The sequence below is a fragment of the Leopardus geoffroyi genome, chromosome B3 (genome assembly GCF_018350155.1).
Source record: "Leopardus geoffroyi isolate Oge1 chromosome B3, O.geoffroyi_Oge1_pat1.0, whole genome shotgun sequence".
NCBI lineage: Eukaryota > Metazoa > Chordata > Mammalia > Carnivora > Felidae > Leopardus > Leopardus geoffroyi.
In genome coordinates, this window is record NC_059337.1 from 47,069,485 (window position 1) to 47,191,292 (window position 121,808).

A 121,808-nucleotide genomic window follows, 5' to 3' on the forward strand; every position below is an offset into this window, starting at 1 on the left:
AAACTTAAAAAAAAAAAAAAGACTGTTTTATCTAGTTTGTCTGATATAAGTATTGCTACTCCACCTTTCTCTTGACAGCCATTAGCATGATAGATGGTTCTCCATCCCCTTACTTTCCATCTGTAGGTGTCTTTACTAAAACAAGTCTCTTGTAAGCAGCATATAGATGGACCTTGTTTTCTTATCCATTCTGTTACCCTATGACTTTTGATTGGAGCGTTTAGTCCATTGACATTTAGAGTGAGTACTGAAAGATAGGAATTTAATGCCATTGTGTTGCCTGTAGAGATGGTGTTTCTGGTGATGTTCTGTGGTCCTTTCTAGTCTTTGTTGCTTTTTTTCTTTTTTGTTTTGTTTTGTCTTTTCTCCACTCAGAGTCCTCCTTAAAATTTCTTGAGGGTCTGGTTTACGGGTCACAATCTCCTTTAGTTTTTGTTTGGGGAACGCTTCATCTCTCCTTCTATTGTGAATGACAATAGATAATGCTGGATAAAGAATTCTTGGCTGCATATTTTTCTGATTCAGCACGTTGAATATACCCTGCCACTTCTTTCTGGTCTGCCAGGTTTCTCTGGATAGTCTACTGCGAAACTGATCTGTCTTCCCTTAAAGGTTAAGGGCTTTTTTTTTTTTTTTCCCTTGCTGCTTTCCTAACTCTTTCCTTGTCTGTGTATTTTGTGAATTTGACTATGATACACCTTGGGATGGTCAATTTTTTTTAATCTAATGGGAGTTCTCTGTGCTTCTTGGATTTTGCTGTCTGTGTCCTTCCCCAGATTAGGGAAGTTTTCTGGCATAATTTGCTCACATAAACCTTCAGCCCTTTTTTCTCTCTCTTTATCTTCCAGGACTCTGATGATTCAGATGTTATTCTTTTTTAATAAGTCACTGAGTTCTCTAAGTCTTGTATCATGATCTTTGCCTTCGTTTCTTTTTTTCTGCTTCATTATTCACCATAATTTTATCTTCTGTATTGCTGATTTGCTGCTCTGCTTCACCCATCCTGCCATCATGGCATCCATTCAAGATTGCATCTCCGTTATAGCATTTTTCATTTTGGCCTGCCTAAATTTTATTTCTTTTATCTCTGCTGAAAGGAATTCTCTGGCATCTTCTCTGCTTTTTTCAACCCTGGATAGTATTCATATTATCATGATTCTAAATTCTAGTTCAGACATCTTATACCTGTGTTGATTAAGTCCCTGGCTGTCATTTTTTTCTTGTTCTTTCTTTTGGGGTAAATTCCTTCATTTTGTCATTTTGGAGGAGGGAAAAAATTAACAAAAAATTAAAATTAAAAAATTACAAACAAACAAAAAAAAAAAAAAAAAGGAAGCTAGATCCTGGGTGTGTTTCAGTCTGCTTGTTGAAAGAGCTTGATAGAATAGAGAAAAAAGGGAAAGGAAAGAGAAAGCAAATGTAAGAAAAAAATTTAATTAAAAAAGATTTATAGAATGAAATGAAATAGAATTAAAAAAAATAAATAATAAAAAAGTGAAAAAAATGTTCTTTTTGTGTCTAAGAAAGAGAAAGAAAGAAAAAAAGAACACAATTTAAGCAAAAACAGAAACAAAGAAAACGAATAAATGAACCAGCAAACAGAATGAAACCCAAATGAAGTTACATCTGCTTTCCCCTATAACCAAAACTATGTAGCCCTCTATAGTACAATAAGCAGGTGAAGTGACTTGTGCTGGTCATCTTGGGATGTGCTTGGAGGGCACAGTTGGGTGGGGCTTGGTGTAATGGCTCCATTCTCCACCAGGTGGCCCTGCTGGGCTTATTAGGGTGGATCAGTGTGAGTGGTTGTGTGCGTGGGAGAGATGGAAATGATTTCACCCAGCTCCCTAGTCTCTGACACAGGAACTTCACACTCTCACTGACCCATGATCAAGCACCCCTCCTTTTTCTCAGGCTCTGTCCACTCTGCACCTCTACCCTGTTCAAGTCCAAGCTGTCCACCTGCCAGGTGGCACCTCTCTCCAGAATTTTATCTCAGATAGGATTGTGTTTCAAAACCCCACACTCAGAGACCCCCACAGCTTGGACCCAACTCTCTAGGGGAGGGTCTCACTGGCCAATGGTCAGTTGCTGGCTTGCCCCGGAAAACATTTGTGCAATCACACAGCAGCAGAGGTTCAAAGATTATGGCAAATCACAACACATAGCTGGTTCCAGGCTTTACCATACTTTGGCATCTTTGTCCCAATACCAGCAAACGTGGTTGCACTCCAGGGTCCACTGGGACCTTTGCCTGTGGGGAAGCAGTATGGCCTCCACCATATGCTCTCCATGCAGGGGAACTGCTTCTCCCCATGTGGCATATCCTGCTTCTGGGGATTCACCCTACTTCCTCACCCAAGCCCTGCCAGGCACTGAGCTCCTCCACTGTTTATAGCATCCTGGTGGTATTGAAACCCTCTACTTTTCCCCTGCCCGTGGTTTTGTGGAACAGATTTCTTGTTCCGTGTTTTTACTCTTTGTCTTTAGCTGCTTTCTGGGGGAGTGCTTTTCTCACATGATCCCAATGCATGACACTCTCCTCCTTTCTCTTTCTCTCTCTGTCTTGTCTCTGCAAAAATGACTCCCTACCCTCTGTGGCTTTTCTCTACCCCAGTTCAGCTCTCTGCATTGTGTACCTGCTTAGTTCTGTGGCTCAATTTATGCAGATTGTTGCGTTAATCCTCAGATCAACTTTCTAGGTGTTGAAAAATGGTTTGGTCCTGATTTGTCTGTGTTTCAGGGACAAGACAAGCTCAGGGTCTGCATGGTACTCCACCATCTTAACTGCTCTCCTGGGATAGAATCTTTTACACAGCGTAGCTTAGGACTCCAGGATGTCATAATACAAACCAGAATTCCTAACAACCAACCTCCCATACACAAACTGTCTAGTTCTCTTGTCAGTAACCAAGAGGTTTGGCAAGTGAGGAAACATTACCCTAAAACAAAAGCACTCTGTTTTTTCTTCAGAATGAAAATAGTCAAACTCTTATTTTATGATCCATCAAACAAACAAACAAACAAAAGATAAGTATTAGAACATGGATGGAACTGGAGAGTGTGATGCTAAGTGAAATAAGCCATACAGAGAAAGACAGATACCATATGGTTTCACTCTTATGTGGATCCTGAGAAACGTAATAGGAACCCATGGGGGAGGGGGAGGAAAAAAGAAAAAAAAAAAAAAAAAGAGGTTAGAGTGGGAGAGAGCCAAAGCATAAGAGACTGTTAAAAACTGAGAACAAACTGAGGGTTGATGGGGGGTGGGAGGGAGGAGAGGGTGGGTGATGGGTATTGAGGAAGGCACCTTTTGGGATGAGCACTGGGTGTTTTATGGAAACCAATTTGACAATAAATTTCATATATTATAAAAAAAAAAAAAAACAACACAGATTTTGGATGCCTCAGTCGGTTAAATATCTGACTTTGGCTCTGGTCATGGTCTCACCATTCATGAGTTGGAGCCCCATGTCAGGCTCTGTGCCGACAGCTCAGGGCCTAGAGCCTGCTTCCGATTCTGTCTCTCTCTCTCTCTCTCTCTGCCCCTCTCCCGCTCATGCTCTATCTCTGTCAAAACAAAAAACATTTTTTAAAAAATAAAAACCCCACAGATTCTAATAGCAGTATCGGGGGAAATGATATAAAATGGAGAAATTTAACACAAAGAGAAACAATGAGTGCCATAGGTTTTAACATCTCCATACTAACCAGGAAAACACTTTGAAAGAAGTAGAGCCCACAAGCCACAGGCAGCTAATCTCTGCTGAAGAATTCCTACTGCATATCAAGAGCCCACCTGTTATAAAATTGAATCTAGACAAGTGTTTTTAGTTTTTGTTTTTGGTTTTCACTGCCCTTTTTAAAAAAATCTAAATCACTTTTCTGGTGGTACTTGGACTAATCTCCAGAATAGTAATAGCCCACAGGGTAAACTAATGAATTTGGCTATTAGAAAGCAAGAAAAGGGGCGCCTGGGTGGCTCAGTCGGTTAAGCGTCCGACTTCGGCTCAGGTCACGATCTCGCGGTCCGTGAGTTCGAGCCCCGCGTCAGGCTCTGGGCTGATGGCTCAGAGCCTGGAGCCTGCTTCCGATTCTGTGTCTCCCTCTCTCTCTGCCCCTTCTCTGTTCATGCTCTGTCTCTCTCTGTCTCAAAAATAAATAAATAAACGTTAAAAAAAATTAAAAAAAGAAAGCAAGAAAAATTCAAAATGAAGAATTAAAGGAAACGACAATTTCATCATTATGTGAAGTTCTGCCAGGATGATTTAGCCATTCCATTGCCACCAAGCTGCTTAGGGTGTTCTTTGAACGCAATTTAAAAAGACGAAAAACAAACCTGGGAAAGATTTCCATTTAATTCCTTAAAGAGTTGAAGATAAAAATTACAAATCAATTATAAAATTGGTAGCAATGATCCTCAGAATCTCCAGGTTGCTCTTCTCTGTTTTCGCCCATTAGTTATCAGGCCACAAAACTGGCCGTGATATGCCTGGAGTCCATCAAAATAGCAGCAAAACTATTTCCCATCCCACGTGTTCTTTTTACTACGTGAGTTTAACTCTCCTCCTCCCAAGAAATGAATCTATCCTTGAATCTGGGCATGCTTATGACTACAGCAAAAGTGATTTTTTCAGTCTTCATAGTAAAAGGTGATGAAGCTTCCACCTAATTTTCTTGGGGTGTTTACTATTGGAACTCAGCGAGCAAGCCAGCCATGCAGAAACCTGAGTTTGTATGGGTATTTGGTGTTTTGTCAGCCTAAACTGGGGTTTCAGCCAAAAGGAACCATCAACCACCAGATACGAGTGAACAAACCTTTGCATGATTCCAGCCCCCAACTGGCATAGCATTCCAGGCTTCCAAACTGAGGCCCCAGGCACTGTAGAGTAGAGACATCCCCACTAGGCTCTTTCTGTATTCCTGACTTAACAGTTCTGGAGCATAAGAAAATGGTTGTTGTTTTATATCTTTAAGTTCAGGGTGGTTTGTTAAACAACAGTAATAACAGGAGCATTAATCATGGTTAACCCTCCAGCTGTCATTTGAATCCCATGTGTTTTACCTCCTTGGAGACCCCATTCATTGGTTCATTCAATAAATATTTATCACACATGAGACACTGTTCTAGGCTTTGGAAATACAGTGGTGAATGAGACAAGTTTCCTGCCACACTGAAACTTCCATTCTGTTAGATCGTACTAAGTGCCACAGAGAAAATTAATATGGGTGGATTGATAAGGAGTGATTGGGAGGCTACCTTGATTGAGGGTGATTGAGGTTGGTTTTTCAGTGGAGGTAATTTATAAGCTAAGACCTGAATGATGAGAATTAACTGTGGGAAAGTCTGATGGGGAAGCATCCTAAGTAAAGAGTGGAAGAAATACTAAGGCTCTAAAAGGAGAGGGAGCTCAGCATGGCTAAACAACAAACAAAAGGCCAGGGCTAGATCTTGCAGGGCTTTGTAGACTAGGATATGGAGTTTAAATTTTACTCCAAGAGAAATGGGAAGCTATCCATTGTAGGCAGCCTCTAGGATGCCTCCCATTGGTCCTGTCCTATAGGAATCCCTTCCCTTTGAATGTGGAATGGATTTATGGACTTATTTCTTACAAATAGAATATGGTAAAAAGTAATACAAATGGTAAAAGTGGCAGGGTGTCACTTCCAAAGTTAGGCTGTAAAAGAGTTGAACAGACATTTCATCAAAAGTGTACAAATGAAAAAATAAGTACATGAAAGGTGAGCAGTGTTATTACTCATTAAGAAAATGCAAATTAAAAATACCATGGGGATACTATAACACAACTATCAGAATGTCTGAAATTAGAAAGACTGACCATACCAAGTGTTGGAAAGGATGTGAGACAACTGGAGCTCACATACACTGCTAACAGGAATGTAAAATAATATAGCCACTTTGGAAAACAATTTGGCAGTTTCTAAAAACCTATCACATAACCCAGCCATTCCTCTGCTAGGTATTTACCCAAGAGAAATGGAAGCATGTGTCTATCTGAAGACCTATACCTAAATGTTGATAGCAGCTTTATTTGTAGTGGCCAGAAAACTGGAAACAACCTAATGTCCACCACTAGGTGAATGGATAAACAAATTGTGTATGTCCATAGGACCGAAGACTGTCACACATACAACAACGTCAGTGACTCTCAACTATCCTGAGGGAAGGAAGCCAAGAAAAGAGAAGTACATAGTGTACAATTACTTTTATATAAAATTCTAAAAGATGCACACTAAACTTTAGTGACTTGAAAGCAAATCAGTGATTGCCTAATGATGGTGGGGTGGCAGGGAAGGATTATGAAGGGGCGATAGAAAATGTTCGGGGGGTGATTATGTTCATTGTCTTGATTGTCATAATGGTTATGAGAGTTATATTCATTTGAGAAGTCACAACTTAACCCACTGTACACTTAAAATATGTCTGGTGCATTTCATGTTGGTTATACCCCCAGTGAAGCTGTTAAATGTACCCCATATGGCTTCCACCCTTTTCTGGGTCTTCAAGGATAAACTTCCTGAAAGACTTATCCGCACCCTATTAATCCACATCTTCACCACTCTCACCAGTGCCACAAACCCTCTCATATTTGTCACACCCAAGATGCAGGTTTTAGTCTCTCTCGTCCCTGCTGCCTCTGACCTTGTGACCACTTCCTTCTTCTTAAAACTCTCTGCTAATGTAAGTCCCATGCTACCAATCTCTTCAGGATTTTCATCTCTGGAGACTTTTGCTCTAAGGCTAGAATTAGAGCCAGGGTAAGGACCTTACCTCCTGGATGTCCCAAAGGATTCTCAGGTTCAATTTGTCCAAAGCTGAAGTTAATTTTCCTTCCCCCAACCCACTCTTCCTTTTTTAAAATTCCCACTGTTTAATGGCATCATCGTCCACCTAGTTGCCCAAGCCAAAAACCAAGTATTCATTCCCACTGTTCTTTGTCCTCAACCCAACAGCCTAAATACCTTCTTCTCTGGACACTCTCCCTCTTTCCACCCTTTCAACACCTCCCCACACAGCCAGAATTGCCTCCATTGCCATTGTCCATGTCCTTGAGCGAACTACTATAACAGCTCCTAAAAGGTTTCCCTATCCCTGTCTAATCTGTCCTTTCCTTCTAACTGCTGTCAGAGAGCTTTCTTCCTTAAAAAATCTAATTTTTCGGGGCACCTGGGTGGCTCAGTAGGTTAAGCGTCCAACTTCGGCTCAGGTCACCATCTCATGGTTCCTTGAGTTCAAGCCCCACATCAGGCTCTGTGCTGACAGCTTGGAGCCGCGAGTCTGCTTTGGATTCTCTGTCTTCCTCTCTCTCTACTCCTTCCCCCCTCTCCGTTTCTCTCTCTCTCTCTCTCTCTCTCTCAAAAGTAAATATTAAAAAAATCTAATTTTCTTCCTTCACTTGGAGTGATGATATGGAAAACACTAATGTCATTGTACAAAGACTAGAAGTGTTCAGTTCCACACTTGTCGGGCCTCTCAGCTCACATATGGTCCTTCCACCATGTTGGGATCACCGGAGGGTATTGGAGAGAGTATTGTGGGGGGACACGTGGAAGCATGCCCAGTCTCTCTGCCTAGAATTGACAGTGGTGTGTGGTCACAGTGGCAGTGGTGTGCGATGAAAGTATAAATGACAGATTTAGCCCAACTCCTGCCAAATGGTAGGAACTTGGGAAGCAGAATGATGATTAGTGGAAGGTGAGTCCCCCAAAAAAATGTAAAGGAAAGGATAGGCTGATATTTCAACCAAAGTTATTGGGAATAATGATCACCAAAAAAGAAACCTGTGATGATTAATTTTGTGTGTTAGTTGCCTAGGTCATGGTGCCCAGATAGTTGATCAAACATTATTCTAGATGTTTCTTTGAAGGTGTTTTTTGTCTGAGATTAACATTCAAATCCGTGAACTTTGAGTAAAGCAAATTCCCCCCCATAATGTGAGTGGGCCTCATTCAATCAGTTGGAGCCTTTAACAGAACAAAGACTGACCTCCCCTACTCAAGAAGGAATTCGGCCAGCAGACAGTCTTCAGACTTGAACCGCAGCAGTGTTTTTCCCTGGCTCTCCACCCTGCTGCCTACCTGCAAGTATAATCACATGAGCCAAATCTATTTCTCTGGAATTCATTTTAAGGAATTGGCTCACATGATTATATACACACACACACACATCCTACTGCATCGGTTTCTCTGATGAACCCTGACTGATACAGAGCCTGATAGCATCAGTCTTTAGGAAAATCAAGGCTCCATCATAGCTGGACTTCAGGGAGAGAGGGCTGATGAGAGCAAAGGCTGGCCTTTGCTCTGCCCCTGCTATGAGCTGGGCATATGGAGAAGACATGGGAACCAAGATTCATAAACAAATTTGGATCAAATTCTGTTTTCTTTCATGTTTTTTTTTTTCAAGCATTCGTTTGGGAATTGAACATGCTGAACATTCAAACCATTGCAGCCATAACTAATGAAAAATTAATAAAAAATGGTAAATGTTAGACTTTATTGAACAATAATGGCCGACATCTGTGTACCATTTCCCAAACCAGCTCTTCGGGTCAGTCCCCAAACTGCTTTTCTTAGAGGGCAGTGGGGACCAGCCCACTTTACAGAAGGAGACACAAGTGCCAGCATCTTGTGACGTTCCTTGCCCTGCTACTTTGTCTGTCGGTCCCTCAGCACAGAACTTGACAAATAACCAGCAGGAGCCTGGCCAGTTAGAGGAGAGAAACAAAGAAGGAAACAGGGAATTGGAATCTGCCACGAGAAAAGCAGAGTGAAAAACAGTTAAGGAAAGGAACTGGTAAAGAGGGAAATAAAACAGTAGAAGTGGCAGTAGGGATTCTCTGCACAGAAACCAGACACAGAAAGCTTCGTAGGAAGTCTTATGCTGAGAAAGTCACAGATAAATCCTTCATTTCCCTTACAGCTCTAGAATTCTGTTGTACAAAATGTCACATTCCTCCTTCTTTGTATTTTACTGTAATCCCACCTCAACAAAAGGTTTTCCTGGGCTACCGGGGGGTTGAGGCTGTAAAGTGCATGTACTCCACACTAAAAGTAAATTCTTGTATTAGTTATCCAAACTGTTTGAAATGAGGAACGAAATTTTCAACTCCTATCTGCCTCTTTATCAGCAAATAGTAATTTAAAGCCATTTACCAGGGCTGTGGCTCCCCAGTAACAGACTGTGGCCTATTAAAATTAATCCTGATAGAAGATCCTTGCTGCTTTCTTTAAGCACATTCAGGCCACTGGTTTATGAACAGGATGAACAGACGGCCCATCCCAGAGGGCTTGAGGGAGGAAGCACGTTAAAATGGACGCCTGCCTTTTTGTTTGCTCAGCTGCTTGGAAAAACTAAGACCGAGGGAAATGGGATTAATCAAGGGGGCAGTTGCCCATGGAAAAAAAATAGGAAGACTCTGGTGAGAAAATCCCAGCCAAATAAGGTTCAAGTTGAAGGGAAAGAATTCTTTTCTCTTCAGACTTTCACATGGTTGAATGTTATTTGGTGACAAATCTTCCATTTCTGGCCACCACAGCATTTTATGAACTTTACAATAGTGTGGGAAGAGAGATTTGAGAGAAAAAAATAATTAAATGTTTAATTCTCTGAAAATTCATGTAATGTTACTTTAATTAGCAAATTTAATGAAGATTATTGGTTAGATAAGTGATTGTGATTGAATAACATCTTTTCTTTGATTTTTCATATGAACAAACACACACCAGAAAAAAGTTCTTAAAAGGTCACATGTACTGATGTGTGGTATTGGCTGCATAGATGTTGTAGCTGAGGCCTCTCTTCTCAGTTTAGGAGAAAGAATCTCTTCAGAATCAAGACAGACTCTTGACCTAAAATATCTTCTCCTCCCCTTGACTTATTTCACTTCCCTGTGACACACTGAAATTCCGGCAACAAGATTACTAGGTTAACAAGGATCTTCCTTTGAGACCATAGATATTTCTAAAAGGTTTGTGGCCGACCAGTCATTTACACACCAGTATGAATTGGTTCCACATGGCTATCTGACCTAAGGTGATAACCTCTACTAAAGGAGTGGAGTCTGATAGGAGGTAAAGGGAGAAAATTGAGAGGTTTTTGAACAACTGGAGAGGAAGAGTAGACCAGAGAGAGTATTACAACAGGGTTTATATAGCAGGAAGACCCTAGAGGGCCTCCTATCCAGGATTTGGAGAATATGTAGAACAGGCAAAGTAGGAGAATGTCAAAACAAAACTTGGCTTGGAATTGGTTCAGATTCCATGCTGTAGGGCAGACCTCCTATATGTAAATGGACCTTGTCTAAGATTTTTCATAAAACATTGAGTACATCGTATATCATAAGATGGCTATAAAAATTATTTCATCAAAAATAAATGCAGATAAATATGCTTATGCTTCTTTTGTGCTCAAATAAAGTGGTTTTCACATATATTTAGCAGAAAATAGAAAAGGAGAGTAAGGGAGGTAATTTGCAAAGTCACTAAAGGGTGAGATGTCACAATTTCCTTTCCTTTCCTTTCTTTTCCAATTTTACGTGGAAGGGAGTTCGGAGTTGAGCCTTGTGTGGAGGGAAAGAAGAACCAGGCCTTGACTATAATGTCAGCACACAATATATCTCACTCTTTGCAGTCTGAGGTCTATCAGAGGCTATGAAATAAACTGGTGACCAGCAGCAGGATGGGGTTCGAGAAAGCTGGCTACCCCTCTCCTCTTGCTAGACCTGGCCAAAATCAAGTGTCCGGTCACCTTTAATGTTCTGTCTTGCACAAAAAAGAACACAGCTCTGGAAAGCTTCAGCTAGGGGAAGTGAGGGGGAGGCACAAGGGATGCCCATGAAATATATAGTAGGGAGAATTATTCAAAAAAGAAAAAGTCCTTGATTTTCTTACCAAAACTTTGGAGGAGAGAACAGTCAAGCATAGTAAATAGGACAATAAAGGTGATCGAGATCAGAAAATTGAAGGGGTGGCTGTCAATCTCCAACTATGTCTTTATGGGGAGAGGGTTTATGTACCACTAACTTTGTGGCCAGTTTCTCTGGATTTCAGTCTTCTCCTGTTTAAAATGAGGGTATTGAACCAGACAAACTCCAAGATGCCTTTCAACGCTTAAGTGATATGATTCTAGGATGATTAATGTTTTAATACATTCTTTGGCAACATCTGCATCTATTTAAGCTCATAAATGTTGAGAAGAAATATTTGGTATGCAGTAAACCAGGAAGCAGGTAGCTCCCTGTAAATAAATACTCCTCCAACATTGATGATATTTCGGGTCTTATCAACCCTTGCTGTACTCCCATACTTGCCCATATCTTATGGAACTGGATAATGTTTTCCATCACCTAGAATTCTTGAGCTTAATTTAATTTTTATATCTAGTGGATGACAGCTCTGAGTAATTTAAGGTTGTCTATAAGGCTTTAAAAAAAACGCTGAAATTGTCAGAAGACAAAAAAAAAAAAAAAAAAAAAAAAAGTCCTATAATGAATGATGTGAGAGGAACATCATTTCCAGCAGACAAGAGAAAAAGGTAGTTTGAAGGACTATTTTTTATAATGCACAGAAAAAAAATGTTTGATAATGTAAGTAAAGGGTTGCAAATTGTGGGTCTTTGGCCACGTCCACTCTACAAATGGATTTTTTTGACAGGACAGAGTTTTTCAAAATCATGAATTTGAGTGATTTTAAGATGGGCATGTACTGACCGTCTGGGTGAGCATCCCCTCAGCCAGCCACTCACCCCTTTCCACCTCTGTGCAGACCCTGGGTACCAGGGCATTGGAGTTGGGGTGTGTCAGGACTATAAATGAAAATTTTTGCCCAACATTTTTCTTTTCTGAGAGGCTACAGTAAATCCCATGGAAACTTACTAGGTCACTAATAGAAGATACATACTTACTACATGGAAGTGTTCTTTACCTCTGAATCTCAGTTTCCCTAACATCTTCTGTGTTTTAAGAATCCCCATAAACGATTCTCAGATAATTTATAGAATTAACGTCCCCCCGGAGTACAAATTTCATTAAGATTACAGGGTTTATTTTCTCTAGAATTAAGTATAAAAAGGGAATTTTAACTCAGAAAGACTCAGCCTTTTCTGGGAGGAAACCAGTTTCCTTGTATAGTCCAACTAAATAAGTGCTAGAATCAAAGGTTCTAATTCTGTTGTTTTGAATATTTCCTAGAGAATTGTTTGTAAGCATCTGAATACATAGTCATTGTTTACAAAGCTTGACACAACGTTGTCACCGATTTTAAGAAAAGCCGTTTTAAAACGTCAAAGAAAATTATGAATCTTTATGATCACTGTGGAAACATTAGCATCTTTATAACATATTTTCTATTTTTAATTCCATATGGAGGATTTGGGGACCAAAACAAGGTTAACTTGAGACAGCCCTAATTTCCTTCCCAGCCCCCCAAAAATGTTTAAATAAATTCATGGGTACCATAAAGACATTTTATTTTAGGGTTTGGGCCACAAAGTGACCGGTTAAGTTTTTCAGGCTGAATGTGTTTTGTTTAGGAGGGTGGCAAGTTAAGAGGAAAGGAGAGAATTAAAATATTTGCAAGATGTCATTAATCTCCAGCAAGAGCCTAGAGTTGTTTTTTTTTTCCCCCCCTCTTCATTTCAGAACTAATCCAGCTTTCTGTTATTTGGCTCAGAAAAGTCTTAAATCTGTAACAAGAGAGTAACTTCCTGTTCTCAAGAGTATGGCTGCCAAAGAAAACATTTACAAGAAAAGTCCCAGGGCCAAAAAATTGCCTACTAATTATTTCTTAACCCCCTCCCACCCCTAATTCAGGAAGGTGAATGCTGTAAATGCTGTATGTTAAAACTCAAAAGTATGTGTTGAAAAATTAAGAGAAAACCCCTAAGAACTGTTTGCTATTTATTTATATTTTATTGCATTCAAATTACATGGGTTTTACGGCCCTTGGGCACAAATTAATGTTTCTTATAATATTTTGTTCGGAATTCCACAAAGATTATACTATGCCTTTATCAAAATACATGATGGCAGTTTTTACCGGGCACCTTCCCAACTGAAGACGGGGAAGCAACCCCAACCTTCAGGACCTGACTAGCACTGCCGGCTAGGCCATGATGTCGCTCCAAATTGGCCTGACTCAGCAGTGAGGTCTTGGTGTTCCCCTCGGTGATGTGTCTTATTCAGGGCAATGCCAATCAAAGTCCCAGCAGCCTGTGGGAGAAATGGACAGACTGGAAAACTCATATGGAAATGTGAAGGACCCAGAATACCCTAAAACCACTTAGAAAAAGAACAGAGTTGGAGAGCCTGTGCCACCTGACTTCAAGCCTTATTAGAACACTATGATGATCAAGAGAGTGTAGGCTTGGTATCAAGATGGCTAACAGATCGATGTAACAAAGTAGTGAGCGTATATATTGACTGATGCAAATATCGCCAAGTGATTTTCAACAATGGTACCGAAGCAATTAGGGGGAAAACGGGTAGTCTTTTCAACAAAGAGTGCTCAAATAATTTATACTACACACCATGTGTTAGTAATCTAATCCTGTCCCGACACATTATCCCAAAATTTAGCCACCAGTCTCCCTCTGGTTCTTTTTGCCTCTGGTCTCTCTTTCCAGAAATACATCTCCAGTCTCCTTTTTGGCCTTTCCCTTTCCTGACAAAATCAAATGGGTTATTCTCAGATTTGCATAGGAGGAAAAGGACACTACAGTTTATTTAATCTGTGTATCCAGCCACATGTTTTCCCCCACTTCCCTCCCACACAATCCCGCTCACTAGTCTTCATGGAGTCTCTAATCTGTGTTCAATAAGAGGAGATCCTTGGATTTGCAAATATTCATGATGTAACACCTCTTTCCCAATGATTACTAGTAATAATGGCAGGTGGCAACTGTTGGCATGTGTCTGGCAAATTTTCCCACGTTCTTTCACGTGATCTGCACAGCAGGCCTATGAGGGGGGTACAGTTTGAGTTCGAGGCAAAACTACTCAGAGCACTGAGCCTGAGAGCTCAAGTGGCCTCACCAAACAGGTACTGTCATTTAGTTGCAGACCCGGGACTGACTCCGGACTTCCCACCTATGTTCTGGAATGAAGCCTGTGTGGTTTCAGACAATTTTCATCTCTCTTTGAGTTTGTTTCCTTGTCCACAAAATGGCACTAGTAACATCTTCCACATAGAATGATTGCCAAGATTTAATGGATATATGCCGGGTCTGGCTCAGTAACTCTTGGTGTCCTGTACTTCCCCAGCCAGGGCTCTTTCTGGAGTACTTTGCATTTGTAGATTTCCTCATGATTCTCAGGGTTTGGAATGGGTCCCCTCCTTTATGGGAAATTACCTCCCAAGGAACTCACATCACTGGAGAGACAGGAAATGGACATGATGATCGGTCATTAGATATAAGAGAAGAAGGAGGGCCTAGGAAAAAGTACCCCTGGGATTTCAGAGACAGCAGAGATCAGGAAGAGCCAGACTCACTGGGAACAATTTTGCAGAGGCGAGGGTCTCGAGGTGCACATGTCTTTCTCCCCAGCGCCGATGGCATGCGCTGGTTGAACTGAACTGGGCCTCTGAGTCTGGCTGTGAAGAAAAGCACTGTGGTCTGAGGTGGCCTGAGCCAATACACGAGGGAATTCTGCCCTTCCTGTCACATGCTCCCACCCCACCCCTTCCTTACCTTAGGGGGACCACCCCCAGAGCTCCTGGAGCAGGAAGACAGCATTTGCTGGGGGAGGAAGAGGGTGCCCAGGGTAGACTCACCACCAGCTCAGAGGTCAGCCTTGGTTGATGCCCCCTCTAGAGGGGGGAGGGCCTGTCACATCAAGCAACTCCGAGCTCTTTCCAGATGTCCCTTTCCCTGCCAGCCCTGAAGTCTGCCCTCTGGGGCCGGTCCCACCCAGATTCTAACCCCATTTCGGTCACAGGGCTTGAATATTTTCTGTCTCCATGGCTGGCTCTTGCTTTTGACTAAGGAGCAGGCCTTCTCTGATTCCAGGATCCCGGGGAAAGCAAGCCCGCTTCCTCTAAGTCCAGGCCTGCTTCCTGTTTGCTGCCCATGTTCTCTCTGGGCCCTAGGGACGCCTACAGGCCTGCAGCTCACACCTGCACAGTCCCTGAGCTCAGGTATCCAAAGGCAATATCCTGAAGGAACTTTTTTCACTGCCTGTTAGGGGGACAGGTCTGCCTCAAGCAAGCAACTTTATATACTCCTTCATTTTCTCATTCCCAGTGTTGGCAAAGGGGTCAGGAAACCACATTCTCATCCTGTTGATAAGAATTTAAATGGACACAAACTGCCACAGCCCCGGTTGGAGCATATGCACCAGAAGACTTAAGTTGGCATAGTTTTTTAAAAATGTTTCTTTATTTTGAGAGAGAAAGAGCATGCGCACACAAGTGGGAGAGGGGCAAGGAGAGACAGGGGGAGAGACAGTGAGAGAAGAAAGAGTCTGTGCTGTCAGCGCAGAGCCCCGTGTGGGGTTCAGTCTCGCGAACCGTGAGATCATGACCTGAATCAAAATCAAGAATCGGACGCTTAAGCGACTGAGCCACCCAGGCACCCCAAGTTTACATCATTTTTGTCTCAGCCCAGCGATTCCTCTTGTAGGAATTTATCCTGAGAAAGCAGTTAGGCAAGCGTACAAAGATGCATGTAGAAGAGGATTCATCAGAGGACTGCTTAAGAAAAGGAGACCCACTTCCAAAATTCCAACCTGACTGGATAGGTCCAGGAAGTCATAGCATGCCAATAAAATGGAATCCAATTAATTGTAAGAAGCAGTACCATAGATCTATATACCTATATCCATATCTAGATTGATCACAGTATAGTAAGTCCATTACAAAGGTATGTATTGATAATAGCACTTAGTAAGTAAGTGCCTACTATGTGCCACGCATCACGTTAGAACTTCATGGACATTAACTCATGTAATCTTCACACCAACTCCGGTTAGGAAAGAACTATCACTGATTGCATCTTACAGGGGCTCGAAGAGGTTCTGCGACTTGCCCAAAGCATATACTAGTGACCGAGCTCAGTCCCCTGAGCCCATGTTACTAAATATCATGATTCTGCTTCTCAGTATACTGCCATGCTTGTTTTAAAAACAAAATAAATAGCGTGTGTGTGTGTGTGTGTGTGTGTGTGTGTGTGTGAAGAAAGCCAAAGAGATTCTGCTTCTCAGTATACTGCCATGCTTGTTTTAAAAACAAAACAAATAGTGTGTGTGTGTGTGTGAAGAAAGCCAAGAAGGACTGAAATGAAAATATTGATAGAGGCACTATTATAGAATGTTACTTTTTTATTTAGGATAAAACCTTGCATACAAAGCTATTTTTCATTTCAATAAGATAAAATTACTATGTAATATTAGAGTTTGCAGATAATGTTCAGGGTTTACACACACACACACACGCTGGTGCTCTCTCACACATACACACACCCTCTCTTATGGTTTATAAATGCTTCTAAGGACTACTGACTGAAAGATCACTGTGCCCTCACTTTGACATTCCAGATCCCGATTCCGCTGTCTGCCTCTTCTACCTGCCCATGGATGAAACACAGAGCCAACACGGGTAGAACAAAATATATGGCATTTATTAAACATATGTGACACAGATTGTAATATCAAAGTAGAGCATGCATGAACAAATTACTCATTTAACAAAAACACCAGTCGATACTGAAAACATGAAATGATTACATTTCCACAACATACAAAATTTTTTCAGTTAAAATGAGAAAGAAAAAAAATCACAGGTAAAATAAATACATTGATTTCAGTGAGCCCCATACAGACATAAGGCACAAATTAAACCGGAGGATTAGCACATGGGAATGAGGCACCCATGCCCGCAGGAGGCCAGTCTCCAACCGCGGCTCCCACACCCCACACACATCCTGGCACCAAGAAGAGAGAGCGTCTGCATGCTGGGAAGCCTTCCCTCCTGGCCAGGTCTCCCCAGGTGCCCACGCTCCCGCAGACAGGCTTCTCGGCACCAGAGAAACACTGCCTCTAATACTTTTATGGGTAAATAAAACCTTCATGCTGTAACAAATGATCCTGACGTGAATAACGTGAAATTTCAAATTAATGCCCTTTTTCCTCCCAGCTGAAGGCTAGTAAAACAGAAAATAAATTGTGAGGGAATTCTCCTGACAGAATTTCAGTGTCTACTCCCAAAGCTAATGACGGCCCAGTACAGCACGGTTGGGTGTTTTGAAATAGGACCTCGACACCTCTCTCTCCTGCCCTCCCCTTCCACCTCCGCTTTCCTTCATGTTTTAGAAGTACATCAGAGTCAGCAATCTCCTTTCTGGCTTAAACCTGTATAGGACGAGGTGGTAGCCACCTTTCCCAGCCTCAAGCCACAGGGTTCTAGGGCCTTTGTCCCTCTGTCCAAAGCGACTGTCTCCAGGCGCCTAAGTCAGAGTTTTCTTCAGGGTTAACTCCAGGACTCGTGTGTACGGTGTGTAATTCCTGGAAGGCATTGCGATCTCACGAGTCCTCCCTGTTGGGCTGAGAAACGAGAAAAGGCAAGTCAGGAAGATCGACCAGAACTCCCCACAGTCTTCAAGTGAGACAGCTCTAGAAAATGGTTTTGCAGCCACGGCAGCCTGAAAATAAACTGACAGAATGCAGTTGAATCTTTTGTTTAAATATTATAAGAGGGACCATTAATCTTAGCAATTTTGAAAGGTCATGCTAAATATCATTCAGAAAAATTAAAAAAAAAAAAACCATGTATTTAAAGAACTCAAAATTATTTTAATGTAGGGGAGCCTGGGTGGCTCAGTCGATTAGGTGTCTGACTTTGGCTCAGGTCACAACCTTGCAGTTTGTGAGTTCAAGCCCCGCATCAGGCTCTGTGCTGACAGCTCAGGACCTGGAGCCTGCTTCAGATTCTGTGTCTCCCTCTCTCTCTTTCCCTCCCCACCTCACACTCTGTCTCTGTCTCTCAAATAAACATTAAAATAATTTTTTTAATAAAAAAATAAAATGATTTGAATGTAGTGTGTTAGGTACTAGAATAGATGCAAAATGAGCCGGATATTCTCCATTTGCCCATTCGGAAAACTCTCCCCCTTCTCCACCCCACTCTGTGCCTTTGGGAAGCTGACCTGATGTCAGCATCCATGGGCTCCCTTAGAATTTAGCTTCCAGTTGGTTTTGACCAGTTGGGAACTGGTAGCAGGGGATAAGAGAATGGAAGGACGGTGAGGTCATCACATTTGTTCCCTTATGGCCAGGCTGCAGGTTGGTGGTTGGCTGCATTCCTCTAGCAGAGGCCACAGTTCCCAGCACCCCCCTTTTGTGTGTTCTATTGGCTTCTTCCCCCTGCCTCTGCAGAGGCCCAGTCTGGTGACCACTTCCACTGTGCTAGCTCCAGAGTAAGCCACTGTGCGTCGTTTACTTTTCTCAAAGCTGTCCAAACCTTCATCTAAGTCTCTTCAATCCTTCCTGTCTTGCCAGGACCTTGAGCAATACAAGAATTAACATATGACGGGCAAACTGAGGGCAGAACGAGTTCGTGGCACTTAGGAGGAGGGCATCTGGAAATTCGCACAGAGGGGGCATCTTGAAGGGTGCTTAGGCGTTCCTCTGGTGGACAAGGAGATGGGAATTCAGGCAGAAGGGATAGTGTGCGCAAAGGCAAAAGAAGGGTGAACACAAGGACTCTGGGTGTGGAAAGACACACTTGGTAGGACTGGAGCAAAGAGTTCACGACGAAAAATGGCAGAAGACGAGGCCTGGTGTGGAAGGGCCCTGTGTGCCCTGCTAAGGAGTTCAGAAGGGGACACAGAGCCACTAAAGAGGGGAGTGATATGCTCATGCCAAGATTCCTTGGCACCACTGATGGTTGACTGCAGAGGGGTTAGTCTGAAGGCAGAAAGTGAACAGATTTTTGCTATTTAGGAGGCGAGAGAAAGGTCATGAGAACTTGAATTCTGACTGTAGCACTCGAGGTGAAGTAGCAAGGAAAAGGTAGGGAGATACTGGGAAGGTAGAATTAACCAGGGTTTGGTGACTGAGATGGAGAAAATATCCCATTTCTTTTTCCTCCTGGACACATAACTACCTTTCCCAGCCCCCTTGGCAATGTAATGGGCCATATGACTAAAGGGGCAAAAATGATGTATATTACTTCCAGGTTTAGCCCATAAAATCCTTCTGCATAACCCTCCATGCCCAATCTCTTCCCTTTCATGCAGAGGATGTAGTGGAGGGCCCAAAAGGTCTCCAAAACCCAGGCAGAGTCATTAGTTGAAAGAATCTGGGCTCCTGAATGTGTGCAAGGAGGCCCATGCCAATTAGTCTTGGACTGTATCACGAGAAATCAGTATTTTGCCAAGCTGAGGTTTGTGGGCTTTTTGTTACAGCAGCTAACATTTCTTAACCCAACTACTGCAATGACCAATTGTATGTATGAGATACGAGTCCGCTCCCTTCCCTGAACTGCCCATAGCCAATCTTTCACAAAGTGATATGGAATATACCTCCTTAGCTACTGTTTTGTCATCTGTCTTCTCTATTCCCTCAGCCACTGCCCAAGTTCAGGCTCTCAACATTTATCTTTGACTATCTTTGACTACTTTGAATACTTGAGGAGTATTCTAAATGGTCTCCCTGCCTTCCGTCTCAGCAAGTCTTCCCCCTCTGCAAATCCTCTACCCATTTTGCTGTCAAAGAGATCTCACTGATAAAAGAAGCACATTACTGTTCCTAAGACTTTTCAATGTTGCCCCATTGCTTCCTGGATGAAGTCTAAGCTCCTGTGCATGGTCTTAAAGGCCCTCTACCATCTCCTGCTATTTCTCCCATAGTTTTCATCATGGCCACACTGCCGTTCTCATGTTGTCCCCTCCACCTTGAATGCTCCCCTAATCAAATGGGTCTGGTGAATCCCTGCCTGTATTTCAAGACTCAGACATCACCTCCAATATGACAGTTTCCCTGATTCTGCACCGCAAGGATAGAAACGATCATTCGTTTCTTTTTGTGCTTGTTTTCAGTTTCCTTGAACAGTGGTGCTCACTTTTCTGCTTCCACAAGGTCACTTTTGCTAAACCTTCCCAGCAGGTAACACCTCCCACTACCCTGAAGTGATTTGCAACTATAGTTGGGATACAGCTTCTTAGGCGGTGTGTTAGAAGCTTGGGGGAAATTTTAAACTTTTATGTCTCTCTCCAAGAGATTCAGTATGTCTTCTCCATGCTCTCCAAACCATCCTCCCCACATACACCGCGAAAAGGACTTATGGGCTTCTGACACACCACTGGAAGCATCCCACAGCCCCCATTGGTCTACACATCCTCTGCCAGCTACAATTTCGTGAAGGGTGAAAACCGTAGCTCACCCCTCTCCATGAGTCTAGCAGCTCACTCAGGCCAGGCACACAGCTATCACTCAATGTATGCAATGTATGGATGACGAAGGAAACCAGGGGATGAAGGATTCCCAGGAGTAAGTGGTCAGCAGGTCACCTGCCATAGATAGAGGAATCCACAAGACCTGTCAGTTGAGGGGTCCCCAGTGACCTGACCAGGCACTTTAGTGGAGTGCCAGGGGCAGGAGCCAGATGGTGATTTGTGCCAACCACTGTGAAAATTCCACATAACGGAAATGGTCTCTGGTGATAATATCCTAAAAGCCCATAAAGTCCAGAAATATTTATAAAGGTGAACGTTCTGGGTTTCAAAAACAGGCTTTCCTATCCCAGCCTTTCAAAAGGAAGTGAGGTATTTTATTTGGTTGATCACTAGGAAACAACAGGATTTCAAGAACACAAATAATTTCAACCACAGAACTAAAATTCAACCATTTTCTTTAACACTTTAAGGCTATTGTTAACCTTTTATTAATCCATAAAGAGGCAGTTCCCCCGGGGGAAACAATAGCAGAGTCAGCAAATAGAGCTTTGACAAAAAACTACTTTGTGTTCTGGTCTCTACGATAGAAATAGGAGATGGAGGCATTTTAAAGCGCTTACTATGTGCTGGGCACTTGTGACCACGGGGAGTATGTTTCCATTACATCACACCTATTCAGGCATAATTTATGAGCTTGCTGGAAGCCAAGTTTCACTAAGGGGCAAGGAGAAAAAGTCTTTTTTTCTTTTCATTTTTTGTTTTTCATCTTCTCTTTGAAGTCTAGCAGACTGGAAATTGCTCTCAGTGGCTTTACTTAATATATATCAAACTTTCAAATCAAACTCTTAAGTCTTTTCTAAAAGACAGGTGTTTAAAACCCCTGAAATGACAGTGAGTGCCTTCTCAGCCCTTTCCTTCCGTCTTTGCTCTAAGATCTGTGCTCTCTAGAAATGTATGGAATGCAGGGGTTAGATGAAAAGGAGAAACGAGGCAGAAGGTGGTATTTGAGTCAAGTAGACACAGAGAACCTGGGTCTCCAGCAGGCTGGTGGCAGGGGGTATGGAGGTCATGAAGCAGGTCATGCAGGGAGGAGATAGGACTGTGTGGGCACTGAGGCCATCCTGGAGCAGAAGTGCCCACAGTGTACTGAGCTTAGGGACCTGGTACCATGGTGGCGGCCACCACTGGAAATAGCAAAATGCGCCCTCTATGCTGGGACTTCATACCTGTATCTTACTTCACCATCCCAGCAAGTTTCTGAGGGAATTACTGTCGAAAACCTTCCAGTTCTGAGTGAAGAAACTGAGACTCAAAGAGGTTAGGGATTTGCCCAAGGCTGTAGATGTAGTGAGAGGCGGACCCAGGACCTAAACCCAGGTCTAATTTCTAAGCCAGCGTTCTTAACCACTACTAAGAGGAACTGGCTTCGATGGAAAAAAAAAAAAAAAAAAATGATGCAGTCAGCTATGGATGCTGTAGGTGGGTATGAAGATCAATCAGCCAGCACGCTGGGAGCACCCAGCAGGGAATGAGGACTTGTGTCTGGAGAGGCTGGAAGTACCTGAGAGCTCAGCACAGGAAGGGCAGAAGTAAAGCCAGGAGACTGGCCGCCAGCTTTGCAAGAACCACTGTAACCAAGACAGAGCCATGAGAAGCTCCCGTAGTGAGGATCGGAGGTGGTAATTAGCGATCAGATGAAAATCCCTGCCCTGATGGAGCTTATGTTCTAGTGAGGAGAGGGAGAATAATCACAAAGAAGTAAAACATAAGCAAAAATTGCTTCTTCGGGGTCCTTTATGAAGCAAATAAATAGGTTGTATTACAGTACAGATCACCTGCGTCGGTCCTCACTTGGTATGTACCTTTCATTCATTCAGCCAACAAATGTTTATTGAGCATCAAGAAAGTGCTAGACTAGGGGGTGAGCGAGCCCAGAGTCCCTGTCCACAGGAGTACACAGTGTTGGCAAAAATGGGGAAATGGTGGTGGTAGGGGGAGGAGTTCACAAAAGGGGCTTATTGGCTCTAAAAGTAAAGAAAAGGCTGATTTCCAGTTTTCCCAGCATCAAAACCAAGCAGCTCTAATTATAAGTCAAACACGGTTAGCAGCAGCACATCACGAAAGGCTTTGCAGGTACAGGCAGAAATGAGTCCTGGGTGGCCTGCTCTACTGTGGGGCTTCGTGCCTGGTGCCTGGAACACCCTGGGACTTATGTTTTACTTCTGACATCTCAGTTGGAAGAGACGTCATCCATCACTGGGCCTTCCAGAGGTTTTTTTTTATGCAATGTCTAGAGGGTTCCAAACCACTGATAGTTTAATTGGAGAGCTTAATGCATACTGGAGCATGATAGGCTTGAATCCATTTCACAATCAATCCATCTCATAAAATTACTAATAACCATCAGTAAAAATTAAGTTAATGAAACTAACATAGCATACCCAAATTCACTTGTATTTGATACAGCGTCTTACATAATAACCAGAGTTTTGGTTTAGTTAACAGTAATAATAACTGTTATTAAGTGCTTAACTAGTTATCGTGCTAAATGCTTTATATACATGGTTTCATTTCATCCTCATAGAAACCCTGTGAGATTTGATGTTGTCCTCTTCACTTCTGTTTTAAGGATGAAATCTTTGAGGCTTAAGAGAGATTAAGTACCTTGCCCAAGGCTGTGCTCAGCAGCTGGCTGGGCAGGGAAGCCCCACAGCCTGAGGCTCCCACAGTCAGGTTCTTTCTTTCTTCTTTTCTTTTTTTTAATGTTTTGTTTTTTGAGAGGGAGAGAGAGGGAGACACAGAATCCGAACCAGGCTCCTGGCTGCAAGCTGTGAGCACGGAGCCCGACTCAAGGTTTGAACTCATGAGCCATGAGATCATGACCTGAGCCGAAGTTGGACTCTTAACCGACTGAACCACCCAGGCACCCCTGTCAGGTTCTTTTTGAGAGAACATGAAGTGAGAACAAAACTCATCTGCATAATTGAGGCTTAATTCAATACTTCTATTGATCTAAAACATTTTGGAGGAGGCTGGGCTAAGATTTTTTTTTTTAAGTAATCTCTACACCCAACATGGGGCTCAAGCTCACAACCTCAACATCAAGAGTTACGTGCTCTACCGACTGGGCCAGCCAGGCACCTTTTGGAGGAAGTTGTTTTTAAAATATTCTGGAAAACACCATGGGCTCTTGTATTAGATGGAAGTTTAAAGTCCAAGTAAGAACCAGGAATTTTGTTAAAACATATACGACACAATTCAGCAACTCTGTTTATTGTTATTTTTTGAATGTTTATTTATTTTGAGAGAGAGAACGAGAAAGCAGAGCCGGGGAGGGGCACAGAGAGAGGGAGAGAAAGAATCCCAAGCAGGTTCCTCACTGTCAGCCCAGAGCCAGATGTGGGGCTTGATCTCAGGAACCCGTGAGATCATGCCCTGAGCCAAACAAAACCAAGAGTTGGACATTTGACTGACTGAGCCATCCAGGAGCCCTCTATTTATTCTTTTTTAAATCACACATGTACCACACCAGGACTTTGAAGACCTGGTTTTAATCCTGGCTGTGTGGTTTCCAGTAAATCACTTCTCTCTGGGCCTTGATTTTGGTATTTTTCAAACATGGGAATTAAACTAGACTTGGGGTGGGGGTTGGAGGAGCTCCTGGCTATGTTGCTTAAGAATCCGACTTTGGCTTTGGCTCAGGTCATGATCTCACGGTTCAAGTTCCAGCCCCGAGTTGGGCTCTCCACTGTCAGCACAGAGCCTGCTTCGGATCCCCCGTCCCCCTCTCTCACTGGCCTTACCCCCTTCCCTCAAAAATAGACATTAAAAAAAATAATAAATAAACTAGACCAGAGGGTTCTAATTTGTTTTTGACCATAGAACTCTTTATTCAAACAAAATCTCACTTGGAATCCAACACACAAAACATACTAAAAGCTGAGTTTCTCAGGTTTGGTTTGGTTTTGTTTTCCAGGAGGGGGAGTGTCCCCACAGGCCAGCTCCTTGCTCACCTTCTCACCCCGAGGCATCCGGAGGCCTGACCCTGAGCCCCAGCACAGAGCCCAGCAGCACCGAGCACAGGTGGGAAACTGCTACTCTGAATTCTCTCTAAAGACCCCGAGCTCCTCACCACTCGGGCCCGCGTGGCACCTTTCACATAGTAGGCACTTAATAAATATCTGTGAGGAAGCGAATGAAATCTTACTCTGCCTTTCCGGAAATGCGGACACGTAGTTTTCATTTCCTCTGCTGATTGACCTACGCAGTTAAAGTGCTAAGATGGATCCTGGGGGAAACCAAATGTTCCGTTTATGGAAAAGCTGCTTTTAGATACTGAAGTGGCTTCCAAGTCCACCATGGCCATAAGTTAAGGGTCTGTCAGCACTTCCATTATGAAAACCGCTTTGTGGTTTCATAACTTAGCCATAAAAGTTTGCTGCAGGCTATCCTTCGGCATACAAATTGAAAACCTTGTTTTAAGCCAAAATGTGGGAATTGGAAAACAAACAATTTATTGGTTTCAGACATAGTTTTATACAGGTCTTAGCCAAACAAGATTTATTATGTGGGCAATTAAAGTGGACTAAACCACTTGATTCTTGAAAAACAAAAAAAGGACAGAAATGATCAAACTTTATATTTCACAAGGAGGCCCTGGACATGATCATTCTTTTTGGCTTTATTTTTATCCGGTACTTTGTCCCCCACATTGATGAGACCTCGAGTCTACTTACCTACCCTTCTCCCTGCTTGTGCTGGTTAAATCTGAGCAATCACCTACTCAAACCACTGACTTTACTGAATGGTAAACTGAGGCCTCAGCAAAGAGAGTCCAGCCTGAATGTATCCCGCCACTAACTAGGGGGACTAGACCCAGGTATCTTGGTGATCGGCTCACGGCCGTTTCCCACCAGATGTAACATTCAAGGTTCCAGGATTCTACATTCTTCTGGCTTGCTAATGTCTGATGCAACACACACAAATACACCCTCCCACAAACAGTATATGAGGTACTTTGTGATTTTGGCTACCTAAGTCATAAGCCACATGCTTATAAACTTGTTTTATGTCCTCTTTGGGCCAAGCACAGATTTGAGCTCCTAGAGATGGTGGGTTAGTTACTAGGTCACAGACTCTCCTCTTACTAGGGAGAGACCCAGGCATGGGTGTGTGGAGCAGCTTAAGAACAAACAGGTCAGTCCTCGAGCTCAGAAGTGCAACTTAACAAACAAGGCGGTCGTTCTTGTTTGTCTGTCATGACTGAAACAGATCCGTTTATTTGCGCCGGTGCTTGACAATACAGTGTTACGGCCCTGGGGACCACGTGCATTTGTTCAAGACTTAGAACTTCTCCTCTGTGTTACCAAAGCCCCTCGCAGGCCCCTCTGGCACAGTCGTTAAGTGTCTGCCTCCCCAGACCGCATGTGGGGCAGGAATCAAATCTCATTCCTCTCCCTATGCCTCTGGCACAAAGAAGGTACTCAACTGATGTTTGCTGAGTGAATGAATGAATGGATAGAGAAACAAATGCGTGCACTTACGACAGGGCCAATCTTTCTCTGATGTGGCTTCTCCAGGCCTCTCTTCACTATCCCCTCTGCCCTGCACAATGCCCCTGCTCCCTCAGAAACCAGCCAGACTTCTCAGCAGCGATCATTTACTGTTGCAGAAATATTTTTGATAGAAAGAATGCAATTCTGGTAATAACAGCCCCATAAAGTATTTTCCTAAGTCAAAGAGGAATCTGAGTCAGAAAAATAGGAAATTCCTAAATACCTGGGTAGAAGATCACAGCCTACTCCAATCTCTCTGGTTTCCACCTCAGGCTTGGGCTGGGTTTCTGTTAAATAGTCCAACCTGCTTTGTAGTTCATTATTCTAGAGAGGAGGAAAAAAGTACTTTTAGTAAAGCAAATCTGTCCCCCACAAACATGCCATGTATTACCCGATTTTCCCCTGTGACATGGACATGTCATAATGTATTTTTCGAGCACCTCTTACACAGTAGGAATTAAAGAAACACATCCTTACGGATAGTTTTCTGTGCATGTACATACATATGGATCCAATTCTGCATAAATGGAAACAAACGAAATACCCTATTCTTTGCTAAATTTGGGGTCTTTTTCACTCAGCAATTTGTTGTGACTATCTTGCCATGTTTATTAGTTTTCTTTTTATGTCAGCAAGATATTTTAATGGGTTCAGAGCATTCCATTGTATGGATGTACATTATTTATTTAACTAGTCTCTTATTGATGGCACTTAGATATTTACCACTTTCCTTGCAATTATAAATAAGGTACAGCTCATGTTTTAATACTCCCTTATTAAACTATAAAATGAGTAAGTCTATTAATTTAATTTAGTGGGAAATACCTCCATAACTTAATAATTAGTATTTCTTAGGTTTGGAAAATTCAGAATCTCAAACATATAAAGTAGAACAAGCTCCTTGGGATTAAAATTAGCATTCTAAATAGTTTTTCTTCAGGCCAGAGCCAGACATTACCTAGGTTGATGATTAGATGCTCAGGAATTGGAAATTTGCCCCATGGGGGAAATGAAGGACAAAGGAGCAGGAGGGTTGAGGATATTGGAATGAGAGTAGAAGTGACGGTGCCTGACACCTAAAGTGCAAACATGCAAATTCCAGAACGGGGTTAACACGATTATCTCTGTGCATTGAGAGCTTTCAATTTTTTTTTTTAAGTTCTTCTGTATTTTTTTTGTACATTACCAGTTTAATTCTTTTTCATTATTTTTTTTTCATCATGAGAAGCATAGTTTATCATCCCCATCACCTTATGCAACCATCCTCCCAGCCACCTCATCTCTAGTAACCATCAGTTCTCTATAGTTAAGTTTGTTTTTTGGTTTCTCTCTCTTTTCCTTTGTTCATTTGTGTTGTTTCTTAAAATCCAAATATGAGTGAAATCATATGGTATTTGTCTCTCTGACGTATTTCACTTAGCGTTAGACTCTCTAGGTCCATCCATGTTGTTGCAAACGGCAAGATGTCACTCTTTTTATGGCTGAATACTATTCCATTGTGTGTGCATGTGAGTGAATAATATACACACACATATATAACACACATATATATAAGTATACACAGACTACATCTTTATCCATTTATCAATGGACACTTGGGCTGCTTCCATAAGTTGGCTGTTGTAGATAATGCTGCAGTAAACATAGGGGTGCATGTATCCCTTTGAATTAGTATTTTTGTATTCTTTGGGAAAATACCTAATAATGCAATTGCTGGATGGTAGGGTTAGTCCTATTTTTTAATTTTTTGAGGACCCTCCACACCGTTTTCCACAGTGGCTGCATGAGTTTGCATTCCCCTTTCTCCACATCCTTGCCAGCAACTGTTAGACTAAATTTTCACTAGGCAATACCGTATCTACTTATCTATATCCTCAGAACATGGCATGTCAGAAATACAAAATATTTATGGAATAAATAAATGTATAAATACTTTTACAAGTAGCATGTTATTTGCATAATTAGAAAAAAATTTTTTTTCTTGCCTTTTTTTGTTTTAAATTGGACCTGAAGCTAAAGCACTACTGTAAGACACTAGATTAACACATGAAAGTTGAAAAGTCCTTTGAAAAAGAAGCTCATTTGTTTCAAAAGAAAGTGGGGTACAGCTCAGCTTCTGCTCCAAATGGCTGATTCCGAGGAGCAAAGCAGCCGCTCCGGTACAAACCCATGCTCTGATAGTCTATGGATCCTTGCACAAAAGTGGGAAATGGTGTACAGGGGGAGAATGCATTCCAGATTCGCTAGCAGCTGACAAGCCACGACAGCTGGATGGGCTCCAAACCTATCACTTAATGCTCAGGATAGAAAAATGTTGCTGCTGGCTTACTGCCTGAGGTACAACATCTACACACACACACACACACACGGCTTCCCCAGCAATATTTGGACTCTCCCATTCATTAGGAAAGACCAAGGCAGAAGAGGCTTGCCCATTAACAAGCTCCAGAAATCCCACTGCCTTGTCTCTTTTCTCAGAATAGAGTAATAATGACGATTTCACATAATTCTGAGTTGACTACCCATAGTTAGGAGGCATAAAAAACAGTACCCTGTTGGTACATTGAATACAGTGCATAGCAGACTGGTAGACACAAATCCTTTGTTCTATTTCAGAAGGACTCTGTGTGCACATCAGATACCTGCTGAAGGCTGATATGAAAACCCTGTTCTCTTAAAATTTAATGCCAAATATTTATATATGAGTTATCTACTATGTATCATGTCGTGTGTAAAGTTAGGGGAGCTAGTTAGCAGTTAAAGAAATAGGGCATGAGTTGCAACCCTTGATTTCAGTCTTATGAGGATACAGACTACCAAAGAGAAAATAACAAAATCATTAGTCCAATGCCAGAGGGATCCACAGACTATAAGGGGGGACTTGGAGAATATGTTGAGTGCAAGATGTGAAAAAGGATTGAACTGTCCATAAGAGATACAAAGGGATGAGTGGTACAGAATTGGGGAACATACCAGGTTAAGAACAAGCACCTTAGTGAAGTATGCAGGTAACAAGAGTTGCTTGTGAAGGGCTACATGCACCTTTACAAGGACTTTATACCCAATTCTATAAGCCCAGAGTCAGCCCTAGATTTTATTTCAACCACTGGCCCTCCAAGTGAAAGTTGTACTGGAAGGAAATAAAACTGTAGGTAGGAAGATTAGTCAAGGAGGCCACTGTAATTTCGTAGTTCAGAGAATGAGAGCTGCATTTATAACACTGAGCAGCGAGCACTCAACCAATGGTTGGTCCTGCAAAAATTAGCTATCAATCAACTCTGGACAGAAGACAAAAAAGCATCTATTAAGGTCTTTGGAGACTAAAGACAGGCGAGCTATAGAGGGGAGTGATAGGCTTAGAACGGGTTCTCTGTGACTCATTTGTTTGTTTTTGTTTGCAGCTTTGCCCAGGAGCAGTACTGTCATGGAGACCACACAGACACTTTAAAAATTCAACAGAAAGATCATCTTTCTGGTAGAAACAAACAAACACAAAAAAACAGAAGGAGTCCAGCGTAACCAGGACTGCCAAGAGTAAAGGGGAAACCAAAAGGAGAGTCCATGAAGGCAGAAACTCTAAATTCTGTGTATAGACTCAGCTCAGGTCTCCGGCAAACCCCTGAACCATACATGTATGGGGCAAACTCAAAGAGGTTTACAGCCAAGGCTTAAAGAACTGAACTGAGATATGAGCCATCACAGCATGGCAGGGTAGAGTTGGGTCTAACCAAATTCATTACCTAAAACAAAAACCTTAGTGCTGCTCAGAATAATAAAACGGAATCCAAAGTCTCCATAACAAAACCTTTACAAAGTCCAGGTTATAATCCAAAATTACTCGGCATGCGAAGAGTCAGGAAAATGTGACCATTCCCAGGAAAAAGGAGAACCAATAGATGCCAGTCCAGAGATGACTTGGATGTTGAAATTTTCAGACAAGGATTTTAAAACAGCTATTATAACTATTGAGCACAATGAGGTCGAAGAAAATATGCTTCTAATTGATGTAATAAAAAATCAAAGAAATAGAAAATCACTAGACTGAAGAAAAGAATGGAGATGATGGAGTCAGTGAACTTGAAGACACATTAACAAGTCATTCAATAAGAATAAGATAAAGATTGAAGATAATAAATGGAGCTTCCTGGAACTATGGTACAATTTCTAATGCCTAACTGGAATCACAGAAGGAAGGATAAAGAAACTAGAGCAGGAAAAATACTCAAAGAAGTAATGGCTCAAAATTTCCAAAATTTGGTGAAAGACATAAATTTACAAATTCAAGAATCTCAGCAAATCCCAAACAATTTTCAGAGAGAAATACACATTGGTATATCCTAGTCAAACTAGTGAAAACCACCAATAAGGAAAAAATCTTGAAAGCAATCCTGTTACATATAGGGAAACAATAATTTGAATTACCATGGATATCTCATCAAAAACGATGGAAGTCAGAAGACAGCGCTAAAAGGAACTGTCATCCCAGAACACTCTATAATTCAATGAAAGTCAAATAAACAGCTTACTGTCAGAAAAAGGAAAACTAAGTGAATTTGTCCCTATATGAGCTGCATTACACAAAATGCTATATAAAAGGTCTCCAGGCTGAAGGGAGATGATATCAGAGAGAGACAGATTTTCAGGAATGAAGAACATCAGAAATAGATACTATATGAGTAAATATAAAAGACGATTTTCTCTTAATTTCTCTAAAATACCATTAGATTATACATTATATATGTTACATATACATATTGTATATATCATAGACTATTGGGGCGCCTCGGTGGCGCAGTCGGTTAAGCGTCCGACTTCAGCCAGGTCACGATCTCACGGTCCGTGAGTTCGAGCCCCGCATCAGGCTCTGGGCTGATGGCTCAGAGCCTGGAGCCTGTTTCCGATTCTGTGTCTCCCTCTCTCTCTGCCCCTCCCCCGTTCATGCTCTGTCTCTCTCTGTCCCAAAAATAAATAAACGTTGAAAAAAAAAATTATATCATAGACTCTTAAAGCAAAAATTGCAATGAGTGTATTTGGGTTTGTAATGTGTGCAGATGGAATACCTGTAATAATAACAGAAGGGGGAGGGGGAAATGAACCTATATCATCGCGAGATTTCTACATTCCACATGAAGTAGTACAATATTACCTCTGAGTGGATTGTGAACAGTTAATGATGTATATTGTGATACCCAGAGCAACCACTAATATACTGAAGAAAAGAGAGCAAAATGCCAACTGATACAGTAAAATGAAATTCTAAATATTGAAATCATCAAAGGGGGAACAAAACAAATAAGCAAAAAATAAAAATAATAAAAACAAACGAGGGAATAAACAAAAACAATAAAATGATAGACCTAAATCCAATCATATTAATTATCAAATGCCAATGAACTATACAGTCCAGTAAAAGAGACTATCACAATATATACAAAAGCAATATTTATGTGCTGTCTACAAGAGATCTGCACTAAAGACAAAGACATGGATCAGTTAAAACTAAATGGATAGAGAAAGACACACAAGGCCAACAGTAAACTTAAGAGGTCAGGAATAGCTATATTAATACTGGGGAAAATAGGCTACAAGACACACAGTATGAACAAAGCAGTGGCAAACATTTTATAATAATGAAAAGGTCAATTCATCACCAAGACAAGCAATAAAAAAATGTGTGTCTAATGAGAGAGCTTCAAAATATATGAAGTAAAAAAAATAACAAAATTAAAGAGCTGGTCTAAAACCATAGTGATGGATTTTAACACCCTTCTGTCAGCAACTGATAGAACAATTACACAAAAATCAGAACATAAACAATAGTATCAACAACCTAAATCTTATTGATATTTATAGAACACAAAAATAGAATACCTATTTTTTTACACAAACGAAGAGAAATCATATGCTGAGCCATTAAACAAGACTCAATAAATTTAAAATAGGTAAGACCATACAAAGTATGTTTGCTGACTATAACACAAATGAGAAATAAAAAAACAATACAATATCTAAGAAACCCTGAAATATTTGGAGGTTAAACCACACACTTCCAAGTAACCTACAGGTCAAAGAGGAATCCCAAAGGAAATTAGGAAATATTTCAAACTGGATGATAATGAAAATACAACAGCAAAGTTGAGGGGTGCTACTGAAGAGAGCATGCAGGGACATTGATAGTTGCTGATATTAAAAAAGAAGAAAGTTTGGAGGTGCCTGGGTGGCTCAGTCAGTTAAGCATCTGACCTTGGCTCAGGTCATTGGATCTCACGGTTCATGAGTTCCAACCCTGAATCGGGCTCTGCACTGATAGCACGGAGCCTGCTTGGGATTCTCTTTCCCTCTCTCTGCCCCTCCCCTGCTCATGCTCTCTCCCTCAAAATAAATAAAAATTAAAAAAAAAAAAAAAAAACCTTTAAAAAACAAGAAAGCTCTAAAATCAGTGACCTAATGTCCACCAAAGGAGCTAGAGAAAGAGCGAAGTAACACCAAAATAATTAGAAGGAAGGGAATAATGAATATCAGAGCAAAACTCAATATGATGGAAAATAGACAACAGAGAATATCAACAAAGCCAAAAGCTGTTCTAATTTTTCAAAACGTCAAGAAAATTGAGAACCCCCTAGGCTAGACTGATCAAAGAAGAGAGAGAGTAGGGGAGGGTGGCATACAAATTATCAATAACAGGAATGAAAGGGATGCTCAAAGGAAGTAACTGGGTATCTACGTGGGGAAAATACATATATATACTATTCCTTCACACCAAACACAAAAATTCAATTGGATTACAGGTATAAATTAAAAAGCAAAAACTATAAAATGTTTAGGGAAAATCCCAGGAGAAAATCTCTATGAGCTTGTAGTAGGCAAAGATTTCTGAGGACACAAAAAGCACACAGTTTTCTTTTTAAACCTGCATCTACCATACATTCCATCACTATTCCACTATGAGGACTTTACCCAAGAGGAGTGAAGACGTGTACCCACATCATGACTTGTACAGTAATACTCATCACAGCTTCATTCACAAGAGCCCCAACTGGAAACTCCAATGTGCATCAGCAAATGAGCAGATAAATACAAGGGAATGCCACTTTGCAGTAAAAACGGGTGCATGCAACATGGGTACAGCGAAAATCATCATGCCGAGAGAGAGATGCTGGACACAGAAGAGTCCGTACTGCATGATTTCTCTTACAGAAAATGCAGACAAGTCCACAGTGACACAAAGTGATAAAGTGACCCTCCCACACACACAAAAAAACATCACTGGCTGCCTACAGGGGGTAGGGGGTAATGAATGGAGAGAGGGACCACAAAGGGACCCAGGGACTCTTTGGGAAGTGATGGAAATGTTTTGTATCTAGATTGTAGTGGGGGTTCCACAGGTACATACAGCTGTCAAAAGTCACTGAATTATACCTGTTAATTTTTGTTAGGTATTACATCACATTATAGTAGTTTCAGGTATACAACAATGATTCACTATTTTTTTTAATGTTTATTTTTGAGAGAAGGAGACAGCAAGTGGGGCAAGGGCAGAGAGGGAGACTCAGAATCCAAAGCAGGCTCCAGGTTCTGAGCTGTCAGCACAGAACCCAATGCAGGGCTTGAACCCACAAACTGAGAGCTCATGATCTAACCAACTGAGCTACCCAGGCACCCCATGATTCACTATTGAATATATTGTGAAGTGACCACCACAAGTAGCCTAGTTCCCATCTGTCACCATACACTTTACATAGATGCGGTTTGTTCACGTAAGTGAACACACAAGAAAAAAAAAGAAGGTGGGAGCCTCAACAGGATCAGTAGGAGGAAGTTAGAGAAGGAGGGACATATTAAGAAATACTTAAAACAGAAAACTGCCAGGACTCATACAGGCAAACAAAGCCTCTGCTCTCAGTCCCACAGACTCTAACTCAAGTAAGTGAATGCTTCTCAGGCTGGACCTCCAGGTCCCAGGGTTGTCCTTTCAAATACCACCCCCTTGTGTTCAGATGGGAAATGCAGCTCAGAGGCGCCGTGCCTTCCAGGAAGGAAGGATCTGGTGCAGCACCTTGTGGCATTTTTTGGCAATTAGGTCACAAGCGTATGGCAGCCACCTCCTCCCCCGACTCCCTCGGGCCCAGGGGAGGGAACGGCTGGAGGTGTAGCACACGCACTAAACAGGAACGCGTGTCCAATAAAATGCGGACGCGGAGCCCCGGTGCCTGGTGCTGCCGCCCCACTACTACACTGGAAAATTACTAATAGTCCCAGGAATGCACAACAGACACATTGAGAGGTTTATGTACCATACAACACGCATTAAATGCAGGGTGGACAAAACCAACTCATTTGACTCCTTTCCTCTTACCTTTGAATTTAACTGTAGGTTCAGGATTTGCAGCAGAGAAGAATGGAATGGAATCTGTTCAGTTTCAGAAAGCTTATCGACCTTATGGAGGCATATGCTTATAATTTTATTTTAATAACATTTTCTATATCGGAAATCGGGGATGGGATAGTCCTTCAAGAGGCAGGCACATAAAAAAAAAATTGCTTGGAAAAAAAGAAAAGGGAAAACGAATGGACATATTTTTGTGCCGGGGAGATTTTGAATTGGTTAATGGAACAAACTTTTAGGGATCTGGTGGGGAGTGGGTGTTCAAAATCTAATGAGTGTAAGCATTAGTAAGTACGAACGATGAATTCAGAGACCAAAATGATCCACATTCTCTATTTAAAAAAAAAAAAAAAAGGTGTGGCCCCTGGGTGGCTCAGTTGCTTAAGCATGCAACTTCCGCTCAGGTCATGATCTCATGAATTTGTGGGTTTGAGCCCCATGTGGGTCTCTGTGCTGATAGAGCAGAACCTTCTCGGGATTCTCTCTCTCTCCCTCTCACTCCTCTCTCTCCCCCTCCCCCATTCACACTTTCTCAAAATTTTTTAAAAAGAAAAAAAAAATATTTAAAAAGAAGGCAGGGAGGAGGAGGAGAAGGAAATACATAAAATGAGAGGAGACCCTGGGACCCATACAGCTGGAGAAATAGTAAACACATATGGCATTTACTATGAGCCATGTACTTTTCTAATCACTTAGTATTAATTTAATCCTCGTAACAACTCTATGGAGAAGATACCAAGGTAAAGAGAAGACTGTTTTACAGATGAGCAAACTAAGGCCCAGAACAGTTAAGTAACTCACCCAAGATTACATGACTAGGTAAGTGGCAGAGTGGAGATTTGAACTCAGGCAGCTTAGCTTCAGAGTCTGAGTTTAGGCCCTTAATAAAAGGTAGCTACTTTATTAATAAGATGGAATACAAGAGGTTATCAGATTTGTCTGTCAAAACTTTTCAAAGGTCTCTGAAACACCACCTGTGGCATCATTATGGTTTAAAGCAGAGGGATGGAAAGCGTGATATAAAAATGACTGGTGTTAGAACAGGTGAACATCATAGAAATTCTTAGTGGCCAACAGAACCCTGCATTGTAAAGCAATATAATCAGACAAATTTGGAAATGTTGGTGGGACTTCATCATCTTAAAAAGACACATTTCCCCCCAGTTCTGTCATTACTAAAACTGACCTAACACTAGGCACAGAGCTTTAGCCATGACCAGTTCTCATGCCCGAGTAGTTTTCAGTATAGTTCTCCACTAAAATGAACCAGGACTCCTCGGAGACAAGCCAATGCCATATTGTGAAACAGGACAAAAACGAGGACAGCAATAATGAACCCAAAAGCATCAAGAACCCTGCTACATGGGCAAAGAAGTTAATGTAAGAGAACTCGCCCTAGCTGAGTTGTGACAATTTGGGCATCACAAAAGGCCAAGGAGAAGGAAATTATTATTATGGAAACATATTGAGTCTTAGAAATGCCTTGTGTTCACAACACTTTCAAAGGAAAAATTAATATCAAGTGTACACAAAGATTGTTTTAATAAAAAAGAAAGGTGACTAAGATAAGCTATGTTATAAGCTATGATTTTAAAACTAGAAAGCATTAACATATAAGGCGATGTAGTTTCTTTTATACAGTATTAAATGTTTGTTTATAAAAATTCTGTATCAGGTAAAATAGTAACAAAAGAAACTGGGGGTGCTTGGCTGACTCAGTTAAGCGTCCGACTTCATCTCAAGTCATGACCTCGAGGTTTAGGGGTTCAAGCCCTGCATCGGGCTCTGTGCTGACAGCTCAGAGCCTGGTACCTGCTTCAGATTCTGTGTCTCCCTCTCTCTCTGCCCCTCTCCTGCTCATGCTCTGTCTCTCTCAAAAATAAACAAATATTTTTTTAAAAAAATTTAATAACAAAAGCTGTTAAGTTGGGTCATCCCAGGACCTTAGGGCCCACGGAAGGACTGCTTGGCATTAGTAATCATACAACAACCAGGTGGAAAGAGGGGCAGAGATCAATGCCATTAGTGGTCACACACAATTAGCAAGGAACCCAAAGACAACAGTGTGTTTGTAACGGGATAAACTAGTCAACCTAAAGAGGAAACCAAGTTCTCAATTCAAATCTCTCATCTTCTAGGAGGTGAAACCTCTACCTGGCCCAACAAAGTATGGTAAAATACCAATAAGGAACACGTAAATTTTTAATAGTTCTAAAAACTAGGTCCATACATCATGATGATAAGGGGTCCTGACTCTGAATCACCTTGAAGTCACCTCACCCTGTGTGCTCACCCCAGAATCTGTACCCTTTAACCTTAGAGCTACTCAGAAAAGCTCTTCTGTCTCCTTCCGATCTGAAAGAGCCCTGCACCTGTCTGGAAAGTGTTACAATGTTAACTCTAAGAAAACAGTGAAATCACTAAAACAATAGCCCTGGGAAGATATATAAAACAAACAATGAAGAAATAAATTAAGTCCAAGATATTTATATATTTTAGAAAAAGTTCAAGTATAAATGTATTATTAAATCTTATCATTGTGTAACTTTGTGTGTGTGTGTGTGTGTGTGTGTGTGTGTGTGTTACCTGCTGTTTAAGTGGATATAGGAAGTAATCAAGAGGAATTAGCCATACTACATTTGTAGTGGATTTTAAATAGTTTATGGGAATTGAGTCAAACAAATTTACCATCAGTTTAAATTCTCAAGGAAAACGGGCTCTCAAAGTCTTGCTTATTGGATATACACAGCAGACACTGCTGGTCCCGCTCATATCCATTTCCTGACAGGCACTTGTGACTTTTCCTGGGGGCTTCCTCTAACCCCCGGAGTCTAGGTGGCTGTGCCGAGACAGACCACAATTGCTCCCCCTGCTCCCCTAGGAGCAGGCCTCAACCAGTGGCAGATGGGAGTTAGTGGTGAAATGCCCAGGTTTCTGACCTTTTGGCAAGGATAACTCAGAGGCCTGCACAGCACCTCCTAGAGACCCCCAAGAAAAGTGAGCTGCAGGTGCCCACGGTGGCAATGTCCTCAGCAAGGCACCCATTATCGGCTTTCGGCCTTTCCCTGACTCAACTTCCCCCTCCTCTACTGGGGCTTCCTGGGATCACCTACCAAATAAACTATGTGGACTAATATCTACATCTCAGAGTCTGGACAAGAAAGGAGTTTAAGAAATGAAGCATCAGGGGCACCTGGGAGGCTCAGTCGGTTAAGCCTCCGACTTCAGCTCAGGTCATGATCTCACAGTTCGTGAGTTCGAGCCCTACATCAGGCTCTGTGCTGACAGCTCAGAGCCTGGAGCCTGCTCCCAATTCTGTGCCCCCCACTCTCTCTCTGCCCTCCCCTGCTCACACTCTGTCTCTGTCCCTGCCTCTCTCAAAAATAAATGAACATTTAAAAAAAATTAAAAAAAGAAAAAAGAAATGAAGCATTAAAGCATACACGCGCGTTAGGCTGTTCTCTCTGCATAACATCCCCTCGTATATTTCGTCATCTACTAGTAGAGCTGGCTTGAGTGGCACAGTCAGGGGGAGAGGAGGGCTGGTGGGCACTACTTGGGTGACCTGCTGTGCCTCCTGTCAGCTTCTCCTTCTGCTCTGCTGGAGCGTCCCTGTCTCTGGACCCATGGGCTTGCACCAGAGCCCTCACTCTCTGATCTCACTGGGGAAGGTGTGATTCTTCCCACAGGGAATGGTGACTTCACAGGGCAATCTCAGAAATGGCCATCTGTAAGGCTGGAGCTGGACCTAGGGACTGTGGAGGGGAAGGCAGGAGAGGGACGGGGCAAAAACCCATTTACTCAGCTGTCAGGACCCTGAGACTCCTTGGGCTTGCATCTGCTACCAGGTCCCTGTGGGCCACGAGGGACTTCTGGTCCTGACTTTTATAGGGAGCTCCCGAAACAGAATAAATGAAAACAGTTTGTCCCTCCTACAAACACGGCAGTTAAGAGCCCAGGCTTTGAATTCAGTCTTACCCATTTCTATTATCACCTTGGACAGGTTCCTTAATGCCCCTGAACCTCAGTTTCCCCATCTATAAAATGGGAGAAATATAATCTAATTCATAAGACATCCCTCTTAATAAACATGCCAGGCATTTTCTATGCATCCTTACTGCACAGTCACACACATGTAGGTGCAATTACCATCCTCCTGTTCTAGTTATAAGAAACTCCCCCAGCGTCGCCCAGCTCGTAAGAGGCAGATCTAGGATTCCAACTTGGGCAAGTCCTATTCTGCTCTTAACCTCTTATGTTCTACAAAGGATGTGGAAAGCAATTAACAACATCCAACGATACCAGGTGCTTAACAAATGTCGTTTCTTTCCTCTTTCCTCACTTCATCATTCTCTCCAGGGCTGTCTCCCTCTGGGGAAGAACTATGTTGAGCAGAGACAAGGAGAGATTCATGAGGCTCAGAAGGAAGGGGCTCAGTGCCAAGTTGTTAATAAAGAGCATTCAGAGCAAATAGATTTTGGCTTCTCCTTCTATTAATGCCTAAGCTCTTCAGGTTCTTCCAAATCCATAATTTCCTTTTCTGGAACCTACACCAAATCTCCAAAGTAACTTTTTCATCAGGAAGACTAAATATCTTGAAAGTTTCAGGTGAAATTAAGTCACCTCTAAACCTGCTGACTCAATGTCACAGCAGAACACTGGTTAGGAACCCTTCTCTCAGCCTGGCTCTGTCATTAACTAAGCTGGGTGATCTTGAGCAAAGCCACCTGCCTCCTTTTAAAACATTTGTTAATATAAAGATAATGATCCTTGTCTTGCCTTTCTTAGAGTTGCTGAGAGAACCATGTGAGGAATGTGCATGAAAAATATTTCACATAAGTATGAAGCACTACATAAATGTGGGAAATTATCAGTGTTGTTCAACAGCTTATCCAACTTGCTAAGAAAATTCTTGAACAAGAAAAATGAGAGCCAAAAAGCAAGGGTGAGCACAGCAATCAGGAATGAGGAGCGTCAGGTGGTAAAGAAAAACTAGCTGTCAGAACCTCATTTTCAGTGTTGGCAGTTAACCTTCAATCAATTTTATAAGGCCAGGAAATAGCCATATTTTTAATTAAGTGTCGGTGGTAGGCTCAGCAACATAAAATATAATGGTAGGGAAGACACCAGCTTAAAGAAACATAGTTTCTTACCTCTCCTTCCAAGAAAGATATCTTTTCTAAAAGCTGCAGTATTAAGAGCTGTTTCTGCTGCACCTTTTTCTTTAATGATTCAATCTAGAAAGAAACAAATTAAAAACTGTTAATAAAAAAATGCAGAATTGTACAAACACGAGTTAATCAACTAGAAGGGACCCCTTTGGTTTTCATTTAAACAGAAGCCACATGTTGGTTCCTTGTGTTTCATGGAACACTATGAACATGAGATGCTCCCTGGAAAAGAGGGCTCTGTGGCCATGTAAGCGTGGGACAGCTTACATGCATATATATTTACAAAAAAAAAATTTGCAAAGATAAAACCAACCATAATTATTAAGAAAAAGCTGCCAATAGGGAGAGGCGGGAACTCAGAGCAGACAGAAGACTTTTTTGGTAATACCTTGTTGCCTACGTTTAGTTTTGAAAGCACATTTTTCAGATTCAAACAATAAAATGAAACGAAAAAGGAAAAAAGAAGCAAATCCTAGAACTTGAAAACAAATTGAAATAAAGGAACTTAACTGTACATCAAACTGGTGAAAAGAACCCAAGTGTTGTTAGAACAAGCTAATGTGACTTTGTTTTTAGTAGAATGTATTCTAAACATAAACAGAACTACAAAGAAGTCTCTTATTCACTAGGAAAACTGTTGACAATACTGGTCCTATTGTTTTGAAACTATTTGAAATACTGTCATACAATAATGTTTGGAGTCAAGGTTTTTCGTGTAAGAGAGAGAAACAAATGTGAAATCAAAGAACGAAAAAGAAAGTTTTGTTAAATTTGAAATGAAAGTATCAGTATGAACTCATAGTATTTTATTTTCCTTTGTTAAATATGCATTTCCTAACTCTGCCTGCTGAGAAAACTTAGAAATAATAACAATAAGCACAGAATACATCCAGATTGTGGCACCTAAATACCATCCCTCACCAACAAAACACCAATCATCTTGGAGGAACAGCTCATTTCAAGGCGTAAAAATATACTAGATGAACCCAAGACACCTTGTTATGCCTGAAAAAAAAATATGTTAAGGGTCTCCCTTGGGCCAAGGATGGGACAATGTGAGTGTCAAAAGAATCATGAATGTAACTGAGTAAAACACATGAAATATACATGTTTTTAAGACCCTGAGTACTTTAGGACTCCTCAAAAACAAAACCAACAGCAACAGTGACTCATTGCACATCACTGGGAGTGACAAGGGAACCAACTGCTTACTTAGAAAGCTGACAATCTGGGGTGCCAGGGTGGCTCAGGTGGTTAAGTGTCCGACTTTGGTTCAGGTCATGATCTCATGGTACATGAGTTCAAGCTCTAGGTCGGGCTCTATGCTGACAGCATGGAGCCTGCTTTGGAGTCTCTATCTCCCTCTCTTTCTGTGTCCCGCCCCTGCTTGTACTCTCTCTCCCAAAAATAAATAAATAAACATTAAAAAAAAGTTGGCAATTTAGAGGAAGAATAAGGCATTTATCCTGCCTTTCTTGTATAAACCACATTTTGAGATTACTAAAAAGTCCTAGTTTACGAGGGGAAAAAGTTTTACTTTTCAGAAGAATTCCAGTTAATGGGAAAGTGACAGATTTTGAAAATCACCATTGCGCAATCCCTAGGAAACTCAAGCAACCATCATTAATAGATGAAATGGTCAGGGGCAAAGCTAATGAGGAACTTTACAACTGTGTCTTGGGCTGTCGCCATCTGAATCCACAATCCACCTCAGCATCATCACCCGAAGCGGGACAATCCCCACGGTGACTGCAGAAGAGATATGGAGTAAATCACGCAGTGCCACCATGAAGTAGTCTTGCTTACCCCCACAAGAAACTTAAAACCGAATCTCACCAGGCTGCCGGAGCTAATAAAAAGTCAAATCCATAATGTGGGAACTTTTATAGGACAACGGACTCGGGTCCTGCAATGTCACTGGGTGGGGGAAACTTGGTGGGAGAGGAGAGCGGGCGGGGAGAAGCATGCTCTGGATTAAAAGACGTTAGAAGCACAACCATCGAACATAATGGACCTTCTCTGTAGACTGAGTGACACAAAGCAACAGTGAAAAGGACATGTTAAAGACATTTCAGAAAATTTTAGGATAGGTATGAAATGAGACCAAGGAACTATCATTAATTTTGTTAGATGAGACAGTGGCATTATGATTAAATAAGAAAAAGGCCATATGTTTCAGAGATGTATAACGAAGAGCATAAAAAACACAAGCAGAATATCTGGGATTTGCTTTAAAATAACTACACAAAGGGAAAAAAAGGGAAAAAGAAGGGACAAGTAAAGCAAACAGAGCCAAGCCTTGCTATTCGTTGAATCTGGTAACGAGCCTAGGAGGTTTCATCAATTAGTCTCTCTGTCCTGAGTGCATTTGACATTTTCACGATAAAATATTTTAAATTCCACCTAGTGTCAAAAAATATAATCCTCTGACATAAAAAGCAAGCCATACTAAATAGAATATAATAAGAAACACATTGAAGAAAAACCATCCAATGTGGATAATAATTAAAGAAACTACCAATTAAAAACAGTAACAAGTTACCCTTTAATAACAATTAAATTTGCCCCAAACCACTGGCTGAAGAACTCCGTGCTGAAAGGGCTGGGAGAGACAGCTTCTCTCGTGTGTTGCAGGTGGCATTGTAAATTAGAATGACCCTTTGGGCAATTTAGCAATAAATATTAAGAGCCATAAAGCTGTTCATACCCTTTGACCCACTAATCCCACTCCTGGGAATTTATCCTAAGGATATCATTCAGACATAGGAAAAAAGCTGTATATACAAAGATCTTCTTGGTCCTATTATTTATAATAGAAAATGGAAATAGCCTTAATGCCTAGCACTAAAGGACTAGGTAATACATTATGGAATTTCACTTTGATGGAATATATTACACAGAAGCTACAAACAAATATATTGCAAAATGTAAGTGTTTACGAAAAGCCTCAAGGGATTTAAAAAAAACAAAAAACAAAAAAAAACAAAAAACAAAAAAAAAACCTCACAATGATTGAAGGTAAAAGCCGGAAGTTAGATAAATGAAACAGTTCTGACGTTTGGGTAGGATTACAGGCAAAAAGAAAGTTTTGTTTCTTAAAATGTCCTTCAATATTTATAGGAAGAGTTTTCAAAAATCATCCTTATAGTGTTCCTTTTTCATTCCTTCCTACAGTATTAAGATTTTTTAAAAATGGACTTTAGTTCTTTAAACAAAAGGCAAAACGGGTAGTGAAATTAGCTACAATGTTCCAAGGAGGTTGGGGTAAATTTCATCAAATAACCTAAAAAGGGACTTCAAATACACTTGTTTCACTATCTCTGGAGTAATCAGAGCAGTTTGTGAGTCTGAGGAAGCTAGGATTGAAAGGCACCCTGATGATCAGTTCCCAGGAAAATACTGACAGGATTGTCATTTAAAGAAAGGAGGAGCTATGGGGCCGAGATGTCACCTGGAGGATGCTGAGGGGGGCAAATCCTGGGTGTTCTAAGAGGACAGAGGGCTGATGCTGGAGCAAAAGAGGCACCCCCTTCAGGAGAGACAGAAGGACTGTGGGAAGGGTTTGGGGGTGCTGAAGCTTCTCCTGCCAGGACTTGCCTTTCCCAGCAACTGAAGCTTCCGGAAGCGATTGTGCTCTTGTGTTAAGTGAATACTTTCATCCTTGACCATTCCTTACAGAGGCATCTTGTATGGTGTGTTCTGTGACCAGGGTTGACTTGTTCAGATGAGAGAAAAAAGGACACCAAGGCTGAAAGACCTGCATGCCTTGCCCCTCATACCCTACACGGGGCGGCAACCTTGAATCCCAACTGAGTCTCCCTGGGGTCTGCCCCTTGCACACACCCCAGTGTCCTCCTAGAAGACATCTGTTGTGAGGCGCAATCTCTAAATGACACATTTGTGTGGAAAACAGTGTTATTTACGACTGCCAACATCAAAGCACCTTCACTCTGTCCTATAGAACCCAGCACATGATAAACTCTCAAAATTTAGCTGCTATGTTATTACTAGTACTTCTCCCTCCCTAGACTGTGAGCTTCTTGAGAGTAAAGACCTTGGTCATCTTTATATTCCCAGACAATGAATGAGTGAATCAGTGGCTCCATGCATCTATCTTTCAACAATCCATCCCTTAGACCACTGGGGCAAAACTGTCTGGAACAGATTCTTGGAGTCCTTGATGAACTAAGGTGAATGTATCCTAAGAGCACCTCCCACATCAGGGCTACTCCGAAATGCAGGGTACCATGCAGCTGGCATGCAGCCTTTGCTCTTTTTGATACATTCATGTTTGTAAATTTGACCTTGAAGAGGTTCACATATTCTTCATGAAGCTGCGTTTAGGTCTAGCTGTCACCAGGTGGTGGTAAATGACCAAGCTACCAGGCTCGAATCAAGACATTAAGAAATGAGAAATTAGAAGCACTTACTTTCCAGACCTCATCCATTTTACTTAAGAACATAATCTTGTCACAACCGTTAAGTTTCAGTATCAAATAGCAGACCCCCTTCTAGAACAAAAGAAGAAACCCGTCTGGTAAAATCTGGAATCTCTTAACTAACGTTAGAATTTTTTTCTTATTTTTGTCTTGATAAGCATGTTTCTTTGTAACTCAAGCTGAATATATACGTCTTTCAGCCTAATGATCACATGGGATGCTAGGTCTCTTACGACTACAGCCAGTCTGATGTTTAAAGTGGTATGTTTTGGGGGAAAGGTGTATCCTCTATTTTCTTAGAATTGATAATGGCTTTTCTTCACATTTGCCACTACTGAGATACCTCCATGGGTGATTTTAGCTAAGCAATCCCTGTTAAGCCATGGCTGCACGATGGAATCACCTAGGGGGAGCTTTTACAAAACACTGACTTCTAGGCCAACCGCCCAGAGATGCTGAATAGTATCACTCTCCTACTTAAAAGCCCTCCCAAGCTTCTGACATTCAAACTCCCTAGCATCGATGTGAGGCCCTTCTGCTATGGTCCCCCCTGTATCTCCCCAGTGTCCTTTCAATGCCTGTCCTGTCCCAGATGAACCCTACGTTTAAGCCACTCCATCCTCTCAGCACTCCATGGACATACAGTGGTCCTGCCTCTGGGCCTTTGCACAGGCTGGTGCTTCCACCAACCATGCCTTCCCACCCTCTATCCCCCTCTCCACCCAGAAATCTCCTGCTGTCACAAGATACTCACTAGTCACCTCCCAGAGCAGCAGTTCCCAAGCCTTCCAGGCCGGCTTCATGTCTCCCTCTTCTGTTCTACCTCAGCCCTCTGAACCACCCGTTAAGACACCTCACTGCTACTACCATCCTTTGTAGACATCTCTCTTGCACTAGACAGCACACCCACAGGGAAGATGTGTTTACTCTATCAATGATCTTATATAAAAGAACTGTTTCTCTTAGAAGATGAAATCACCCTTGTCAATTCACACATTTTTACAACCTGCTTCTGGAAACAGATTGCTGTAGTGAAAGGACTCCTACCGATTTCTTTCAAAAACAGCTTGTGTGTCAGCTGGAACACAGTGAAAATGTACAAAATTTTAGTAAGATCCTGTTATGGATTCAGAGCAACCCTGAAAGTTGCGAGGCCTCTCAGCTTCCTGATTTTTTTTTCTTGTTAGTGACAGACATGCAGGTCACAGGTCATTTCGTGTTAATGTCAGAATACAATACAGCCCTATAATTAGAATTATGTGAATAGTACCCGATTGTGCAAAACTCATGAAACGTAACTCACTATTGAGGCAGAGGATGCGAAGAGAAATTAACGAATGTAAGAAATGCAGCAGCAAATACATACTAAATAGTAGGCAGCACTTGGTATGTTTTTTCAAGAAACTGTGTTGTAGGGTGTTATGTTTTACCAGCTGGCAAATGACAATATATGTGTATCTGTAAAATGCCTGAAATGAAACAGTAAACATACACCAAAAAGGAGCACAATACGAGAAGGTATGTTAAAACTGACGATCATCACACTGAATCACATCAACATCAGGCAAGGAAAAGGGAATTAGATTTTTTTTTTTTCAATCCAAACTAAGTTTTAACCAGTTGTTTTCTTGGAAATTTGTTTACTTTCATCTTCATTCAAATTTTAGGAATAACCAATTAAGGCCCACAGGCACATTTATTCAAAATCAGGGTGTGAGAGCTGTGTGCGTGCGTGCGCGTGTATTGTGAAACTTGACCACACGTTAATAAATAAAGCTCCCAACCTCTATCACCAACAACTCCAATTTGTTACTCTTTCCCATGGACCCTCATTTCAAAAGACTGCTTTGAACCGCATTTATGAAGAAAAAAATCATTTTCCCATTCAAAAACATACCAAAGATGACTAACTTCCAATTAAAGCCTCTCATCAAAACGCGACAACCAGGGTTATGAATTCTAGGTAAAAGCAGTAAGATACTTTATTATGAGTCCTTGTAGACTTCTCAGTGGCTGTGAGAGTATTTGAAAAATCCACAAGAAAACAGTTTCAAGATTCCCATTATCATTTTCAACCCCCCTTAGAGGCCCAGTGGATCAGTCAACCGACCAGGGATCATTTGGATAGCCAAGAATCTTCTAGGGCTCACTTCTGGATTTAGTGTCCTTTTGCCTCCTCTTGTCCTGACAGGTCCTTGTTTTCCAACCAAACTCAGTGTTCCCCTCTGTGATCTAGAAAATAATTGTTCTCCTCACCCTTACCAAAATAGGAATCCTGCTTGATGCCCATGTATTTGCCCGCCCCCCCATGAAAAATGAGAATAATTGACACTCTATACTCTTCCTCTGAAAAGGTTTTTCATAGTTGCTACGGCTGCTCTTAATTCTATTTCAGAAGTCTTGTAACAGTGTAATTTCATAGTTATTGTATTTTTGAAGTGCATTCTCCTTGATAAAAACCACCACAGTAAGAATTTAAAAAATAATAAAGTTACCCTGTTTTCCAAAAAAAAAATAATAATAATAAAGCGCAGGGAAATATGACAAGATTGGAATCTGCCCTACACTAATGCAACATAAAAGAACCGTTTAAAAAGGACAAGGAAAATGGTGCATTATCTCATTTTGGGGGGGAGTGAAGGGAATGAATTAAGGCCACAACAAAACGAAACTGAAAAATTGCTAAATGAAGCTCTGAGTGGGGAAAATGAAAAATCAATGAAGGAACGGAGGGGAAAAAAGGTCCATTTTTCATCTTCATGATGCTTGATTGGGTTTGTAGAAATTCATTTCCAATTAATGTGTCTTGTGGCATTCAGCCAGGCTAGATATGAACAGGGCACATATTTTAATCAATTTTTTTCTATTAAGTTTGAAGTAATATATAATAATAGAACTATACCATTCAAAAGGATCAGTTGAAACTGGCTTCTGAGGTAAAATAATCTAATTTGGTTTGATTTCTATCTTATAAGTAAAGACAACCCAACTTCTCTTTCAGGAGAGGAATAGCACCCTGATTCTCTCAGGTGCCTAAACATGGTGGGCTACATAAACATCAGGGAAGGATGAATCAGCTGGTTTTCCGACCTGAGGGAGAATAATGGACCACTGGGAAGGAAGGCCTAGGGGTGTCCTGGGTACCAGGGTTATTGCTGGGTTCACTTATTATTCTCAGAAACAACCCTAGGAGCGGTTATCCACTACAAAGGAGGAAACTGAGGTTCCTAGAGTTTTATTACCCATCATTCCCTCAGCAGTCCCCTCTGATCACCTCTGTTTCAGGCTCAATGTTAGATGCTGGGAGCACAGCAGTCAGCTAGAAAGATCTGACCTTCACCTTCATAGGCCACCTGTCCTGGTGAGGAAGGCAAGCAGTAAGCAGAAAATGAAACTCGCAAGCAAGTACAATAAAGGGAGGAACACAGTGATGTTTCATACCCCCTAGACAGGATGCACCTGCCGACTGCAGATGGGGTGAGGGAAGGGGTCAGAGCTGGGGGCTGAAGAGGGTGGCCAGCTCACCCCTCCTTGCCTGGGACTGCCCAGGCTTTAGCACTGGGAGTCTCATGTGCCTGGAGCATTCTCATTCGCTGGCAAACCAGGACAGCTGGTCACCCAAGACTGGATGCTGGCAGGGCTGAGTCTAAGCTCATATCTCTCTGATTTCAAGGCTCTAGCTCCTTCTCTCCGAACAGTAAAGTTCAGAGGTCTGCTTCCACCCTCCCTATGATGACAACCCATCACTGCAATGCTGCCTGGAAATTAGGCAAGGCTGGGAAGACTGTTGACAGGTAGTTTCTTTCACAAAGCATTTGCTGGGACCTTACGTCTTTAGGCTGTTCTTTTTCCCTCTGACTTTAGAGGAAGAAAGTGGAATGGAGAGGTGGGGAAGCGGGCACTCTAAGCTTCTCTACCCCCATGCTTTCCTCGAGAGATGCAGACCCTACACGGAACAGGTATATCCAGGGAGAAACTTGTTTTAGTCTAATGTAGTGAGATGATGCATATGGAGGCATCCAGCTCCACACGTGGTACACAGCTGGTGCTTTAAAAATGTTAGTTTTTAAAGTGTCCCTAAAGCTCAAGTGTCCTGGAGTACAGACCCTCACCTGCATGGGCCAGGGTTCTCCTGGGAGTCTCCTAGCTGCCCTTCCTGCTTCTTTCCTCTCCTATTCGCCCAGCACCTCCGCCAGAGACATCTGTGGTCAGATGCGACCAGGCAAAGGGCATCACTGAGGAATCAGGAGCAGGGTAACACAGGATATTTTCTCAGCTTGGTGCTGAGTGGGTGCTCACCCACAACTGGTCCCAGCCTCATTTCTGGCCTTCTTATTATCACTCCCCACGGCAATCCAGTCAAACTGGATTAATAGCTCTCTGAACCCACCCTACATTTTTTCTGGTCTCCGTGTTTTTGTTTTCTTTTGTTGTCACCATTGTTATTTATTCTGTATTTTGTCTGTCATATTCTTTGCCACCCATTCAATCCCTGCCTAGAAAAATCCAATCCACCCGGCAAGACCTGGTCAAGTATCACCTCCTCCCTAAGGCCTCTGCACCCATACCCGCAACAGTGAACATTTATGGGCTCTGTGCTAAGCCCTTAGCATGCATTTCATCAATCAATCCTACAACAGCCTCCGAAGAAGGTACTATTATGATCGTACTCATTTTGTTTGTGAGGAAACTGAATGCTGGAGAATAAGTAACTTGTTCAAGATAAAAAGCCGAGCCAAGAAAGGAGTAGGATGCAAAGCCAGGTTCAATTTACTCAAAGCCCATGAACTTAATCACTACCGTCTCCAGATTCTGTGTCACCAGCACACAGTTTATACCCCTGGTTAATACCTGTCATATTCTGCCTTGAGTTCTAACAAGTTTTAGGGTCAACCAGAAAGTCTTTTGAGGGCAAGAACTCGTCCACTTTTGCATTTTGTTCCTAAAAGACACTTCTAAAATGTTGACTAACCCATCAGGGCAGAAGAACAGGAATATTTAAAGACAGTGGCACAAGGAAAACAAGTCCAGGGTGATAAAGAGGTCATGAAAAAATCAGTGGGGCAAAGATGGACTATTCAATGAGTGCTGTTAGAGAAACAAGCTTCCCGTGAGAAAAAAAAAAAAAAAAAAACACAAAAAAACCCCCACAAAAACAAAAACAAAAAAAAAAATGGATTCCTATTCACAGTATATACACAAAAATAAATTCCACATGGATTATTCTTTATTTGTTCAACAAGTATTTATTGAGCACCTACTATATGCCAGTGACTGTTGCAGATGTTAGGAGAACAGCCAAGAACAAAACAGAGAAAAACCACTGCCCTCATGGAGCTTACATTCTAGTGAAGGGAAACAGACAATAAGTAAGCAAAACAGGTAAGTGTAGTATACATAATAGGATAAGTGCTACAGAGAAAGAGTAAGGAAAAAGATAAAGGGTATGAGTGTGGGAGGCTGTAATTAAAGATAAAAAACAAAACTTTCATAAAAGTATTACACAAAAAACCTTACAGCAGACAAACAAGACACACAAACAGCACCAAAGGATGGATACATTTATACCAAAATTTAAAACTTGTACATTTTACAAGATACCATAACGAAACGAACAAAAACATTGACTGGGAGAAGACAATAGCATGCAAACACATTTTGACAAACGATCGACGTTGGCAGGATCCACAGTTCCGACAGATCAGCAGGAGACAAGACAGCCAAACAGGAAAGGGAGCAAAGGATATGAACAGCCAGTTCACAAAGGCGGAAGCCTGAATGCTCAACGAGCTAATGAAAAGATGCTCAGCCGCACCTGTAGTGATGAGTGGTATTGGGCTGAAGCAAATGAAAGTTAAAGGAGATAGTGTTTCACAAATGGCTACATTTATAGTCCAACCATGCCAAGAGGTGGTGAGGATGTGGGGAAATCCACCCCCCAGGTGGGTGGAAGTCCCTCTTTGGGGACCAAGTAACTCCAACTATGTTCCGGAAGTACAGAAGCAAAGAGACGTGCTTGGCATTGTTTGTAAAAGAACAGAAATTCGGAAACAAGCTAAGTATCGATAGGACACATGACAATACATTCACACAATGAAATATTACAGAGCCATTAAAATAAATAATTTATATTTATCTGTAACATCAGAAACAGGAATGTAATTGGGGGAAAACTTGAATAAGAGGTACAATAAAATCTACTTATCTATTATAAATAAAAATGCACATCCATTTGTAAACACCGAAGTTAGGCTAAATACTGATGACAAATACATATGTACGTAGTAAAAGCATCAGAACATGCCCTGGATGGAGAACAAATTGCTTCTGAAGAGGGAGAGAGTAGAGAAGATGGAAAAAGATCAGAGGAATAAAAAGACAATTCTTTGTCTGTAATGTTTTCTAGGACTTGGAAGAAACCTGAAATATGCCAAAATGTTAACACTCAATTCTAGAGGACGATACATGGTCTTTGTTTCTAGCATTCTCTATGATTTTCCATATTTACAATTTTTTCAATTAAAAAAAAAGAAGCAAATAAAAAACAAGTGAAAGAATGCATACTGGCTTTGGAGCCAAAGGTCTTGCTGTGGCCCCAGGAGCACCATCATTTGCTGAGAGACCACCTGTTACTTTTCTTTAAGTTTTAGTTTTCTGGGATTAAAAAAAAATTGTGCTAATAATATGCCCCGTAGAGGATTCGTGTGGGAATGTTAGGCCTAAATGCATGGGTTTGAGATGTGAGAAACATTCCGTAGCTGGTAGTTACTTAGAACAAGAGTGTAGCTGTACAAACTACAGGCAGAACGTGGGCACTCAGGACCCTGAGAAATATTTTACAGCCAATTAGAAACAATCTCAAGAAAGAGAAAGTGAATTCAATGGCATTTGCAAACAAAAGAACCTTCTCCCTCAAAAGAACAATTTGTATCGTAAATATATTAATGAGCACACGTCATAAAATGAACCTGCAATATTTCCATAATGCACAGAAAAAAACAAGTCTCACACACGTGGTGAGCTTCCTGGTACCTTCTAAAACCTTCACATTTTAGTGTATCCAAGATTTCAAAATAAAGAAGTGAATAATATGTTGAACATGAGAATTTGAAACATTTTTAGTTACTATAAACGAATCCTGCCTCAAACTTCAGAGTGGCACCTCCTTTGGGTGGGGTTGTGAGTGGCCAAGAGACAAAACTCTAGCCCTAGAATCCACGGCTTCCTTCCCATGCACTGCCTACTTGCTAAAGTGGGGCAAAAGCATCTGAATGAGACACAAAGACAAATATTAACAGGAAATGCACTTTGCCAGGGAGAAGTCAGAGCAGAGAACCACCCAACATGGAAGGGACACCCAGCCCCTTAGTGAAGTCAGCCCCGTCCACTAGCTTATTAGGCTAATACCACCCACTACTACTCCTACTGCTGCGACCACTACACATATTCAGGAACACTGTTAAGTTTTGATGACATCCCAGCACCTGTGGCTTGTCTCAAGGAGATCTCTATAAAAATAAAGCAGCTGTGCAATATATTTCACTTTAATATATTTCAGTCAAATAGATGTCTCTTTTCCTCAGATACACTTCTCCTTCTCATGAAGTTAGTTGAAGTGTCTACTCAGGTAGATTGCCCATGGGGATAAAAAGCAGACCAAACCTGGCTTAAGCAAAAAGAATGCTAAGTTGACTCGCGCTTTTGATCGCCATTCAGAAAGGACATCCTCAGGGCCACCTCCCACATGCAAATATAATCAAACTACACTTCTTCAGTATTATCTGGACTGTGATCTGGAGGGGAGCATTTCCTTCCTGGAACACGGGAGGAGTTCTTCAAGCCTGCTTCCCAGCTCCTCAGCAGGTGTGCTTGGCCGCTTTTCTGTAGGTAAGGCTTCATATTCCGAGATCTCAGAACCAGACTCCACCTGGCACTTCCTGAATTATAGTTTAGTACTATTTTTCATTGCAGTTCTTTCTTTGATGCCTAGGAACCCACGTTTCTAAAAATATTCTTTGAGTTCTCTTGTCTCTGCAGTGTGAGGCTGGACAGGTTGAGGTGACAATGTGTGGTGTTTTCACAAATGAGAGCCCTACGTGGTCAATTTTTCCTTCCACATCATGTCCTTCCTGTTTTGTTCATCGGGCTCATCACCAACACATGCCACCTCTTCCCAGCCGAGAAAGTACAAGATTCTTCTAATCACGAACAATAAACACAATCGCTTCCAACCCAGGCTACCATTTTATCATCTTCCAAAGAACCGGAGACTAAATCTGGAGAAGAGCTCGTGTGACATGATCTGGAAACAGTTCAATTGAGTGGATTAGGGTCGTGGACTCAGTGCTATGGCTCCTTTACCCTGCCCCCATGTGGCTACATTATCACTGATGGGAAGTAGTCTGAATCACTTCAACACAGGACATTTGGCAACAATGTACTTTTGTGTTATGCATTTCAGCATAGCACATGATAGTTTTAAAGTGCTAACAAATGGCTGAACCATTTAAAATGGAAGATTCTTAGGATGGGGTGAACTAAAATTTTTAAAATTATTTTATATATAAATACTCTCCTCCAAGGACAGGCGGCTGAGATGGAATGTAGCACAGAGCACAGAAGAAAAGACAGAAGCAAATCCAGAAGATTCCATTTGGCTCAGAAGACTCCCAAAGAGGGAAGGGCAGCTTTGTGCATTAGTCAAGAAATCACCTCAGCTACTTTTGCTTTTAATTCATTTAGTTTGACTTTGGGTATACACAGCAGGAGCCCATCCACCAGGAATAATAATAATAGCAGCTAGTATTTATTGGGTATTTCCTATGTTCCAATCAGTATGTTATAAAGTATTTTATGTACATCATCTCATTTAACTCTTACAAAAAATCCTTTTGGATACTGTTATTAACCACATTTTACAAACAAGAAAACTCTTTGAAGGGTCCCCAACTAGTAAATGCAGATCTGATTCAAAAGTCCTTGCTCATCTCCATTTTCTATGCTACCTTTCATTTTTACCCATAAAGGTCTCTCACTGAACTTCTTCTTCAGTCTCTAACTGCAGGGGGTGCCTGTGAATTCAGGGCCTAGGTGGCAAGTTACACGGACTTGAAAAAAAGAGAATGCAAAAAAGCCCTGCTTTTGCTGACTGGCTCAAGAGCCAAAAACCCAAAACCCAGACCTCAACTCTCTGAAGAGTTCCTCGCCATCTATTCTCCCTGACCCAGGTTGTTTCACCCCAAAAAGTGTTGCATTGGGGCACCTGGGCGGCTCAGTTGGTTAAGCATCCGACTTCGGCTTAGGTCAGGATCTCGTAGTTCGTGAGTTCCAGCCCCACGTTGGGCTCTGTGCTGACAAATCAGAGCCTGGAGCCTGCTTCGGATTCTGGGTCTCCCTCGCTCTCTGCCCCTTCCCAACCCTCCCTCCCTCCTTCCCTCCCTCCCTCCCTCTCCCTCCCCTTCCCCCCCACCCTCTCTCTCTCTCTCTCTCTCTCACACACACACACACACACACACACACACACACAAATAAATGAACATTAAATTTTTTTTTAAACTGTTGAATTATGACATTAATTCCCCAAAAAATCTAAGGGATGATAATTAAATACTTTCATTTCATAGGAATTGCAAAAATGTTCTGCTTTGTTTTGCACTTGAGAAGCAGTCACTATGAATACTATTATTTCAACAAGGTATTGTGTTCTAAGAGGTACACTGTGACCAAGTGTAAGGTCTTCTGTGTAGACAGAAGCAGGGTGAGGCCAGACACCTGAACGCACAAGCACACAGGGAAGAGGATCCCTGAGAACCATTTCTGGTCTCTTTGTTAGTGGTAGGTTCTCAGCTTCTGAGGACAGTAGGTGGACTGGATTTTGTCCCTTTAAGTCTAGTCTCTATTTAACAAGTAGGCCTCATCCATCTACCTTAATAACACCTCCTCTTCAGATGCACCTGGAGAGCCTCTGGAAAGTTTTTTATCTGGATACCACCAGGCCAGTACAGCACTCAGAGTGAGCTGTCAAAGAATCCTCTCCTGATGGGGCTGGCAAGGAGCACTAGATCCCCTGACAAGACCAGAAGATCACACATTCGGACAACTCTCCGGTGTCCGTGCTTGTGGTCTCTGCTCACTGGTCTCCTTGGCTCTCTTCCCTTCAGCCCTTCCTACTCCAGTCCAAGTTCACTACCAGCTTTGCACCTCGGGTACAACAGCTTCTGAGGGAAGCTGGCTCAATCTATTAACACGTGGCAATGAAAAATTCACAGCACTGGGGCAACTTGGTGGCTCAGTCAGTTGAGCATCCAACTTTGGCTCAGGTCATGATCTCACGGTTCGTGGGTTCGAGCCCCTCATCAGACTCTGTGCTGAGAGCTCAGAGCCTGGAGCCTGCTTCAGAGCCTGTCTCCCTCTCTCTCTGCCCCTCCCCTTGCTCATGCTCTCTTTTTTTCTCAAAAATAAACATTAAAAAAAAAAAAAAGAAAAAAAATTCAGAGCACCAGTTCTGAATGCTGGCTGCACACTGGAATCTCGTGTAGCTTGAAAAACCAAAATCCTTGCCCCAGTGCCTTCTTCCCACCTCCGTCTGCCAGGTTTGGCCATGTTGTAAAGCCCCCCAAATGATTCTAATGTGCAGCCTGGGTGGAGAAGCACTAGTAAGAAAACCAGTGCCTTCTACCTTTGCACTCATTAAACATCTAAATCATAGAGGGGGACAAGTGGGGAGTGGAACTGCTTTCCACAAAGAAGAAGTCTAAAGAAAGAATGCATCCTCTGCACTGGAAAGGAAACCTAGACCCTTTCCGTTGGAAGAACCATTTCGCCCATCACAATGGCAGTGGGAAATGAGAAGGAGGCGATAAAATGAAAGAAGCTATTTATTAAACTACTAAGTAGTCACCTGAATAATATCATGGCCTATTGGCAAAAATGTAAGCCTCCCCCACCGCCTTTTTGAGGACAAACAAGAATTTGTTCTTTCCTCCAGACAATTTTCCCCTTGGCAAGAAAGCCACTTTGCTTGGCTGGACACCTCCTTGGTGAGAGCAGGTAAAGAGGGGTGAATGATCCTGCTGACTGAGGAGCTCACACGTAAAGATGTCCAGGCTTCACAGCTCTGGCCTCAGGCTCCGCCCAGCCTTCTGCTCCCCACCCCCATCTCCTGGTTCCTTTAAAGGCAAGCTAAAGAATGCAGATGGACTCAAGACACAGAACCTAACCCCAACAAGGCTTTTTCAACAGAACAAAGAAGCCCAAAGGCAAGGATTCTGGAAGGCAGGTAACACCAGATGGGAAGACCCAGGAGGGCAAGACCACAGGTGCACTGCCCCCCACCCTGCACCCAGCCTCCGCGCCACCCCCCCCCCCCACAAAGAAAGTGCTGGTGCTTAGCTAGTGAACAGACAGACCACTCAATTTCCCTACAAGTGCTATTTTTTTTTCCAGTCTCTCCATATTTTCCAGCAAACCCTTAAAGTCTAAAAGGGTCATATACGGGCTTATTTTGTTTTTAACTTTTTTGTCAGAGCCAGAACCAGTTAGAAGAATTAGTGATGGGAACAAGGGAGCCAATCCCTGACATCCACCACAAAAGGAGACTTAATTCGGTATTAAGATCTAGCCTAGTGGGGGTATCTGGTGCCACACTTATCCTAACACTTTGCACTGAACGTGACCCCATAAGATATATACCAACGTTTCATTTCAGAAGGGCCCATCCTGCCTGACCTGCAGTCAGCCCATCTTATATGCACAAGTCCTCACTGACATATACTGTCCCACACAGTGAAAATCAAGTCCTAATCAAGCCAAGGATGGCTTAGTTTTTATTATTATTGTTATTATTATTAAATTCTATTCTATTCAGGTTGAAGGAAATACATGGCTTAATATTTAAGGATTCCAAAAACCTCCATAATAATACCTTTTTCAGTTTTAAGCTGAAAAAAAGAAGCCCATCTCAGTAAACTAAGTTTCTTCACAGACATTGGGGCTAAAATGATGCCAGCAATGGACAGAGACTGAGTCCCCACCCTTGGGAAACGTGAGGCTATCACATGCCTAAGCTTTCAGGCTTCATGAGGGAAGCAAAACTGTCCCTAACATCTGCCACACATAAAGTTTGCCTCTACTTCTAGGTCAAGTTTGTCTCGATATCTAGAGAGCCGGGGTTCACAGATATAAACTTCTCAAGTCAGAGGTTATGAATTTGCGATTTTGCTTATTATGCAACGTAATGAGGAGATGATAATAACAGCCCAGTAAACAATAAAGCATTCTTTATATAAGGAGCTTCTAGCTCAACTCCTAGATCACTAGGAATGCACTCGTGAGGAAGGGCTAAATACCCTCCCAAGGCAGCCAGTACTAGGAATGTTTTCTTTATGTGAAACGAAAAGCTGAAGTTTGCCTCTTTGCAAGTGCCACCCAGTGGTTCTGGCCTGGCCTTGCATTGCAGTATTATTTAAGAATACATTCTCTCATCTCCATGGCTGTTTTCTAAGATGTGAATTCAGCTCTCATGCCTCTCCTTGGCCATCTCTTCCCCCAGCCCTCAGCCATGCCCTGAATCACAGCAGCTCTCAACTCCTTTCTTTCTCCCTGCTCTTCTAAATGTGCTCCTCTGTCGATGTCCCTCTTCCATGTTTCTAACTTAAAAGAAAAAAAAATGTATTCACATCAACGGCTGCAGCAACTGATATTTTAAACCATCCTTTTGTTGTGTAAGTTAACATGGAATACTGGGCAAACACATTAATTCTTAGCATCTGATTTAGATAGTAGTTTAAAGTTAGAATAAAAAAATCTCTTTTCTTTCCAGTCTCCATGCACTGTTGAAACCCAGCTGTCCCCTAGGTGGTGCTCACTCTGATGGTGCCACCCTAAGTGTCAGCGTGTGATTTCATTCTGACGACTGCATCTTCTACACCGCATCATCGGGACTTAGAGAAGTCTATCTGGGAGATAGTAAGTCACAGGTAGAGAAGCAAGGCATGGACAGTGATCTTTATACACCAACCTATTTTCATATATCGATTTTCCCCTACTCCCTTCAAAGTGGTATGCCTGTTATATTCCAGAAGTTAGAAAACAGAATCCTCAACTACTTGACTGTGTCTCTTTAAGAAGTATCTCTGATTTTGGGACTGATCTTTAAACCCTTACAGAGAATAACTGAAAAGAAGCCAACTAGTATGAGGTTTGATTCACTGGTTCCCTAATACATGAAAACAATGCAAAGTTGAGAGAAATGCAGTGCTCTATAGTCAAAGAGCCCCATGGAAACAGGGCCAGCCTTGCCCCAGACATCTTGCATGTGAAATTCAGAAGCAGAGAAGCTATGATCTGACATCCATGGTTCCCCAAGTGCTTTTCTCACAACTGCTCCAGCCTGCCTGTGTTGTGGGAGTGCACAGGGACTCCTCCTTCCACTATTCTGCTCCCTGAGGCTTACAGATGAACCAATATAAGGCACACAGGACTTAACACAGTATGAATGGATTTCTTGTTTAGGCAACAGATTTCACCTAATGTATACATTTATCCTTCAAGAGAACAAAGTAGCCCTCCACAGCTTCACAGTTCCCTGACCCTAACCCCACTCCACCAGTATCACCAACAGTTTACAGATTAATGAAATAGATATACTTTTAGTATCTTTGTCGTGTGTGTGGTTTTTACTAGAAGTAGACATGCTTTTAATTTTAATGATTCATTAATAAAATAGACAACTTTTCAGAGTAGTGTTTAATATAAGAAAACGTGGGGTTTTTTTTTTTTTTTTCAGTTTTTCCAATGCCAACCAATTGTTTAATTAAACTAAAAGCCTTTTCTTTTCTTTGCAAGATAGAGAATCAGGTTGCAGGGAATTCTTATAAGTCTGTTAGTACTAACTGTTCCTTTTTTCTATCCAATTTATTAATTCAGCAAGAAAGATACAATAACATGAGATTAGCTATACCACAGCTTGGGCTTTCCTCTATCGAGCACCACGAGAGAGAGAAAGAGATTTTAGTAACACAATTAAAATAATTTGTTTTCCTACTGCAGAAATATTAATGTTCAACTTACCTGTTTTTTTTTTTTCCGTTTAGAAAAACAGACAAGCAAGCTATGTCCAGCATATAGTCTGATATCCCACAGACAGATGGAGAGAGAAGAGATAGAGAAGACACTGAGGGAAGAAGGGAGAGGAGGAAGGAGGAGATGGAAAGGGGAGGGGAGAGAAAGGACACCTGTCCACAGAGGAAGGAAAGATGGAGTGGTCGCTGGGAGAGAGGCAGCCAGGTACAAAGAAGTGCAGAGACCTGACTAAAGGTAACTTTTCCTGTCACACCCTTGGGTCCCCTGGGCTGCAGGTGCCCATTTGGGGAATTGCTGCCCTCTGAAAGTGAGTGACCTTACGACTGTGCTTCCCAGTTGTCTTAACTATAACCCTCTGATCTGATTAGAAAGATAATCACCAGCCTGCAGGGGGACGTATGAGGAAATTTTCCTCTGGGCCACGGAGACAGTGGCCTGAGCATGTTCACTTGTGAGCCACACAAAACTGAGCTGAGAGTCAGATCCAGATCCAGGGCCGAAGTGTCCCCATAACAGACAATAATGCTGGCCCGTGACCTTTCACAGCAGCTTACCTCCTCAACCATCTGTTTGACTTTCTTCTGCTGGCAATGCACCATGTCGTCTAGGTGTCTGATCCGTTCCCGGAGGCTGGCAGATGCCTCCTCCAGCTGCTGATACCTGACCAAAAGAGAACAAAGAGGCACGGAGTCCTAAACCAAAGCAGCAACACCAGCAAGGAGAGTCACCGCCCAGGGAACACTGCCAGAACAAGAACGAGAACTCCATCATGCATCGTGTCTCCTGGGGATGAACGAGGGCTCGACCACCCTGCTACAGGAGGAACCATGGGACTCTTTCTCAAGCTCCCACTTGCAAGTTTTACCTTGTTTAAGGACAGTGACTCTACTTTCCAGGGACTAAAACAGGTAGTTTTTTTGCACCACTTACAGAATGAGGGGCTCTCTGTTCTGGAACTAATACAATATTGGAAGATGCAATAAAATGCCTTGATTCAGATAACGGGGGAGGAGAGGAGTCTAGTATGCAGAACACAATATCTGAAATCAAGTGGCCGAGTCCTGGGAAGTCTGGAATTGTAGTCTTCTACACATCATTTATTTTGGGAAAACGGGGAACATGTTGAAGGACTTTCTCTGCATCAAAACAGATTGGGCTGCATCATCAAACATTTCATAGTTTTGTTTTAAAACAGCACAAACTGGGGCGCCTGGGTGGCTCAGTCGGTTAAGCATCCGACTCCTGGTTTCGACTCAGGTCATGATCTCACAAGTTTGCGGGTCTGGGTCCTGTGTTGGGCTCTGTGCTGACAGTTCAGAGCCTGCTTGGGATTGTCTCTCCCTCCTCTGCCCCTTCCCTACTTGCTTTCTCTCTCTCTCAAAAATAAAGTTTAAAATAAATAAATAAATAACCAGCACAAACTATCTTCTGACTTTGCTCCATTCAATGAAACCAGAGGAACCAGCAGGCAGACGCCTCAGTTCTTCGGGGCCACTGGAATGGAGCACTGGACAAAGGGTCTGGTGGGGTTTGCTGACCACTACAGCACTCTGCCAGGTCCCTCCTCAGCACTACGTTCAAATCTACAGCAGAGTGCAAACTGTGAAGTTGCCAAGAGGCAAGAAAACAGATGTTTTTCGGCGTGTACCATATGGCAGGCAGCATGCCCACCGGCTCCCTCACTATTAATGACCCCATAAGATGGGCACTGCCATAGTCACCGCAACCCCCTCCCCTTTAAAAAGAATTCTCAGTTTACAGATTGGCAAAGAATCTCAGCTAAGTTAAGTAACTCGTTCAAATTGCTCAAATCATCTCCACTCGTTTTCCTTCACCAGAGGGCCATGCATGTCCTCTCTGCCTTCTGATTTCTAGAGGGGACCAAGTCCTGCTCCCTCATTTTCCATGCAGGGCTTTATACGCCCATAGCCAGGGGACGAGGCAAGGTCTGAGTCAACAATGTTTGGAGACCAAAAAAGGCATTTTAAAATTAGTTTCCACTGCAACGGTATTAGTCACAGCTACTGAGTTTTCTCATCAACAAGGTGCATCCTGTGGAGTCAAAGGTTACGAAGAACATTTATAGACTGAACTTTTGCACCCAAGACAGTCTGTGGTGTGCTCCCCCCATGCTAACAATCAACCGCAGGCTGGAAGACGTGGCTGTGAGCTACTGAAGAAACTGGCCCTGCAGTGGAAGCTCTCAGGCCAAGATTTTACAAACAGAAGTCTGCAGCAGGGATGGCCAAATGAAGGAAAAGGCAAGGAACTGGAGAGCCCACAGAAACACAGCATGGCCGCCCCAGCGTGTAAAGCCAGTACAAGATAAAGGGCAGCGGTCTTACCTTTCCTTGTCAGAACCAGTTATTTCCCCTGACATTTCTGTTTCATGCTCCAGGAGCTGTAGCTGTAGTTGATGGCGTTCCTAAAACAGACACCGACATTGGAATCAATGGATTCCAGGCTGGACAGGGAATGTGTATTGATTGAGCAATTCCACCGCTGGTCAGTTCAAGTTCCCTGTGGGATTTCCACATCCACTCACCAGAGTCCAAACAGAGCTCAAAAATACCAAATCTCTTGGATTGCACTTACAGATGTATTGGTGAATTAGAGACAAATATGCTGGAGAAAGCCAGATTTATTTTTTAAAAAAGGAACCAATCAACTTAGGTTCATGTATCTTGTGAAAATTTACAGTTCTAAAATATGAGAATCAATACTCTGAAGTCAGTGTCCTATGATATTGCAAAATACTTGATTATTTTCTGCATTATCAAGAAAAGAGTCTCTGGGATTTGGGTAACATCCTATACACTAAGCTGGTGGGGTTTATACAGGTATGTATGTTCAGTTGTACCAATGTACTGTGGTAGTCAGAATAACGGATGGCCACCCAATGATGTGCACATCCTAATCCCTGAAACCTGTGAATATGTTGCCTTACACATAAAAAGGAACTTGCAGATGTGATTAAGTTAAGGGTGTTAAAATGGGGGAATGATTCTGGATTATCCAGCTGGGACCTTATTGAAGGAGGAAGAAGGGCTGGAGACAGAGATTGAAAAATGCTACACTGCTGGCTTGGAAGCTGCCAGCTACAGCCCTCAGTCAAGGAATGCAGGCGATTTCTAGAAGTTAGAAAAGGCTAGGAAAAAGGGGCACCTTGGTGGCTCAGTCGGTTAAGCATCTGACTTCAGCTCAGGTCATGATCTCACAGTTTGTGAGTTTGAGCCCCATGCCAGGCTCTGTGCTGACAGCTCAGAGCCTGGAGCCTGCTTCGGATTCTGTCTCCCTCTCTCTGCCCCTCCCCTGCTCACACTCTGTGTCTCTCTCAAAAAAAAACATTAAAAAAAAAATTTAAGTTTATCCAGAAAGGTAACATAAGAACACGGACAATTATTTGTGTGGACGAAGTAGAAAATGTTGACAAAATCGTAGCATCCATCATAACCAAAATTGCTCTAAATACATTACAGATGTTAGTGTAACAGATTTCCTTAAAATGAAATTTATCAAATTCTGCTCATGCTATTGGGCCCTAAGTATTACTGTGCCTCATCGTTATTCTGAGAGATTCTCCCAACAAGTTTTTACCACCAAATTATTAAAAGCAAATCTTTGACAATCTAACTCCCATAACTTCTGATGCCACAAGCTGTGATCCCCAAGGAACAGACCAAAAAGATGGGGGAACAGCCCACTCTGGCAGGAAGACCGTATTATCACTGATGGATAAAAGACGACCAACTTCGGGTGGGGTTTTGATTTTGTTTTTAAATCTCTCCAGCAGGGCACCTGGGTGGTTCAGGCAGTTAAGCAGCCAACTTCAGCTCAGGTCATGATCTCATGACTCATGGGTTCGAGCCCCACGTTGGATCCTCTATCACCCTGTCTGCCCCTCCCATGCCCTTGTATACACTCTGTTTCCCAAAACTAAGCATTTTATTTAAAATAATCATTCAATCAATCTCTCCTGCAAAGACCTTCTTACCGCCCACCTGGGCAGAATGCTCCCCTGTTCTCATATGGTTGCCTGCTGGCTGGAAGTTTACATAAGCCCTGAAATAATAGTGACAGATGTCCCACGAGTGAGCCCCCCAAGGCAGACTCAAAAAAAAAAAAAAAAAAAAGCTCTAATAGAGTCAGGCCTTTTCTAAACTGATGTACAACAAATTTTAAGTCAACACTATGCCACAAGTTCTTACATTTGTATATAACTGTGAAACCACCATCCAAGCACAGAATGTTACCCTTTCCACAGCAGGGTCCCTGAGAGATCACACCCCTTAAAAGATTTCTACTAATCAGAAAAGAAAGGTGTTTTGAAAATCCAAAAATAGGAGCAAGCAGGATATGACACTGCCACAGTTCATGCCTGTGGACATGCTGTTCACATAGTGTGTGAGAGAGATTTGGCACAATTCCCGCTCTGAAAGAGGTACCCCTGAGGGAGGAGGAGCAGTCAATTGGAATACCTAATCCCAGCTAAATAAAGCTAGCATACCTCAAGCCTAAATGGAAAAGAAGATTTAGAAAAAGAACAAATCTTTTTCTGTCAGAAAAAGGTGACAGGACTTGAGGAACATCACGTGTCACATAAATGCTGACAGGGACGGCCGGCCTTACCACCTCCCCTGGCCTCCCACCCATTGCCTCTCACACAGGCTCCATGTGGAAATCAGTGGGGAAAAATGCTGGACACTTTCAGAATCCCAAGGGTACAAAGAAGATAAGCCAGGGGCGCCTGGGTGGCTCGGTCGGCTAAGCGTCTGACTTCGGCTCAGGTCATGATCTCGCGGTCTGTGAGTTCGAGCCCCGCGTCGGGCTCTGTGCTGACCGCTCAGAGCCTGGAGCCTGCTTCAGATTCTGTGTCTCCCTCTCTCTCTAACCCTCCCCTGTTCGTGCTCTGTCTCTGTCTCAAAAATAAATAAACGTTAAAAAAAAAAAATTAAAAAAAAAAAAAAAGAAGATAAGCCATAAAAAAGGCCCAGCCAAGAAAAAGTTGACTGGGGACAGACACTCAGGCAAGTCTGTGACAAAATCGAATCAGAGACACACATTTCAGAGCCACTACTATACGCCAGGCACCATGCTTAGCACTTTGTGTGGACTTTTCTCATTTACTCCTCACAAAGCCTTAAGAATTATTATTCTCAGCATTTTACAGAAAAGGAAACCCAGTTTGGAAGAGTCAAGTAACTGCCCACAAATACAGAGAGAGGCACGATTCAAACCCTAGGCTGCCTGATTCTAAAACCTGTATTTTTAGCCACCCCATGGGCAGTCTCTGTAAGACGGCATCCTGTTCAAAACACAAGCTGCCCGCTCACTTTGTGCTTGTGCGTGGCAGGAAAATCTGTCATCCACAGGGAGCATTTGCATGACTAGTATCTTCTCTTGTTTCAGGGAAGCAGAATTTGGGAGAAAGCTCACCTATGTTCTAGAAAAATGCCACCATGGCACAATCTTCACAACTACCGCCTCCAACCTATACTGATGTGAGTTCTAAACACACAGCTTTACCCTCTTCTCTTCAATAAAAGATAGGATTCTGTTTTCCAAGGAAGAGAGGTGAGGCAATAATGGATCCTTTGCTTTTCTCAAGTCTCTCCCAAATAAAGACAGATCCTAAAGCAGAGGCCCCCACAAGCCCTGAAGCTGAATCCAGAACACTGAATTTAATGCCATTCCCACCCTGCTTACACCTCACCTTGTCCGGGGACTGTACAGGGGCCTATGTTGCAGATACCAGGGGTAAGGAGACCTCTCTCAGAATCACTGGAAGCCTAGGTGTTGACCTTGCTCACACTGTCATTATCCCTTGCTCATCACCAGCCTCAGAATGCTCAGCATGAGTTACTGAGTACTTCTATGTCACGGTCCTGGCAGGTCACTGCTATTCTGCAGACCCACACGCTGGTAAGAGCCATCCTCCAGAAACCAGCCACAGCTTTGGCCTAAACTACCACTCCTCCCCCAGAAGTCAGCTGTCACCTGCTAAAGGTCCCTCTTCCCTCTTCTTCTTTCCTGCTTTTTCTCTTTCCTCTCTTCTACCCCTTCTTCCTGTTTTCCACTTTCTGCCTAATTTCAGCTTCCTCCCTTCTCTAAATTGGCTTCATTATCTCAGCTCATCTCCCGCCTTCCACAGCCTACCCCCCTCCCCACCGCGCACAAAGAAAATGTGGTCTCCTCCGCTCTGCCATATCAGAGAAAAAGCCAACCTTTCAGATGCATGCCCAAGAAACAGCACACTCAGGGTGTTGATGTAACATTTAAATAAGGTTTGGTTACTCAATGAGTAAACGAAATTCATGCCTGGGACCCCAGCAAAGCAGGGTGCTAAAATATTAATTTTTATAAATCATTACAGGTGGAATGTTTTTTAAAGCATCAAAATAATTACCAATGAGAATTCTGTTGGACTTCATGCTTTTCTGACAGCTTTGTCTTTCCTGTTTAAATCACAAATCGGAGGGATGGGAGGGATGGGTGCTGAGGGCTTCTCACACCTTCAGACAGGCCTGCAGGGGACTGCAGAGACGGGGTAGGGGGGTCTGGGCAAGTGGGTGCTGGGCCAAGAGCAGTGTCTGTTACCTTTTCCATGCGCTCAATCAGCCTGTCCAGCTCTCCAATCTTCTGGTCCTTCTCCTCTAGGCTGATCTCTGCCGCCTCCATCTTTTTATTGGCTTCTTCAATAGCTTTCAGAAAACTATTGGTTTCTTCCTGCAAAAGAAACACACCATCCTCAGCACAGCCATGGAGTCTAGGTTAGGCTGCTAACTAGGGTCCAACTGGTGCTGGCCTTGCTAAATCATGTCTCTTTAAAAGCATAGCCTTGGGGCTTAGCAGTGTTGTGAACTCAGATCATGAACTCAACTCCCATGATTCTGGTTCTCATACATAAATAAAGAAACATCACGTGGCCTTTTAACGGGCCTAATTATATTTTCTCCTTTCTCCCTACCTGAGTCCTTATGTCTGAAAAAAGAAAGAAGTCTACAAATGTTCTTTCTCCCTTGACTGGATGCTTGAAGGGTCACTGTATTTGCCCACAGTGCAAAGTGGAGCAGGGGCCACATGTGGAATTGAATGCAGAATGTCCAGACCGTTCTCCCACAATGCAAAGCACCAACTCAGTCAACCATTCAGACATCTACTGAGCTTTAAGAACACAAGATAAGGCAGCCACGGACTCCCTGCCTTCAAGGAACTTATACTCTCTCCTAGAGAACCCAGGATGGGAGACGGACAGTCCAACTCTAATAACAGGAACAACAGGATGCCGCAGCAAGGAGCAGAGAGAGAGCAGGGGTTCCCAAAGACAGCGGACACTTCTAGTGAACGGGAAAGATTTCACTCACCAAGAGAGTGGCATTTTCAAGGCCTTTCAGGAGCTTAGGTGGGAGCAAGGGCAGGGGAGGAGGGTATTTCAGGTGGAGAGGAGCAGGCAGAGGGGGGAAGGGCGTGGCTGCAGGTAAGTCAGGGACCTGCCTGGAGGCTGGCTGGAGTGTACTTGGAGGCAGAGACTGGGGCCACTGAGGGAAAAGAGGGGGATGAGCAGAGGAAGGGAGGGAGAAACAGGGGAGGGAGTGGGCAAATGAATAAACAACCTGCCCCTCGCCCGTGTTAGAGTCCACGGACTCCCCTCCAAGCAGAAGCCCTGCTACGCAAGCCTCGCCAGCAATAACGAACCCGGCGCTCCCTGCTGCCTCCTGGGCAGCTGTGACATACACACCAGCAGAGCCTCCTTCTCGGCACTGTGCTTCCGCTGCTCTTCCTGCAACTTCTCCTCGTACTGGCTGTACAGCTTCTTGGTCATCTCTCGCATCACCTCGGCGTTGGCTTCCTGGGAGGATTCCACCTACGGAGACACGCATCTCAGAGCTCCAGCTCTTGCAGGTTCCGGGGGAAGCAGCACCTTTTGCACCATGTGTGTCACCTGTGGACACGCTGGGGTGAACCCCTGGACCAAGACTCTGCGGGAGACAGAAGCAGCAGGAGCTAACGGGAGAGGGACCCCGTTGGGAGGAAGGGAGGGCGAGTGGAGAGGCAGAAAAAGAAAGAGCAGTACCTCACACTATGGTATCAGGACAAACACATTCCACACGAGTGACGCTTTCACGAGACAGAAACATACCTAAGTATCAGCCCTGGTTCCCAAATTTAGCCTTAAATTGAATTCTCTCGAAAATGTGTCCACGATTTGCTGTCTTCTTAACCCCTTTTTCTTCAATGACTTTTCCTGCCTAATGTCTTTTGATCCTGAAGTTTTATTATCTTTTATTCTATCAATTTCAACAAACTTTTTCTCTGGATAATATTTCCATGCCCTAACTGGCATCAAAACGATAAGCTTTTTTAATTCTCAAGTATTCTGTTGTGGGCCCAAAAATCAGTACATTATTAGAATTGGGTCAGAGTGTGATAAATTATAAATTAAAAAAAATTCATGGGGTGCCTGGGTGGCTCAGTCGGTTAAGCATCCAACTTCAGCTCAAGTCATGATTTTGCAGTCCATGGGTTTGAGCCCTGCATCGGGCTCTGTGCTGACAGCTCAGAACCTGGAGCCTGCTTCAGATTCTGTGACTCCCTCTCTCTCTGTCCCAACCCACTCACACTTTGTCTCTGTCTCTGAAAAATGAATAAACCTTAAAAAAAAAAAATTCAAAGGTTACCTGTAGAAGGAAGGAAGGAGTAAGAGAGGAAAGGGAATATTACAGATACAGATATTCTATTTTTGAACATACTGTTTTGTAGATTTGACTCTGAATCACATAAACTGTTTATCTGTTAGCAAAAAAAATTAAATTCCAAGAAATTACCTACCAAGACCATTCGATGGGCAAAGAATAGTCTTTTCAACATACAGCACTGGGACAAGTGGATAGCCATATACAAAAGAATGATGTTAGAAACCTAACACACCATATCCAAAAATTAAGTCAAAATGGATCAAAGGTTTAATCATAAAAGCCAAAACTATAAAACTCTTAGACAAGAACATAAGGTCAATCTTTCTGACCTTTGATGAGGCAATGGTTTCTTAGATATAACACCAAAAGCACACGTGACAAAAGCTAAATTGAGGGGCGCCTGGGTGGCTCAGTCAGTTAAGTGTCCGACTCTTGATTTCAACTCAGGTCATGATCTCCTGGTTTGTGGTTTCAAGCCCCACAATGTGTTCTATGCTAACAGCACAGCACAGGGCCTGCTTGGGAGTCTCTCTCTCTCTGCCCCTCCCCCCACGCTCTCTCATTCTCTCAGAATAAACAAATAAACTTTAAAAGTTAAAAAAAAAGGGACGCCTGGGTGGCGCAGTCGGTTAAGCGTCCGGCTTCAGCCAGGTCACGATCTCGCGGTCCGCGAGTTCGAGCCCCGCGTCAGGCTCTGGGCTGATGGCTCAGAGCCTGGAGCCTGTTTCCGATTCTGTGTCTCCCTCTCTCTCTGCCCCTCCCCCGTTCATGCTCTGTCTCTCTCTGTCCCAAAAATAAATAAACATTGAAAAAAAAAAAAAATTTTTTAAAAGTTAAAAAAAAAAAAGATAAATAGAAAGACTTCATCAGTATTTAATATTAAAACTTCTGCGCTTAAAAAGCATACCATCAAGAAAGTGAAAAGACAACCCAGATAGAGAAAAGATCCGCAAATCACATCTTTAATAACTTGTATCCAGCATATATAAAAAAAAAAATGTACAACTCAATAATAGAATGTAAATAATCCAATTTTAAAATGGGCAAAGGAACTAATAGGTATCTTCTTTGGGAAGATACACAAATGACCTATAAGCACAAGAAATATGCTCAACATCATCAGCTATCAGGGAAACACAAAACCACAAAGAGACAGCACTTCACACCCCTAGGATGGCCACAAGCAGTGAGACAGTAACAAGTGTTGGTGAGGGTGTGGAGAAATCAGAATCCTAGGCTGCAGGTGTATTTCTAGATTATTTTTCAAACTGTTTGGCTTTTTTCCCCCACCATGTGTACCCGGTACTCAAAATTTTGTTATGTCAGAGAAGCCAGGAGGCCTTTGAAGACATGTTGCCCACATGAAGTTGAAGCTGTCCCATTAGTATGCTGGCCCAAGAGCACCTAGGAAACACTTCAGCTCATATAAGAAAGCTGGAGTCAGCCTTTCTACCTTGTCCTTCCCCAAATATTGCATTTGGAAACATTTCCACTTGATCTGGAGAACACTAAGCCAGATCAGGTTAGTGTTTATGTGCAGGGCCAGCTTAGGAGATAAAAAAAAAAAAGTCAGCAGAATTGTGGGTAAGCAGGGCAAAGGCTGGAAGCAGCTGGTGTTTGCTTTCTGGATATGTAACCTCTGGATAAGGAAGGTATACTTCAACCTCAATAGGGTACATGACGTTTATTTCTAAGATTTGACAAAAGTCTCTCTTGTCGCCCTCTAATTCAACCTTCTCCATCACTGGAGAAGTTCTGCTGCAAGGGCCACAAAGTGGGATACCCTGAACAGCGATTATCATCAGCTGGGAGACACACAATGTGTCCTGCACCCCATCTCCACTGCGCACACAGATGTCTAGAAAGGGCTCTGTCCCTCCTGTCCTGCTCTGCATCTAGGTCGTGTGAAATACTCTGAGTCCTGCACTCTTTCTGTGGGGGTTGGGAACACTAGTGAAGTACAGCATCAGCCTCTAAAACAGGCAACTGAGGGTGAGATGTAGCATAGAGGCTTGGTCTCCGTGGAAGCAGCCAGACCACCACAGTGCCTAATGATGTCCCTGGACGCCTGACACCACACTGTCCTGGAACACACAGGAACGTGTTACAGGGCAGACATGTATGGTACGCACTGAATACATGCTAGTGGGATGAACGACTGGATCAAGATCCTAAGCTGAGAAAAAGACTTAAAACAGTAATTTCGGGGTTTTTCAGCAACACATCCCTTTTTTTCAAAGTAACTCTTACTCAGAAATACAACATACGCAATAATAAAGAGAAGAGCCGCCCTGTTTGAAGCAAAGCAAAGAGGAGCTGATCTGCTCTAGAGCTACCTGGTCAGGGTGGCTGGGTTGGGCCAAGTGGACAGTGATGGCACGAACCCGTGGGATGAGAATCACTGTGACTACACAGTGTAGGGTGGCAGCCCCCCGCCCCATCCGAGGCAGCCCACACAGAGGGGGGCCACATGACCACATGTCCCAGTTCGTCTCCATAAATCAATTCTTAATAGCACCACCTTTCATTCCCAAATGTATTCTGCTTTGAGCAATGAATTATATGGATGTACTATCTATGAGGCATGCTCCTCCAGGACTGCCTAATGCTGTGTGGAACGCATTTTAAAGACCACATACTTAAGTAAAAACAAATTCATTCCGGAAATAACTTGCTGAGTGAATCCTATGAGCCATTCTCGGGTCTGCTCCTGCCAGTGGGTAGGAATTCAATCTTGTGTCAAATGTGGAAGGGGCACTAAGACCTCCAAGACATTAGAAGCCCAGCTGAGGAATAAGCCCAGCCTGGTGGGCAAGAGGAACACTGTCCAGAGCCGTTGGTCACCCATCAGTCTTCTTCCTGCATGCTCTTAGGCTCTTTATTATCAAACCAGACAGAAAAACCTAGAGATATCAGAGCAAATCTAAACAGTGGGGCTTCTGAAGTCCTAGGTCTGGGGGCATCCCCAGTGCCCTCTCCATATGAAACAGCAGTGCCATGGTGACTGTCTCAGCAGCCCTTGAGGCCACTGGGGCCAGGAAGGAGTGCCCACCTGGGAGTATTCATGGTACACCCAAATCTGGACTGACAGTAGGGAACACAGAAACCCCTTCGGTGCCTTCAAGCCACGCCCGGTGGAGCTGACCACTAAAGGGAAGGAAATGCCAACTAAGAAAACAGAGAAAAGGAGATGGAATGTTGAGGCTAGGAAGAGAGAGAAAAAGGAAAGAAGAGAAGGGTCAGGCGGAAGTCTCTGCCTCTACACGTTACCTTCATTTTCAGCAGCTGGTTTTCAACTTGCGCTGCCTCCAACTGCCTCTGCTTTTCCCGCAGCTTGTCCATGGATGCTTCATAGGTCTGCTGCAGATTTCTGATCTGGTCCTTAATGTTGCTATTTTCCAAAGTAACATCCACGAGGGTTTTCTAGTGGGATGAAAAAAAAGCAAAACCAGATCTGGTGGTGTGAGACGATATGGCCAAGTCATGCACCAGGACATCCCTTTGCCATTAACCATTGAGACAGATGTCAGGCCCCAACAGTTGCAAGCCGGGACCCTGGTGTCTAAGGGGCTGTGGGTTCCCCCATACCATGGTCAAGAGGTCTGCAGCTCTGTAGTCAAATGGGCCAGCAAGCATCCCCCGTGACACCCCACAACCTCTGCCCACACCGCTTGCCACTGCTTAGGATGGACAGAAATGGATTAAAAGGAGACTTTCCAAGGAAAAGTATTCATAACCCATCATTTCACATGGAAAAAAATGGGTTGGAAAATCGTGGACAGAACAATCCTATTTTGAAAAGGAAAACGTTTAAGCATGTGTTCAAATGTGTTTATGCAGAGAAAAAAAAATTTTAAAGACTAAGATGCCTATCACCAAAATCCAAATAGTGGTTATCTCTGTGTCATAGGATTATGAAGGATATTTATTTCCTTCCGTGTGTCTTCTGTATCTTTCAAATTCCCACAACGAAATAAAACAAAACACATGTTTTGTAGAATGAAGATACTCCCCTTTTCCCTTAAAGAGGCTGTCTCTTCTGTACTCAGAGACCCCCAGCCAGGACAGCCACTGCGTGGTCGAGGCTCCTGTAGTGCCAGCAAATGCTTCACCTTCTCCTCTTAGGCACAGAAGGGTGGCAATGAAGGAGTCACAGAGAACAGAGTTTGGTGACTCAGACAAGGGCCCCAGAAGTGTCAAAAGCCCGTTGATTATTACTCCGGGCCACCCACCGGATCGAGAGTGATTATACTGATAATTGCTATTTAATGCTTTGGGTTCTATTTGGTTAACTGTACGTACAGAGAACAGCTTCCATAACCCAGAATGCTTACCACTGAGCCTTAGTTATGGGCATTATCTAACAGCTCCCCAAATCATGTTCAACTGTCAGGCAGAAGATCCGGAGACTGGTGTTGGACACACGTCTCAACACTTTTGTCCTTTTTGTAGATGATCAGTCTCTGAAGCCTCCTCAAATCCTTAGCCTCCAATTTGGATAAAAAGCCTCCCATTCCTAAACTGACTTTAATCAAGAGCAAGGATTTTGGATGGTGGTACAAAGGCATTAAAGAAAATAGAGAAGCCATTTGGAAGCACAGAATCAGAAAAATATTTGAGCTGCAAGGGGCTTTAGAAACCACCTGACCTGGCCCAACCACGCCCTCTCCAAGGCCCACCGGCATTACAGATACAACTCCTGTGCTCAGGAACCTACATCTGGACCAAGAGGCCACGGCTCTAGTCATGGTTCTGCTACAAGGCAGACACCCTGTTCAAGTCATTTCTCTGCTGGCCTCGGTTTATTTATCCATAAAACAAAGGGACTGGAGATCATCTCAACAGTTCCTTCCACTTCCAACATCCTATGATATCAAACCAACAGTCTGGTCTCTCTGTCAATAAAAATGAAAAGAGAGGGGTGCCTGGGTGGCTCAGTCGGTTAAGCGTCTGGCTTCGGCTCAGGTCACGATCTCACAGTCTGTGAGTTCGAGCCCCGCATCAGGCTCTGGGCTGATGGCTCAGAGCCTGGCGCCTGCTTCCGATTCTGTGTCTCCCTCTCTCTCTGCCCCTCCCCCGTTCATGCTCTGTCTCTCTCTGTCCCAAAAATAAATAAACGTTAAAAAAAAATTTTTTTTTTTAAAATAAAAATGAAAACAGAAAGACTGGCAATGGAAGAGGTCAGGGTCTTGCAGAAATAAGATGACAACTATCTTCAGATCTCCTGTCTGTGAGATGATGCCTTTCTTTTCTCCATTTTCTCTTTCCCCTTCTGCTTCTAACTTTTAACAATAATTTTTAATCTTTTCATTATAAAGCTCTGCTTTTGCCCTGGGCCAAGACACTGGATCACAACTAGGAACCAGTCAGGGTCCCTGGGTTATAGATGACCCTGTGCTAACAGCTGACCTCTGAAGTAAATGCCTGGGGTACCAGTGAGGATTGCACAGCAGAAGTATGGCAGGGACGAAACACCAGAAAAGGAGTATCAGTGCAGACCAGGTCTGATCTCAGATGAGGTTCAGCACTTCCTGGATGGCCAGAAATGAGAAGATGTCCAAGAGAGAAGGAAAGGGAGCCTTTCTAAGACCAGTTGATGGCCGGAGAAAGGGAAAAACAAAGGCTTCTGAATAAACTAGAGCCAGAGTAGGGGTTGGCCTGAGGTGGGGGAAAACTGGCATGCACTAAGAAGGAACAGGAAAAGGGTGAGGCTCAGAGACCCAACCAGAAATGGCCTCCCAGGGGAGCCTGGGTGGCTCGGTCGGTTAAGCGTCTGACTCTTGGTTCTCACACTTCCTAAGATCGAGCCCCACATCAGGCTCTGGGTTCCTTAGAGCCTGCTTGGGATTCTCTCTCTCCCTTTCTTTCTTTCTTTCTGCCCCTTCCCCATTGTGCTGTCTCAAAATAAATAAAAACTTAAAAAAAAAAAAAAAAAAAAGAAGAAGAAGAAGAAAGAAAGAAGCAAATGTTCTCCCAGACAAATCCAAACACAACGCCCACCCAGGCCCACTGCTGGACAGTGGCCTCGCTTCGCGGTTGGTACTACTGCCATAACACTTGTTGTTAGGGAATATTCGGTTCATAGGGAAGTGGATAATCCCAACATGAAAATGTGCATGCTTATCTGATAAGTTATTTATACAGAACCGGAAAGGATAGGAAATAGCTGTGGAACCTTTAAGAGGAGGGTAAAAAGATAAAAGTCACATAAACTTGGAGGAGAGGCAGAAACTATTGTTTACATATTTGGAAGCTAAAGCCAAGGGAAGCTGTTTCTGGTGAACCTAACACTTTGTTCTGAACAGTTTCAAGTTAATTTGCATAGGACATAGAAGACTCAGTTGGAAGGGTAACAATGGGTAACACTGGAGTGGTTAACTCCTAGCAAATCAGATTAACCACGAGAGCAATCCTCTGGAAGTGGGTTAACAGCACAGTCCTTCTCTTCCCTGTCTGGTGCTATAAGATGTTCTTTGGAACGCGCATGATTTCTTTTACTGGAAAATAATTTCTGGGGCACCTGGCTGCTTCAGTCAGTTAAGCTTCTGACTCGATTTCAGCCCAGGTCATGATCTCACAGTTCGTGAGTTCAAGCTCTGCGTTAGGCTCTGCACTGACAGTGTGGAGCCTGCTTGGGATTCTCTCTCCCTCTCTCTCTGCCCCTCCCCTGCTTGCTCCGAAAGAAAGGAAAGAAAGGAAGAAAGAAAGAAAGCAAGAAAGAGGGAGGGAGGGAGGGAGGGAGGAAGAATTTCTAAATTAGGAAAAAGTGCTTAACAGCCTCTGAGAGTTACTTGCCATGAGTAAATACAGACTGTCTTTGATTAAGTCTGCCTTCTCCATGCTTGGGTGGAGTATCCTGTAACACTGGGGCTGCAAAGAGCAGGAGCTGCTGTGTTATTTAAGGCACTGACACTTATGACCACCGGGGCACCTCCTGGAGAAAGTGACACCTCTGTGTGCAACTCAGAATCTGAACCCCCATTTTAATGATGGCAAAGACAAATGCAGCTCAAAGGTTTAGAGTCTCAGCTTGGAAGCGCCTTCTTTTACTTCTTTCTCCGGCTTCCTAGCAGGGTCTTTACTGTGGCCATGCTTGAAGGAACTGAATAATGAACTGAGGACATCCCGTGGTTTACTCTTCTACAAAGGCACAGGGCCCACGTATGGTTCAGCGTGCTCACCCTGTCACAGAGGGCACCGGTCTAACAGTGAGCAGATGAGTACCTGCAGGCCGATGGAGTCCGATGCTAAGGCTGAGTTCATGGCATTAAAGCTGTCCAGGGCTGACGACTGTGTCTGGATGTGATTCTCTAGATACTCCTGCTGAGCCTGTGAAACCTGGACAGGATATCAAGTGGTTACACAAAACCATATATACCAGCAACAATCTTAGGTTAGGCCAGAACCTTCTCCTGACAGGAGCCACATCCATTTCAGTGATGTGTCAAGTACAGCTTAAAATTACAGTATCAACATCTGCATGACCCGAAGAGAAGACAGACATGAACGCCTTTCCTTTGTATAGTCTTTACACGTTCACCCGCGGGGCCTCACTTAGTCCTCACAACATCGTGCAGCAGCCAGAACATCCCCTTTTATACCGAGGAAACAGAATCAGAGTTAAGGGATTTGCTCCCCAACAGCTGAGCAGAGGCACAGCTGGAATGAGAACCCAGGTCCAATACCTTCTCGGGCCATCTTGCTCTTTCTCCTCAACACAGAAAGAACACATTCGGAGCTCACACAGTCCTAAGAGTTGTTTCGTGGCTGTTGCTGTGTTACCTTTGTTAGGCGTGTGTGTTGAACATGTTTGAGACTGTTTCATCAGAGACAGTTCCACCCCACCAGTCCCAAGCTAGACCTTAAAGGAGGGCTGGACATACAGAAGCAGGGAGGCAGAACTAGGGGGTGAGGGTTCCTGGCAGGCTCAAGGGTAGAGCCCTGCGTGGTGTGTGGGAGCCACAAGCAGTCAGAAATGACCGAAGAGGAGGTGTGTTCCAAGAGTGGGAGGCAGAGTTGACACGGCAGACCAGGACCAGGAGCGTGTGGCACGTTCTTGTTCACGGGCGTGTTCACACAGATGGAATTTAGGAATCTTATTCCAGCTGTGGAATGTGGGGTGGCCTGGAGGAGGAGAAGACTATAGGCAGAGAGACGCGTTCCCATGGCCATTCTCACAAGAGAAAATGAGGGCGTGCAGGAGACGGTAATGGAAAGCCAGGGGCAGAGACTATTTGTGCATCTATTGCAAATCCCATCCCCTGGCTTTAATTACAGATGTTGACGTGTGTCAGTGGACGGCAGAGTGAAATTTCCACAAGTATGTGAGAATTTCACAAGTGTCCTCCCACAAGCCAGTGAGAATGGGCTAGGTGGGTATGTTTACACAGCCCCACGCCTATCGTCAAGGCAGCGGTTCTTACCTAAGCAGACCATCTCGCAGCCAAGCCATATGCTAAACCCTAATGCATGACTGCTGTACCTATGCTTCCTTCCTGCAGAAACTAATTTTTATGGAAAGTAGGTCATATATGCATGGGCTTTTGTTCTTCAACACTGTGAATTGCAAATATAAAAAAAAAATTTTTTTCTCACAGGCATTAGTTTGTTTAAACCACAGGAATGTCATTTTTTCTTAAATCTGTAATACATCCACACAGTTCAAACACTTACAAAGTATAAAAGGTACACATTCAAATACATCTATCACTCCCATCCCATCTACTCAGGCACCACCTTGCCCACTCTGATCTTCAATCAGGAATCACAATTATTGAGAGGCACCGGGGGGTTCAGTTGGTTAAGCATCTAACTTTTCAGCTCAGGTCATGATCTCGTAGTTCAGGGGTTCAAGCCCCCTCATCGGGCTCTCTGCTGTCAGCACACAGCCTACTTTGGATCCTCTCTGTCCGCCCCCCTCTCAAAAATAAACATTAAAAAATAAAAAAGAATCGAGGTCCCTGGGTGGCTCAGTCAGTTGAACATCCAACTTTGGCTGACACCCTGTGAGTTTGAGCCCCGCATTGGACTCTGTGCTGACAGCTCAAAGCCTGGAGCTTGCTTAGGATTCTGTGTCTCCCTCTCTCTCTGCCCCTCTCGCGCTCGTGCTCACTCGCTCTCTCTCAAAAATAAACATTAAAAAAAATTAAGTTTCTGGATCATCCTTCTAGTAACTACTTTTACACCCGCAAAACTAGCTAAACACTTATTTTCCCCTTCTGTTTTACATAAGTGGTGGCTCATTGTACATATTTTCTTGTATCTTGCTTTTTTTTTTTTTACCATCCACTCTGTATCTTTGAAATCTTTCCATATCTTTTTTTTGAAGAGCTTACTTGTTCTTTTTATTCTCTCCTCTCCCCTCCCCACCTCCTCCCCACCTTCTTTTGAAATTCTGCATATTCTACTGTAGGGTCACAATTTATTTTACTTTCCCCTTCTTCATGGATATTTAGGTTTCCAATCTCATTACTGTTACAAACAGTGCTGTGATAACTACTTTCACACATAGGTCATTTCACAACGTGAGAGTTTATAGAGTATGTTCTTAAGAACGGAATTGCTGAGTCACAGGATATAGGATGTGGCAGATACGGCCATTTTGCTGTCCCTGGCAGTACTACACAATGACATCCTATCCAGCCACCTGACTGTTTCTCCACAGCACTGCTAACAATGTCTTGTCCTGTTCCTGCAGGTGTGCTGAATTCATAGGTAAAAGTTCCATCTCAGGCTGGTTTGCGTCTGCATCCCTCTTATTGGGAGTGGGGTTGAGCATCCTGTCAGACATTGAAGAACTCTTCACCTTCATCTTGCTGTAGGTTACTTGTAACAAATATTTTGCCTATTTTTATGGCGTGTGGCCTTTTCTTCTTGATGCCTGGGCACTTTTTTGAATACTCAGAAACTTAGCCTGTTATCTAGGAGATGAAGGGCAAATCACTTTTCCTAGGTTTGTCCTTGGATTTTGACTGGTGGCCCTGCCAGCACACGTCTTTCATGTCAGCGTAGTCGAAATTACCAAACGTTTCTTTTATGGTCCTGAGATTTCATGTCAGAGTAATAAAAAGCCTTTTTCACCCTTAGAGTATAAGAGAATTCAAATATATTTTCTTCTGGCACTTTTAAGTTTTACCTTCAATATTTAAATCTTTGATCTCTTTGGAATTTATCTAAATGTAAGTCTGTCCCAACAGCATATGCTGACTGGTCCATTTTCCTCCCTTTATTTGAGATGTTGCGTTTATAATATATTGGGGTAAATTTCTGGGCTTTTTCATGGATGCTTACTTATTTATGTGCCAATATGATACTCTTCTAATCTCTGACAGTCTCTCAGTTTCTTGTAATATTAATCGAGCTAGTCTCCCTCGTTGTATTTATTCCCCCCAGAATTTCAACTGTTCATATTTATTTTCTGTATACTTTGGAATCACCTAGTCCAGCTGTAAAGACACAACATAAAATAAAAATCTGTTCGTATTTTTATTGGGTTACATTACATTTGTATATTAACCTGAACAATACTGACATCTTATGATGTTGGTGTTTCCCATCTTAGCACATGGTATGTCTTTCCTCTTGTTAGAGTTTACTCCTAGGTATCTGGTGGTTTTCTGTTGCTCTTATTACTTCTAACTGGTTGTTTTTTGTAGGATTAAGTCCATTTGTTTGTATCTATTAATTTTTTTATCCTGCTACCTTACAAAATTATTTTTTATAGTAGTGTTTTTTTCGTTGGTTCACTTGAGCTTTCTGGGTATATGATTATATAGTTTGTAAACAGTGACAGCCTTACATCTACCCTCCCAGTTTTTATACCACTAAATTTATTTCTCGTTTAGTTCCATTGGCTAGTTCTTAGGTACAATGTTAAATGGTAATGATAGCTGGCTTCCTTGTCTTGTTCCTGACTCTACAGGGAATGCTTTGAAGGCAAAGATTATTCTTGTCACAAAAAACATTCCTCAAAATAATAAGCTTAATTCTGTGATAAAATCTCAGTTCACTTAAAATAGGATGCCATTCACAAAGAACATCATAAACTCAGATATGTTCAGGTACCAGCCACTGGGAGGGAGTTCTAAGACCTACCATCCTTCCATATTTCCAAGTCACTGGGACATTGACTTACTGACAGTTCCTGGGTGAGCTGTCGAATCTTCTGTCTCATTTCATCATAGTCTCCATACATTCGCTTCCTTACTTTTTCCAAAGTGGCTCTCACCTGCAGCCCACAAAGATGCTGGTTAAAGATCAAGTTATAACACTTTTACATAAGACTGCCAAAACCCTAATTTAAGGGTTTTAAGAAACCCTAATGGGAAGACGGGCCCACACACAAAAAAAAAACACACACACAATTTTAAGTATGACATTAGGGAGATTAAGGGAGAAAAATCATCCTGACATCTAGTTAAGAGCCAGTGGTATTGTCCAAATAATAACAATGATAATAAATATGTACTATGATTGTATATAATTATTAATAAAGATTAATTACTAAATAATAAGCTCTGAAGAAAAAATGGTTTGTTGAAATTCACCTATCACCTATTAAACCACATTCAGGTAAGATTTACCTCTTTTTCTTTTTTTTTTTTTTTTCTTGATTTACCCTTCTTTCTATTGCACATTTTTGTAAGTACAAAAATTTTAACAAGTTGATTCTATAAACAGGCAGCTAAGAGGAATCAAAAATCCAAAAAGCAAAAAGCAACTTCTAATTTTCTCTATCTCCACTCTGACCAACAAAGAGCAATTAAATACCTGGGATGTACAGCAGGGAATTAAGATCCTAGAAAGCCCATAAATTTGAACATCAGTTCTTCGCTAATCACAATAAGGCATGAAATAGAACAAAAGTTAGGGTGACCCCTAACATCTGTTTACATAATCACTGTTTAAGTTTTTTCTATAGTAGCACTTCTGGAGTGGTAAGGAGAGCCTTACAAATGTTGTAAATAAAAGCAAAAAAACTTGTCCCTGTCTCCTCCCTTCTTCTGCTACCCCTCTGAGGGAGAACTCAGGAATCCTCCAAACAGAAAAGAAGCCCCAAGGCGTCTGTGCGGCTCAGTTGGTGAAGTGTCCACCTTTTGGTTTCAGCTCAGGTCATGATCCTGCCATTGAGCCCTGCATCAGGCTCTGTGATGAGTGTGGAGCCTGCTTAAGATTCTCTCTCTCTCTTTCCCTCTCTCCCTCTCCGCCTCTCTCCTCTGCTCTCACTCACTCTCTCTCTAAAATAAATTAAAAAAAAATTTTTTTTAATTAAAAAAAAAAAGGAAAAGAGGTCTCAAGGGAGCCCTCTATAGGGAGGCTCCAGAACTTCCAATGCCAGAAGGGCTCAAAGGCAACAGTTGGTTGGAATAACCAGTGTGCTGGGGACAGCATGGGGAGACTTCACCTTGAAGCTGCATTTGCACAGCTAGCACATGGCTTTAAATCAGACTGCATGTTTATTCAGGGTGACTGCATATTGGTAAATATTTCAGCAGGGGGTGCAGGAGAGGGGGGTGCAAGGCAAGAGGCCAAGCCTTCACTAGATGAATTCTGATAAGAGTCTACTTTCTTCCTGTCATCTACAAACATTTTAGAAAAATGAGACCAAAAGCACAACTCTTCACTCTGGGTAGACAGAATGGCTTTTACCGTGGCCCTGAGTTGGCTCTGGTACTGCTCACCAGTGGGGACTGGGGGAACTGGGTGGCAAATACTGCAGGAAGCTAACTGGGCCAGAGTCACTCATGGCAAGAAAGAACAAACAACCCCATAAACATGCTTAGGGATGAGCCAGTGCGAGATGGATCTGAAGCCAACTATAGGAGGTGGAAACTGGAAATTAATTTTTTAATGGAGGCTGGCAATTCAGGTCAGAACCCCTCCTGTGACCTAGGCACATGTCACCCCTGGTTCACAACCAGCCTCCACCTGCTGTTTTTGTCTTGGGCAAATGGCAAGTCTCAGCCTTGTTTAAAAGGCTTACGTCTGAAGCACTGCCATGTTATCTGAGGACTTTAAGTAAGGAGGGACTAAGTATTTCTGTGAGAAAAATACTGGAGACTAGGAATGTTCAAGTTGCTTTTATATATGAAAATCAGGAATGATATATTCTGAATGATTACAAATTGTATTCGGGGATAGGAGGACTAGGGATTTGAGATAACACATGTCCTATGCATTTGTGTATGTGTATAGCTCGTTTTGCTATTATTTTCTCTATTAAGCATTTATTATAATACTACTTTTAATCAAGACAAGATTATGTTTTATTCCTTTTAATTATACAAATACCCAAATCTTTCAAGACATGAAAGAAGGTGTCCAACAGTTATTTTTAATATTTGATCAGAGATGTTCTTTTAAAAAATCCATATAAAAGTTGACAACATGACTTTGTATCTTGCCTGCAAATGCCCAAATAAAATGGGGTGTGCAGGTTTTAAAAAAATTTTTTAATGTTTATTTCTGAGAGAGAGAGAGACAGAGCACGAGTGGGGGAGAGGCAGAGAGAGAGGAAAACACAGAATCTGAAGTAGGCTCCAGGCTCTGAGCTGTCAGCACAAAGCCCAACGCGGGGCTCGAACTCAAACTGCGAGATCATGAGCTGAGCCGAAGTCGGATGCTTAACCGACTGGGCCACCCAGGTGCCCCACAAAGCTGGCAGTTTTGACTTTGGGGGCCCCTTCCCAAACTCTGCAATCTACACAGGAGAAAACTGAAGCCCAGAGAGAACAAAACCTTGGCTGGGCCAAAAACAGATATGGTACCTCTGGGGTAGGCCACTGCCCCACCTGGCTCTGTTTCTCAAGAGCACTTTCTAGGCCACAGGTTGGTGTTCAGAGCCCATGAGCATGAAAGTAACTCATGTGCTCTCTATTTAATCACACTGATTTGGAAAACAAGAGCACTGAGAGGCCAAAATAACCAAAAAGGAATGTAGATAGATAGATGGATAGATGGATGGATGGATGGATGGATGGATGGAGAGAAGACAAAAAGAAATAAAAAATTTAGAAGGAAATGCTCCTTAACAACTGTTCTGGCTAAATGTCAGAATTATGGATTCATAATAAAAAATGTATAGATTCATACATTTTTGTATTTCCCATTCTTTCTTCAAAGAGTGTGTAATTAAGAAGAAATGGAATATTAAACACAAAGAAATGGCATTGATTGGCCTAGGACGGACTGTGTCTAGTGTGGTTGACTTCTCAGCATCTGTTTGAACATAATTAATTGGTCTGAGCCAGCCATCTTCAATCTCATTCTCCTCGGCAGGGGATCCATCCAGCGATAGATTTGGGAATGGGCATGTGACCCAGTTCTGGCCAATGAGACATGAGGAGAAGCCTAAAAGAGGGCCTCTAAAAAGAAACCAGAGATAAGCGGCCTCTTCTCTTCCTCCAGACACCATCACATGCTCAGATGATGCCATGAGCCTGAGGATGAAGGAGGAAAGAACCAAGCGAAACTCAGAGAAGTAGGACTGGAGACTGGACGTGCCCTGCCTGGAGCCCACCCACCCCTGGACTTAGCCCCACATGACACAAATTTCCTTTGTCGGCTTTTCCGTTACTTATGGTGAAAAGCAACCGAATTTATAGTTTTCCAAACTTATATATTAAGAGTAGAATATCCAATGTAATAAGCAAAATCGCTTAAAAGCCTCTGTATCATTCATGGAAAGGAGTCATTTGGTCTCCTGAGTACCCCTGCTTAGTAACATCCAGAAGTTCACTCTGTACCTCAGTGCAGAATTACATCCGTATTTTTAACATTACCATAAAGATATGTAGAAATATTTCCACCCAAAAAGGCGACGCTAGGAATTCTTCCAAAATGTCTTATTACATTCACATCGATGCTTCTGACTCCACCTTCTCACATGCTACAAAAAGAAGATAAACAAACAAAAGTCCTTAAATGACTCACATCTTTGATGTAGTTCATCTCTTCTTTCAGCTGATTGGTGGACCACCCATACACCACCATTTCTTTCTGTTCGTTGGGATCTGATCTCCGCACGACACCGTAGACAACACCCTGGGGAAGTTTCCTGGTCGGTTCTCCATTGCTTAAGTCAGGACGCTAAGAGGGTGGAAAGGAGAAAAGGGTAATGATCATTTAGGCCTTGTGGAAACAGCTGTGATAATGGGTGCACCATATATGGCTGTGCGGGCTATGCTGGCACAGAGGCGCCCAGTGGCAAAGAGAAACACGGGAAACCCTGCTTGCTCGCTGTTCTCCCACTGGCACCCAGCATGGGTGGAGCCAGCCTTTTACTGTAGAGGAAGGGTACCTTTCTCAAATTTCTACAGAAACCCTAACCACCCACTCAAGAGTGGGCACCTCGCCCCGGAGCAGGGCACCTTTCTCATTCTTACAAAGGTGCCAGACAGACCTGTGTTGTCCATCATGACAACATCAAGTGCCTGCATTCTCACATTCCTAGTAAGCTGGTAATGCTGCTTTTCCCCTGATCTCAGTTCCTCCGTGTGCCCTCAACCTCATCACGAAACACATCACTTGCAATACAGGAGGCTGAGATAGCAGGAGAAGAATGTGGGCTGCCCCCTGGCAGCCACATTATTCCCTGAGGTCAGGACTGACTCTGGAGCCCGCTCTGAGAAAAGGAGGTGGGGGTGAGTACACAACCTGCTGTGACCATTCGTGAAATATTTCTGAAAAGCCAGGCAGAGGCAGCATGACTTCACTCCAAAACCATCTTCCTGTGCCTTACTTCCTTTACCTGAAGCTTTGCTCAGGGTTGAAATGCAAACACCCTCGGGAAGGCGTAATATGGCCAAGTCCTAACACCCGTGTAGACTATGAAGGCTCAAAAGTGGGAGAAAGGGAACTTAAGATCTGTTCAGCCTCTACTATAGGTTGGGTGTGTCCCTTAGTACACCTAAGTTGTGAAGACAACCACCCTATGACGTGGCAATTGTCCTCTCCACTTTACAGCTGAGAAAAACAAAGCTCAGAGAGGTTAAATAACTTGCTGATAGTCACACATCTAGATTCAAGACCAATTCTGTGCGACACAAAGTATACCTCCCCATACTGCAGGCTCTGTTAGATGCAGGGGGATAGAGTCAGAGCCTCCACAGCATAGAAGGGCGAGAAAAACCCAGGGACTGAGACTTCACAGACAAACCGGCCTACGTCCTATATCCCCTTGGGCTAACCCTGGTACTTTGGCAATCACCATGCAGAAGCCTGAATTCCATAAGAGCGACTCTGCCCTCCCACTGAGTTTTAAGCCACTTTTGCAAAAATTCCTTCCATGCAACTCACACCATGCTTTTGGCAGGCAAAACTGTCATTTGCATTTTAAAATCATTCATTTGTGGCAGAATGAAAATCTTATAAGTCCATTTCTTTAAACTTTGTCAAAGAAAAGTCTAGAAAGATACATGGCAAATTATTAACAGTAATGACCTCTAAGGAGGGGACAGTGGGGTGGGCGGGGATACAGGGCATCGGGATGACTTTCAATTCTGTCTTTATACCCTTTTGTATTGTTTCTCTGTGATGGGAGCTTTTTAAAAAAAAAAAAAAAAACTAAAAAACAAAACACCCATTGCTTCCACCCTTCCATACATACTTGGAAAGACATAAGGAATTATGATGCTCTGCATTTACTTCCAGAAAATGATTCCACTTGAGGCCTTTGTGCTTGGGCCCCACAGGCACTAATGCAACTCCTGAAATGTGTACATAAATTTAGATGAAGACATTGTCAGATGGCTCTTGGTGGAATGATGAGCTGCGAGTCCAGGGCTCTGGTTTCCCAGACATAAAATTAGGAAGAGGAAAAGCTCTAATGAAACTCTCTATGTACCAGGAAACAAAAGCAAACTCTTTCAGTCAGACCCCACCCACTTCCTGAAAAACAAGCTGAGGCTGACAGAAGCAGAAATGCATTTCTGCAGAGCAAAGCCTTTCCCACATGGACCGGCTTTCAGGAAAAGGCTCAGGAGGCCGCACGCAGACCACTCTGCCTCCCTGCCCTGCCAGGACACGAGGACCACCGCCTACGGAAGAAAACACACAAAATGTCACGGACAACACAACAAGGTCTATGAAATTCATGGACCTAACGGTTACCCACGTGAAAAGACAGCGAAGATCTGTTAAGTAAGAACCAGTCATTTCCCTATTCTTGTTTTTTTTTTTTTCTGTTAAATGTCTGTTTGTGTGTATAAAACATTGGAAAAATGGAACCCAGACTTTTAATACCAGTGTCTTCAGTTAAAACAGGATTTCAGGGGCGCCTGGGTGGCGCAGTCGGTTAAGCGTCCGACTTCAGCCAGGTCACGATCTCGCGGTCCGTGAGTTCGAGCCCCGCGTCGGGCTCTGGGCTGATGGCTCAGAGCCTGGAGCCTGTTTCTGATTCTGTGTCTCCCTCTCTCTCTGCCCCTCCCCCGTTCATGCTCTGTCTCTCTCTGTCCCAAAAATAAATAAACGTTAAAAAAAAAAAAAAAAAAAAATTTAAGCGTCTCTAAAAAAAAAAAAAAAAAAAACAGGATTTCATTTTTTCCTTTATGCCTCTTAGCAAAAGAAAGGGGAGGGGGGATTATTTTTGAATGGACAGCTTTCATTTCAACTTTCAAAAAACTAAACCTAAAAGAATATTACAAAGTCAGGGACTAAATAAGAGCCCAGAGAAGGGCTGAGGATGGGCCATTCCCCGAGGACAGGGTTCCTGAGGCAGTGTAAGCAGAAACTGTACTGTGACAGGGACAGGGAAGAGATGTTTGCCAAGAAAGCACAGGGGATAAATATTTGTTGTCTGCTTTATTATACAGTATTTTCTTTAATCCTCACAATAACCCTACCATGTAAATATTAGTTCTTCCAAAGTGCAACATCCAAGTGCCTGAGTACATCTTACCAAATCTAAGCTCTTCCCTTGACCACAAAGCCTTCAAAATAGCCAAGAGTCAAGAGTGAAATTGAAAGTCATGTCTCCAGGGGCGCCTGGGTGGCGCAGTCGGTTAAGCGTCCGACTTCAGCCAGGTCACGATCTCACGGTCCGTGAGTTCGAGCCCCGCGTCAGGCTCTGGGCTGATGGCTCAGAGCCTGGAGCCTGTTTCCGATTCTGTGTCTCCCTCTCTCTGCCCCTCCCCCGTTCATGCTCTGTCTCTCTCTGTCCCAAAAATAAATAAACATTGAAAAAAAAAAATTAAAAAAAAAAAAAAAAAAAGAAAGTCATGTCTCCATGCGACAGCCCAAACCTCAGGGGCAGGGAAGCCAAGACCATGGCCCCCAGCCCGGTTGGGCTACTGGGAAGAGGCAGGCTCAGGATGGGGAGGCCCTTGTCCAGCCTCCTGGGATCCGTCTTCCCCTCTGCCCTCACTGCCTCCTTTCTGTTCCTTTATCAGCAAACCTCTCCTTCTCACCACAGGGCATTATGCGGGCTATTCCCTCTGCACGCGGTGCCCACTGGTGGGCTGAAATGTCTCTCCTTCAAGGCCTCTTCAGACTGGTTAGGCCCCTACACCCTCACCACAACCACAGTGGAGTGATTATTAGTATCGTCATCTATGTAAGGCCTGCTCCCCAATCCACTGGGCCTCCTTTGTCTTCTTTTCCATCATAATCCCTGACATCTCACAGTGACAGACACTCGATGAGTTTCTCAATAAATATTTGCTGAATAAAGAGGGAGTTTTAGAAGTTGGAAGAGGTTCTGGGGAATTTCCCAGTATACATAAATACAGTCCAGCTGAAGGGAACACCCTCTGATCTTCTTAGAGGGAGGGACAGGGAGCTGTGGTTTGCCCTCATCATAAAATCTCTAGGAGTTGCAAAGGAGCCCGAGACTGCTACCATTGTGATGAAATCTAAGTAAGCTCTTGGTGAAAAATTGGAGAACACAGGAAGAAGAGAAGAGAAGAGAAGAGAAAAAACAAAAGGAAAGGAAAGGAAAGGAAAGGAAGAAAAGAAAAGAAAAGAAAAGAAAAGAAAAGAAAAGAAAAGAAAAGAAATGAAAAGAAATGAAAAGAAATGAAAAGAGCTGGCATGTTTGGCACTGTGACCGTGGCTGAATTTTTCTCCTCTCGGGTCCTTTAAAATATCTCCCTATAAGATAAATATTAGTTTTTTTAGGCATGATAAGAGCATTGCGATTATATTAAGAGATAGCCTTTATCTTTTAGAGAAACATGATTAAATATTTATGATATCTGGGGTACAGGGTGAAGGAAGCAGACAGGAGTACAGACAGAGCAGGACTGAGCATGGGTCGAGGGCTTCAGGGCTGGGTGAAGGGTCAGTGATTTATCACATGATTCAGTTTCCTTTTGTAGATGTTTGAAAGTCTCTGTAATTAAATTTTTTAACTTCTTTATAATGCTGCTTGGTTGATATTAAAATATCAAATTCTTAAAAATGTCCTAGGCCTAATAAAAGCCTCCTGGGTATGAAACAGTAGTAGGCAAAACTGCCTTGAAAACCAAAGCCCTAACAAATACATGAAATGAAAACAAAGTCCGTGCCAAAGAAAGGAAAAGGTGACAGCCAACTGAAATGCATCCCATAACCCCTACGTGAAATGCAGCATAATTAACAGCAGGCATAATTGGTGAAACGGAGAATCTCTCAGTTAAACTGTTCCCTGGGATGTACTCAGAGCTGACAACTTACTTACGTGCTCATGCCTGTGGAAAGTGCCTTAGAAAGACGGAGAAACTACAGAAAAGTTACTCCCCACCTAAATTCCTGCTGCAAGGGCTTTATCGCTGCTGGAGAACAAGGGTCAGAGAGGTAATAGGCAACCATATTTCCCAAACCGGAAATCAGAATACTTGATCTTACATGACATGAGCTCCACAATGCAGAGACTGAATCTGCCATGTTCACTGTAGTATCCCCAATACTCGGCATAAAGAGATGCTCAATAAATACGTTTGAAGGAAGGAAGGAAGACAGAATGTTTGGAATTGGGTCTATGCCAGAAGATTTGGAGTATCTGGTCATCCGAAACACTGATCTTCACCAAGGAAGAAAATCCTTTGGTGAAGAAAGGGTCTCAGGGAAGAAGTAACAGCAGACACACAGCTTAACATAAATCCAAACCAATGGTGGTAACCCAGCCCCAGAGACCAGGACGGGCAGTGGTCACATGTCCAGTCAGCCCAAATGACTTAGATGGACCATTACATGAAGTAAATGACATGTCAACTAGAAGCTGAGTTATTTCCAAACCTTCTTGCTTTGAACCTCTCCTTCCAGACAGAGGGCAGCAGCTGATGCAGGGACTGCTGAGCAATGAGCCAGGGACATCCCACCCATCTTGCAGGCAGAGGACAGCACTTTAGGAACGTGCTGGGGCCTGTCTGACCTGTGTGCCCATCCTAGAAAATTACTAGTCCCTAATCATTACTCACTTGTGACACCATTTTGTCTCCTTGGAACAAGAACCAAAAATATAGCTGAGCCGGAGAGCCTTCCCACAGCCTGGGAGAGAAGCAGGGAGGGGAGGGACAGACGAGTCTCCTCAAGGAAATGGAGATCTCTGGCTTATTAAGGTACTTGTCATTTCTGTGAATCTCAGACTCAAGAGACCATTTTATATAAAATCATCATGTCATGCTTGGACACAGACCAATAGTTTTGAATGCTTAACGATGAGAAGGAAAAGAAAATCTTCTAGCCAAGCAGAAATCCCCAAGAGACTGTAGTTCTAATAATAGTATCCTGATAGTAGGTAACTTCTTACAGATATTGTCTTCTAGCTTCTAAGCAGACAACAGCTGCTTAGGCCCAACAACTCCAGGGAAAATGAAAAGAGTATCTGGAGAAGAAAATCAGGAACTTTTTTGCTAGAACTCAGTCGTAGAGTACACACCTTAGATAACCTTAAGTGATAAAATATATATATCCTAGACAGACTTTTCCTGATAGGAGAAAGTGTGCAAGTTGACATTCCCATGGCAACATGGCCATGGCACAGACCCAAGTGAGAACCGCAAACCCACCGTGTACTAGCTGCATGGCTCTGTGCTAGTTATTTACTGCACTGACTTTCAGGGTCCTGAACAGTACAGGGGGGATAATACCACCCACTTCAGAGGCTGGTTCCAGAAATACACAGAATAATATACACAAAACCCGGTGTATGCCATGGGCCATACCAATAGATTCCGATAGATTCTAGCATTAGTGGTGGTGTCATGTCTTTATATTTCTGAGTATCTAGGATCTTGCTAAAGTCTACGTGTTTGTCTGGATGCTTCTGTCTGTCTGCTTCCCTCTTATTGGGACTTTTTGCTGTTTTCATCCCAGCCATCAGACTTGCTGTGACAGAGGAACGTTCACCCCTTGACTGGCCTTGTTTCTCTGCATGGGGAGACCATCACAGTCTCAGGAGGTCAGGAAAATAGAAAAGAGAAGAGCTGTGTGGTCCAGTGGGTCTAGAAATGATACCCCACCCTTCTGTGGTGTCTGAGAAGGCTCGGGCCTGGGATACTGCTGCAGCAGCCGGCACAGCCCTGGCCTTACTTGAAATCACAGCCACTACACTTTTCCTCTTTTACCGATGGACTTCTCATATGTATTCAGTTGAATAAGGAGTTCCAGAGCTAGAGAAATTTGGAAAAACAGTGACTCCAGGCTAATATTTACATTTGCTGGAAGAGAAAACTAAGGCCCAGAGATGACTCGCCTGGCCAGGCCACCATGGTGAAGGAACCAGCACTAGAACCCAGGCCTCTGCCCATCCTCATGGGGCTGCTCTCTCTGAGAGGCACGTGGAGTCCTGCACACCCTCAGCACAGCCCTGACCTCGATCTGAATCCTGGCAGGACACTCCCTCCCCTGGCAACAGCCCATGATGTTGTATAAACAGTCACACCAAGGACAAGGACGAGGACTCAGCATGCTTACTCATCCAGGGCTTTTAAGGGAAAGGGGACAATAAAACTGAATGGCAAGGGTTTCCTCCTTTGAAACATTACACTGGGGTATGAAAGTTCCCCATTTTTCATACATACACCTGGACCTGCTCTCCCTCACCGGAGTTCTTAAAGGTCTAAAGAGAGACAGCTTCTTTAAAAACACAAGTCACTAAAGGACATCTACAATGGAAGCATGTTAACAGCTACTGAAAATATTATCTGCTTTAAATTACTCTGTCACTTTGCAAAAGACTTCACTATCACACAGACTCAGAATCGGGAGAGCTCAGGTCATGTTCACTAAAATTCAAGCATGCAGTGAGACCCCAATTTAACTGATAAATCTGCAACAGCTGGTGTTAGTTCTGTCTCTTACTGCTATGTGTGTGTATCTATGTGTGTCTAAGAATACACTGCATATAGAGTTACATGGAACAGGGGTATATACACTCACAAAATTCTTTGAAAATGATAGGGAGTTAATTTCAAAATATTCTACACCAATGTGAATTTTAATATTCAACAATTTTGTAAACACTATACTCCACATTTACCAATTTCTGAACATGAAATTTGTACCCACAAACTAATAGCATTTCCTCTCCCATATTTTTAATGATTTTTAATATATAAATAAAAGCCCATGACTAATTTATCTGACTTGTTGATACAACTTAAGTTAACATTCCACAGGGGCACCTGGGTGGCTCAGTCAAGTTAAGCGTCCGACTGCGGCTCAGGTCATGATCTCAAAGTTCGTGAATTCGAGCCCCGCATCAAGCTCTGTGCTGACAGCTCAGGGCCTAGAGAATGCTTTTGATTCTGGGTCTCCCTCTCTCTCTCTGTCTCTCCCCCCCCCCCCCCCCCCCCCCCCCCGCCTCATGCTCTCTCACGCTCTCTCTCTCTCTCTCAAAAATAAATAAACATTTTAAAAAAATTAAGATAACATTCTACAAAGAAACTTGTTACAGGTTGAATTGTGTCCTGCAAAAAAAAGAAAAAAATGTGTTGTACCCCCTAATCCCCAGTACCTCAGAATCTGACCTTATTTGCAGATAGGGTGAATTAAAATGAGGTTATTGGAGTGAGCCCTAATCCAGGATAATGGGTATCCTCACAAAAAGGAGAAAATTTGGATATAGACACACACACCGGGAGAATGCCACAGGAAGAGCAGGGTTATGCAGCCACAAGCCGGGACCGCCAGAACCATCAGCAGCTGGAAGAGGCAAGGAAGGATTCTTCTAGAGCCTGCAGAGAGAGCATGGCCCTGCTGACGGACACCTTGAGCCCAGACTTCTATCCTCCAAAGCTGTGAGACAATGAATTTCTGTGGATTAAGCCATGCAGTTCATGGTACTTTGCTATGGCAGCCCAAGAAGCTAATACAAAAACCGAATCTTAAGTCATTCTTTAAGCACTTATTATGTGCAAGGCAGGGAGCTAGGCTCTGGGAAACAAAATAAAAAGACATATCCTCGTTTCAAATGGCTCTGGGTAAAATATAGATGAAGAACAAATGTTAGGAAAACACAATCATCCTCACTGGTCATCGGGCAATGGGAATGTGGATGCCTCAAGAAGCTCTAAAACAGAAGAATGGGGTCAGAACCCTTTCTAAATGAGAATAGCTATGTTCCATTCCAAACGTAATGCAGCCTAGAATTTTCTGGGTTCATACAAATAATCCAGATTTCATATGTTTAAATACCAAAATAATGGTAATGTGGTGATTAAATATCTGTACTCTAAAAAATACCACCATGTGGAGAACACAGAAAACTGGCATGGCCAAGAGCTGACAGGTAGGGTGAGCAACTCCCCAGAAAGCTCAGTGCCGTGAGAGCATGAGTTCTCTGAGGTCGAGTCTGCCGAGAGAGGAGACCAGGCCTGAGGATATGGCAGATGGATGCTCAGATTTATGGAGAAGGACCTAAGGACAGCAAACAAAGATGCTGCAGGCACAGCCTAAGAGGAAGATGCCAGACAGACAGTTGCAGGAAGGGGCATGACTCCCGGAGGGTCTGAGGGAGAAAAGCAAAGAAAGGACTGGGCTTGGCATTCAAAGAGCTGAGATTTGGCATTGAGTCACTGCCTCTGTAATCAGTATTACAGGGCACTGTGGCGGTCACTCCCATATATTAGCTCAGTTACTCTTTGCAACCAGGCCTTACTGTGCTTCCTTTCAGGGTAAGTAAACCAAGTAGCAGAGAAATAAGTGTTTGGGAGCTCAACTGTGGCCTGCAAAAGGCAGTCTCGGAGCAGTAGGTACCTTCTGTAAGAGAAGGACTAAAAGCAGCAGGCAGGAATGGTCTGCCACAGGGCAGGAAGCCTCTCGCATACGCCCCAGGAACCCACAACTCCAAAGAAAGACACTGCCTCTGCTGTGATTGCTCCCAGAAGTCTCCAAACACACCATCACGAAGCTGGGGAAAATATACCATCTGCCACACCCTGCCTCTGTGAGTGATTCCTCTCCAGTGATTTCAGGAAGAGTGCACAGAATGGCCCAAATGGCAGGGGCAACTATGTGTGGCCAGCTGCCCCATGGAATCCCAGGCCCTGAAAATACACTCAGCACCTTCCATGACTGTGTCAAAGAATAAGGCCCAGGCCTGCCCTCAGTCAGCTACAGCTCTAACAGGGTCCTGGATATTCTCTGAGCAGTGTCGCTTCATCAGGAGCCCATCAGACCTTTGGTATCTTTCCGCTTCCATACCTGAGCGAGCTCCAATCCCCCCACCTTTGCACACCACGGGCCCCTCCAAGGAACCCAAGTCATCTCATCAGGGAAGGTCATCCAGAGTTCTTGGCACCTTGCAGTTTTGAGGGTTATGGTGTCCCAGGGAGGGGCAACAATGCTGATGGCACATGAGAGCAGGCAGTCTCTTTCAGGGCCTCCTCGCTCGTGCCTGGCCTCTGGCTCCCAGTGACTCAAGCCCAGGAATCTGGCCAGAACATGGTGACGGAACCACTCAGAACAGCCTCACAGTTACCACCCGTACCTTCGAGTGCAACCACCACCCAAGGACTTCAGTCCTGGGGAAGCAGCCGGCCCTACCCTCTCCCTGTCCACGCCAGCTCTTCTGCAGTGAGTCACCAATGCATTGCAGACGGGCACTTAGGCTGCATACCGGGCCCACCCAGGGTGAGAGGGCTCACAGCACATGCTGTCCTCACAGCTTCTGTCCTGTGCTCCTCGCAGCCCCGAGGTTCTCACATACCCACAGGAGGAGCCGGGGAGAACCGGAGGGACCCTGGCCCCCACTAGCAACACTTTTGCCTGGTTTATACATGAGGGCCCGGAATAACATTTATTTTCATTTAAAAAAACAAAAACAAAAAAGAGACCTATTGCTTTGAAAACTTTGAAAAGCACTGTTTAAGACAAAGGGGCTGATCGAAGCACACGACTTGGTTACCAACCCCCGCCTGACATAGAACACATGCCTTCCATCCTTGGGAATGCTTGATTCCTCTTAGTGGGGACGCACCCTCCAAGGACTCATAGCACCAGGGTCAGTGCCCTTCATCAACATCTTCCCAGGCATGCGGCTCAGATCTAACTCCAACAGACCAAATTTCCCACCTCCCGTGCCATGCATATGGGGCAGCCACTATCGCCCTTGTCCTGTCACTCTCTCCAGCTTAGGCCACCCCCTCAAAAAGTGCTCCTTCGGGTCATCTGGGTGGCTCAGTTGGTGAAGTGTCTGGTTCCGGCTCAGGTCACAACCTCGCGGTTCGTGAGTTTGAGCCCCACATCAGGCTCTACCAGAGCTGACAGCTCAGAGCCTGGAGGCTGTTTCAAATTCTGTGTCTCCCTCTCTCCCTGCCTCTCCCCCACTTGCGCATGCACGCATGCTCTCTCTCTCAAAAATAAACACTAAAAAAATTTAAAAACAACAACAACACTAAAAGTGCTCCTTCTGTTTCCTCGTGCGCTGAGCAGCCCATAAGCTCCTGATCACAGCTCAGGGCCAGTTCTCTAAAAGAACAGTCAGGGCAGCAGAGAGGGCAGAAGGAGACACCCCCCAGCAGCACAGCACCCCACTCAATCTAGTCAACAACAGGGATCCAGCTGGGTCGTTTGGGTTAGGAGCTTTTACCCCCAAACTTTTTCTTCAGACAATGTTCAAAGCTACACACAGGTCGAAAAAATGGTTTGACTATATAACCATAAGCACCATCATCACAAGGAAGAGTCACATTTAGTCCAATAATATCTAACGTGTGGTTCATATTCAACAGTGTACAGTTATCCCACTATGACTTTTACAGATTTTTTTTTATTTTTTTGATCCCTGATCTAACCAAGCTTCGCCTGTTACATTTGATGTTAACTCTTCCTAGCCTCCCTTTGGCCAACTGTTTTTAAAGAATGTCCCACATTTTGGGATTTGCTATTCCCTCATTACTAGATTCAGCTGAAACCATCTGGCACAAATATCACATAGGTGATACTGTGCTTTACTTGACTACATCACCTCGGAAGCCCACAGACCAGGTTGGCCCACTACTGGTAAAGCTAGATTGGACCACGTGGTTGAAACGCTGGCTCCCAGACTGCACCACTGTGCCTTTGCTTTTTTAATGTTTATTTTTGAGGAAGAGAGAGAGAGAGAAAGTGAGCGAGCACGAGAGCGGGGGAGGAGCAGGGAGAGGGGGAGACAGAAGATCTGAACTGGGCTCAGAATTAACAGCAGAGAGCCTGACGCGGGCTCCAACTCATGAACCGAACCGTGAGATGATGACCTGAGACAAATCGGATGCTTAACCGACTTGGCCACCCAGGCGCCCCTGTGTGTTTTGAGTGTGGAAGTGAAAGTAATCTATGAGGTGATACTCTGGGACCATGTGAAAATACTACTCTACAATAACCTTCCACTAACTAGTCTTTGCATCCACTGAGGAACCAACCTGGGGTTATAAAATAGGGACTTTCCAAATTTGTCAGTTGAAGTTCTATAAAAAAGCTTTTGCTTTTTAAATCTCTGATGATTACTGTAAACTACTTTTTTTTTTTTAATTATTCAATGTGTCAAAGCCCATTACTGTCATCACTTTCTGATGGAATTTTGTTGTAACGTTTGTTGTAAGTTTTGATGTAAAGTTGTTCCAATTTTGCCAGTGCAGTGAGACCACTTTCAAACCAGCTTCTGGGTCCTTTGCTATGACCCCGTTTGGGTGAGTGCCATCTTGCTTTCCGGCATGAGATGTTCCAGGTTCACCAGGTACTTGCCTTGTTCCCACCTGCAACCAGCCATTTTTCTGCATCCTTTGGTGGGACCTCTTCTCTCTCTTTAAGCAGATAAGCAACTCTACATTCTCTAACCTTGCACCTAATCATAACCTCATTTTCCTTCCTCCCTCCTTCCTTTCTCTGTCACTCATTATTAAAATTAGTTCAGGCAGCTTGGTCCTTAGAGAAAGCAGGGGAAAAAAGCCTAAGAGAAGGGAAGGAGAGACAAAGCCCAACAGTGAACTTAGGGACATGATCAACCATTTACCACTCAATGAAGAGCTTCCTTTTCCACAGGTGGCCACGTGTGGTCAACTTCACAGCAAGGCTTGTCATTGTCATTCCATTTATAAAACTTACATGGTCATATATTAAATCATTTCACTGTTTTCTTTTATACTTACACAAAATATACACACAAGAAAAATTACTACCTCACCCCTGGCACTCTCATCCCCTTCTCTTGCTCTAGGTGTCTCCATCAGCACTTACTACCTTCTAAACTCCATAAAATATGCTTTATTTAAAAATTTTCATTCTCCTCCCAACTGGAAGATAAGTTCGGTGAGTGACAGGCATGTTTTTGCTCACTGCTTTGTTCACTACTCTACTCACAGTGTAGTATATACTATGGTATACTATACGCACATGCACAGCGCCTGGAATACAGTAGGCGCCCCATAACTATTTGTGAATGAGAAAAATGGCTTGCCCGGGACAACAGACCCGGAAGTGAGTGGCACCTCCTATGCAGCCTTTAAGTCTCTGCTTCGGTGACTCCCCAGGCAGTCAGTTATTCCCTGCCCCGTGGTCCTGGAGCCCTTCTTGCACTTCCGGATCCTAACACTTGAGTGTCACATCAACCTTGTTCATAGGTCTGCCTCACCCGAAAACCTTCGAGCTCCTCCAAGACAAGGACAAGGTCAGACTTATCTTCATGGCCCAGCACTTAGCACAGAAGCTGGCACAAAAATCTGATGACCTCCCCCTCCTTCCAGCCAAGTGCCCTCGCCCCGTGCCCGGGCTGCCTGCTGGGCTTTTCCTCTCCAGGCGGCCTCCACCATGAGCTGGGCCTTCCGCCTCCAGCTGCTGAGAAAGGCTCAGCCGCAGGCAGCTCACAATGGGCCCTTTGACTCAACAGGACTGGGCTCTTTCAGGAAAAACTCGTTCCCTGCCACAGCACCTGCCACTAAGGCCAGCGTCCCCACAGCTTTGAAGCAACACAGAGCCAGCGTTCACCAGGAAACAAGAGCAGGGGCAGGAGGCCAGCAGGGCCAGCCGGGCAGGGCAGTCTGGCTTCTGGGAAGATGGAAGATGGGGTGGCAAGGTCGAGAGGGCTTTTCATCAGCAGATCGCTGACATTCAGACTCTGTGAATACATTGCTAGAGGACCGGGGTGGAGGGGTGGGGAGTGGATGCGGGGGAGGGGGTGAAAATAAAAGAGAGTAAAGATGAGAACTTGTCAGAGCTTTGCTCGGAGACGGCTTACTTGTTCTTTTCTTTCGACCTTCTTTTCACCTGACTCTGGAGCTGGACTCTCGGGAGGTACAGTCAGCCGCAGTCTGCAGACATTTGCCTAGGAGAGACGGAGAGGAGAAGTCAGTTACAAACCTGTGCCAGAGGTACAAAGAGCTGGGTGACCTTGTGCTTCTTGGTGCCGTCTCCCCCACTTAGCAATGAGGTAATCGTACCAACCACACAGGGGACTCTGAGGATAAGACCAACGTTTGCCTGGCCTAGATCAGGCAACTCACCACCCTGCTGCTCAAAACGAAGACATTACCGAGTAATGTCATAGCATTCAAACAAACAGCAACCCAAGATGACAGATATCCTTATAAAAGGGGGAATTTGCAGACAGACACACATACAGGGAGAACAGCATGTGAACATGCTAAAGAGAGAAACCTGGAACAGATCACTCCCACACAACCCTTGGAAAGAACTAACCCTGTTGATACCTTGATTTTGGCTCAAGTTCTGTAACAGTATGTATAGAATGATCGTATCTCACCTGCACTGGTCAAAATACAGCTAGAGGGACAAAGGCCAAAATATACACAGTGGTGACTGGACTGTGAAAGTGCTTTCTCCTTGGCTATATATTGAATTTTTCTCTAACAGACATGCATATACAAAGGCACAAAGTTATTTAAAAGTCTATACACTCATGTTCGTAGCAGCACTATGCACAATGACTGAAAGCGACACAAATGTCCATCGGTGGATGAATGGCTACATAAAATGTGGTATATACACAGAACGGAATATCACACGGCCTTAAAAAGGAAGGAAGTTCTGACACATGCTGCAACATGGATGAACCTTGAGGACATTAGGCTAAGTGAAGGAAGCCAATCATGCACATGACACAATGACACAATGACACAATGACAGCTCTCTCAGCTGTGTGACTCCACTTATACAAGGTATATAGAATAGTCAAAATTCCTAGGGACAGACAGCAGATCAGTGATTGCCAGGGGCTGAGGACACAGAGAAGTGGGGAGTTATTCCTTAACAGGTATGAAGTTTCAGTTTGAGAAGATGATAACATCCTGGAGATGGATGGTGGTGATGTTCGCACAACAATGGGAATATGCTTAACGCCATATGTCTATTTCACCCCAATGTCACAGCCAGGACCTGCTGTGATTTCCCAGGAAGAAGTGATCTGGCCACTGGAAAAGCCCAAAGAGGGTCCCAGCAGCACCCAGAGTACCCAGCCCCATGGGCTTGTCCCTGTTATAGGCTGCATTGTGTCCCCCTAACATTTGTATATTGGAGTCTTAACCCCAGAACTTCAGAATGTGACCTTATTTGGAAACAGGGTCTTTACAGAAGTTATTAAGTTAAACTGAGGTCATCAGGGTGAGCCCTAATCCAAAATGGCTGATGTCCTTGGGGCGCCTGGGTGGCTCAGTCAGTTGAGCATCTGACTCTAGATTTTGGCTCAGGTCATGACCTCACAGTTGGTGGGTTTGAGCCCTTCATCAGGCTCTGCACCAGTAGTTCAGAACCTGCTTGGGATTCTCTCTCTCTCTCTCTCTCTCTCTCTCCCCCCCCCCCCTCTCTGCCCCTCTCCTACTCACTTGCACACGCACACTCTCTTTCTCTAATTTAAAAAAAAAAACTTTATAAAAACAAACAGAAACCCAAAATGACAGATATCCTTATAAAAAGGGGAACTTGCAGACAGACACATATATAGGGAGAAGAGCATGTGAACATGCTAAAAAGAGAAGCCTGGAACAGATCACTCCCACACAGCCCTTGGAAGGAACTAACCCTGTCAATATCTTGATTTTGGACTTCTAGCTCCCAACCAGAGGATAATAAATGTCTGTTGTTTAAGCCACCTGCTTTGTAGTGCTTTTTACAGCAGCCCTAGCAAATTAATATACCCCCTGACCTGGTCTGCACCCATCCACAGGGTGGCCTCTGAGCAAACCACCCTGCAGCCCACAAACCCAGAATGGGATGGGATTGTAAAAGACCTTTTAAGTCCAAACTGCCGACCTAGAGAGGAACCCCCCCACCCACCAATGTACCTGCCAGGTGGGAGACTGAGGATAACATTTTCCATGCACAGGTAAAAGAGCCCAAGTGGGATATATGTTAGCACTTCCACACACATGGTCACCTACCTTCGAGATACCCCATTTTGCTACCCAGCACCTCCAGCTTCCTGTTCCCTCAGAACTCCTCCCTAATGGACCTGGGGTTGCCCTCAGGGCAGGAATAGAATTCCCCTTTCTCTACACAGGCCTCCTTCCCTCTGAACCTCTTTTCCTCTGGATCTAAAAACCCCAGCTCTTTCAACTCAGTGACTTGGTTTCACAATCACTCTCCATCTTTACGTTCCTATGGGCAAGCTTCATCCCCTCATGGCCCCCGGACTACATGCCTCCAATGTGGCCAACTTTGCACCAAACCTTCAGAGCTCACCATCAGTCATGTTGGCCAAAGACAAACCACCCATTCCAGCTAGGGGGCAGCTCTCCCAGCTGACAGGCAGTAGCACCGATGGGAATCCGAGTTCTGCCAGAGAAAGGCAAACCTCTGACTCCAGGCTGCCTGGACCGGTTGAAACCAGCTGGCATTTGCACAAACATCAAAGTGTAACTCACACCAGGTAGGCAATCCAAGTCTATGATGTTCAATAATCTTCTGTGATAGGCTGCTCTAATCCATAGCATAATTTTGCAGAGAAAAGTGCTTTTCTCCTGCACCCCATCCGATGCACACACATGTATACACACACGTGTGTAAATACATATACACACTTGCACAAGTGCACACACACACACACATACATGTGTCAACACCTACTAGCTGTTGTTGCTCCCACAGCAGCAGGCTCAGCCCTGTATTCTGAGCATTGAGGAAAACTGAATCTTACCTAGTGGGAACACCACAGTTATGGGATTAGCTGTCCCTACAGGCAAGGGAATCTTCCAGTGGACCAAAAGCAGGAAGGTGGTAGATTCAGTGTATTTCATTACTAGGTTACAGAGCACCCACTACTTGTAAAATATTTTTAAGGGCAATGAGGGTACCAAGATAAAAAAGAAACAGCCATGTTCCCAAGAGCTCAGAATCCAAAAACATACCCAAACAAAGCAAATAAGAACACTCAGTGTAACCAACACAAAGTCCTGAGAGGCAGGGTACCTTGGTGGTTAAGGCATGATAGAACTGCATTCCTTATATAGCAGTAAGAATATAAGAAGAACAATAGTCTTTTTTTTTTTTAATTTTTTTTTCAACGTTTATTTATTTTTGGGACAGAGAGAGACAGAGCATGAATGGGGGAGGGGCAGAGAGAGAGGGAGACACAGAATCGGAAACAGGCTCCAGGCTCTGAGCCATCAGCCCAGAGCCTGATGCGGGGCTCGAACTCACGGACCGTGAGATCGTGACCTGGCTGAAGTCGGACGCTTAACCGACTGCGCCACCCAGGCGCCCCAAGAAGAACAATAGTCTTAACTGGACACGGGAGTATACTGAAGGCTCCTAGAGGTGACATTTGAGCTAGGTATAGAAAGATAATAAGACTCTGCAGTTCACTGAGGTTTGGAGAATCCATCATCAGAATAGCAGCAAACAACTACCAGGCAAGGAATTTGCTCCAGGCTGGCCAAAGGCACAGATGTGCGAATGTTCTGAGACTCCAAGTGGGCCTGCAGCCTACCCTAGAGTGAAGACGAAAACAAACAGGCAGGGGCCAAACTCTAACAAGCTACAAATGCCTGATGGAGAAGCAAGGTCTCTAGTGGAAGACAATCAGGAGCCATTAAACAATCAAAGCCATTCCCTTTGGAGGAAGGGACTAACACTAAAATCTGAGTTCAAGGACTCAAAAAATTGAGTACTTCCCACTATATTCCATGTATTACAACATGAACAGAAAGGAAAAAATAGAGGGAGAGATCAAGCAAGCTTTGTGCTTTGTTTTTGCTATTCTTACAGTGCTTAGCATAGTATCAACACATAATGGGCACTTGCTCAGTAAATTAAATGTCAGTATGAGTTTCTTTTTAAGATGAATTAAAACACAGTCTGAAACTCCCCAGAGACCCTTCCACTTTCTTCAAACCAGCCCCTCTGGTAGGGACAACAGGGAGGAGCAGCTAGTATTCAAGCCTCCTCCACATGAAAATTCACAACAAAGCCCTTGTCTGCAACTCAGGGCACCTGGGAGCTCCCCCAAGTCCTCTGGGGCTTTGTTTCTGACCTACCCACCCCCTCTTTGTGGAGGCAGAAGGCTGGGTCTCCATCTATGGGGGAATCTAGAGATCCACATACCATCATGCTCTCAGCCTCAGCACCTGGGCTTACCAAAGAGAAAATTATCATCTCGAATAAAAAGGGGTGGAGAAGATGACCCAGGGATGGGGTGGGGGTGGATGGTGTTGCTAATCAGTTTACAAAGATTTCCCTAAGGAAATTAGCCAAATGTATTGACATTTCTCTAAGGCCTGGTCCACTTTGTGACTGTGGGTTCCTGCCCAGTTCCACCTAACAAGAGCAGGTGTGGTCCCTGTGGTTGTGGCTGGAAGGACACACACCACACTCTGCTCAGCACAAGCATAAAATCTTTGGACTATGTGGGTCAGGCTGTATGAGACATGGCATGCCCCACCTGGAGTAGGCCTCTTAGCTCTGCTGTGACCCTGAACTTGCAGGCCTGATGATCTACATCAGGGTGGGGCAAACCTTTTCTGTAGAGGGCCACATAGTAAGTATTTAGGTTTTGCAGACCACCATAAAAAACATTCATATCTCAGAGGCAAACAAAACAAGCCAAGAGGGCCAAATATGGCCCGGGGGACAGTAGCTTATCTGCATACAGGGACACTTTTTGTAGGTGGTATAAAGTGCTCTCGAGCCCCTCTTTCCTGTGTCAGGCCTGACACCAGACAAAATTCATAAAGACAAGGACAGTGAGTGCTCCTCCTTCCTGCCCTCAATGGCTCCCTTCTGGACAAGCACACAATGTGCCCAGGAATGCCATAATACAGACAGGAAATGCAGGTAAGTGAATGCACACAAACAGCAGTGCGACCTGGGGTGTTAGGACTTCCTGCTCTGCCCCCACCCCCCCACCTTGCTCCTTCCAAACTTGATGGAAGCTTCCAGAACACTGTCTCAGGAGGGTATTTCCAAGAAAGCTATAAGGAGACAGTGATAATTCAAGAGATAGTTCCCATTCTTGGCTGCACATTAGAATCACCTGAGGAGCTTCCTGAAAAATACTGGTGTTATTCTCTACTTTCAGATGTTCTCATTTAAACAGTCTGGCTTAAGTGAGTCTGAGGCTTAGATATTTTAAGCTTCTCAGTGATTCTACATATAACTAGGGTGAACCACTGACTTAACCAATGGAATGAAACTCCAACTTGTTCAACAGGATGAGGAGACTGGAATATTTGGAGGCTTTCCCAGAACCGTCAAACTCTTCACCTGGGCCAGCACTCACATCCATCTGTCACCTGCTTCCTGCCCAGGTGAGCCAGAGGCAATGGGCTGGCTTTAGCCCAAGCTTCTCTTCCTGGTTTCCTGTTTGCCAATTGAGTGTGAAGTGTGGCTTCTTTAGGACCCTGATGACACACACCTCTTTTTACGTACCAATTACACCAGGCCTGGGGAGGAAGGGTCCCTAACCCCTCTCCTCAAGTAGTTAATCACAGCCAGTGGATGCAAGCAATGACAGGGTGCACAGGCCACTAGGGGAACACGGAAAAGGAGAGTTCAGATAGGCTTCCTGGAAGCTGCCCCTTCATCAGAGAGGCATGAAAGAGGCAAGGAACAGCATGAAAGGTTTGGGAATGGCAAGAAATTTGGAATATTTGGAACAAGTGTGGGACGGGAACAAGGAAGCCTAAGGCCAGATCAGAAAGGCCTGAATGCTAAAGTAAGGAATTTGTAGCCGCTGCTGGCAGGACAAAGGGGGCTCCTGAAGCAGAGTCATTGGGCTCTGTATTTTGCATTTTAGAAAGAGCACTCTGGCCTTAAAGTGTAAGTAAGAGTCAGCAGCGTGACTGAAATTTAGCACCATCCCTCACCTCAAGCGGGGCAGAGGGAAATACCCCCGTGTGACTCTTCCGTGTGCTTGGAGAACACTGCAACTGTTCCAGGCTGGGAGAGCTCACTGCGGGAAGCCCTAAGGCCATGACGCAAGTAATTGCTTCAAGTATTTCAGATGGAACCTTTTCAACATGGTCTCTGGTTAGTTAGCCCTGGATCCACAGCTCCTTGAGCTCAATTAGACGATTTTTAAGGCTGACTGACTTGAAAGGCTTTTCCAAGGGATCAGAAGCCGAGCATCTGGGTTTCTTGTGTGCACACTCAGTGCAGACGAACCATGACACAGACCACATATGCAGCCCTCCCACGGGGCACTGGAGACAAGGAACCAGCCAGAATCCCACTCCATACCCTCTGCAGGACAACCAAGGGATCGCTATCTTGAGTTTCCTTAAGAGTCTCCAAGACTCAGGTCTGTTCGTCCTACCTCTGACACAGGAAGATGGGTGAACCAAAGCACAGATGTCATACTTTAGTGGGAGAGGCTTTTGGGCTAAGCCCTGAGGATGCCAGGGTTCCAAAACTTTGCAACTTGGTCTGTCAGGGGCTGGCTCCAGGAGGCCCTGCTGGAGAGCCAGCCTGCTTCCTGGGTGCAATGGGCCCCCTACCCACCCATCCCTGGTGGGTGCTGCAGCTAGCTAACTTCTCCCAGACACCCGATGCCATGTCCTTTCCTACAGAGCCCACAGATACAGAAGTTATCCACACAGATGTTTCTGTGAAAAGGAAGTGAGGTAAACACCTGTCTGACCCATTCAGTGGCCACGTAAGGAAAATTCTTTTGAGCCAGTCAGACAGAAATGGGACCTAGGAGAGTGTGCATTAGTGAAGGAGGGATAACTGGCAGGCCAGCTGGGTTTTGACAGAAAAAGCCCTTGCCAAATAGAAAGAACTATCAGCAAGAGCAGGCTACAACACAGTCGTATCCTTGTGGCCTTTTTGGGTTTGCCTCTGTTTTGTTTTTCTTTTTACGAGCCACCCAGGGGCCAGGATACCGGCAACACCAGCCAAGAGTCTCTTATTATCAAGACAGTGTGATGCTGGACGAAACTCTTGACAGATGCATGCCTCTCATCGCCCCGGCTCAACAGCTGAACCAAAAGTATTTGGCTGCACAAAGCAACACGTGCCTTCCCCCCGCAAAGAGCACAACCTGGCCACACAACTGACCTTTCATGTCAAAGGCTCATTTAGTGGGATTAACTTCATTTACAAAATTCCCTTCAAAATCATGAAGCAATGTCCATAGTTTCTTTAATGTTTCCCCCCATTCTCTAAGGTCATCCTTCCATCCATGGTTCTTCTCCAGCCAATCTATCTTCCTGTTGTTGCCACAGATAAAACTATTTTTAGCGCGCAACTGAAGGTAGGGTTGTTGTTTTTTTAATTTCACAACCCGTAAATGGGTTGGCATCCGTAAATGCCACTCAGAGCTTTGCTTATCAGCTGACAAAAATTACTCTCCCACCAGTTTTCCCCCCCCCCCCTTTGAGAGATGATTTCAGATAAAAAGGAAGTACAAATTGTAGGTGGCAGCCATTGAACAAGGGATAATTGGTGACAGTCTGGTCTGGCTGCACCTCCCTGGCTGGCTGACTCAGAAAACTCCCTGTTCAGTGTCAGCTGTCACCACCATTGCTAGTTTACTTGAATATCTGGACCAACATAGCCTGGTTCCTCTGCAGTCCCTAATTTGGTAAACTCTTTGGACAAAACAGAAATGCTATTTTGATGGCTAGCATGTTCTTGTTTAAGACCATCACTTGTCCAATAACAGCCAAGAGGAAAGACAGGATGATACAGAGTTTATTGACAGACTTTCAACTTCAGGAACAATTGCCATGATTACTTAGTCTACAATTTTAATTTCAAGACATCCCATTCTTATCTTTCCAAGAAATAAATGTTTTTGCCCTAAAGAAAACGCAATGTGCCATTATGATACAATATATACCAAGAGCTTCATTTAAATGAGTGTTATTTCCTCCTTTCAGTGTCCCATTGTCAATCGCCCCACGAACTCCTATGCACCCTTCAAGACTGAACTCCAGTATCTCCTGAAAAGAGAGGTCTTCCTCAGATGCTTTGGGAAGAACCCTTCCTGTTAGCTTCACCTGACTTTGTTCACAATGGACCCCACTATAACAACCATCACTTTGTACGACGGTAGTCTGTGACAATGACTGCCTCCACGGGTAGAGTAGGCCCCAACACCTAGCCCTGTATCATCCAGAAGGAAATCTCTAAGTGTTGTTTAAAAAAATCAAGCAACAGATCGTATCTTCTCACCATGCCCCCCATACACATACACATAGGACCCGTGGCATTTGCAAATCATGAGCAGAGTTGGAAATCATGAAGGGAATCCTAGAACCTGTAAAAATCTTCTTTCCTGAACAAGTACACCAGTACTCATGCACTCAGGACAGCCCTACATGGTGATTCAGCTCCCTGACCCCTCTGGTCCTAGGTACTTTGGTTGTCTTATTCAAAAGGCAAAGCCTTTCCAATAGTCTGTCCACTGTGCTACTTACAATGAAATACTTGAAAGTGAACATTTGAGAAAAACAATCTTCAGAAGGGCTACCTAGTACACTAATCACATCTGCAGTCACCCACTCTAGCCACCCATCTCTGGAGGAGGACTGGACTATTCCATGCATTCTGGTCCCACCCGTGCCTCTGTCTAGGCCCAGGGCTGGTTTTTCAGTGACTTCATTCTTTCTCAATCACAATTGTGTTCCAACTGAGCAAGCTTTCCATAGAAAAAAAGGCAAATGCCTGTCTTGCAGTAAGGCTGGGACTGTGATTGGAAACCCACTTGGACCCAATGGGGATCTTGCTTTACAAAGCTAATAACTGAGAAGCCAGAGTTCTGTCAACCCTGGGTGTCTGGTGTATACACATGCACACACATACACACACACGCACGTGTGCACACATCTGCCCCCCTCAGAATCCATCACCTGGCCCACACCCAAGAGTAACACAGGTCTTCCTTCTAGAGCTAAAGGAAGGCAGCACATAAGGGGACTGCTAGTCACCTGGTTGAGGTATGGAAATGTAAACAGGTATGTCTATGAGACTAGAAGATGGGAGTGCCGAAGGGGGTCCTGGCTTGGACTTAAGCATCTGTTTAGCTAAAACTTGGGGAACATGATAAGGGAAATCTCGACCACTGAAAAGAAGCACTGATTGATAAATATGAATATTATGAAGAAGGGATGAACTAAAAAGCCACCGCCCAAGGCCCTGGCAGTGCGCTCTGAGGCACTGATCTTGGAAGAGATACAGAATGGGAAAGATACAACAGCACGTGCCTAGCATCTTTCACAAAGCATCTGGGGAGGTGAGGAAAGATGCAATATTTAAATCAGAATGAACAAAGTGGTTTGCATAAACCCAAATCCCACACCACTGAGCTCCCAGGTGTCCAGCTGCTGATCTCTACCTTGTCAGGCGAAGCCTACCTTGGCTAAACTCACTCCAGAATCGGTGTTATTCTATCACCAGCGGGGACCAGTGACCTTTGCTTTTAATCGCTGAAAGGAGGCAAATTTGGGTGTTAAAGGTATTCATTACCTGTGAGTCTCAAGTAGGCACACCACAGAAATTGTTTCCCTTGCTTTTTAAACTCGTGCCGCCAATAAACGTGGCCTGACAGAGAAGGCAGGAAGGAGAGGAAATTTCTGGGAATTCCACAAAGTCCCCTAAGCCCTACGAGCCGTTGGCTGGGCATCCAGAGAAGGGTCACGGCCGGAGCTGGGACAGGACGGGAGAGTTGAGTCCAGGGTAGGGCGTCGGGGTCGGGGCCCCGCTCCCGCGCGTCCCCAACGCCAGACCCCGCTACAGCCGGACTGCCGGGTCGGGGAAGCGGGACGGCGGCGGCTCCCGCCCCCAGCTACTCACCCTCCTGCTGGGCGCCCCGGCGCCGCCGCCCGAGAGCAGGGTGACGGTGGACGTGGAGCGCAGCATCCCGCAGCGGCGGCCGGCGGCTAGCCCGCAGCTGCGCTCCTCCGGGCAGAATAAGCGCGCCGAGCCCGCCCTGCGCGGGGGCGGTGCGGCCCAGGAGCTGCTCCGGCTGCGGCGGGGAGGGTGCGCGGAGGGGCGGGGCCGGGGGCGGGGCCCGAGCGCTCTCGCCCGACCCGTCTAGCTGCATTTTCTACCCAGGGCGCGGACCTGGCCAAAGTGGAACGCAGTCCTCGGCTCGGGGCGCTGCGCCCGCCTAGGGTCTGTTCAGGGGCGGGCGGGAGCCCTGGACCCCCTGGACGCCCAGGCTCTCCCTGCCGCCTGCGGTGTCAAGGTCCACTTGCCTGTTCATCTTCACAGTACTCAGCGGCCCACCGCCACCCCACCCCCACCCCCCCGCCCGCCCCAAGAGGCTTCCTTCCCCATCCCTGGAAACTTCACACCGTGTCATTCATTATTTACTGAGTGCCTACCGTGTGTCCCTCCCAGCAGCCGACACAATTGACTGGCGCTGTCTGTCCTCATGATGTTTGCAATCTGGTCGGGACGCCTAGAATAGATGACAGGTGTGGGTGCTTTGGTAGAAGAGGAGATACCTATGGGAAAAAACAACCCGACCCTAGTTGCTGGCCTGTGCAGGAAAAGACCTCTAACAGAGGTGATGAGTAAGCAGGAGCAAGCCAGGTGTAGAGTGTTTATCACAACTGCTCATATTTATTCAGTGATTACTGTGGGCCCAGCTGGCAAGTGCTTTGCATGTATTACCTCATTTAATCCTCACAGCCACTTTCACTTAATCCTATACCCCTATTTTGCAGATGAGGACATTGACTCACCAAGAGACTAACACAGCAGAAGCCCCACCAGCTGGTAGGGGCAAAGCTATGACAGACCCCACAGTCAGCCCCTAGTGCCTTGCTTGTCCACTCTGCTACGCCCTCTAGTAGAGTGAGGAGCAAGTTACAGACCAAAAGAACCGGTATGTGCAACGATGGGCACAAGGCAAGAGAAGGTACAATATATTTTTAGGTGCTGAAAATATCACAGTGCAAGGGGCCCTGGTAGAGGCAAAGGTAGAGAAGCAGCAGGATGCTGAGACAGAGAACCTGGTGTCCTTAGGCAAGCGGTTTGGCCCTTACCCTGAAGATAAAGTGTCTTTCAGCCGGGGAAGACAATCTCCCTCCACTCACTCTTCAAAGCCCAGGTCAAACACTGCCTCTCCATCAAGCTCTCCAGGACCTTCTTGCCCTGAACACTTACACTCATGAACCTCACAGCTCTTTGAGATCTTGTATTCTGTTAGCGGTGTGTGTGTGTGTGTGTGTGTGTGTGTGTGTGTGTGTGTTCCCCTTCCCCAGTGGTGAGCTTCTGGAGGGTGAGGGCCAGGCCTTGCCCTTTGCTAAATCCCCAGTGAGGCCCCAAAATGAAAGATGCTCAAGAAATGTTGCTGAATAAGGTTCCAAATGCTCCTGTGAGACTCACTCCTTCTGTAGATGAGGAAACAGGCGAGAGTATCTAAGTGACTTTCCCAAAGTCACATATTCTGTCATCATCACCACCATAGCTCTGCCTGCATTCTAAGTGCTTTGTATGCATGTTCTCATCCAGGCCTCACCATGACCCAAAAGATGGAGACTGTTCTTGTCCCCATTTTGCAAATGAGGAAACTGAGGCTCAAGGACATTAGGTTAATTGGTGAATAGACTGGGACCAGACCTGTAGTGTTCTAACTACAGGTCTATGGCTTTTTTACTACCCTCCCATCCACCTACCCTTCTGAAAAGAGGTCATTCATGAGAGATCTCTTCCCATCCTACTTTCACAGAGCCCAGTATTCTCCAGAGAGTCTTGTAAAACTAAAAACTGGGTCTGCCCTTCAATAAATAACGGTCAGAATGTGGCTGTTGAAAGCCAGCATGGGTTAGAAATATCTTCATGGTTATCTTGGTAGAAAGAAGCTAATGATTATTGTTGTTTTGTAATTTGCCCTGAGGAGAAAGGAAATGGGCTGCCATTCAGACAGAGCCCAAATAGCCTGGCATCATCAATGTTTATTTATATTATGGCAACCACCCAAGTGACCACCCAGGATGGAGTCAGCATTTGAAAGGAAGTGTGGTCCTTCCCCCCATCTACCCAAATCTTTTCCATATTATTAATATAATACTTTCCACACTGTATTATAGTTTCGTACAAAAGCGGCAGACTAAACACCAGCTTGTGAGCTCTTTGTTGTAACTGGATCTTGTTTACCTCTCTGCCTCCCCAGTACCTAGAACAGTAACTGGCCTGTTGGAAGTGCACACTAAATGCTGAATGGATGAAGAAGTTAGAGAGCAATACTTCAACTCACTCAAGGTCAAGCCAAACAGAAACCGAGATCCTTGCCAACCCAGCTTCTAGGGTAGGCTAGGGTCTCCAAGCAGTTTGCCAGCTGAAGCAGTCAGACCCCCAGGATTATCCCAGCTAGGAAAGCTCCCCACGTTGGCTTCACTAAGGGCCATTATGGGCAGATACCACAGCCCCTCCCTGCCAGCCCAACCCATATGGAACTGCAAGAGAGAGGAGAGTGGGGAACCCCCAAAATGGAAGAGGAGCAAAAGGAAGGAAAGTGGGAAGACAGTTCAGGATCGAGGGATCAATGCAAAGTGGAAAAGTGGATCTAAAATGGAAGCAACATCCAAACAAAGTCATAGTCACAGGTTTCTATGAAGAGTTCTGGGAGAAGATAGAAAGGAAAGATTGACTCCTTTCAAAGGGGAATCAAAGCTGAGAACTTCTGCCCTGGCCAGCAGTCCTCCACGGTCTGCAGAACTGAAGGATTGGAAGGGACCAGGACATAAGAAAGATGAGCATAGGGCTCTGGGGTGGAGGGTCACCCTCTTCCCTATCGACATGGCTCCAGTCTACTCCGAGCCCACCCTGAGCTTTGGTGACCAAGGATCACTGCTTGGGGATCACGGGAACAGGAGCTATGACAGAAAGATCTTAGCTGCCACCCTTCCCATCCACAGTACCAGTCGCACACTCCTAAGAGCTGCCCTGAATTTCCCTGTGGAAGCACAGGCCTATAGAAAATTCTAGATGTCTGTATAGACACCCTTTATTTTCTTGAAATCAGTCGCTGAATTGCCCCTCCTTCTTTTGCCCTACTTTTAGAATTCTCTCTCATCTCCTCCCAGCCTCTGCTTTCGGAATTGTCATTGCCGCTCTCTGCTGAACCCTCTCCAAACTCTCTATTGGCATCTTTAGTTGAGGGGCTTATGGTGGGACCCATTTCTCCAGCAAAGTCCTGAGAAGCAGAGTCTGTCATTATCTCTGGGCAGAAACAATCAGAAAGTGAATCTCTGGACAAGGACACAGAGTAGGTGAGCCCAAGCAAATGATGTTTTGTGTCCCCCTCACTCTTACATCTCTGAAGCTTCCCTTTTTTCCCTCTGCCATTCAGCTGTCACAACATCCCAGAGTCCTGGCATAGTCTCCTGTTCTGAATGCTAAACAGAGGCTAAACTTTCACAATAAAAGAAGGACACATTTCCAACCCAAGGATAAGGGTATTGAATTATAGAGCCCCTTTGGATAAAGTAGGACAAGAAACACCTCATATTCACGGGGTGTCAGAGAAGCAGAGAGCAGGCCCTAGAGATAAGGAAAGCAGACTGAGAGGAACCCAATACCCTGGCCAAGTCACCCAGATACACAGCATTTATCAACCTGTCTAGACATGGGGCTGGCACCTGCTGGTGGCCCACTCAGGGGAATACAAGTTTATTGAAAATAGTCCTATACTTGCCAGTTAACCTGTGAACAAACGAACCACTGGCAGAGCAACAATAACCCAACTCATTGAACAAATATGGACCAGGGGCTTACTGTGTGCCAGGCACTGGGGACACAGAGATGAATAAGACAGCCCCCATTTTCTAGCAGCTTCCTCTCAATTTGGGAAGAGAGACAGATACTTAGTAGAGTAAAATGATATCTACCATATCTACAACACTCACGGCATTTGAAAGTGTCGAAATACATCAACGCATTTAATCTTCCCAGCATCTCAGTGAGGAAGGTGCCATTATGTCTCCTGCTTTGCAGATGAGGAAATCATACCGCAGGGACATGAAGTGACTTATCCATGGTACCAACGCTAGTAAGTGGTAGAGCTAAGCTTCAGCCCAGGCAACATGACTCCAGAGTCCTTGCGTTTGACAGTTCACCTCCTCTACAGAGGTAGAAGCAGACGTGAAGCACTGTGGGCAGAGGAGAAGGGGGTCCAAGCTGCTGCAGCAAAGAGCAGAAAGGCTTCCCAGGGAAGGCAGCACAGGGGCTGGCCCTGAAGAATAAGGAAAAGTCAGGACACTGGGGCTGAGGGGCCAGAGAGTCTGGGAGATACATGTTAGCCAGTTTAGCTGGAATTTCGGAGCAGAAGGGATTGGCTACTAGAGGTTAGATTGCAAAGGGCCTTGAATACAGCTGAGAATCAATCTGTGGGTGATGGGGAGCCACTGAAGGTTTGAGAGCAGGGCAGTGATGTACTCAGGCAGCAGAGAGACCAGTCTGGATGGAAGGCAGAGACTCCAGAGCAAGTATTTTGGTGCCTACTGATATGGTATTGACACGAGATAAAGAGGAACTGTGCTAGGGTAGTCAGCAGTGGTGGAAAGGAAAGGAGGTAACAAATTCAAATGACAGAAATTTAACAGAACTTAGTGACGAACCAGAAGCTGGAGCATTTTTGTGAACTGTAGGTCACCCTAGTGAGTAGTCAACCAATCAATACCTGTACGGATGCTGAGGGAGAGGGAGTCAGTGGGGCTTCGCTGTACATTAAACAGAAGGCGTCGTTCTGGCTTTTCCAAGTAGTTAAATGGGCTTGTGGTAGAAAAGTTGCAGGTGCAAAGGCGGAAATCTTACGTATTTATTCTTTCAGGAAGACAGCCTACTGACAGTCTTTAAGAGGAAGTGAGCTCCACCCAATGTCAAAAAAAAAATCATAACAGAAGGAATAAGTCAGATGAGAAATGTTAAAGGAATTAGGGACCTTCCTGAGCAGAAAGGTACAAAGAACATCCCCTTTTGTAACCATGTGCTTCCTTTCATGAGTAATTTAGATTTACCCATTCAATTCCCAATCAGAGAACCAAAAGGAAAAAGAAAAGAAAAGAAAAGAAAAGATTTGCCCCAAAGCTTCTGAATTGGTAACTTGTCAGTGAATCCCATTTGGACCAATTAAAATATGTGTAATACCTGTATTTGAATCTACACCAAAAATGAAATAGCTAACTTACAGTGGAAAATATTTGTGTGCTTTTTAAAAAATAAAAGCGCCCTGAGATGTTTATGTAGGTATACTCATGTAGAACATCTGATACATCTACTTATGCTATGACTACCTTCTTCTCCCAGAAACAGACTCTGAGCCAAAGATCCATATGCTTACTGAGGAGCTGCCCCCAGAGGAAACCAGGAAGGGAGTGGAGACACAGGAAGAGGAAGAAGGAAGCAAGGGCACCATTTTAGGGAAAGCTCCAGATCCAGCCTGATCCCATGGACAGCTCTGGGGTATAAACTGCACCTCAGAGTTAGTCCTGCCTTAAGATAAAAAGGTGTTTGTACTTCTACACTAGCCAGTCATTCCGTGGTACGGGGGTAGAGGGTAGGAGAGGTGTATCACTCCAAGCTCCGTGGTAGTCTGGAAGGGCAGGAACCTCCATGTCTATAGGAAATCCTCTGAAGGTCACAGGTACAAACTATTAGCATCAGAACACATACTTTAAAAAGCTGGGAAAGAGACACAGCTGGTAAGAGGGCCAAGAAGATTTAGGTGGGCACCAACTGCGTCCACTACATCATGTAATATATCTATATAAAACCTGGCTATACATACAGATACCAAGGGTATATAATATGTCACTGCTCAGAGTAAAGATCTCTGGTGCAACAACAACCATAAACCACTGTGTGGCCTGGAGAGTCCAGTTTAAAAGAAAAAAAAAATCCCAGTGTGAAAACAGATGGTCTGAAAGATTCAGAGGAACGCTCAATCTACTGAGGGAAGAGGCAGGATCCAAAAGATCAAGGGGCTGGAGAATCTGACAAGAAGGAATGCCATAAGAATAAATCTATGGTTCAAAGTCAACAATGGCCCCAGTAGCAGACACAGGAAACCCAGCTCAGCAGCATCAGGTGCTAAAGATACCTGTGTAACTCAGCTTGGCCAGTAACTCCACAGAAGCCAATCCTCCCATGACCCAGAACACCCCATCTAATTTCACATTGCATTCAGAGGAAGGCAAGGTCTGGACCAGAGAGGCAAGGGGTCCTTCTCTGTGGCACTGACCCCGCCATGCCTACAGTGTGGCCTTTGATTCTGGTGCCACAACTAAAAGAACATGGACCGCCCACATGATTCCAGAATAACCTAACACAGATGGTCTGTGAACTTGGCACCAAATAATGGGGGATGCAGGTGACACAACTGGGAATATTGTCTCTAGAGAAGGAAAGACATGGAGACATGTTAGGTGACTCTAAGTCTGTCCTTGTGACAAGAACAGTTATACGTGTTCTGTGTGACTCAAAGTATAGAAGGAGGCCCAGTAGGTAAAAGTTACAGGGAGATGGGGTCCAAGAGCCAGAGTGAGTGGAGGAGAGGGGATAGAGGGCAGAACTTGGGGTGGGGGGAAGTGACGAGCAGGTCCTGCTCCAGAAGTAGGCAGGGCATTCCCTATCACTCCATCATCAGTCCCCAAGCCTGCTGTGCACTGAAGCCACTTGGGAACTTTCTAGTAATACATTTCTGGGATGACAACCAGAAATGCGTATTCTAATAAGCTTCCTAAACTTTCCCTCACGCTATCACCCAGCATTTGTGCTCGGACCAGTGTCTGGAACCACAGGTGAAGACATCTCACCAAGGATGACTAGAGGGAGCCCAGATATCAGGTGGGGAAAAAGGCATAGAGAAGATGAATGCATTCCCTTCAAATCCTGGACATCTGTGGCCCTGGGACTGTGGGATTCTAGGTTTCACAGCAGAGAAGTCAGTATGAAGAACACTGTTCAATAGAGAGCAGGGGCTTGGAGCCAAACAAACCTGAATTTACACTCAGGCTCTGCTATGTATCAGCTGAGGGGTCCTGGGCAAGTCATTCCTACTTTCCAAACCTCACTCTTCTCCCCTGTGAAATGGGAGGTCACCCTACCACCTCGGAAAGTTGTTGTGGGGCTTGAATGAGAGTATAGAATATAAACGAAGAGTCTATAGCACGTGAGGTCCCTTCTAAAGAAAAGCATGAATCGCCTGGTCATGAAAGAGAATGGAACACTCCTCAGCTTTGGGACAAATTCTTCAAAGCAAATATATTGGATGCTCCGTACCAATGCTGATGTAAGACATTCAGAAAAGAATAAAAGGCATTCTTTCCCTATATGTGGTTTGCTCAATTAAGAAAGATTAATATAGAGGGGCACCTGGGTGGCTCAGTCAGTTGAACGGTGACTTCAGCTCAGGTCATGATCTCGCAGTCAGTGAGTTTGAGCCCCATGTAGGTAGGGCTCTGTGCTGACAGCTCAGGGCCTGGAACCTGCTTTGGATTCTGTGTCTTCCTCTCTCTCTCTGCCTCTTCCTCTCTCTCTCTCTCTCTCTCATTCCCTCTCTCTCCCCAAAATAAAGAAAAACATTTGAAAAAAAAGAAAGATTAATATAGAGAACTTATCTACCCTTAGCATGTATGAAAGAGGATCATATAACTTCAAAACAAAGCAGCATTCATTAGCTTTTAATGAAGACCAACAATACTCGTTAACATGTTTTCGGCCTCTAAACTTCCAGTGAATTCATGCCAGCAGGCTTCCACTATAGGTGCTGAGGCAAGTATAACATTTACTATAAGACTTGACATGGGGGGGGGGGGGGCGCCTGGGTGGCTCAGTCATTTAAGCATCTGACTTTGGCTCAGGTCATGATCTAGCGGTTTGCAAGTTCGAGCCCTGGGTCGGGCTCTCTGCTGACAGCTCAGAGCCTGGATCCTGCTTCGGATTCTATGTCTCCCTCTCTCTCTGCCCCTCCCCTGCTTATGCTCTTTCTCTGTCTCAAGAATAAATAAAACATTAAAAAAAATAAAAATAAAAAGACTTGACATGGGGATATGAACAATTCTCTAAATACAGTTTACTCTGCTCCAAGTACTCACCTGGTGCCATCCCGTCTGCAGGGGTCTTTCTGATATGCCAGTAGTCAGGGCCTGAGGCAGGGCCTTTGTATGTGGTTGTTGTGAGGGTTGTTCACAGCAGCAGGGCTTCAGGCTGTGTGAGCTAATGTTCCCCTTGGTAAGCTGTTCCCCCCGGCATAGGGTTGTGTCCACTGGAGGAAATTATGCCATTTCTTAATTTTTTTTTAATTTTATTTTAGAGAGGTGGGCGGTGGGGTGGGGGAGTGGCAGAGGGAGAGACAGAGACAGAGAATCTTAAGCAGGGTCCATGCTCAGCACAAGCCAGATGCGGGGCTTGATCCAAAAGACAGCAGATCATGACCTAAGCTGAAATCAAGAGTTGAACACTCCAACTGCTGAGCCACCCAGGTACCTGAAAGGATGCCATTTCTAATCCACACACAGCCATATGGGCTAGGTGGTCCTGCCTGGAATGGAAGAAATGGGGCGTCAGTTATTTTTGTGAAAGATCCCCTCCCTACCAAGAAACCATTCCTGCCATAGCCTTCTGCAGTTCAGCTGATAGAGATGCATTCTTCCAGTAGCTCAAGCCAGAATCCATGGAGTCCTCCCTGATTTCTCCCTTCAATCTCATACCTTACCTTTTATCTCTTTACCTTTACCTTCAAAATATGTCCAGTATCTAAACTCTTTCACATCACCATCACCTCTCCCATGGATTCTTGAAATATAGCCTCCTAGCTGGCCTTTCTGCTTCTGCCCCTGCCCTCCCATAGTCCATGCACAACACAAAGGCCACTGCGATCCTTGTAAACCCACAATCCTGTGGGCAGGCCCTTCCAGTGGCTTCACAGCTCCTCCTACAAAAGCCCAAGTCTCTGGCATTTGGTTTGTGTCTGTCTCTCCTAAGATCCAAGGTCTACGAAGCCACGGGCTTTAGTCTGTTTTGTTTGTTCCGCTAACCCAGAGTCGGCACCAGTGTGCCTAGCACTGAGCAGGCATCCAGTAGAGCATTCTTGAATAAGTGAGTGGTCTTCACCATGGTCCCCAGGGCGACACATACGCAATCCGTGCAAGGTCCCTGCACCTCTGGATGGGAGTGGTGTTGGTCTCCATTGCTCACAGGATCTACAGAAACATCTACCTCTGGTCCACACCTCCCTCTGATTTGGCTATTTCAGCCTCCTGCCCTACAACAGGTCAGCTCATGCCCTCCCCTTCAGGAACAAATGTCACCCATCTCTCATAAGGCAGAGCTTTAACGAACAGAAGGAACTCCTGATTTTAACCTACACAAAATTCCCTACAGCAGGGGAATAGAAAGGCTGGGGAAAGACAGGGGAATAAGGAAAGGTATCTACAGCAGGAAAAGCAAGGGACAAATTAGTCACTCCATCAGTTGTGCTGGGACCCGCTTTAACACATGACGGTGCTCATCCCCATCCCTCCACCATCCCCTCAGTTGCGAGTGAGCCTTTGATGTCAGAGACTCATTCATCAGCAGACACCTGTGTGTCTCCCAGATGCAAACAGTGATCAGTCCAGGTGCCGATCCTCCAAGCCCCGCTTAACTGTGGTGACAGGGCAGAGGGAGGGGGAGGGCCTGGGGGGCTGCTGCTTCTTCTGTTTCCTGGACACATTGCCTCTCTCTCTGCCTCCCACACAAACATGTCAGCTCCCTCTCAGCCAGGGTCGTGTCCCATGACCCTCCTTGACAGCCACTCAGCTCCCCATGCGCCTTTCAGAGCTAGGACCGCGGGAGGTGGGGGGCAGGGGGGGTCAGGGTCACTTGAGCCCACTTGAGGTGGATGGGTTGGGGACAGGACAGGGTCTGCTCACAGGGGCAGCAAGGGAACTTCAAGTCTGCGTCCATCTGCAGGGGCAGATGAGATTGAGTTTAGCTGAAAGACAAGGAACAACTTGCAATCATAGCCCGAGACCATCCATCAGGAGCAGGGAGTTGAAGGTTAAACAGCTGTACGTTCCACCAGGTAGGCTGAGACCAGCAATGAGGAATCCCCGGAGAGGTCAGGGAGGGAGGCCACCAGGGAGCTTCAGGGCTGCAGGCATGGAACCAGGCTCAGGATAGATGACCAATATGTCCTGGTTTGCCTGGGATCTTCTCGTCTCAGGCACTAGAAGTCTCTGGTCCCAGGAAACCCCATCAGTCCCAGGCAAACCAGGACCAGAAGCAGGGAGCAAACCCCAAGAGCAAGGCCAAACCCTGGTGTGTGGGAGGGACACAGGGAAGACACAGAACAGTGACTCCAACAGAGTGACCCAGGCAGAAAGCCCAGGTGTAGGAACCAGGACAGATGACAGAAATTTGGCTCAGAAAGATGTGAGGTAAAGTGCCATCAAGGAGGTTAAAAGGTATTCCATTAAAAAGAAAAAAAATTTCCATACTCAAAAAAATTTAAAGAATTGAAGTTAAAAGTAGGCATATTTAAAATACAACTTATTGCCTTAAAGTAGATGGAACATCTTCCAAAGATATGTAACTATGCAGTGTTCCCCTCCTCACCCTTAATAACTCATAGGTTGAGCTCATAGGAAGCTAGCAAGACACAAGCAGCTGGGGAGACACTTTTCTAAGGCAGCTTTCCAGATAAGAAATATGCCTAATCTGGGAAGAGAAGTTCACACGGAATCTGATTATGTAGGTTAATAATTGTCAAGCTCAGAGAGATCGAAAGACCAAGCCTCAGTTCTAGATGGCATAGCCAAAATTGAGCTCTGCTGTTTCCCACGGTGGTGAGTCTAGACTCATCCATTTATCAGAGGTTAATGTGCTGCAGCTGAGTACAATTATTGGTCATAACAAGTGCCCCAGCTGGAGGCCGGCTTCCGGATGACCCTTTCCCCAGAGAAGAGAGGGTTCCCACTAACCCAGGAGTGCGGTGAAGAGAAGCCACTCATCCCATAGCCAGATCTGGCATTAAACACTGAACAGGTGTGCAACGAGGTAGAGGCCCCCCAGTTGTGATTTCTATGGCTTCCACATTTAACTTGACCATGATTGGAGGACAAAAAGCTGGGTTTGATCCGATAGGGAGGAGAAGTGCAGAGGGTTCTGGAACAACGCTTGAGTGCCTGGCACCAAAAAATCAGTCCTTTTTTAAAAATTTTTTTTAATGTTTATTTATTTTTGAGAGAGAGAGAGAGAGAGAGAGAGAGAGAGAATGGGAGTGGGGGAGAGGCAGAGAGAGGAGACACAGAATCGGAAGCAGGCTCCAGGTTCTGAGCTGTCAGCACAGAGCCTGCCACAGGGCTCGGACTCACTAACCGTGAGATCATGACCTGAGCCCAAGTCAGACACTTAACCCGCTGAGCCACCCAGGCAACCCCCTGGTTCTTATTAGGTATGACATATAGACTTTCCTAAGGACTGGTGGAAAGACTAACGACGATGGCTTCCGGTGATGGCTCTGACGCTACCTGTCTTGACCTGAAGCCATGTCCCCTCTATGGGGCTTCACATCTACACGCAGTAACTGAGGGCCTTCAGGCTGGACGTGCTCTGGGCTGCTTTGTAGCTGTGACATCCAAAAGCCTTGATAAACCAAATCATCCCCAAACACTTCCTTGTTATCTACTCAAGTTAGAAACTGCCATTTTCTCTAAATCACAAACAATCTACTCTTATAATGGGTCAGCCCCAGGGGCACCTGGGTGCCTCAGTCAGTTAAGCATTCGACTCTGGATTTCAGCCCACTTCACAATCTCTTCATTTGTGCTCTGCACTGACAGTGCAGAGCCTGCTTGGGATTCATTCTCTCTCTCTCTCAACATAAATAAATAAACTTAAAAAAATAACAATGGGTCAGGCCTCTGTGGCATTGGGCAGTATTGCAAGCTAGGTTCTGGAGAAAACTAGATACAGGTCCTTCACTGCATTTTCAGTTCAAAATGCAGGAGGAGCTGCCTGAACAGTATTTTCGACACCGCCCCACATCCTGCAGTCTGGCAGGCTTGGACTATTTTGACTCTCTGGAACACACTATATACCTTTACCTCCATGCTTCCACAAGTCTTAGGTCCCCTGGGACACACACTCTGAGGTAGGCACGTGTGTAGGACAGGTTCAGGGGTGCCCCAAGGAGACATGTCTGTCCTGGAGTAGGGGAAGCAGGACTGGTAGAGGGAGAGCCTGCCCTGTGATATAGTCATACCACAGGCCTTGGCAGATCCCATGGGGCGCTCTGGAGCTAGGATGGCCCTTCAGAGCTGTGCTCAACTGAGGCAAGGGGGCTGGGCCTTTGTACCCATCTATAGACCAGTCCCCTAGGGAGGAGACAAGGGCAATTTCAGTGAGCTGTGGACACCTGGGAGGACCCTGAAATGGAAGGAAGGAAGCAGAGGGGAAGGCCTGGGGGCAAGCGGAGCCTGGCTGGGAGAGCAGTGTCCTGCTTCAGATGTCATTAGTGTCTTAGCCCTTCATCATCTTTGCGGACGTTATTTCCACAATGATCTCTGAAAACACTATCCCAACAGTGTTTATTATCTCCGCCAAACCACATTCTCAGCGAATAAGAAGACAGACATATCATAAATGCCAGCCGTTTCCTCCCGCCCCAGTTTAGATTTCAGGACAATGCGTTTATTACTGTTGCATCATGTGGCCACCACATATAGGAAACAGTCTGATTAGAGGGGGCTGGGGGACCTGGCTCGCCTGCATCCTGTCTCCCACGGAGCCAGACCCAGCCGGATACTCCACTAGAAGCCCACTTCCGCCTTCTCTATCCCCTCCCTCAACAAAACCATCCAGGAGGAAAACGTTTTCCTGTCTTGGGTGGAGAGAGAACTTTGTCCTCTATATGAGGGTGAAAGGGGAAAGTACACCATGAGTGGACACTTTCAACTCTCCATTTTTCCTTGTATTGTATATTTCAACACAGCCTGCCCAAACATGGCTCTGTTCAACGTGTTTATATTCAGATTCTGGGTATTTTATGTTACCGTCACTTTATTTCATTCTGCCGAAAACCCTACAGGGTACAAACAAATCTGACCTTGCCATGAGCTAAAACTCCTTAAAGCATCACTGTCTGTTATAAATACTTGAATAAAAGAAATCCTCCAAAGTTCAGCTGGCCTGCCATTTCATTGTAGATGGACAGTTTGAAATGAGGATCAGGATAGAGACCACCTTCAGACTAAACCAAAACTAAAAACCAAAATAAATAAATAAAACCAAACAAATAAATAAAAACCAAAATAAATTGCATTGCTTGGCAGAATGACATATTTTCATTTGCTTATTTAGCCATCTAGTCATTTACTAACTGGATGGTAAATGTATCACATACATTGTGTGGTATTGTATGTATTAAGTCCTTTAATTGTCTTAGGGCTGTAGGAAATGCAAGGATGTGTAGGAATCATCCCTTGTCCTGGAGAAGCTTATGGTAGAGAAGTGGGCTGTGGAGAACAGGGGCTGGGATGCATGAAAGAATTATTCATTTGAGCCTAGGATGGTAGCAAGATCCGTAAGGCGGGGAGAATGGCGGGGAGGGTGGCTGTACATGGCACCTGTGTTGCCCTGAATTTTGCCACTACGCTTTGTCCCAAAGGCACTGTGGAACCATTGAAACATTTTAAGCAGAGGAGTCCCACGGTGCCATATTGGCACCAGACCGTAAGTGGCACGCCGAGACTACAAACAAATGAGATTGAAGGCAAAAGAGTGTGGCTTATAGAATCATGTATCCCTAGCTCTCAGCACATCCACACAATAGAGGCTCAATACATGTTTGTTGAAGAATGAATGAGTGCATGGAGGTGTTTCAGAATGGCGGAAGAGATGGGACCTCTGGAGATGACAGGAAGTGGGGCCTCATGAAGTTTAGGAAATGTTTGGAATACCCATAATGGGAATCCAGGAGTTAATAAGCAAATGATGGATAAAATTATTGCCAGGCGGCTCAACAGCATTAGTCATCAGGGAAATGCGCATCCAAACCATAACGGGGTACCACTTCAAATACACTGGAATGGCTATAATCAAAAAGATGAATAATAACAAGTGTTGGCAAAGATTCGGAGAAACTGAGAACCTCCTCGTGTGTTGGTGGGAATGTAAAATGGCTCAAAGGCTTTGGAAAACAGCTCGGCAGTTTCTCAAAAAGGTTAAACATAGACTTTAACATAGGAGCCAGCATTTCCACTTATGATATATACCCAATAGAAATGAAAACCTCTGGCCACTCACAGATCTACATACGAGTGCTGACAGCAGCACCATTCATAATAGCTAAGAAGTAGAAACCACCCAAATGTCCATGAACTGATAAACGAATAAACAAAATGTGTTATATTCATACTGTGACATTGTGACTTATAATAACAAGTATATATTTGGTCATCAACCTTATTTCTGGCAAGAAGCCCCTAAAACCCTTGGAATTTCCTAAGTGGAATTTCCTAAGTCAAAATGATGTCTTTTGTGATGGTAATAAGGTGATTTGGGGACCTTACCTAAGGCCGAGGCTGTTATGCCCAGAATTCGTGATCCCCAAAGACCACCAGGGAGCCGAGTCCAATGCAAAAGCAAAAGAGCCTTTATTCGAGCTAGCTCGAGCTCAATCCCCTACCTGCACAGACGCAGTGGTGAGATACCGGGGAGAGAGCGAGTTTCAAAAGGACAAAGGTTTTATTGGGGCCTAGGGGCAGTTGGTGAGGTAATGGCTGTGGCCTCAGCCGATTGGCTGGGGAAGGGTCGTGGCTTCGGCCGATTGGGAGTCCTGTTAGGCAGGTGGAGGGGGGGGTTACTCAAGGGGAGGAGGCGTGGTCAAGGTGAAGGACACAGAACAAGATGGAGTTGGCCGGTGTAGGCCCGCCCTTTCAAGGCCTGATTGCCAGGGTAACCAACCTGAGGATTCAAGGGCTGGAACTTTCGGTCCCACCCCCTGACCTCCAGGAAGGGGAGAGGAGCTGGAAGTTGAAACAATTGCCAGAGACCAATGATTTAATCAATCATGGCTGTGTAATGAAGCCTCCCATAAAAACCCAAAAGTGTTTGGAGAGCTTCCGGGCTGGTGAACACATGGAGATTTGGGGAGGGCACCATGCCTGGAAAGGATTTGGAAGCTCTGTCCCTTTTCCCTATTCCTCGCCCTGTCCTTTTATGGTAAACTAGTAATCAAGAGGTGCTTTGGTGGCTCAGTCGGCTGAGAGTCGGACTTCAGCTCAGGTCATGATCGCCTGCTTCGTGAATTCGAGCCTCATATCAGGCTCTCTGCCGGCAGCTTGGAGCCTGCTTAGGACCCTCTGTCCCCTTCTCTCTACCTGCCTCTCCCCCGCTTATGCTTGCTCTTCTCTCTCTCTCAAAAATAAATAAACATTAAATATATATATTTTAGGGGCGCCTGGCTGGCTCAGTCGGTCGAGCGTCCAACTTCGGCTCAGGTCATGATCTCACAGTTGGTGAGTTCGAGCCCTGCGTCGGGCTCTGTGCTGACAGCTCAGGGCCTGGAGCCTGCTTCGGATTCTGTGTCTCCCTATCTCTCTGCTCCTCCCCTGCTCACACTCTCTTTCTCAAAAATAAATAAAGATTAAAAAAATTTTAAATAAATGTGTATATACACATAAAATAAACTGGTTATTAAGGAAAATGTTTCTCTGAGTTATGTGAGTCACTTTAGCAAATTAATCGAACCCTAGGAGGGGGTTGTTGGAACCTCCAATCTGTTGCCAGTCGGTCAGAAACATGGGTCGCTTGCAAATGACGTCTAGAGGAGGTGCAGACAGTCTTATAGGACTAACACCTAGGGCGCAGGAGTGCAAGAGCATCTCGCTCCAGGGTCCCCCAAACAGACCAGATTGTACCACTGGCTGCTGACAAGATCCAAAGGCAGAGAGACGAGCGTGGGGTGGGAACAAGAATTTATTTCAGAGAGGCCAACACCGGAAGATAGCGGACTATCTTCTCAAAGACAGTTTCTAAAGTGCTGAAAACACTTCCAGGTTTATGTGAGGAGAATGTGGGACAGAGGTCGGTGGGTACAGGAAGGTAGGCAGTACAGGTCAGGCGGATCACTGTCTCGAAATCACAGGCTACCTCAGGGCAGTCATTATTGCTGGAGGGGGTACTTTTGTTTTCCCTCCAGGATGCTTTGCCCGCTGGTCTTTTGCCTAAGTTAAGAGAGAAGCTGGAAAGACTGAGGTTAAAATGCAGTAGTTGAAGTCCTCTTTCA

The 121,808-nt window shown here is 44.2% G+C and overlaps 1 protein-coding gene and 1 long non-coding RNA gene across 3 annotated transcripts; one reads left to right on the top strand and one right to left on the bottom strand.

The window, feature by feature from the left end:
• Window positions 1–16,615: 16,615 nt before the first annotated feature.
• On the bottom strand, window positions 16,616–105,566 carry LOC123582953 (myocardial zonula adherens protein). 2 transcript variants are annotated; one of them, XM_045449610.1, is made up of 13 exons: window positions 105,380–105,566; window positions 95,370–95,456; window positions 81,671–81,826; window positions 77,874–77,966; window positions 73,964–74,077; window positions 70,010–70,162; window positions 65,782–65,907; window positions 64,641–64,769; window positions 60,389–60,468; window positions 58,598–58,703; window positions 39,505–39,588; window positions 26,189–26,289; window positions 16,616–17,558 (listed from the first exon to the last, which is right to left on the bottom strand). In XM_045449610.1, exons 1-13 carry the CDS (start codon window positions 105,443–105,445, stop codon window positions 17,462–17,464), a joined length of 1,392 nt encoding a protein of 463 aa, XP_045305566.1. In that variant the 5' UTR covers window positions 105,446–105,566; the 3' UTR covers window positions 16,616–17,461. The 2 variants fall into 2 exon arrangements, with proteins under 2 accessions (XP_045305566.1, XP_045305567.1); XM_045449611.1 differs by lacking the exons at window positions 16,616–17,558; window positions 26,189–26,289; window positions 39,505–39,588 and adding an exon at window positions 49,167–52,263 and having other exon boundaries at window positions 105,380–105,532.
• Window positions 24,388–29,457, top strand: LOC123582956. The gene is made up of 2 exons (XR_006704670.1): window positions 24,388–24,493; window positions 29,367–29,457. It is a non-coding gene; the product is annotated as an uncharacterized LOC123582956 (long non-coding RNA).
• Window positions 105,567–121,808: the final 16,242 nt, after the last annotated feature.

Bases quoted from the DNA above. Each gene is read 5' to 3' on its own strand.
- LOC123582953 (XM_045449610.1), bottom strand. From the start codon at position 105,445: ATGCTGCGCTCCACGTCCACCGTCACCCTGCTCTCGGGCGGCGGCGCC. The intron at 81,827-95,369 runs GTAAGCCGTCTC...CCACCCTCTTAG, and splicing joins AGGTCGAAAGAAAAGAACAA to CGTCCTGACTTAAGCAATGG. The intron at 70,163-73,963 runs GTACTCATCTGC...TCATCCCACTAG, and splicing joins CGGACTCCATCGGCCTGCAG to AAAACCCTCGTGGATGTTAC.